Below are 123,309 nucleotides of genomic sequence, written 5' to 3'. Positions count from 1 at the left end.
GCGCTGTGCTTCCAGCCCGGCTCCCCGGCCCCCTCCAGCCTCGCTGAGCCTGCCCTGGCCTCGCCTGGCACCCGGGGCTCGTGTCCCACATCCCAGCACCTGGGGGCCATGTCCTTCACCCCAGCCCCCAGGAGCCACATCCCGCAACCCAGGGATCCGCGTCCTGCACCCCAGCCCCTGGGATGACAGAAAGACAGACCCACAGAATCCCAGGTTGGAAGGGACTGCAGGGATCATCTGGTCCAACTTGCCTTGGCACAAGCCCAGTCTGGACAAGGTGGCCCAGCACCCTGCACAGCTGGATCCCGTGCTGGGGAACCCGCCACTTCCCTGGGGAGATTATTCCAATGGCTGCTTACTCTTGTTGTCACACATTTTCCTTTTGTGTCCCATCAGAATCTCCCCAGGAGTAACTTGTACCCATCACCCCTCATCTCTTCCGTGTGACTCCTTGTAAAAAGGGAGTCTCCGTCACCTTTGTAGCCACCCTTTAAATACTGGAACGTGATGAGAAGGTCTCCCCTGAGCCTTCTTTTCTCAAGGCTGAGCAAACCCCGTTCTCTCAGCCTTTCCTCAGAGAGATGACTTTCCCGGCCTTGGACCATCTTGGTGGCCCTTCCCTGGACCCTCTCCAGCCCGACCACAGCTCTTTTGCATAGTGGGGACCAAAGCCGCACACAGTGTTCCAGGTGTGGCCTGACCAGCGCTGAGCAGAGTGGGACAATGACTACTTTGTCTCTGCTGGTGGTGCCCGTGGTGATGCAGCCCAGTGCCCTGTTGGCTTTCTCTGCCGTGGCAGCACGGAATCATGGAATCACGGAGTTTTCAGAGTTGGAAGGGACCTCTAGAGATCATCTAGTCCAACTCCCCTGCTAAAGCAGGATTGCCTGGAGCACATTACTCAGGACTGCATCCAGGCAGGTCTTGAAAACCTCCGGAGAAGGGGACTCCCCCCCTCCCTGGGCAGCCTGTGCCCGTGCTCTGTCACCTGAACCGTAAAGAAGTGTTTCCGTGTATTTGAACGGAACTTCCTATGTTCTAACTTGTGCCCATTGCCCCTCGTCCTATCACTGGGAACCACTGAAAAGAGCCTGGCTCCATCCTCCTTCAACCCACCCTTTAGATACTTGTACGCCATAATAAGGTCTCCCCTCAGCCTTCTCTCCTCCAGGCTAAAGAGTCCCAGCGCTCTCAGCCTTTCCTCATAAGGGAGATGCTCCGATCCCTTACTCATCTTAGTTGCCCTTCGCTGTACCCACTCCAGCAGTTCCCTGTCCCTCTTGAACTGGGGAGCCCAAAACTGGACACAGTATTCCAGTTGTGGCCTCACCAGTGCCAAGTAGAGGGGGAGAATGACCTCCCTCGACCTACTGGCCACACTCTTCCCTATGCAGCCCAGGATTCCATTGGCCTTTTTGGCAACAAGGGCACATTGCTGGGCCATGGATAATTTACTGTCTACTCTGCTCACTCGTATTGAGCTTCTTGTCCCCCAGGACCCGCAGGGCCCTTTCCACGGAGCTGCTCCCCGGCCGGGTGGATCACAGACTGTGCCACACTCCTGGGTTATGTTTTCCAGGCGGAAGACCTTACACTTGTCCTTGTTGAACTGCATGAGGTTCTCAAATGTTCTGCATCCCACATCCCAGCCCAGACCCCACCACAGCCTGGGGTCCCGGGAGGGAATGGGACCCACAGGCCATGACAGGGTCATGCACTGGCCAGGCTGGGTGGAAGTGGCATAGAGTTTGCTGAGAGGTCACAAAAATACTCATTGCTTTATTTCAACCTCAAAACCAAGGCGCAGATGCTGCCGGGGGCAGCACGCCACACGCATGCAGGCAGGGGAGGTGGATGGAGCCTGGCACGGCACAGTGGGGACACTCACGGATGGACACGCGCACGGCAGGACCCGCCTGAAGGCCAGCCCGGCCCCGGCTCAGCCCGGGCCACCGGCCAGCGCACCGCAGCTCCTGCTGGAGGATGCTCTGCCCAAGCCCCGGGAGCACAGGGACGAGCGCTGGGACATCCCAGGGGAGTGGTGGTGTTGGTTGCATTCACACGAAGGGCAGTCACAGGGACCTATGTTGGTCCTTCACGGCTGAGTGTGGCACAGAGTGAGCCCTGGCAAGCACAGAGCTCCCCAAATTCAAGACAGGTCCTGGTGCTGACAGGCTCAGCCTTCCACCCCTGCCCATTCCTCTTCCAGAGGACCTCCAGGACCAAGCCCCGTGCTCTCCAAAGCACAGCACCGGCTCCCCAGTGCCTCCCTGCGTAGGATGCGGCCGAGCCCTCCCGGGCCACGGCCTCTGTGAGCCAGAGCAGCGTCCGTCCTCTTCCACTAGCACTGCCCAGCCTGGCCGTGCACAGGGAGGAGCAGAGGAGCCCGGGGACGCTGCCAGCACCCAGCTTCCACCCAGAGGGCACCGCCATGCCCGCCCCCTGTGCCCTGGTAGCCAGAGCCCGCAGATGAGGGGGAGACCACCATCAGCATCCTCCTCCCGGGGCAGCGGCAGCACCGCTGAACCCCAGCAGTTCCCAGCTCAAGGCCTACAGCACAGGGGAAGCCGTGCGGAGGTCACAGCAAAGACCTTCCTTGCCCTTCCTCCCCAAACAGGGGGTGGAACTGGAGCACTGCACCCCTGCCAGCACCCTTTGCTTGCAGGAGGGGGCTTCTGGGAAAGGCAGAGCAGGAGAGCGTGGATGCTTCCAGCATGGGCTGTGCCCCATGCACCCCTGCGCTCCTGCTCTCCCGCCTCGTCCCTGTGCACAGGCCAGCTCCTTCGACGATGCTCTCCTCCCAGCAACACAGGCATGGGTGGGCTGGGACCCTGCCCCAGCCCCAGACAGGAGAGCAGTGCCCAGGGCCAGCCCCCAGCCGCAGCTCCTGTGCTCGCCGCAGGCTCAGGAGGAGCCTGGATGCAGCCCCAAGCACCGCCGCACGGGCCCGGCTCTGCCCCAGCACAGCAGCAAAGGCGTTCCACAGAAGCCAAGGCTGTGGGCTGCTCTCCTTTGGGGCTGCAACCAGAGAGATGCAGCAGCAGCAAGTGTGCCTTCTCCTGAGGCTGCCCGAAAGGCCACCAGCCCTTTTTGAGGACCGTGGCCAAGGACCCGCAGCCCGGAGGAGGAACTGTGAGACCACCCAGGCAAAGCAGGGGCAAGACAAGGCTGGCCCCCCATGCCCCGACGCCGGGAGCGGGATCCTGCTCTGCCTGGAGCATCCTGCAAAGAAACAGGCAGCAGGTACCTGCCCCCCTCCTCTGTCCTCCTGCCCACCCTGGTAGCCAGCAGGTAGCCAGGGCAGGAGGCACCAGCCTTGAGGGTCCCCAGCAAGAGCCCCCAGCTCCCCTGTAAGAGAGCTCCAGGCACAGCCAGGCTCCACGCACAGATCCTTGTGCAGCCCAGGACGATCCTTGCGACAGCTCCACGGCAAACATCCCGGCCTGGCCCTGGGGCAGCAGGAGAGGGAATGGGGTCTCTGCCTCCCCCAGGGGAAGGGCAGCCCCCGCCTGGCACCGGCACATGGCCGGCTAGAAGTGCTTGTCCTCCAGCAGCGAGCTCACCACCAGCTCCTTGTTGGCGAAGTCCCAGAAGGCAGTCATGTGGAAGGCCATGTTGGAGAGGACAACCAGGTACTCCAGGAAGGCGAAGACGGTGTACACTGGTGGAGGAAACAGAGCAGGTGAGGGGAATCTGCAGCCAGACCTGCCCAAGGAGCCGGGAGGTTTCCCGGGATACCTCCAGGGGAGCAGGGCACCGGGTGGGGGGGCTTGAAACCAGGCAGGAGAAGGGTGTCTGGCCATCATGCCTCCTTGGGGAGCTCTCCTGGCCTCTGGCCAGGATTTGGCAGGGAAGGCGTCACCCCAGCCCCTCTCCCGCACACATCCCCCCAGGCACAGCCGAGCAGTGGGGGGACCGCAGCCCTGCCCCAGCCCCCTTACCTCCAGGACCACAGTACCAGTTGTGGTGGAAGTAGACGCACACGGCAAACGCAAACGTGATGAAGGTGAAGAAGAAGAGCAGCTGCTTCCACTTGTATGACTTGCGCTCCTGGAAGAGGACAAGAGTTGGGTCACAGCCCTGGCTGGTCCCTGGTGTCTGCCCCATCCCTTTCACCCGGCACAGCAGGGACCCACCGAGGCCACAAGTGGCTCAGCCTTTGCCCCTGCAGACACTGGAGACGCCAGACCAGCCACCATCATCCCCAGGGAAGCTCTGCCCTGGCCCCACCACAGCCCCGGGTCATAGGCAGGCACCACGAGCCCCTCTGCACCCCAGCTCCTTGGGCACAGCCGCCCAGGGAAGGACCACGGGCTGCACTGGCCACTGTGGCAGGGCTGTGACCTGGGGACACACCGGGGGATCACTCCTACGCAGAGATAAACCAGGCTGATGCCAGGGCTCCCCACAGCAGGGCACAAGGCAGCCCCGAGGGCACCCTGCCACCTCCCACCCAGGACTCGCTGCCGCAGCTGGGTGAGGGGAGCCGCGGGGACCTCCAGCACCGTCCGACACCAAGATGCCACACAGCTCCCAGCAAACATGGGCGACTCCAGAGGCAGGAGCACCCGGCTGCTCGTGGCGGTGCTGGGACACACATGGGGCCCTCACAGCTCCCCAAAGATGGGCTAACGGCTCTACCAGACGGTAGATCCTCCGGCTGTGGACGGGGCGGCTGCAGGTGTCCCCGGCTCCCCCGGGCGCTGCCCAACCGCCCCGGCACGGGGAATTCACCGGTGTGCACAGGCAGTGGCAGCCGGCGCTGCACCCCCTCACTCGCAACTGCGCCGAGGAGGAGGAAACCACATGAAGCGGTGGCAGCTGGGGCAGGCGCCGTGCCGGAGACATCGCACAAGCCGCCCTGGCACCGGGGGCGGGGGGGGCCCATCCTACCCTCCAGCACCACCTCTGACCGCACAACGGGCCAGAGTGGAGCACAGGGCTGCTGCCAGCTGCCCCCCACCTCCCCAGCAATGCACAGCTTGCTGCTTCTGTGACGGCAGAGTCCGTCCCCCTCCAGCAAAGGGGGCAGCCCAGGGGTCTGCCCTCTCCCCCACAGTGGGCTCTTCCAACCCACCGCCCCGTCCGCACCCTGCCCCACATCACTCAAAGCAGTGCCCCCCAGCCCCGGAGCCACAGCGGGTACCAGCTCCAGCCCCCTTCCTGCCTTTCTCCCATCACGCTGAGCATCGTGGATAAAGAAACCTAAAGCCCTGGGGTGAGCAGGGAGCCCCCATGCCAGAGGAACCCCAAATGTTGGCCAGACACCAAGGAGGACGCAGGGGAGACCCCAGCATCTCCATCCCAGCACAGGGGGCTGTAAAGGAGGGGGTCAGCCCCATACAAAGGGGCTGAGGATGCCACGGACAGCCCAGACATGGGCTGTTATTCCCATTTCTGGGTGGGAGGGGAATTTCCCCCTCGTCTGACATTTCACGTGAGACAAAAACTCCATTTTCAGGGACTGCTGAGAATAAGGAAAATTTAAATTGCCCCATCAAACTTTCCATTACCCCCCGGAAAGCGGCTCAGCCAGCCACCCTGTGAGCGCAAACAGGTCACAGCAGCGAGGAAAACCCAGAGAGGAAGGACAGCCTCGCGGTCGCCTTTGCCATCTGGGGATGTGGGGCCGACGCCGCCTCTGCCCCGCAGGGCCTGGGCAGGTTCTTTCCCGCTCGGGCCGATGAGGGTCCCCCTCCCCAGCAGCTCCCAGGACCCTCCGTAGCAGGGCTTTGTGCAGGCAGGAGCAGGCAGCCCTGCCTGCAGCCCCTGCCCACCAGGAAGCAGGAGGCGGCTGGTGCTGAGCCGTGAGGGTGCGGGGCCAGCGGCGTGGGGTGGGGCGAGCAGCGGTGCCAACCCGGGAGTTCAATAACAATGAGCAGCCGGGGCCCGGGCGTTATGTAAAGTTTCACACCGGAAAAACGGGTCACAAAATTGCCTTGTTTTCATCCAGGTCCCACGGCAGCGGAAACAGTTGCGCTATGAAGCAGCAGCAGTGTCCCGCTCGTCGCAGCCAAGGTGAGCGGCAGTTCCCCACTGCGCTCCCCTGCACTGCATCGCACCATACTGCGCTGCTCAGCACTGCACTGTCTCATACAGCACTGCATCACACCGTACTGCGCTGCACAGCACTGCACTGTCTCATACAGCACTGCATCGCACCATGCTGCAATGCACAACACTGCACCACACTGTGTCACATAGCACTGCATCGCACCGTGCTGTGCTCTACAGCACTGCATCGCACCATGTCATACAGCACTGCATTGCAGCGTGCTGCACTGCACAGCATTGCACTGTAATGCACTGCACAGCACCGTGTCATACAACACTGCACAGCACTGCACAGCGCTGCACAGCATCGTGCTGCACCACACTGCACCCTGGGACACTGCACTGCATCATGTTGCACTGCAGTGTGCTGCACCGCACAGCCCCAGATGGCTCCAAATCACACCGCGCAGCATCACGCCACTGTATTGCACCATGCAGCACCTCACTGCACTGCACGGCACTGCATCACACTGCACGGCCCCTTGCAGCAGGCTGCTGCTTGCAGTGCATTGAAGGCACCCCCCACATTCCCCATAAGGGGCTCCTGGTGACCTGGCAGCGGAAGGCTGGAGGGTACCACACAGCCGAACCTCCAGGCATGTCCCCGGGAGGCGCCGCAAGGGGCCATCATGGGGGACCTCCATCAAAGCTGGGGCTGTGGGACCCGTCAACAGTGACTGGCGCTGCCAGAGCCGCGAGCGGGACGGCGGGTACAGTCCAGGCTGGCGAGCAGACGAGCAGCTCATCTCCATCGGGCACCAGCGGCTACCGGAGCTCCCGCCACACTGCCTGAAGCGCAGGCAGGCTGGTTCCTGCCGCCTCCTCCTCATCCTGCAACAGGGCAGGGGTGACGCTCCAGCTCCCACATCTCCCCCGCAGTCCCCATGCCCTCTGCTCCTCCCCGCTGCGGCTGGGCGTCCCGCTCAGGCTGCCCACGCTGCTGCAGCAGCCTTCCCCAAGGAGCAGCAATCGGTGCCAGATTTCGAGCCAGCAGCAGCTGAGAAACCTCTGTTCAGCAACGTGGGCATCTGTTGCAACGTGTGCTGCCTCCCGGCCCCTGCGCACCCCTGGGGACACGCTGCTGGCAGCAAGCGCCCTGCAGGTGTAATCCCCTGGGGCTCTGGGCTGAGCTGGACTGCCCTGGCATTAGGGATTAACACCTAATTATCCACTCACCTCTATAATCCCTGGTCAGGCTGTGCCCAGCCCGGGAATGGGCCTCCTGGGAGAAGCAGAGGGCACCTCTCCACCCATGAGGCCGCAGAGGCGCAGGGTCAGGGCACTGCGGTGCGAGCCCGGGGTGGCCGCTCCTACGGGGTCCTGCAGCAGGATGAGGGGCAGCGCAGGGGCAGGAGACCCCCCAGGTTAGTGCCCTGGAGGGGAGCTGGCAGCTCTAAGCAGCCTGGCAGGAGGCTGAAGCCTCCACACTCCAGCTCCCTGCGAGGAAAAAGAGCGATAAGAAAATCCCAAGGACGTGGGAGGAGTGACTGTGGAATGCTCAGGACACACAGTGAGAAGGGGAGGATGGTTTTACAGCCTGGCAAACCCAGAGGGAGAGCAGTGCGCCCGTCCTTCCCTGGGAAGGAAGGACCCTGACCTTAACCCTGACCCTGACCCAGAGCCGTGCAGCGCAGAACCTGCTCCCCTGCAGGGCCAGGGCAGAGGGATGCCTGGCACGGGCAGGAGGCATCAGCCACCCAGGGACGGGGTGCTCCAAGCTCAGCCAGCTTCAAACTCCCCCCCCAAAGCCCTTGCTGGGGCTGCTGGGCTGGCACAGCCGGCAACGCTCAGCTGCCAACCCGGGCTTCGCAATTTCCTCCTGGCAAGAGGGACCGGGGCACCCGGTGGCCCCTGCAAGCCACTCCAGTTTCACCCTTCCCCCTCCCTGAGCCAGCCCTCTGTAGCTGGATGCGTGTCTGGCCTAGAAAACCACAGGCAAATTATATTTAGTGCAGCAGCCTGCAGGCTGTGAGCTGAGGCACGCTCCCCACACACACACAGGTGAGTCGGGAGCAGGAGCCCAGACGATGGGGCAGGGCAGGAGAGACCGGCTGCACCAACGCAGCTCGGTGGGGACAGTCCTGCAGCCCCAGCCTGGGACGCTGCCCCATGCAGTTCCCAGCCCACGGAAGGCACCCGGCACCTCCTTCCCCCGTTCCCAGGGGAGCCCCCAGCCCTGCAAACCCAGCTCCGAGGGCTGGAGGGTGATGGCTTTGAGAGGGCAGGTAGGAAATGCCAGCAAGGAGGCACAGAGCCTCCTGCTTCTTCTACTGCCTCTGGAGAGGAAGAAGAGGGACCTTGCAGAGTTCACACCCCAGTTCCTGACGGGGACAGGGAATGGAATGGCAAAGTGACATGAATTCAAAACGCAACAGCTTCTCCTGAGACCTCCCAAGTCGTGGCTCTGCTCCTGGAGCCGACCCTTCCTGCGGGACAAGCGGCACCCTTGGGACTACGTGCTGCACACTAGTCCCAGCTCCCCCTCGAACATTTCTGGTTCCCCTGCGGTGAACCCAAAGACAAACTGCCCCAGCACCAAGAGCTTAGCACCGGGATATTTATAGAGGGCTTGTGTGAGCTGCTGCTGCTGCCTCCATGGGCTGCTGTCGCTAGACTGCCGGCGAGGCGACGGTGCTACTGGGGAGCTGGGCTGAAACCACGCGTGTTCACCGACCGCGTTTGTGGTACCCTCCACACGGCTCCAGCAGCAGCCGGAGACTCAGCTCAGCTGTCCTGCTCCGGCAGCGCGAGCAGAGGTGGCGCAACCAGCACCGAGGGGGACAGGATTGGCAGCGGAGCGAGCGGGGCGCCTGCCACCCCTCCCCGTGCTCACACAGCTGGGCTTTGCACCCGAGCAGCGCCTCTGCCTTCACACTTGCTGCATGAGGTGCTTTCCAGAAGCCACCAGCCTGGGTCCACGCTCAGCCTGCACGACCTGCACAGCGGGCGGACGGCAGCCTGTATGCCATGAGGCAGAGGCCCAGCACCGGCGGCACAGCGGGACCCAGGACCCAGCTCCACTGATGGACCTGAAGCAGCCGGCCCGGTGGCCGCCGCGCGCGTGCATGCGTGTTTCCCGGCTGAAACTCAGCCTCTAGTGACTCCAGGCGCTGGGGCAGGGGGGAAATATGTTTGCAAACGAGAAGTGAAACTGCTCTGCTTGGCTGCATCGCTCATCATCTTCGCCGGGGCAGCACCACATGTGGAAGGAGGGTTTTAAAGAGTGCACAGCTGGACAGGAGCAGAGAGCCACTGCAGACATGCCAGCCAGGGCAGGCAATGCCATGCCAGCCATGGCCAAGCACCAAGGGCTGGGTGTGCTGCCTCTTGTCCACTATGATCAGTCTGTAGCTGGAGGCTCTCTGGCTCCGTTTCCCCTTTCCCCCTGAGCTCTCTTCTCTTTGCCATCTCCCCTCCTCCTCTCAGCCTGCTTTCTCTTTTCTTCCCTCCTGCAGAGCTTTATTTTCCTTTCTCTCACCATTTGCCACCTTGCAACTGGAAACAGCCTGTACTTCCCCATTACACATAAGTTCCTCAGCACCTTCCTGCCCTTGCAGAAAGGCAGTTGCAACACGCACCCCGACGAACGCAAGGCTTTTGCAAGATCGATTCCTGTCACTCACGTGCTGAAACTCCGGCAAACCTGGGGAGCTTCACCCTCCCCGGCAGTGCTAAAAAAGCAGTGTCAGACACGGGGCTCTGCTGGCGCCATCCTCCATCCCACCCCCAGTCCCCCTGCTCCCTCTGCCAGACCCAGCAGGAGGAAGGCTGTGTCCAGCCCACCAGCTCCTCACATGGAGTTTGCCCTGGAGACCGTCCCAGGTTTGGTCCTGGAGAACCTGAACCCCCTGGGGACCCTTGGTGGCTTCCTCTGATAAAGAGGAGGGACACTGAGGGACCAGAGTTGTCCCCCTTGCCCATCCCTTCCTGCCACCGCTGGCTCCAGGGCTGGGGGCAGCAAAGGCGAATGAAAAGCCCCCACAACCAACACAACCGGAGCCAGAATCAGGCCCCAAGATGCTGTGACCTGCACAAAGAGATCACTTGTGCCTCGTGAGCCGCCGGCCTGGCCAGCTCAGCAGGCACTGCCCGACTTCTCCCTGCTCCTGCTGAGGCCGGCAGTTCCCGCTGGCCGTTTGGCTTGCGCCGAGGAGGATGTGGCGGCAGCACCACGCTTGCCGCGGCCTCATGCAGCCCCGCTGCCCCTCCTCTGCTGAGCCAAGCAAGCCGCGGGTGTTGCAGGAGCCGAGCCAAGCCTGCTGGCGGCCCTGCAGAGCCCCGCTGCCACCGGCCTTGGGACATGGGCATGCAGCCCGAGGAACCCAAACAGCAGGATAAGCCCCAGGAGACCCTGCCCGGCCCGGGGGATCCGTGGCCCCGTGGGAGCGATTCGCAGCAGGAACCCAACTCACGCATCATGGGACAGCGATGGAGCGACAAGGCAGATCTGCAGAGGGGCGATAAGGGGGACTGCCCACTTATCAAAGGATGCCGCTGCGTGTCAAGGCCTCGGCCTGCTTCGTCCAGGCACATCCAACCCAACGGCTGTGCCACCACTGCGCAGCGCTTTCCTTTTCAGAGGAACTTGCCTGTTGCCCTCGCTCCCCGGGCGACAGCTCCATCTGCTGACACGTGGCCCCGCAGGGAGCTGGTGCAGGGGACACTGCGCTCCCGGGCAGGGGTGGAGGAGCTCCAGCTCCAGGCCAGGGCTGGTCCCAAAGGGGTCCTCTCTCTCCATGGGGAGACACTTTGCGGGGACTATGCACACCTGAGGGCAGCTCCCTTCCATCAGCAGGGCCTTTCCAGGATGGGAGGAGAAAGCCATGCCAGATGGTGGCACCATGCCAGATGGTGGCATGTTCAGCCAGGGCATCGCTGTGCCCCCCCTTGCCCTTCCACCCAGGGATGTACCGTGGTCAGCATGTCCTTGGAGGGGACAAACGCTCCTTTGCTGGGCTTGGGCACGTACACCAGGACACAGGAGCACCCCAGCGCAACCCAAGCCCTGCAGCATCAGGGAGAGGGGTAACGAGGACAAGCTGCCACCTTGGCCACTGCAGCACACAGCCAGAGACGCTGCAGCTTGGCAGCAGCCCCCAGCCCAAGCGAGTCCTGCAGGACAGAGGGCAGGTTTGCTGCGTCCCTCTGACCATACGCAAAACAAGCCACCCAACAGCACTGCAGCAGGAGATGCATAGGCTGCTCCAGCACCAGCAGGCACATGGGAGCTCGGGGGACAGCACCCAGCGACACCAAGCCCGTAGGCTTTGTGGGCACAGGCTGCTCCCCCAGCAGAGCCCCAGCAAGGTCACCATCCCACAGCAGCTTCACAGACCAGCTGCAGACATGCAGACAGATGGGATGGGCTCTGGACAGCCACACCAGCACCTCCCCGCCTGCTTTCCTCAGCCTCAGAGAGCCCCTTAGAGAGTGGGTAATGAGCCAGCCCCAGCAGGTGACATGGCAGAGGAGAGCAACCTGCAGGCAGAAGCACTGTCAGATGGCAGCAAGGCACCCCGGGTCAAAACACCACTGGTGGGACTTTGCTCATGGTGTTTGTAAAATCATAGAATGGTTAGAGTTGGAAGGAGCCTTAAAGATCATATGGTTGCAACCCCCTTGCCCTGGGCAGGGACACCTCCCCCCAGCCCAGGTTGCTCCAAGCCCCGTCCAACCCAGCCTTGAACACCTCCAGGGATGGGGCAGCCACAGCTTCTCGGGGCAACCTGCGCCAGGGGCTCACTGCCCGCACAGGAAAGAATTTCTGGATCAAGAGTCCCTCCCGAGCTCTCCTGGAGCCCCTTTAGGCACTGGAAGGGGCTCGGAGGTCTCCCTGGAGCCTTCTCTTCTCCAGGCTGACCCCCTCAACTCTCCCAGCCTGTCCTCCCAGCAGAGGGGCTCCAGCCCTCCCAGCAGCTCCAGGGCCTCCTCTGGTCCCGCTCCACCAGGTCCATGTCTCTCCTGTGCTGAGGCCCCCGAGCTGGAGGCAGCACTGGGGGGGGGTCTCCCCACAGCAGAGCACAGCAGAGGGGCACAGTCCCCCCCTCGCCCCGCTGGCCACGCTGCGGGGGATGCAGCCCGGGGTGCCGGGGTCTCGCTGGGCTGCCAGCGCACATTGCCCTCGCATGAACTTGGGAGAAACCCACCCAAATTACCAGCAGAGCAAAGCCAGATGTTCAGAGACAGGCTGCTCACCTCCCTGACCCGATCCTCCAACTCCAATGCTGTGAAGGCTCAGGAACGCGTTACATGCAAGCTCACTGCCTGCAGTCCCTGCAACATGCAGCGATGCGCACCCATCGCCATCGGGGCATGCAGGCTCAGAGCTCAGCCCAGGGAACAGTTACCGTGCCCAGCTCACCACCAGCATCTGTTTTTTTGGTCCCACAAGCTGACAGCAGGACCAACACTGCTGCTAACACACTGCAACCAAAACTCACAGGCTTGCTGCGATGCCACACTCTGCAAAGGTGCAGCGCTTGCAGACAGGCGCTCCCCAGGGGTGACTGCCGCTCATGGAGCCGTTGTCTGAGGTGCAGTGCTGGGGGAAGAGATGCAGGGGCTTGGAGTTCTTGCATGCGCACAAAAAAACCAACCAACCAACCAAAAAAAAGACAAGCCAAAAAAGATTGAAATAAATGAAGGAAGCTGTGGGAGAGCTGCCAAGGAGTGACGGCTGAGCTCCCGTTATCCCCGTATCACCAGAGATAACAGATCACTTCCCGGAGAGAGGGGAACCCCAGGATCTCCAAAAGTCCCTTTCATAGGGAATCTTGCAGCCAAACAACTGCTGGAAGCTTCTCTTCCAGGTCTCTGAAATAAGCCAGCAAGCGGACGGGCTCGGTGAATTGCCGGAAGGGGACAATAAACAGCCGCGATGGAGCAGGAGCCTGAGCAAGGCGCTCTCCGCAACTGTCCAAGCAGACCCACGCTCAGCACCCGCCCTGCCCTGCACGCCCCCTTTGGAGAGACTCGCTCCCGGCCCTCGCCAGCTTCCCAGCCCTGCCATAAGGGCACACACCTCCAAGAGTTTCCCCTGAAGGTCTCCGCTTTGCAAAACAATCGCCTTCCTGTGGCAACACAGCCCAGGGAGCCCTGGGGACCCTTCCCCATGTAGTACTGGAGACTGTGAGGGGTTGGACTGGGGATCAGCTGGGCGAGACGCACCCCCGAGGAGCAAAGGACAGAGGTCTAGGGTGCCCTGAGACCCGGGCAGAGCCGAGCGTACAAGAGGCACACACGTGCAGAAGCAGTTTTCACATATGGAGTTTCAAAGCCGAATGTCCTCCCTGCCCGCCTGTGGCAGTGCCAGTGCCCACGGTCTGGCTCTCACGCCACAAACCAGCACGGTAGCAAAACTGCAGCCGGGCAATGGAGCCAGAAGCCCCTGGCTGGACCCTCTGCGCAACTGGCGAGTCCCTGAGCCCACCGGCCCCCTCACAGAGAACCAGACCCGCAGCAGACTGCTCAGTGCAGCGATTCCTGGGGGAAAGGGATAACGCAATACCCGCTGCTGGCAGCTGTTCCCAGTTTGCTGGACCAGCAGGTTCCCGGTTCCCCAGCACAGAGAAGGCAATTCCAGCTCAGGAACAGGTATCCTCAAGCAAGGAGAAGGGGCCAGCAAACCTGACCCATGGGGACACTAATGGGGTGGTTTTCAAATGTCAGCTCTAAGTGAAAACCAGAAAATCTGAAATGAAAAGATTCCTCCACACTTTGTTTTGGTAAACCATAAATTTTGGTGACCGTGTTTCTCAGTTTCACCTGGTGGTAACTCCTTTAGCATCCGGTCACGATTCTTTCTCAAGCGAGCGACAGCCGAAGCCCTCCACCGCCAGCCGAGAGCCCCCTCCCCAGCACCCAGCACGGCACAGAGAGAAGAAAGGAAAGTTTCTGTACCTCGGGACTTACTGTGTGTTTCTTAGTCATTCTCCAGAGGATGCACGTCAGGAGCATGTGGCCCAGAGCCGACGTGATAAAGACGATGAAGGCATTTTCATGGATTGCTGAATCAACAAAACAACAGGTTTCCTGTTAAATCTGAGCCAAGAGCACACGGGGAGCGTGGGGCAGGCTTTGGGAGGGTGAAGGACTGCTTTCTGCAGGATGCAGTCCTGCTGGGAATCCCAGCAGCCGGGAGATGCCGTGCCCCCAGCACCAGCAGCGGTCCAGGGGGCAGGGTTGTCGCAGGAGACAGGCACAGCACCGCTCCGCATCCCCTGCGCCCACGCAGAGAAGGGGCAGGGGGATTTAAGGACAAAGCTTCTCATGCATGTTTCATGGCTCTCAGTAAAGCCCAGGGCTGGAGGGGGACGCGAGCTGCTGGAAGACTTATCCCAAAGGTACGAGGAGGATGTTCATGTGCGCTGGCACCTGGTCCGTTGCCTCACACGGCTGTAAACCCTCAGACACCCTCAAGAGCAGCTCAGTGTCAACACTATTGTTCTAGGGATGGGAACACTGGGGCACGGAGGGTGGTTTTCACAGTGAGCCACTCCAAGATCCAGAAAGGGCCATCTCCTGGCCTCCTGCATCATGTGCCTGCCAATTAATGGTTGTGATCACCCTCATCACCAGCACCAAGGCCATCTCGTGCGTCACTGAACTAGTGCAGATTTAAGGTCAGGCTGGAAATGCAGCTGGAGGAACACTAAGCCAGAGCAGCTCACGAAACCCCAAAGCCGCACACAAAGCCCACGCAACTTTAGGTGAGTTATTTTCAAATGAACGCTTCTATTTAAAAGAGTTTCCCAGCCTCTTCTCCAGGAACTGACCCACAGGCTGAATTCCCAACCACCCGAACGTAAGAAATGATCCACCCCACTTCTCCTCTTGATTCCAGGGGAAGGGAAACCATGCGAGGAACGATGGTAAAGGCAGCTGTTAGAGGTCAAGACGTGAGCCATGTCCTGCAGAGATGATTAACCTGAGCCCGTTCTCATCTCAGCACGGCAGCTAAGGTCCGAAGCTTTCTCCACAAACCTGAGATTAGTCTGTAATAAGGATCTGAGAAAACTGGGTTAGCCTCAGCTCTCCGTGCGGCTTTTGCCCAGCTGCTCTGCCAAACTTCAGTCTCCTCCTCACAAAGCTCTGCACAAGCTGGGCAGAGCCATCAGCCGCGAAACGAGGCACAGGCAGAGCCATTTGGGTGACAATGTGCTTTGAGGTATTCAAACCCCAAAAGAGCATCTGAATTTCTAAGCCCTGATGTATCAGAGAAGCCCCATGGGCAGGTCGGTCTGCATTCCCCGCTGTGGTGGGGGCATCTGGGGACACTGGCAGAGGCAGGTAGGGTGGCAGCGGGGTGCCTCGCCATGGGGGACAGGGAGTGCTGGCAGGAGATGGGGAAGGTGAGCTGGACAGGAACATCCCCTAGACCACAGACTCATCAGCTGGAGGTTCCCGTCCAGCCATCCCAGGTCACCAGGCTCCACTACAGATCTCCATCCTCACCCAAAAGCCTGGGGAGGTTGTTGGACAGTGTTCATGACACCGCAGCTCTGAAGCCACCAGGCCTATTGGTGAAGGCCCAGTGGAAGCCAGTGAGTACCCAAAGGGTGGGATGCTTCTTCAGACTGGCAGCCGGTGTGCCAGTGACAGACCCCGGCATGGACTGCTCTGGGCATGGCGCCCGAGCGATGAGCAGGTGAGCAGAAAGGCAATAACCACTGCACTGTGAGAGATGGAACCATCTGTGAGCGGGAAAATAAGCAGCGTGCGCAGAGAGCTGTCAGCTGCTGGGGCTCACGCACTTGTTGGCTGCTTTTCGCGGACAGCCTGCCGCTCTGGTGTGCTAGGTGCAACGTCTCCAAACACCCACTTTGGGAGGGAATCCGGACAGCGCCTGCACTGCTCTGTGCTCCCAGTGCAACACCCTGCTCTGATGGCAGCAGTGGGCCAGAGGGAGCCTCAGAAATCATCCACCTGGTCCTCTGCACTGGGGCTGGACCTCTCAACCCCACAGGCACGTTCCCAGCTTGCTTGGAGGGCTCTGGTGGCCATAGCCCATTTCCAGTTTGTTGCTCTATGCACTCGCAAGGCTTCCAGATCCACACTGCATCTGCCTTTCGAGTACTTGTTTTCCTCACCCATCGCAAGTAGGAAGATACTGTCAGCACAAAGTCAGCTGCATCCCCACCTCCCTAGCTGCAAGGGGGCAAACCCTCTTCTTCATCCACCCCTCACCAGCACCGCTCCAAACCTTCTCAGAGCTCTGGCCTGGCCTCTCCCTTTGCAAGACTTCGTGACTACATCCTCCAGTGCGGTCCTACAGCTGGACGCAATATCCATACCATCATCACCCTCAAACTGTGCGCACGGACAGCCGACACACAAGTCTCCTGCTGACCCATCCCAGAAGTGGGTTTGTTTCCACTGCAACAGCACCACCTTGCTGGCTCGAGGATTTGAGTCCTCTGAAGTCAACACCCGGTGCCTCCTCCAGATCTCAGCATTAAACAGCAGCTGGATATCATCACTGGCACTTAACTTCAGTTCAGATGAGACCATGGGAGAGAAGGGCATTCCCCAGCCTAGCATGACTATTTTCCACACACTGATTTAGCCTGAAAAATTCTGATTTTGTTTTCAGGTCAACACAGGAAATTGTACCCAAGCAGTTTTGTGGGAGGGTACTTAAAACGCAGCTGGAACAGAGCGTGAGCTGGAAGCCAGCTCAGAGCCAAAGCCAAAGCTCAGCGGCAGAGACAGAGCGGACAGCAGGGACGAGCACTAACCTGCCCTTGCGCAGCTGAGGTGGGGCGCGTTAAGCGTGGCCTCGGCACACACGTGGGAAACAAGCCCTAAAGTCTGACCCTAGGCTTGATACAAAAATTCAGCCTATGGTTTCAGCCAATTATCAGCCACCAAGAATTTTGGGAAGAACACCGATTTGCACATTATGGGCATAACTTTGCTCTATAAATACTAATTTTAATAGAACTACTTTTTTTTTTCTTCTTAAAAAAAAATTTACTGTTTTTGCCCTCCAAACTGACTACTTCCAAAACACTGTCGCGAAGCGGAGCTCTGCAAAGCCTTGGCAGCTGCGAGTAAGACCACTGGCACGACGGTCAGCGTGGAGTGTGGGAGGAGACACCTACCATAGTTTTCAGATGAGGACACATACGTCAGAATAAGGAGGGCAAAGTTTTCGAGCAGGTTGAGCAGCAGGTTGAAGTGGCACAAGCGCAGGTAGCGAGGGTGCGAGCAGTGGCAGCTCTGGTAGTGGTTCCAGTAGGCAACGGCCACCAGGAAGCGGGGAGCTGAGTGGAGGCCGATGCAGAGGCGCCAGACGTAACGCTGGGGGGTCTCGCCTCCGATAGCAGCGCTGATGGAGGGGAGGTAGTTAGGGACCTGCAAGAGAGACAGTGGCTCGTGGGGAGAGGCATAGGGAGTGTGCCATATTGTCAGATTTATAGCTCTCCAAGACTCTAAAACTGTTGTTTTTTGTTTTTGGTTTTGTTTTTTTTTTCTCCTAAATAACTTCATTCCTATTTCAAAAGCCAGGGAATGTAACACAGCAGCAAACCCGGTTCATCCCCCAGGACCACGCAGCCCCCAGCCCTGCTGGGACAGTCCCCAGGCACTGGGGTGCTCTGCTCAGGGTCCCACTCGGGTTTCTTTGCTTTATACTTTTGACCCTTTACCCAGTTGCGGTCCCCAACATGTTCTCTGCCCCCAGGTTTGGGGAGAAAGGAGAGGAGGGTGCACAGTTTTGTCAGCCCAACTCTCATGGAGAGACCTGATAGCAACAGCAGGCAAAGGCAGGCAAAGGCAAGGTTCAGGGAGGAACATAAAAGCAGGAAAACCATCGATACAGCCCCGGAATAAACTCCCAACATCCAGAGTTTCACAGCTTGGGGACTTCCGGAGCCAGCTGTGATCCCTATACAGCAGGTAATCCACTCTTCCATGACCCTACTCAGTCTCCCCTGGAGCCCATGCAGAACTGTGCATCCCCAGTGACCTGCAGAGAGGGGTTCTCCAGATCATCTCCTCTCTGCCTGAGGAACCAGCTCTTTTGCAGTTGCCTTGAACCTGCCACCTCCATATGACGTCCCCTACTCCTCACACTGGCAGAGGGGTCCAGTGGATCCCTACCTGCCCTCTCCAGGCCAGCCACAATCTCAGAGGTGTCTGTTCCACCTCTGCTCTCAGCCCATCATCTCTTCCCATGCGCAGCTGTAGTGCCCTCGCTTCACCACCCCAGGAAGAGGAGCTGCGTGACACCTCTGAGTGTCACAGAGTCCCAGACTGGTCAGGGTGGGAAGGGACCTCTGGAGTTCCCCCAGTGCCACCCCCTGCCAGAGCAGAGGCACCTCCAGCAGTGGCACAGGACACCTCCAGGCGGGTTTGGGATGGCTCCAGAGGGGGAGACCCCCCCTCTCTGGGCAGCTGTGCCAGTGCTCTGCCGCCCGCACAGGAGAGAAGTCCCTCCTCAGGTTCAGATGGAACTGCCCATGGTCACGTTTGTGCCCGTTCCCTCTTGTCCTGTCACTGGGGACCACTAAACAAAGACTGTTCCCATCCCCCTGACACTCTCCCTTTAAGTAGCTGCCCTGTCCCATAGACCCGAGTCATGAGGAGGGGACACAACCACACACTGGGTGTGCAAATCAAACTGCCCTGGCATTTCGTTGTTCCGTCACCCCCTTAACAGCCTGTGTCACCCTCCCTGCTCCAGGATCTCGGCATTGCCATCGCCCCACTGTGCATGGGCACAAGGAACAACACAGACCACGTCATCATCTCCTGCTGCTGAGAGAATGACCACCTACTCCTGCCCTCTGCTCCCAGCTTGTAATCAGCTGCTTATCCATGCTTGTGCCATGGCTGCTTGAAAGCTCTGGGGAGGAAGCCGATGTCATGCCTTTTGGAAATCTAGACAGTCCCTCTCAACCTGCGCTCCCCAGGCATGTGCTTGTAATTCTTCTGAAGAACTCCAGTAGAACTGAGGGGCAGCAATTCCTGTTATAGAAGCTAGGCTAACTCTTCCATGAGACAGTATGATTACCTGTAGCTTCACCAGATTTATTCCTTATCATAATCATACCAACATGCTCAGCACAGACATCAGCCTGACCAGTCTGTATTTCCCTCGGTCCCTTTTAAAAAGCCAAAACCCTCAGCTGCCAGTCCCAAGGCATCACAAGTACAATAACATAAAGCAGCTTGTTTGAGAGACCATAACACATCTGGTGGGAAAGCCCAGAAGAGAGGAGCCCCGCCAACCCGCCAGCTGCCCCAGCCGAGCAGCCGTGACCTTGGAGGACTTTGCATTTTGCTGTGAGAGTCACTTACCCCGCAGTGGGTCGCTGTCGTCTCCTGGAAATGGAACAGCAGAGACCAGATCACACAGAAAAGGAAACCAAAGAGCGGGCAAAATACAGTCCCAACGGCCAGCGTGGTAAAACGGAGCCGGAAGAGAATCCCATCTCGATCCAGGGGCAGCGGTACCTGTAACATCTTGATGGACCTGAAAACGACAGGCAAACATTTGACATGGATTGTCCATCCTCCCGCGAGGTCCAGCCCCAAACAGCCCTGGGCAGGGCTGCACACCCAGGGCCGGCAGAGGGACCTGGGCAGAGGCAGCCTCTCACACCCACATTTAACAGCCGCACAGCCCTATGGCAGGTAGCCAAAAGCACCGTTCTAGAGACGCAGGAAGCCCGAGACTCACGTACAACAGCAAGCAGGGTCAGAGCAGCAGCCCGCACACAGTGGGGAGGAGTGGGCAGTGGGACATGCGGGCAGCGGGATGTCCGCACTGTGATGCAGACCACGAGAGCGATCTGGCTGGAAAGGCACGTGAGCTCTTTTCAACGGGGTACATCTATCCAGACCATTCCTGGGCTGCGCTCAGAGCCACTACACAGGACAGCGCTGACGTAGCGAGGGCACTGCATGCTGCGGCTCCCCCAGCGCATCCCCAACCACCCGCAGCACCGTCCTCACTCCGCTGCCACCACACCATGGCCCTGCTCCCAGCACCGCCCCAGCCGAGCCCTCAGCACCTTTACAGGCAAGATTCTGGCTGCAGGATCAGGACCTCACAAGCCCCACACCTTGCACAACAATAAAACCCTTGCTTATCAGGTTGGGCAAGCTGGGACGAGTGGTTTATCAAGCCCAGCAGCTCGCCTCCGGCTCAAGGCTCTCCACCAGCTCAGTCCCAACACTCCCTGGCTGCTCTCTCATCCTCAGCCACGGCTGTTCATCCTCTAACCTTCCCACGCACCCTTGGCTGCAGCCCAGCTGCCCTCAGACCGCCGGGGTCAAAGCCACATTAAATCAGTCCCAATTACTGCATCTTCCTTCAAGCTCTCCCCCTGTCACGCCTGGCCCCAACCTCTCCTGTCCCCCAACTCCCCACCTGGGGACAAGGGCCACCGAGCAGCCGAAATGAGGGGCTGCGATGTTCTGCTCCAAGTGAGCAGTTCGGGAATCCCTGCCTCACCTCACACACCGCTTGGGCTCCAGGACAAATCCGATTGACAGGCAATCCCGCAGAAGCCAGTTACCAGAGAGGGCAGGAGTCTGGGCAGCTGTCCCAGGGCACTGCGCCCCCCCCCTCCTGCAGCAGCATAAGCTCCCCCAGCACAGGGACAGTACCCGCCAGCGCTGTGGCACAGCTATGGAAAACACAGCTCAGCCCCCTCGCCTGGGCTGTGCCACCACTTTACAGGCTGCTGTGGGGGGTGATTTATTTGTGGGATGAAAGCAAAGTGAAAGGGCAGCTCTACCGGGGTTCTGCCGGGGCCCTTTGTGGCCGGGACTGCAGCACGCCGGATGGAGGAGTGGGGTCCCCCGGCCAGCCCAGGCTGGTGTCCCTGGGATACACCCCCGGCAGCGACGCCAAGCCCGAGGGGCACCCCTGAAGGCCAGGACAGGGCTGTCAGAGCTTCCCGCAGAGCAAGGCCCGGGCTGGGAGGGGACGCAAGGCTCCCTTCAGGTGAGGCTGAGCTGTGGAGACACACGGCACACCGTGTCATGGGGACACCCATGGGGAACAGCCTCCCGATGGAAGGGACATGGTTTCCCCGCCATGCCCAAAGGGGAGCCCCTGTTTAGCCCCCGTCCCTTTCTCACAAGGGTCTTGCCCAAAGGGAGCAAGTAAAAAAAGCAAATCTTTTGTGTCACATGCTGAACGGCCCCAAGCCTGCCCTGCACCCCACATTCCCCAAAGACACCCCCCTGAGACACCCCACGCTCCCCCAGAGACACCCCTCGGGGATCTCACAGTGCTGTGACTGCCTCCGGATACCCCACACCCCCCAGGGACATCACCTCCCCCCCGGGTACCCCACACACCCCAGAGACCCCCTCGGGCACCCCACATCCCCCAAAACAGCACCCCCACCCCCCCCGCCCCGGGTACTGCAGACTCTCCCAAGACCCTCCCCGAGTACACACCCCCCCTTCCCCGAGACCTCACAGTACTGTGACCCCCCCGGGCACCCCACATCCCCCAGAGAACCCCCCCGGTCTCCCACACCCCCCTCCACAACATCAGCCCCCCACATCCCCCGATCCCCTCCCCCAACGCCCCCGAGACCTCACAGTGCTGTGACCCCCCCCCCGGGTACCCCTCATCCCCAGAGACAATCGCACCCCCCCCGGGTACCCCACCGCCCTCGCCCCCCAGTCCCGCACCGCTCAGCCCCCTCCGCGCTGCTCCATGCCCCGGCACCGCCACCACGCCTCCGCCTCTCCTTCCCCCTCCTGCCGCCGCCCGCCCCTTCCTGCCGCCGCGGCCAGGCGGCGGCGCCGCCGCTCCCCCGCCCGGGCCCTCAGCTCCACAGCCGCTCCGAGGCCCGGGCCCCCCTCAGGGGCTCCCCCTGCCGCCCAGCCCACCTCAGCGCCCGCTGCCGCCTCACGGTCCCTTTAAGAATCTCGGCCCCTCCCTCCTGTGTCGCAGCGCGCAAAGCGCCCGAGCGCTCTCGGATTGGACCGGTGAGGAGAAATCCCTCCCTCAACGTCCCGGATGGCGGGTGGGGCTGAGGTGCGGCGTTCTGGACGCTTCCGCAGCATTGGCTCCACCCTCTCTGCGCGTCAAGCCAATTGGCGCTCAAGGCGCGGTGGACGTAATCCTCTACTTCACCCAATCAGAAAGAAGCGCTTCCCGAAGAGGGGGGGGAAGATGCCTCACTTTCAAAGGGCGGCAGCCAATGGGCGGGCGGTGCTCGGGGGCGGAGCTAGCCAATGGGGCGGGCGGCGGTGGCGCGCGGTGGCGGCTGGGAGGCGCGCGGAGCGGGCTGTGACGCAGCTTCCCTCCCCCTGTGAGGCGGCGGCACCACCACCACCGGCGCGGCGAGGCCCGGCCAGGCCCGGCCCGGGGCCTGGTGAGTCCCGGGGGTGGGGGGCACCGGGGCTTCCCTCCCTGCCCGAGGGGCCGCCTTGGGGCCTTTGTTCCGTAGCGCCGTACCGGCAGGCCGGGCCGGCCTGGGGCTGCGGGGGGCGGCGGCCTGCTGTGGGAGGCCCGGAGCGTGAGGGGGGGCCGCGGGGGCCGGGCCGGGGCGGGGGGGGCCCGCGCCCCACTCCGCTTTGTCTCTCCTGGGGGGGTCCCCGCGGGGCGTGGGGAGCTGGTTCCTGCTCTCCCACCCCCGCCAGTTTTTGGGGCCTTTGAGGTCTTTCGCTTTCGCATCCCGGGTTCTGGTGGGTGTGTTTGGCCTGAGGGGGGGACAGCTGGTCTGGACTGATGGCGGCGGGAGAGCCGGTAACGCCGGAGGGCCCTGCGGGGGTACGGCGGGAGGGGGCACACGGGAACGGTATGGCGTGTCCTGGGGAGAGCGGCGTGTTGTGTGCGGTGGAATCCGGGGTAACGGTGGTTCTGTCTCCAGGGTCTTAATGGCGGTGGGTGTCTGGGGATGTAAGCGCTAGCCTGCTGTCGGGAGAGTTATTTAGAGTTATGTTAACGAATTAATTGTGTTTCTTTGGATGTGGCTGGAGGTTTATGTGGTGTAACTGTAATTAGAGCTCTTCAGGAGTGAGGGGGTGGCTGCTCCTCCGCGGGGGGTGGTGTCTGGCAAGTGGGAAAGGACCGCTGTATAAAACCCCCAAACTTTTATAAATGCTGCTCTAGCTCTTCAGTTCTTGGGTGCTGCCAGTGTTCCTGCAGTCAGGGGCTCTGAGTGTGTTTTCATGGGGCAGCTCAGAGCATGTTTGATTAACAACATTTCACCTGTGCAGTCGTGAGCCTGTTGTCTGTGCGGAGTCCCCCCACTACTGGCTCTGATGCGTCCACAGAATCGGTGACCACATGAAGCCCAAGCTCTGCTTTGGCTGAGCCTGAGCTCCCGCGGGTCAGTAGGTAAGGAGGGTGGGTGTCCAAGGAAAATGAAGCTTCAGACTCTGTGGGAGAGTGAAATCTCTTAATAACCTGTTTGCATTTTAGAAAACTGTGCTTCAGTTTTTTTCTGAAATAGAAGAATAGATAGAATTTGGTATTTAACAATCCTCAGTATACTGATATTGAAAAAGCTGTGGTATAAATCAGGGGAGCAGTGAAAGTAGAAGGGCTTTATGAATTGCAGATAAGGTTAGAGAGTAACAAGATTGAACAAGAAAAAACTCTGTGGACCCTCTGTATCTGGCTGTCAGTGAGACATGCTTAGGGGCAAAGTGAGATGACCAAAAACAGCCTATAGAAATAAAGAATGTCGCTGAGGTGGCTGCATAGAATTCAAGGAGTGTGCTCGCATCAAGTGTCAGGATAAAATTTCTTAGAAGTGTTAAAAAAAAAAAAAGGGGGGGGATTTTTTTTTTTTTTAAGGCATCCTGGTAGGTGATGTAGCATAAGGGAGAGCAAATCGTGCAGTATGAGGAGATGGGTGGGGGTGATGGATGTTCTTGGAGGCCACATACAGTTGTGCAGGAGCAAAAAGGTTGGATTTTGAGGAAGGAAACAGGAGGCAGCTCTACAGTTTGTCCTGCTCTCCAAAGGCAGGTTCTGCTGGAAGACAAAAAGAAGCCTTGGCGCGTCAAAGGCGAGTTGCTTGTGGAAGAGTTGGAGGTGGTACGGGTGTTTGGGAGCAGGTCCTTGGGGAGAGGGGGCTTGAGGGGTGTGATGTGTTGTGGGATGCACTCTGCACCCCACAGAAGCATCCTGTTAGGTGGCAGGCAGTGTGCTCTTCCAGGAGGCAGCTTTAGGCTTAGGGTGCTCCAATAGTTTGTCAGATCAGCTTTTTCTTTCTTATGGCAGAATCATTTTATTTAAAGTACCCTTAATGTGTGTAAGGAAGTCCGTAAGGACTTGCCATGTGTGTTAAGAGTCTTCCCACTTACCACCGAATTGCGATGTGCTGCTGGTTTGAATAGTTGAAGATTACCCGAAACATCTGTTTAGTTACTCTTTAATGCGTCAGATACTGATTTGCTCTTGACTGTTTTAGTCTCTGTTAGTGCTGGGATGGCTTCAGAGGTGCAGTGGGTAGCTACGGCTTCTCAAAATCTAGATTTGGCTATTCCCAGAAGGTGGTATGGGCTTGGGGGAAAAACAAACCCTTCTGATTTCATGGATGGGCACATGGATTTAGTGATTTCACTGTGGAGTGGCTGTGCTGGGCCATATGCTGAGTACTGTAGGGTGTGTGCTTCTTTTTGGTTAGAAGGATATGAAAAGAGTGGGAATTCAGGAGCTATAGATAAGCTGTCAAACCTGGGCAGAGGTAAAGGTGTGGGGTTTGAGTTTAACTTAAATTGTTGGTGACCAAATGGGGAATACTTTATAGGAGTTCATTGCTATCCTGGATGTTGAGCCCCCTGGAAAACATAAACAGGGTTTAGCAAATGCCAGAATGCTAAAGGTTAGTGTGTTGTTACATAAAACTGTGTTATCCCAAAGTGATAGTAAGTAGTGCTTTGTAAATAGTCTTGGTAATGGGCCATGTTTTAAGTTTTCTAAACTTACTAGTTCTGCACTGCTGTGGATTAGCTAATGCTGCCAGCAATGAATTTTTTTCTGGATAATATTGGCATTTTCAATGGTAGAGCTAACACCTGTCAGCCCCCATATGGACAAAGACTACAAATTTCTCTGGCTGGAGTATGGCTATGGATCTGTCATGATTTTATTTTAGCTTGGTTTGTTTTGTTGAAAAAACCTGTAACGTTGTGTTTGCACATGGAGAATACATTGGAGTGAGGCAGCATTACTAAATGTATCTGTAAATAAAATGGCAAATGTTGCAAAGGTAAAGTGAGACCCTCCCTAAATGGGGTAAAACTTCACTGAACAACCATTTAAAAACAACAACTTTTAGAAAGTTAAGAAAATCCTGGTGAAGCCCTGTGAGAAATAAATGGGAAGCAGGTGGAAGGTGTCTTCCTGTAATTCTTGTGCAGTGCGCTTCCACTTTGTGTCTTAAGTAGTTGGCAAATGGAGTTTAACAGAAAATCAGTCATGGAAAATCCCGGGAGTGTGGCAGAAACAGCCGTAGCACAGTACGGACCCCTCCGTGCACTCTTAGATAAGCGTTCCGGTGAGGTGCTCTTTCAGGTGTTGGTAAGGCTGAGTTTGTGTTGCCTGATGTGGATCTAATGTAGTAGAAACAGATGTGGGAAGTGCTGTTAGTCTTAGATGCTCTAGAGGGTTTCATTGAGAACACGTGGATCAGAGGAGTCGTTTTGCGTATCATTTTTTCAGTTTGTAAGATGTACAGAAAATCTAGCCACGATGAGGGGTGGAAGACGGCTTACTTGTGACATCACCGAAGCGTTAGTGTTCTTGTCCCTGTCAGGTTTCTGTCTTTTAAATTGCATAGTGTGACTTAAACATGCTGTCATGCATTTTATGGCTTAAGTACTCAAATTAGATTGCTTACATCAACAGTGCGGAAGATGAAAAATGAGTTTCCAAGATAAGCTTTGAATAAAAGCTGAATTCTTCTTTCCAGGTTTAGGGGGGGAAAGCTGATACATCCTGAAAATGTTTAACAAATCCTTTGGAACTCCATTTGGAGGCAGCACTGGCTTTGGGACGACTTCAACTTTTGGACAAAGTAAGTAATGTGTGTAAACTGACTTTTCAGTACTTAAGGTATTTTTTCCTGGAGGTGCAGCTAGAGGATGAGGCAGAGGTGGTGATTCTTTGCGTGTGATGGAATTGGAGTGCTGCTGGGCTGCCCGGGTCACTCTGCAGTGGTAGGAAACAGACTTGTGAATCGGGTTCAGGAGCCCGAGGCTTCTCCACTAACCAAGCTTTTAATTTGGGTAGATACCAGAATTCCGTGTTCAGTTGTTGAAACTTCCTTTTTTAAAAGGAGTGGAAGCTTAAATGCATAGATGAAGGCTGTTGTGCCGGCAGCATGGGGTGGGAGTTCTTTCAATCAGGACTAGAATATGTTGGGAAGACTTGGAAGGAGAAAGCATGTAATTTGAGGAGAGTCTTCTGGACATACACATTGTAAATACTGCAGTGAGTGAGTTTTTAGCCATTAAAGCAGCCTATAAACTAGTGTATGTGCTCTGTTTGTTAGGAAGAAATCATGGTAATTGTGTTTATATTGCTCCTAAAGCAAGGTAGGAGAAGAGCAACTTCCAGGTGCCATAGAAAGTGCTGCTAGAAGCCTTGCAGAAGAGTGTCTTTACATTCGGTAGAAGTGGCTGACTCAAATACTGTAGCCTTTTGCTTCGAGAGTTCTGTGCGAGTATTAACAGTGCCGCATCACATATCCCAGACACTGATGTGTAGGTAGTCATATACAAACTTCTTTTGGAAAGTTCAAAAGGCAGCAACAGCATTTAGTTTCTACTGTGTGTGTTTAGAATGTGGTTTCATCTAAACTATAATGCTGGTTTCCAGATGCTGGCTTTGGTACCACAAGTGGAGGAGCATTTGGAACATCAGCCTTTGGGTCGAATAATAATACTGGAGGCCTCTTTGGGAGTACACAGACAAAACCAGGTATTGCTGTGTTCCGGTTCTAGTGGAATGCAACCCTGAGAGGAGGATGTTATTTAAAAAAAAAAAAAAAAAAGGGTGGCAGGGGGAGAAGGGGGAAGGGGAGAAAAGGGAAAAAAAACCCCAACCAACAAAAAACCCAAAACCTCCACTACTAAAAATCCCCCCCAAAGCCCCAAGCAGTTGATGATTGCAGATGATTAATAGTCTGTTTCTGTCTTCAGGAGGATTATTTGGTTCAACTACATTTAATCAGCCAGCCACCTCCTCCACAAGCACTGGCTTTGGGTTTGGAACATCGACTGGGACATCAAATAGCCTTTTTGGAACTACCAGCACTGGTGGAGGCCTCTTCTCATCCCAGAATAATGCCTTTGCACAGAATAAGCCAGCTGGGTTTGGAAGTGAGTAAAACTGCATCCCTATTGAGCATTGCTTATTTTCTTTGATTGAAGAGCACAGAATGCTGGATGTACATGTGGATCTGGTACAAGTGTTTATGTGGGATTTTGGTGATTTTTAGTGACATTATTGTGGTCAACAGCAGCCAAGAGTGAGCCTGATATGCTACAAAACCTGTAGCTGCAACTCTAGCTGTGAGTTTTGAAATCAGTTGAAAAAGGTGATTGGCTGGCATTTTCTATTCTTAAATATCTTTTGGTGTTGCTTGATTTTAGCTTTTTTTCCTGCTGTTGTAGAGCAGTCATAGTTGGTTTTGCTTGTGGCAGTAGAATGCTTGAAATGCATCTTAAACTCTACTGTAATTCCCTGAAGCAGAAGTAACTGCTTGTAGACTCTTCTGAGAAGAGAAACGAAACCTCGCTGATTCCCTTTATAGGCGTAATTTTCTTAGCGCTGTCAGGAGTAGAATGAAACTGCCTGCTGTGGTGGTTCCAGTATTTTCCCGGGGTGGTTAGTTAAGGGCAGTCTTCTATAGCAGAACATTGCACTAGCAGACCATCGCTTTCCAGCTTTGCTGTAATTTTTTTTTTCTTCCATTTCCAAACTATTTTGTAATTTGAATGAAATACTTGGGTATAAGTTTTAAAATTAAGGTTTGTTTTAGTACTGATCATTTTATTTTTTCTTTTAAGACTTTGGAACTAGTACCAGCAGTGGAGGTCTCTTTGGAACCACTAACACCACTTCCAATCCTTTTGGAAGTACATCTGGCTCTCTTTTTGGCCCAACTAGTTTTACCGCTGCTCCAACTGGCACGACTATTAAGTTTAATGTAAGTACTGGTTGTTTTTTTTTCTTAATCAAGCTTGTTTACTGTAGGAAGCATTAAATTTTGCAGTTACTGTCTTAGTCACTGAGGTGAAATTTAAAAATGAGTAGTTGATGAGTATGCAAAGTATGCAGTGTTCCGAATGGTATGAAAACATCCCCTTTAGTGGAATTGTTGCAGTGGAAATAAGATGTATAATTAACTCCAAAGAGCTAGACTGCTTTTTTTTTTTATTTTGAGTTTGAAAAACTTCTTAAACACCGTGGAGTGATGCCTGGTCTAGACTTGCTAGGTTAACAGCTCTGCTAAAGCTGAAGAGGTAAAGCAGCTCTTAAAATGGAGCCTTCTCAGGAAGGTAGGAAGTGCCGCAGAATTCAAGGTGATCAGCACTAAATGCTGATGAGCAGTGAGGGTTAGATGGTTTGGAATGGGTCAAAATAAACTCAGTTTTCTTACAAGTCAGCATGGCTTTGGAAATGTAGACTGAAATGTGAAGAGTGATCCCTGTGTTTTCTGGACAAGTTCCCTTTAAGAAATGGTTCAGTAACGTCTTGAAAGTTCTGTGGCAGTTGAAAATGGAGGGTAGCTGGGAGAGGAAGCCATCACGGACACAGGGTAACTGGTATCTGCTGGAAGGAGGCACTCATTTTCCCAAATACTTGGTCATGTAAATCTTGCCCCTTCTCATTTCAAGACTGAGCTGATTTAACAGACTGAGACTTTGTTATTGTGGGACCTAGACAGAACTGTGCTGATAACTGAGCAGGCTGAGTGCTGTTGATGTATACTTTCAGAGGACAGTTTAAAAAAATGGGGGAATAATTAAATCCATGCATAGCTAGAGGATTTGGGTCCCAAGCTTAGGTAAACTACTCTTAAAGTGAATCTGAAAAATTATTTGCACGGTGTTGTTTTGAGTACCAAGATAAATTCCACTATTGATTGCTGTTGAACATGCCTCATCCGTGGGTGAGGCCACAGCTATGCAGATAACAGTAATACACTGCTTCAGGTCCTGTGCTAGGTTTAGGTTTTAACAGCGTCTGCTGAGAGACTATTAACTGTAATAACGGAAGTTGGCCTAGGTTTAAAACTTGGTAACTTAACCTCTTCTCTTGCAGCCACCAACCGGTACAGATACTATGGTGAAATCTGGAGTTAGCACAAACATCAATACCAAGCACCAGTGTATCACTGCTATGAAAGAATATGAAAGCAAATCTCTTGAGGTCAGTCAATGAGTGTTCAAACATGCTCATCTTGTTTGGCTGTTTGTTAGCGTTGCTTTAGCAGAGGGTTTTTTTGACTGTAATAAATATCTTCTGTGCTCATTAATACAAGTCCAACCTTTAATATCTGCACCTCTCACAGAAGAGAGGTATAATCAAGTAAAACACTTAATGCATCACCATATTAATCATGTTTGTTTTTAAATGCTTAACACTGCAATTTCTGAAAAGCTGAAATTCCATCTCACTGTATATCAGAAGGGCAAGAGATCCTGTTGGGAGCAGTCCTACTGCTGAGATAACGGCAGAGTCTCAGACAAAACTCACAGTTGTTTAATATAAACTAGAGTTCCCGAGGATTTAACCTTTCTATTCAAGTTGACTTGTTTGATACTTTGCAACCAGTCTTCCATTCAGAAGATCTGGAAAAGCTCTGGGAAGTAAAATTGAAGCCCAAATGTGAACTGCAGAAGTACACCTAAGTTTAGGTCCTGTTTATGGTGTCCTTTTTAAAAATGTAGGCGTTAACAGCTTTTCTTAGTATCTTCACGCTGGAGTGGTCTTGAACGCTGTGTAAGCACACTAATGACAATGTTCTAACCTTATCCTGCGTAAAGAGATGCAAAGAGTTCTGGGTTTTCCTTTACTAGGAGCTCCGTTTAGAAGACTACCAGGCAAATAGGAAAGGGCCCTCCAATCCTGTAGGAGCGGGAGCAGCTGCAGGCTTGTTTGGGTCTTCTACAGCGACATCAAGTACAGCCACAGGACTTTTTGGCTCTTCTACTACTAACACCAGCTTTTCATACGGACAGAATAAAACTGCTTTTGGAACCAGTAAGTACAGCCTGTCCCCTGTCATTACCCTGACAAGATATGCAAATATTCTGTTCAGCTATTTAAATTCTGTAGTTAAAAAAGATGAGGAAACACTGGTGTGAGCTCAGAATTTTACTAGTTGTATTGCAATGTTCAACAATCGGGATCTTTGCCATAGAAATCTCTGTTTACTTATTCTTCTGGGATTGCAAACTTCCTCTGCATCCCCAGAGTTTTGTTGGAAGGCAGTTCATTAGAGCAGCTGGCTAGTCAGCTGGTTCACATGGGTGAGTAAGACAATTTGAAGTAAATCCACCAGCATATTGCTAACAATCAATAGGGTGATGACATCAGTTGGTTAATGGTGAAGTCAAGATTCTGCTTCTGCTAACGAGCGAATATAAAGTCCCTGAACTGGACAAGTTAATTTATAGTAGCCTGACTTGACTTTGCCAGGAGCCTTTCTCCCCAGTAGGTCAGGGTTAGGCTCTGGACCTGTTATATGTTGTGCTGTCCATTTTGGCATCCTTGGTCCAAAAAGTAAAAGCCAGGTATGAAGTAACCAGCTTAAGCGTTTGTATGTCTGGTAGTTGCAGTTCAGTTGTGCTAACCAGATAATGGACCTTTTTGAACTCAATGTAAAACAAATAGTGCTGAAAGGTTCAAACACAAACTCTATTTTTATTAGCTTCTGCTGCAAACCTAAAGTAGATATTTGTATTTGTGAAATTAGACTGTAAACAAAAGATCAAAATCTTGCGGTCTGTAGAAACAGAAATGATGATCTGCTGTAAGAAAGGCTGTGCTGTGTTGGGTTAGAATTGTGTCTGTCGGTAATGACAGGCACTGCTGGGTGTAATCTCTGGGTCTGCTTGAGGCCTGTGTGGGTTGGGCTGAGCTGCTGTCCTTGAGAAAGATCAACATACAGGGGATGATATTCCTCTGCACCCTGCAAAGGTATGGGTTGTTAAAGTACAGGGACTGCCCAACCTGGCAGCCGTGCTGGGCTTTGTGTGTTTCTCATGCAGTTGGCTCTGAAGCTGTCTCTGCAGAACTTGCTGCTTTCAAGGGTTCTGCAAGTTCTGCAGAGACAGCAAGGGCAGCTGTGAGAGGGAGCAAAAGCACTTGTCTATGTGTATACCATTTTGTACCACAAGTAAATGGCCCTTTTCCTTTGGGGAGAAAAAGGGAGGAGGTGTTTGAAGTTCAGGTAGAAGTTTCTGTAGTAGTCATCGTGTGGGTTACAGAACCAAAGCGATGCGCAGGGCGCTGGCTGCCTGCCCGCAACTTGCCCAGTGGGCTCTTCGCAGGCACTCACAGTGTGGCTGTCTTTGTACAGTGGAGAACAAACTGCCCATACCAAAGCTGGTGTCTTTTTGGTCAGACCTATCTGTGAGGTAAACGTGCTGGTAATTCTTGGGTGTTATGCTCCCACTGACTGTAGGACAAGGAGAACCTGATGAAAAACCTAAAACAAACTACTTCTGTCTGCACGCAGATGCCGTGCTGTGTTGATGGCGCTGGGTGTTTGGCTGTTCCACTGAACAGAAGCATCTTTTTTTCCTGTGTGAATGTGCTGAGTGTGGAAATGTAGTGGGTTTGGATAAATACTTGAGGGTTTTTTATCCAATGTGTTTGTATGTTGTAGGCACGACTGGCTTTGGAACAGGAACAACAGGGGGTCTTTTTGGTCAGCAATCTCAAACTACAAGTCTGTTTAACAAACCATTTGGTCAAGCCACAACAACGCAGAACACCGGCTTTTTTGGGAATACCAGCACTCTAGGGCAGCCAAACACGAACACGATGGTAAGATAAATTGTTTGGACCCTTAAAGCTGTAAGTTGTGGTATAGCTACAATACAGTGATTTAGCTGCGGTATAGTAATTTATATCTTCCTCAAATTGTAGTACAGCTTCTTGAAATTAGAATGCAAAGCTTTGAACGCTGCTGTCTGAGCTAGCGACTTCTTGCCAATCAAAATTTTTCATGATAATTGGACAGCAATACGGCTTTTAACAAATTTTAGCTTTTCCCATTCCCTTCTTTAAGCAGTCTGCTCTCTATCAATTCAAGTATTTCCAGTCATGTTCACACAGATAATATAATTCCGTTATTAACGTTCTGTGGGAATTCATTAACAATTCTGTACTCTCTGGTGACTAATGAGCAGCATTCATGGGCTCTTGATAGAAGGATGCTACGTAGCTGTAACTTTTTGCATAACTAGGGGCTTCTGCTCCAAATATACTATGTTCTTGCTGAATATGTCGTGACTTCTCCCAGAAAACACTGTAAAAAGTTTCTTTTCCATCTCCCTCACTCAAAGTGATGAGGAAATTCCAATATCCTTCTAAGCCTGAAGCATAAATTCTTTGATATGTCTTTTTTTAATTTCCTTTTTGTACCAAATTTCTTGGAGAATGGCTAAAGCTCCTGAAATACTTTTCACCCATCTTCTTCCCCCAGCAAAAGGGGTAATGTTGTAGCATCCATTTTATTAACTGACTTTGTGCGTTAGTTCGGTTATTATCAGTGCTACACTTGGAAAAGCATTGCAGCGTTACCTTAACCGAGTTCCTGTTCATAGGGTCTCTTTGGGGTAACCCAGCCCTCACAGCCTGGAGGCCTTTTTGGAACAGCTGCCAATACAAATGCTGGTACTGGATTTGGAACCGGAACTGGTCTTTTTGGACAAGCTAACACAGGATTTGGTGTTGGCGGTTCGGTATGTCTGTACCTTAATAATAATAACAAAAAAAACCCAACCCAAAACAAAAGCAAATGGCTTAGGGTGCTGTTCCTGGGTGTTGACCTCCATGGAAGTAGCATTATCTTAAGAGTTACGATGCCTAAGACACAAAAATACTGTGGGTTTATGTAAAGGATTTAATATAAGCATGTATAATAGAACTAGTGTTGCAGAAATAATTTTTTTTTAACAAGTAATGTCTTGAATGATAACAGACAGCAAGAGAGACTGAGCATCCTGCTGCCTGTATGTTGCTAGGGATGCCTCAGCATGGTGTCAGAAATACAGATGTTTCAATTGTGATGATGACTTAACTGCAAACGAACTTAATTCTTGATATTAAGTGATCTTGGCTTTAATGGGATGAGAATACATGTGTCCAGAAGGTGCTTGCCATGTACTAGTGCATGTGACTTGCAAATAACACACCACTGTTGGGAGTCTGGGTTGTGTGGTCTAAGTTGTGCTTGCCTGTAGTTATGCGTTCTTGCCTACGGTGAAACACTAATGCAGTTCTTTTAACGTCAGTCTGTCAGGTTTGCAAATTGATGTTTTTTTCCTTTCAGACCTTGTTTGGTAACAAGCCTGCTGGATTTGGAACCACCACGACCAGTGCTCCCTCGTTTGGTACAACCACTGGCGGCGGTCTCTTTGGTAACAAATCAACCATGACTTTAGGAACCAATACAAACATTTCCAATTTTGGTACATATAAAAAAAGCGGGATTTCAGTCGCTTAAAATTATACTGCATATACCACACACCTGGCTGCTGCATATCGCATGCTAGATGATTATGAATGTTAAGATTCTCAGGTAAGCTATGCTTCTGATGCATGTTGCTGCAGGGGAAACACCTTGGCGGCTGTTTTTACCTTTCTTCTTGGTGGTATTCCCTGACTCAAGAAGGTAGGTTAAGCACTCGTTGAAGAGCGGTACTTTAAAAGAAGGTGGAACCTTTAACTGAAAACTACTGAAACCAAAGAATTCATACACCATAGAGGTTTGTTAAGAGGCTGTAAATACACTGTGGTTGTGAAGGAGTGCTGAAGGAAATAGGGTAAAACCAGCGATATCTGTAGCTTGATGGCAGGGATAAGGAGATCTTGTGCTGGAGTGAGGGTGAAATGAAACGGTCTGTTCCAGTGTAGCTGGTAGCTGTTGCTGTCTTCCATGGTGTGCACAAAGTCCCGAAGAACTCTGGGTCTTGTGTTAATGTTGGCCTCTGACACTGATGTTAGACGGTTGGTGTTGAATGAGCGTGTGATCAAGCAGGAGGCGCGTGGTGATAGTTCAAGGGAATGACAGTCTTCACAGAATCACAGAATCATCAGAGTTGGAAGGGACCTCTAGAGATCACCTAGTCCAACTCCCCTGATAAAGTGGGATTGCCCAGAGCACATTACTCAGGACTGCATCCAGGCGGGTCTTGAAAATCTCCAGGGAAGGGGACTCCACAACCTCCCTGGGCAGCCTGTTCCAGTGCTCTGTCACCCTCACCGTAAAGAACTGTTTCCGTGTATTTGAACGGAACTTCCTGTGTTCTAACTTGTGCCCATTGCCCCTCGTCCTGTCACTGGGAACCTTGACAGGAACTTGTCTTGAAAGCTGTTTTGGTTTGTTTGGTTTTGTGGTGTTTTTTTTTTTTCTTGGCTCTGAGAGCAACAAAATTATATTCCTAAAAGTGAGTAGGAGTGGGTTGAGATCCTGACATCTTTTATCTGTTTCTTGGTGTTTTTTTTTAATCATATCGACAAGAAACTCTAAAATGCAGTTAGCCTGCTGGGATAACAGAGGGAGGAACTTGTCACGTGCTCAGACTGCCAGGGCAGCTCCTCAGCAAGTGCAGTTTGTGTGGTGACCAACCTCGGGCAAACTGTTGTCACCATATTGGTGAAAGTTGCTTCCAGGTCCCTTGTTCTGCTGTTCTCAAAGATCTTTATAGCCACGTTAGTGTGTTGACACAGTTTGGTGGTGATGAAGTCTGACTGTAGTATGTGTTTTTAATTTGCCTGCATTGCTTGCAGTGGTAAAGTTTATTGGAGAAATGGAGTTTGGTTCTAAGGTGTTTCTGGTGTTGGTCCATGACTGCGCTTTCCTAGTTTAATTCTGTCTTAGCATACTAACCAACCATAGGTTGGTTTCACAGCCTTCAGTTTAACAACTAATCTGTCTAACATTAGATTTGGATTCTGCTTAGTTACAATTAGAGATGTGCCTTTGGCTTGTGTGCTTGGACAAATCTGAGTTGTTATACGCTTTGTTGGTAAGAATCAGAGAAGTGTGTGTGTGGTATAAACAGTATAAAATGGGAATTTTTCCTTCTGGCATTTGAAGAAACTTAATACATTCTATTCTATTGCCAGATCATCATCGTGTCCACTCTGGCTTTCAGTAAAACTTTGAAGTTTGCAACAAATTGAACAGTTTAAGAAGGCAAAACAGTATTATTCTGTACTGATGTTTTTCACTACTATGTTCATAACTCAAATGTGATTTTTACCATTGAAGTCCCTTCTTGCTGCTTGTCAGTTTACCTTGCATTGCTGGAAACTGTGTGTGAAATTTGACCTTAATTGTGGCAGTGCTGCCTTTGAGCCAGTGATGCTTATTTATTTAGGTATGTGGTTTTATTTTCATCTCTAATTGTCTTAGATTAATTAACTACTGCTTCTGTTCTTGAAGGTTTTGGTGCCAATACTGCTGGAAATAGTTTGTTTGGAAATAAGCCTGCAACTGGGACTCTGGGAACTGGACTTGGGACAGGGTTTGGAACAGGTAAACAGCTCACCAGCTTATTTGATGTCAGCCTAAGCGTGGTCCTCAAACTTCAGTGGTAATATAGCCTTGGTATATCTTGCTAACTAATGTTGTAAAAGGTGGTAGATGTTTTAGCTTGAAGCCATGAATCTCGGTCTCAAATCAGAACCAAGCAGAGCTTGCTAACATGGTGCTAAGTAACCTATTAGAAATTGCAGGCAGCATTGCTTATGATGGTGGCTAATGGCTGAGAAAACTGAGAGCATCCTCTGTGTTCAAAGCCTCTGGTCTGATCCCGTGAGTCTTGAGTCTCTGTAGCACTCGTGGATGTGTTGAATGTTTCTTGCAGTTTAATAAAGAATTGTTTCTTTGTTGTGGGATAAATTGGCTTGTAAGCTTGTCACAGTCTTGTAGTAAATGACAGTCATCTCTCATGCCACAGCTCTCGGGGCAGGACAGACATCTTTATTTGGAAACACCCAGCCTAAACTTGGTGGAACACTGGGAACAGGAGCATTTGGAGCACCAGGATTCAATACATCAACAGCTACTCTGGGCTTTGGAGCCCCTCAGCCTGCCGTAGGTGAGTGTAACTTAAATCCAAGTTTAAATGTTGCTTCCTCCCTTGTTCCACATGTGCCTAAACATAGGAGTGCAGACACCCAAATGCTTTGGAGGGGAAAGGAAGAAGGATTAGGAAGAAGTTTTTCACTTTGAGGGTGGTAAGGCACTAGGACAGGTTGCCCAGAGAGGTTGTTGAGACCTCATCCCTGGAGGTGTTCAAGGCCAGGCTGGACGTGGCCTTGGGCAACCTGGTCTAGTGGGAGGTGTCCCTGCCTGTGGCAGGGGGGCAGGAGGGTTGGAACTGGATGATCTTCAAGGTCCCTTCCAACCTAAACCATTCTATGAAACAAATGTTTGAGCTGTTATTTGAGGCCACTTCTGTTCTCAGTAACAGTGGAAACCACATAAAAAAAATATATATAATTAGCACCAAAAAAATGTTAAAGTAATTCAGACTTGCTTAAAATTACTAATAATTGCAGCTATTTTAAAGCTTTGTCTTCAAGATTGCTAACATATTTCACATCATGGAATTTGGGGCAGCAACTGTAGATGCTTATAAAAAAAAAAAAAGGGAAATACAGCATTAGCTTCTTCAGTAATTCCAGGTAGGATAGCTAGAGGGACTTCATTAGTGAGTATGCTGTGCCACTGGTGAAATGAACGGTCTTTGGATTCAGGCACTTGTGCTGTCACTTTGTAAGTTAAATCCAGCAGTGTTCACCCTGTTGGGCAGGTCTGAGCACGTTAAATGAGTGGCGTACAGACCTGGTGCTCTGGCCCCCTGAGGCAGTGGTTTCCAGAAAATTATTTGAAACCTGGGGCAAAGGGACAACAACACATGCATGGCACACAACACTGTTTGGGAAGACAGGCTTATAGTATTTTAATGGGAATTAAAATTAGGTGCTAGAAGCCAGAGAGGCAAAATTAGGAGACCTCTGTTGTAGAGAGGACTCTAGACCTGTAAGTTTGATTGCTGTAGCAAGAATATCAAAACTTTGCATCATGGATTTTTTTTTTTTTTAATTTTGTTTTCCTTGAAGATGTTTCAGAAGTCAAATGTATTAGTGAAAGGTTTTGGCAGGCCAGGCTCATTCTGCTGATGTGTAGCTCTCTATACCCTCAGCTTTTCACTGATTATAAACTTACTGAATGTGGTTGCAAATTCTAATGAAGAAATAGAATCTGATTTCTTCCTGCAGACTGCTGCAAAAATGGTGGCTGAAGAGCAAGGGAAAGGAATGCTGAAGTCTGTACAGAGATTAGAATTCCTGTGAGGAGATCCTCTGGTTGGAAGAATGTCTTTTATACCTAACCTTGGTTCTATGAGTAAAACTATTAAAACTAAAAAATTTTCTTTTTATAGCACTGACAGACCCAAATGCATCAGCTGCCCAGCAAGCCGTCCTCCAGCAGCATCTCAATAGCCTGACTTACTCACCCTTTGGAGATTCTCCACTCTTCAGAAACCCCATGTCAGACCCAAAGAAGAAGGAAGAGGTAAGCGCATGTAAACTTTAAAATCACTTTCTGGGTAAGATCTGAAATTAATTCATATTTTGTGCTCACTATCTTCGCTTAAGTACGCAGTGAGCAGCAAAATAGGTTGCCATCTGTATAGTCATACTGATGCAGTGGCTTTTTATGCTCTCCAGGACAGACACTGCCTATACTGTGGCTTTGTTTACTGCTTTTGACTACATCAGAGCCTTGGCTTTGAAGTTCTTGTTATGCTCACTGCTGCTAGTCGAGAATAAAGATGGGTAATTTCCTGTGCTTGGAATACTTTTAGTGCTTAGCTTGAGCTTTGCTTATGACATCTCTTATGACAGTCTCTGACAAACCATACCCTGTTGGTTTGTTTTAAAAGACAACAAAACAAATACTTTTCAGACTTCGTAAGTACTAAGGGAGGTTCTAAATGGCTGCTGTCCCTGGGGAAATTCCAGGGGCTAGAGATTATTCCTGCCCCAGCTCCTGGAGCCCAGCACAGTGTGCCCGGAGACCCAGAGGGTCTCCTCCCCAGGCTGATGGATGTGGCTGTTGCTCTCCCATTTGCAGGTGTAATCAGTTGTGAAGCTGAGTGTGTATCCCAGATGCACTGACACAGCTGGCTGCACAGCCACAGACGAGGCACTGCCTTCAGCAGCACCCACATGTGACTACCAGGACTCCCATAACATATAAGCATACACAGCCATGTCCCCTTCCTCCTCTTTGGCTGATAAGGGTTGAAGTTCCCTAGTGAAAGCACACATGCTCACACTCTCTAGACGCACCCACAAGTTCGTGGATTCCTTGAGCAGCAGCATGGTCCCTCTGTTCATCTGATAGCCCTGCCCAGATCTCAAGCTCTCTTACCTGCTCCACAGAGCAGGCTAGTCCAGCTTGATGCTTGCTGCAAAAAGATACACACAGTCACACATTTAATGGGTGTTTTCACACATTTCATGGGTTTTGTACCATGAAAGATACGCATACTCACACGTTTCATGGTTTCTGTACTCACAGATCCCTCAATATCAGCCCGAGTCCTCTGCATCTCTGATATCCCTACCAGGAGCCCTGCTTGCGGGCTAGTCCAGCTTGAAGCTCAGCAGTGAATTACACACCCATACACACCGCCCCCCCCCCCCCCCCCCCCCCAAGGTTTGGGGACAATGCAGGAGCTCTGCCTGCCCCTCCTGCTGCCAGCAGCCATCACTGAGTCACTGTGAGATATGGTCTTGCTCCAGTGGATGATGCTGAGACCTTTACTCATCTTAGTGCCCCCCCCCCCCCCCCCCAATCCCAGCTACAGCTGGGACACACACTGGTCCCATCCCAGGGGCTGGAGCAGAGACCCACATCTGTACCATGCACTGAGGCTTGCCCTCGCTTCATCTGCTGGCACCACTGGCATGAGATGCCCACATCCCTGGTCTGACTCCAGCAGCTGTCCCCAGATTCACTCAGCCTGGACAGGAGGTCCAGGTTGGCCCTCTCCAAGCTATGCCTGCAGTTTCTTAATGGCCCATCAGTGGGTGACTGGAGACTTTTGGTCTTTGGCATTGTTTCCATTACCTGTTGCCAGCCAGCTTTGTGTCTCTGGTTTTGTTTATTGCTTACCCCTTTACTTAACTATCCCCATTGCATTTAAAAGGTTCTTGACTGGGTGGCCTTAACAAAGCAAGCTCTCTCACTGCCCACAAACCTTTGCAGTAAGCGGTATGAAAATTCCAATTCTACATCTTTTTGTTTCAGAGGCTGAAACCAACTAACCCAGCAGCTCAGAAGGCCTTAACGACACCCACCCACTACAAGCTGACTCCACGTCCAGCGACCAGAGTGCGACCGAAAGCTTTGCAGTCAGCTGGCTCTGCTAAATCTCATCTCTTTGATGGTCTTGATGATGACGAGCCTTCCCTGTCCAATGGTGCATTCATGCCAAAGTTAGTTTTTCTTTTGTGCATGTTGGAGGGAGGAGGTGGTGCAAGAATCTTCTGATCAGATTAAATAAACTCCCATCTAGCATCCTAAATTCCATAACTGTTTTGTAACCTGGTTCAAATATGAATAGCAGTAACAAGTTTTCTGTAGGGGAGATAAAAATGTTCAACTTAAACTGGTAAGGCCAAATAAGCTGTAAAAGGAGGTCATCCCATGATCAGAGCAAAGCTCCTATGAAGTCAATTAGGAATTATTACAAGGAAAGCTTGTACAGTGTAATACTTCCGCTTCTGAAATACAAGCGTCATTAGGGTTGCTAATGCAGTCAGTATGAAGGCAGATTTCTGACAGTTTCATAGCCTAGCACTGCTTCTGTTTGACATACACAGATGTTTCTGTCAGAAATTAATAATGATGCTGTGGATCTGCCCTACTGACACTTTTGGTTTCAATCTTCAAAAGCATTAGTGCAATCAAATTGAAAAGGGGTTTGGAAAGCTTTGGAGCTTAGTTAGAAACAAACAACAAAAAACTTTGGAGAAAGACGCATCAGTCATTGAAAGCACAGGCTTTTAAAAAGCGTTTTGTAACTGTTGTGAACTTGGTTTGTCTTTTATTCAGCCTGAACCATCTGCTCACTTTCCAGGGAGAGAGCAGAGCATGGAATTACTCAGTGTTTTATTGAAAAACACCAAGTGAACAAAAGATCAGACAAAGGGTTACTTAGATTTTTTTGTGAGTGTAATTGGCATAGATAGCTGGTTATCTTCAGACTGCAAGGAGTGAACCCAACCTGGCCATTGATTTGCTCCTCAGGTGACCCTGTAGTGAAGAAGAACCCACATCTGTGGGCCACACATTCTGTGCAGGGTTCTGTGCTTCCACTGGAAAAGCTCTGTTTTGCAAAACAGATAATACTGTGGTTTACTGAACTTGGATTTTGAAGCTTTCAATGACTTGTGCTTTTTATGCTTACTCATAAACCAGTCTTGAATGGAATACCAAAAAGAGTTTTACTATCTCAGCTACAGCAATGCTCTTACAGAGCGTTGTGTAGACATACTTGTAGATGTACAGGGTGTATGTACAGACATACACTTTGTATGTCCCGAGTGTGGGAATAGGTCTTATAAAGCCAGTTCCTGGTCCCTGGAACGCACAAACTAAGTGTGAAATGTATATTTATGCAGTGGATAGATCCAAATTTCTCTTTGGTATTGTTGGTATTGTGTTTTGGTTGGGTTTGGTTGTTTTTTTATTGTTTGTTTGGTTTTTTAATAGGAAGAGCATCAAAAAGTTGGTTTTGAAGAATCTCAACAGTAGCAATCTGTTCTCACCTGTTAATCGTGAAAATGAAGACCTGGCTTCTCCATCGGAGTATCCAGAGAATGGAGAACGGTATGTTGATTCACCATGATGGTGTTTATACTTACGAGAAATGCAAACTGGTTGTGCCTGTCTCTAAATTATTAATAGAGTAGGTAGTTATTTTCAGGGATGTCGTCTTAATTGTTGTGAGGTCTCTTTATGTTGTCTTGACCTGTTGTGAGATTCGTTTCCTCTTAAACTAGCCGTAAACTTCTGTGTGATCACATACCAAATCCTAGAATGGTTTAGGTTGGAAAGGACCTTGAAGATCATCGAGTTCTAACCCCCCTGCCATAGGCAGGGACACCTCCCACTAGACCAGGTTGCCCAAGACCACATCCAGCCTGGCCTTGAACACCTCCAGGGATGAAACCTCAACAACCTCTCTGGGCAACCTGTCCTAGTGCCTCACCACCCTCAGTGAAAAACTTCTTCCTAATGTTCAATCTGAACCTGCCCTCTTCCAGTTTAAAGCCATTCCCCTTCGTCCTATTGCTACATGCCCCAGTAAAAAGCCCTTCCCCACCTCTCCTGTAGACCCCCTTTAGGGACTGGAAGGCCGCAATAAGATCTCCTTGGAGCCTTCTCTTCTCCAGGCTGAACAGCCCCAACTCTTTCAGCCTCTCCTCATAGGAGAGGTGCTCCAGCCCTCGGGTCATCCTTGTGGCTCTCCTCTGGACACGCTCCAGCAGGTCCATGTCCTTCTTCTGTTGAGAACTCCCAAGCTGGATGCAGCACTCCAGGTGGGGTCTCACGAGAGTGGAGTAGAGGGGCAGAATCCCCTCCTTTGACCTGCTGGCCACACTTCTTCCGATGCAGCCCAGGATACAGTTGGCCTTCTGGGCCTTCATTCCATCCAAAATCAGGAGTTCAAACGGGAGTGACTTGCTTTCTGGAAGTGTCTCTCTTCATTCCCTGTAGTGAGAAACTATGCCATTTCTTGAGGGAAGAAGGGGAGAAGAACCTCTCCTTTTGCTTAGTCTTCCTCAGTAATGTGGGAATTACAAGGAAGGTCCACTGATCCAAATGTCTCATAATAATAACAATGCTCTTTGTACATATTAAAATGAGGAATCTCTAAGGCTCTCTTCCCCCAAACACCTGAATACTTACTTCCTCTAAAATCTATGGTCGTATTTCAGATGAAGTTGTTTTGTTTTTTTTTTATAAAAGCAGAGGCTGGAAAAATTCCGAACCAGCTCAACATATCAACATTTTGATTTTATTTAAACTGACTAGAAGTAAGAGCTTATTATGGGATTGGGGAATCTTGTTTCTGATCACCGAAGTGCTGACCTGGGTGGTTCATAATGGGGCGGAGACATTTGTTAGCTATGTTGCCAGTAGCCCAGTACAACAGGCAGCTCTGCAGCTGGTTGTTTTGGAGTGACGCACAGCAGTGTTCTCAAGTTTGATTTGATCATGGTGCCTGCAAGACTTAATCACCCCATTCTTCTGTGCCCAAAACACACACTGTTTTAGAAGTCTATAACAGCCTGGCTCACAAACCGTTGAATCATTCAGTTGGAAGTGACCTTGGGAGGTCTCTGTTCCTCGACAGTGCATTCAGACCTGGTTACTGTGGGCTTTGTCCGGTGGAGTCTCTCAAAGCTCCTGTGGATAGAGTTTCTGCAGCTTCTCTGGGTCCCTGTTCCAATGCTTGAATGTCCTCATTGATTTCCTGGTCTTAATTTGACTATTGTTTCTCATGTTTCTGCCACACGTACCTGTGGAGAGCCTGGCTTTTGTCTTGGGTGTTGGAAGGCTGCTGTTGCACCCCCCTCACCCCCCAAGCCTTTTCTCCAGGCTGAGCAACCCATCTTCTTGAGCTCTCCTCCCAGGGTGTGTGCTTTAGTCCCACAACCATCATGGTACCTCTCTCCTGGTCTTATCAGTGTCTTTCTTGGAGTGGGAGCCCCAGATTGGATGCACAATGGCAGAGGTGGTCTAACAAGGGCAGAGTGAAGGGGAATAATGGCTTCCCTCAGCCTGCTGACTCAACAGTTCATGTGGTGGTCCTGTTTGCTGCTTATATGAAAAGACACCAGAATTTTCGTGTAGACGTAAGTCCCTTTGAACTAAATAATTCAACTTTATTCTCCATTTCTTCAGGTTCTTCTTGTCAGTACCTCCCGATGAAAACCACAGACAAGATGGTGAGCGAGAGGAGGAGGATGATCAACATGAAGTGACGAAGTTTTACACTAACCCAATTGCCAAGCCCATCCCACAGACACCAGAGAATGCTGTGCACAAACACCAGAACAGCGTGGACGATACCATTGTGGCTCTGAATATGCGGGTGGCCTTGCGAAATGGTCTGGAAGGCAGCAGTGAGGATGCCTCGTTTCATGATGATTCCCTTCAGGATGAGCGCGAAGAGGAGTCTGAAACTGTGCATCATCTGCATCCTGCAGGTTAGACTGTGTGTGGGCAGTAGATGTGTAGTTCCTCCATGCATGCTGCATTGACGTTCTTTTGCTGGTTTAGTCCTTCAACTTTTTCTCTTTTCTTTTCCCTCTTTTTTTCAGAATACAAATCTTGCATTTCAGTCTCTTATCTAATGCAGATTTTTTTTCTACTGAATCAATGAGCAATTAAATTTCATCACCCACTTTTATAGCAGACTGAGGTAGTGAGATGTGTGAGAGGGAAGAGTACCCAATCCGTAACTGTTTGCAGTAGTAGTCAGAGTTGATTATCATTCAGAAGCAAGATCCTAGAGATAGAACTCTAATGCTCGGTAGTTACCAACATGCAAACTGCATTGTAGGGTTTGCTGGGGAAGGAATGGACCTTAGAACATGGTTGTATCTCTATAGACCCATCGTGCGTCTGTTTTCAGTACTGTCAATTCTGGTCTCAGGGTTTAGTAAAATGGAAAAATATAGAGAAGTATGAAAATACTATGAGAGGTCGTGAGTACCTTTCCCTTAACTAAGACTTTGTAGCTGGTGAAGAGGTAGGGGCATGTGTTAGGGTGCTTTTTTTGAGCTCATGAGTGATCTGGAGAAGGTGAAGAGGAAAAGATCCTTTCGGGTAATATGTACCATGAAATGAAACTAGCAGGTGACGTGTTCAAAAGAAATGTCTTTAGAAGCCCCAATGGCACGAAGTCGTAGATACAAAAAGCTTTTGTGGATTTTAAAGATTAGACAGATTAATAGATGAAAGAGCATTGGAGACTGTTGAATGTACAAGGTGCTGCATCTTGGTCAGCAGGTGCCCAAGCCCTCAGATTATTAAAGCTGGGAGAGTGTTTGTCACATGTTGCTGTATGTGTTTGCATTTTCCCTTTTACCTACACATCTGCTGCTGATCCCTGATGATGACAGGTTGGTAGGCTGGAAGAACCTGGCGTAGCAATTGTCTTATATTTGCTGTGAAGGCTGCAGAAATCAGGCGTTTTGATTTCTCTGTTTGCTTTCGTTGCACTGATTCTCAGTTCGTTTGGGACCTTCAGTTGTCCAGGCTTGCAAACGAAATTGAATGAAACTCTTGAAATGTGAAAGTGGGGAACTTGCTGTCAGCACAGATCTCAATGGTGTTTCTGTTGTAGGAATTGTTCTGACGAGAGCTGGCTATTACACCATCCCGTCCATGGAGGAGCTAGCTAGATTTACCAATGACAGAAATGAATGTATTGTGACAGACTTCACCATAGGCCGCAAAGGTAAGCACCGACAGCTTTTCTAGTTGCTTGAAGTTGAAGCAGTCACTTTAAACTATGGAACCTGATTCTGAGTTCCATGCCCTCAGGATGATTGCAGACGGTTCCCCTGCATTGTGAGCAACTCGTGTCAAAGGCTTGTGGTCTTTCACGTTTTTAGCACTAACAATCTGTGTTGTGGGATGACCTGAGAAGGTTGAATACGAAAAGAACAAAAGCGCCTGTAGCTTTTAAGACACTTGCTATCCTTAAACATAAAGATTTTAAAATCCAAACATGCTGGAGCATCAATGCAAACCCGATCATCGTTGTTTCTGTCTTAGTTGCTGCCTACACTGGAGGTGGCTGAGCTCTAGTGAAGAGCCTTCAGCCCAAACTGTATTCTTTACTGCTTTTATTTGGAAAAAAAGTAATCATATGGTGTATGCTATTTTCAAAACACTTTTTCTAAATGTGCTGTAAAGCTGAGGGTACACTTAGTGTTTGTGATGGCAATACAAATAGCCAAGTGACAACAAAGAGCTTTAACAAAAAGCTTTCTGTGCAAAAGGATCAGTTATCAACTTTTTTATAACACATCTTCAGTATTTTCACACTGGGAAGGAGTTGTCACTTGTATGTTGTTCTGGAGACGTGACAAAGGTGGGTGGTAAGGTGGGGAACGGAGGAGTAGAGCAGGAACGTAGGTTCTCTGGCATGAGATTTTTCATGGACAAATTGGTATGTTTGGCTTTGTTTTTCAGGTTATGGATCAATATACTTTGAAGGAGAAGTAAATTTAACTAACTTAAATCTGGATGACATTGTACATATCCGTAGAAAAGAAGTTATTGTTTACCCTGACGATGAAAGAAAACCACCTATTGGTGAAGGTTTAAATAGGTAAGTTTTAAATATGTACTGTGTGGGGACAGTGGCTTGTAAGGACGTTTTTTATAATGCTGACAATCTACTGTGTTTGCAGGCAGCTACCAAGAAATCTAAATCTGAGGGGTGCATTTAGGTTGTGGCAGTGTACAGTTACCAGACACTTGCATGTTTCTGAGCCAGAAATTGGGTTTGAAAGCTGGCTTGAGCCCACGTGTTCTGTTCTCGGCCCCTATATGCGTACCTTGATAGCTTTGCCTCAAAACCTTGTCGTCTCTCACTACAGATGCTTTTGTCTGTCTTTAACAGACGCGCTGAAGTTACTTTAGATGGAGTCTGGCCTACAGATAAAACATCTCGCTGCCTGATAAAAAGTCCTGAACGACTGGCAGAGATGAATTACGAAGGTAGGCTGGAGGCTGTGTCTCGGAAGCAGGGCGCTCGATTCAAGGAATACCGCCCGGAGACTGGATCTTGGGTGTTCAAGGTAATGTTTTTGTTCTCATTGCTAAGTGACTTACAAGAATATCAGAAGTAATCTGAAGTTACAATACTTGGAGAACTTAGTAAAACTTTGCTAAACTTCTATAAACTGTCTCAAGTCCTTCAGCTGTAGTGCAAAATGTCCTCACCAAACTGATCGAGACTTTTTTGGCCAGCCAAAGACCTGCAAACAGCAGGTTCTTGGTCTGGGCAAAAGCTGGATTTGTTGAGGTGTCACAACTGCTGTGTAAGGTGGACAGTTGTGCCACCTCGTTGGTCAGAAATAGGTGCCTAAACTCTCGCTTCCAAGGTATGATGTATTTGCCCTTCTTGTTACACAGGTGGCACACTTTTCCAAGTATGGCTTGCAAGATTCAGATGAGGAAGAGGAAGAGCATCCTGCAAAAGTGGACACAAAGAAGTTAAAAACTACACCTGTGCCACCCCCAGGGCATCTGCCGCCCCAGCAAATGACCCTAAACGGCAAGCCAACACCTCCGTCTCAGGTAGAAGGAGGACAGTGACTAAAAGGGAATTCATAAAATGAAATTTGAAGAATAGCTGGTGCCTAGGGAGGGGTTGTTGGAGTAATCAGTAGCCTGGAAACTGAAGAGCAAAACCTTATGCAAACTCGCACAAACTCAGTAGCTCTTCTGAACTCTTGATGAGTGTTTGCATGTTCTTTTTCGTTAAGATACTTGCCATTTCATAATGGGAGATGGGAAGGCTTTAAACCCTCGTTTCTTGTTTAAATTCTGGGCTAGATTGAGTTTGGCATATTTGCACCACTTATGGAAGAAAACTTGTTTTTGTGAATATGGAGTATACGCTATATAATTATAATGCCTTGTGCTGCCTGCCTTGAGAATGATATTGTGCATTAATTTGATTTTACCATCATTTAGTATGCAAGATTGTATGCTTTATATTTTAAGAATGTGCTCTATTTTTATTAAAAATTACTTTTTTAAGGCTGGTTATATGCTGGATTTTTAAATGTATTTGGGTTGGATGTGACTGCTTCTAAAGCTTTGTAAAACATCCTTAGTGGTCTGCCTCTGTCCAACACAGGGAGGGTAGCACTTTATCCAAGGTCTAATGTTAAAAAATCTTTTTATGTAGTTTTAAAGGTTAGTCTGATTGCAACTGATACACTTGCATTTTCCAAATGTAATTAAGGATGGATATTGTCAAGCTAAATTAAGAGCTGCTTCGCTGTGAGTGAAAAACAGCCTATTTGGCAGGCATCCCGCCAGTGGTGGGTAGAATATACTCTTTATGCCAGGTGTTAACGGTAAATGTTTGTGAACTACCTGCACTTTTTGAAGTAAGTTGTCATAAAACAGAAAGCAAGTGCAGAGCAGATCTCTTTCTCCAAAACTGGGCTCACAATTGCCTCTCGATTGTGAAAGTAAGCCTTCAGCAGTTGGGGTGTGCAGGCCGGCTGAGCAGAGGGTGTGTAGGAGCTGGATAGGACTTGCCGAGAGGTTTTTGTTGCTGCGTGTAAGCGGGCTCTCTGCTTTACCCTTCGGTAATCTGTGACTGCAGGGAACGGCCATCTCTGAGCTTGCAGCTCGCTGAGGCAGGGATCATGTGCCACGGGGCAGCTTGGCATGAGCCCAGTGCTTGTGGTGTGTCATCTCATGGGGAAGCAGAGGAGGACAGTTTTATTTCTGCAACTCTCAACTCAAAGCATGAAAAACAGCTTAAGAGACAGTACTCTCAAATAGGTTGAATGCTTCTTTCTTTTGTTGTTTTGGGGGTTGGTTTTTGGCGTGTTGTTTGTTTTTTTTGTTGTTGTTGTTTGTTTTTTGTTGTGTTTTTTGTTTTTTTGTTTTTTTTCACGAGGTCTAGTCCTTTCGAAACCAGGAGACTTTCCAGCAGCATTTCTCTTCATTGGCCAATGGCTTTGGGTAACTTGGAGCCCTTCTGGACAAGGGCCTGTTCGTTGTCTCAGGAGATATGACACTTATCATTCCTTAGGCAAAAGAACGATTCCATTGCTTTTGTTGTAGGAAAACATTAAATCAACTGGGAATTGCTTTTAATATTACATAGTGGTCTAGCTAGAATCTGTAGAAACACCTGAGCCATTCCAGCTCTGCTGCTTTAGGTCTCTGTGTGGGTTAGAGGAGCCCAGAACGAAAGGTCTGGTGGCAGCAGTTCACCTAAACACCTTTCCGTACAGCCAGCGCTGGTGTGTTTCGGGATCCCAGTGCAGGAGACCTGATTGCCATACAAACAGAAAGCCAGGCACAGCACAGTCTGCTCTTTGAGTGCTACTGTAGTGACAAACGAGGTGAGCTGCCACCTCTTCTGTGGGTTCTGGCTTGGGAGAATCCCAAAGTAGTGTACAGCTGCTGCTTTATCACTCCTCCTGCCTCACCGGCTAATTAACGCCTGCTAGTTCATCCTGCTCTCACAAAGTGCATTCCTTAAGTAGTTGCATTTTATTTGAGATGAAGACATGGCTGTCTAACAGACTGGCCTGCCTCTACCACCTTTCAGTTGTCCTTCTTGCTTCTCGTTCAGATTAATGGGGACCAGAGCTAATGTTTTAAGCAGTCAAAAATATTAGGAATGCGTGCGATTTATTCAGGCCTGCCTTATAGATTCAAATGTATTTAGTAAAAACTTGTCTGGGTTAATTAACCTCTGACTTGCATACCATTAACTAAGGTTTTCATTTCTGAAAATAGGAAAAAACATTCAGCTTCGTTTCCTAAACATCTGAGAAACTCATAGTGTGGCTCAAAAACTTGCCAAACTTTGGGTGTGTAAAGCATGTGAAAATAATATTCTTTGGTCTGTAGGAAGCATTTAGGATCCAAATTTGTGGGTTTTATCTTCCTTTACTAACTTGAATATTAATGAATTTATTAATGTTTCAAGGTCCACAGGAAATAGTTACACCAGGGACCTGGCTGCATTAAAGCGCAATGAAGGGAGTAGTGAAACTTTTGTTTGTAACCATATTTTGACTTGTAAATCTGTTCCGCATACTGTAGGCACACCCAGATACTGACAGCTAAGGCTCTTTCCATGTCTGCCACTAAGTTCTATCTTTACAGACCCCTCGTCTAATTTTATCTGCCTCATCTGATAACCTTCATCGCATTTCTTGGCTGATTCTAATGAGCTAAGAAGCAGACATTTGAATATGCTCTTAAATTCCTTAGCATGATTTCCAGTGCGCTGTCTGCCACGGTTTCCTTGCTTATATATATGCATTGCTCCAGAGCAGTGCTTCGGCAGTCTGCGCGTTGTTGCTTCTGGAAACCAAGTAAGCTGTACGCATGAATCTCACAGGACACGCACGTCTAGGCAACAGGAGTGGTTAGACTGGAGCAAAACCAGTGCGCTGCAGCCCAGGTTTGGGGTTAGAGCCCATCAAGAACCACCTGAAGGCCATTCAGCTGAGGTGGCACAGGCTAATTATTCCTGGGCCAGGGGCTTTTTTCGGGTTGGCCTCTTAGCTGCTCAAGATGAGCAGCGAGCGGCATTCTCCAGGGGGTTTGTCCTGTGTGGTAGCAGAGCTGACAAAGAGTGGAATGGCATGCAGCATTGTCAGGCTCTGTGCCTTGGTGCCGGCATGGGGTCTCGCTGCTGTCTCGGCAGGCTGGGCAGAACTAGAGGCCGTGGCAGTAGTCAGAGTTAATTTCTGATGCCTGCTCGTTGTTTGCACTGGATGAAGGTTTTCTGGCCCTGCCTGGAGTGTGAGTCCAGGTTGTCTACAGGTGTGTAGAGGTGACCTCAGGCTCATTACAAAGTTGATGCCATGTGATTGCCTTCAGAAAAATCATAAAACTAATTTTTCTTCCTGCCTTGAACTAGCAGTAGAGATGAGAAATTTAGCTGCAGATTGGGAGAGAACTACTGTATTTAACTTTGTAACTGCTAATGTGCTAGCAGTAAGAGTATTGTGGGAAACCCACACAACTTTCCGATCCGAAGATTGTACATGTGTGTGCACACACACTCTGTGACCCGGCCTTACGCCATCTTGAAGGAGCTCGTGTCCACTTAAAACTTCTTTTAAGTTCTTTGTGGAACATAAACTCAATTTAATTTGTGCTACATCACAGCTGGAGAACAAAGCAGGTATTACAGTGACTCACCTGCTCATCAGCCAGCAAAGGTACCACACATTAATGCTGGAGGATCACTACTTTTGAACTGGTTACTCGGTCATCTAAAATGTCTCAGGCTGAACTTAGGCACAGGAAACTTCTTCTTGTGTGTGATATCCTTTTGAGGGAGAAGGGGAGGAAGGCAGGATGCACCAAACTCTCTTCTTTTTTGTTGGCCACATGAAAAATGGGAAGCTGAAGAATAGTTTCTTAAACTGAATGGCAGAACTTCAGGAGGACATCACTAAACCGTGACTTCTCCTTCACTTTAACTTGCACTGGTGTGTTACAACTCTGAAGAAAACAGGAGTAGGTTACTTGTGTTCATCTCTAAACTTAATGTGGAGTCTTGACACAAGCAAGGGAGTACACCGCTTCAGTTGCAGGTGATTGTTGAAACTATTACGTACTCTTTCTGCAAACCGCTGCAATCTGTTGTTGTCTGACGTGGCCTCTGCATGTGTCCGCAGACCCCAGAAGTGGAGCAGCTGGGCAGGGTTGTGGAACTGGACAGCGATATGGCGGACATCACCCAGGAGCCTCCCCAGGAGTCCATTGGGGAAGATAACATGATAGAAGAGCCAGAGGCAGTGCCTGCTTCCACTCACATTGCATCAACCCTGGGTATTAACCCCCATGTCTTGCAGGTGAGTCTCTTCCAATTTCCCCTCTCTGAAAGAGAGGACTCAGTAATATCTCTCGCTAACTTCTCAGTTTGCTTTCCCAAGTATTTATATACCAAATTTGTGATAAACTATACATCACACCTGTAGTGTGATGAAAACTTACATGTTAGACTTCTATGTTTCTGTGGTAAATGTGAAAAGCTTAATACAGAAATGAAAATAATCTCAAGGCTAGAATTCAGATTTCCAAATTCTGAAGTGTAGGCAATATGATAAGCTAAGCTAACACCTAGCCAGCACTGCCTCGGGGCCAGCCTGTGGAAAACAAGGTAATAGGATAACTGGTCTTGATTTGGGGTCTGGTGTTTTCATTTGTTTGGTGAAAGACTAGTACCTGGAACACTTGTGGGCTTCTACCTGTGTTCCTTTGTAAGAAAATAATAGTGAAATTATTACTTCAGCTGAAAAACAAGTAGATAGAGCTAAGATCTCAGAAAACATGATTATTTCAGGACTTTGCAGCCATCCTAACAAGTACTGCGACACTGGTTTAACTAGTGGTTTGTAGAGGTTTATCATCAACTGACAAGCTTGACTTTAGTTCTCCTGAACCGTGTGCCTTCACTGTTACTTGAAATATTTGTGGCATGAGTGTATTGTCATGTGCAATGTGTAGAAGTTATCTCCGTTGGGAAAGCAGCTGATTAGATCAGCTAGCTGCTGCTGTGAGAGTGATTGCTCATGTGCAGGCTTGACTTACCGCCTTTTTAGATTATGAAAGCTTCCTTGCTTGCTGATGAAGATGACCTAGACTTGATCCTGGATCATTATCCTGAGAAGCAACCTGCAAAAATGGATACTTCACAAGAGATCTGTTCACCGAGGCTCCCTATTTCAAAATCACAAGGACAGAAAAGATACTCAGGTATTGTGAGAAACCACAAATTGTGTGTGGGGAAAAAAAAAAGCTTAATTCTAATATTAACAGGCAAAATCCCGTGGCTGGTTGAACATATGACAGAACAGTTGTGTGTTGTGGTGGGGTTAGCTTTGGCCAGATGCCCACCCAGCCGCGCTCTCACTCCCCCTCCTCAACAAGGACGGATGAAAAAAAGCTGATGGGTTGAGATAAAGAGAGGGTGATTCTCTTGTGACAGTACCTGGTAAGCAGACATGACTTGAGTAAAATTTACTTGTTGTCAGTTAAAATAGGTTTGTGTAGTGAGAGACAAATGGACACAACACTTTAATACCCTGCCCCCTTTTCCCAGGCTTAGCTTCCCTCCTTCATTCCCAACTCCTCTACCTCCTCCCCAGCGGGGCAGTGGGGATGGGGAATGAGGGGTTGTGGCCAGTCCCTCCTTCTCACACTTTTTTCCCCTGCTCCAGTGTGAATCCTCTCCCGCAGGCTGCAGGGGAGAATACCTGCTCCAGTGCTGGAGCACTGCCTCCCCTCCTCCTCTGAGCTTGCTGCTTGCTCTGCTGCTTTCACTTGTTTTTTTTCCCTCCTTCCTGCCTGTGTGGCATTTTCTGCCCTTTCTTAAGATCTCACAGAGGCACCACCAACTTTGCAGATTGGTTCAGAAGTGCCACAAACTCCCTTGATAAGCTCAGCCACGACCTGCGGTGGGTCCGTGGTGGACACCGGTGGGTCCAGCACAGGGCAGCCCCTGGCTGCTTCTCATAGACCACCCCTGTTGCCCCTCTACTACCAAAACCTTGCTGTTTGCACCCAATACATCCACTAACTGGTGATTTCAATAGGAATAATACCTCTGATAGAACCATGAAGTTGCTTCCTGAATTAAATGGGCAGATCTGAGATGTTTCTGCGGGGACAGTTTCAGCCCTGTTCCTGCCGATAGCAATTGGTGTCTGCTTTCTCTGTGAGATGCTTCTGTTCTGATGGTCTAACTATGACAATATCTGTTAAATTAGTGACTTCTTTGGAAACTGCAAATTTTGGGGTGAGACTGCATATGTACTATTCTTGTAATATGTGCTTTATTTTGGATACTGCAAACAGGCGGTGCATGACGCGGTGTGTTCTGCAGTTCTCAGTACTGCAGGTAATCATGCCTGGCTCTGCATTACCATCACAAACCACAAACATGGCAAATGTTTTCACTGACTGCTTAAGTACTGAAATACCTTTAAAACACCAGAAAAGTACTGCCTGAAAAGTGCGTACCCCATTCCCTTCCAATGTTTTTCCTGCTTCTTCCCTCTAGTTGGCGGGCTGCTGCAGTCAAAATTTGCTAACATAATTTTCCAACCACCAAGTGCTGCTCTGCAAGATTCCAAGGGCCCCAGGACTTTGAGCAGTCCCCCATCTGTTGCCCTTTGGTCAGCGACTTCTCCATTAGCGTCTGCGTTCTCTGTACCACCGTCAGTCCCTGAGGTACCAATGAAAACAGTTGGTGTCCGCAGGCAGCAGGGGCTTGTACCACTGGAGAAGTCCATCACCTACAGAAAAGGGAAGCTACTGATGGATATGGCACTCTTCATGGGGCGCTCGTTCCGTGTTGGTTGGGGACCCAACTGGACACTTGTCAATTGTGGAGATCAGTTGAGTGCATCAAGTGAAATAGAAGAGCTTCAGTGTGAGTCTGTGGAATATGGATTCCTGCCAACTCCTGTTGCTCCAAAATCGTGAGTAGTAGTTTCCTTCAGGATGGTTCTGACATAGTCTTTCTTCGTGTTTGAAAGAATCTTGATTGTAGGCTGATACCTTTTTGAAAATCAGCTTAATATTCCTTCTGATATGTGGAAGTGGTGCAAGATCATGTTAGCTGTGGAGATTTCCTTCAGGTTGCTACTTTACAAAAATCTCTATCTCGAAGACCTGGAATGTCGTAGTAAGAATAGTTATTTTTTTAACAAGTAAACAGCACCATCGTGCAGCAAAAGGTTAAAGAAAAAGTGCAAAATTGTTGTCCAGGAAGCTTCTAATCTGCTGTTGATCCTCCCAGAGGATATCTGCACTACCAAAGAAATTTCTTGTTTAGCTTTTGAGTTCAGGTGCCTTTAATTCTGCTTGGATATAAAGCAGTGTACAGACCTTTCCTGGGCTGTGTAACTCCATACCTAAACTTGACTGGAATAGAGCTACATGTTCTACCACTTAAGTCTTCCAAAAAGCTTGTTCAGTTGATGTTCTCCAGCCTGTCTGATTAGCTGGCAGAATGACATGCTCTCAGAAAACGTGCTGGGTTATGACAAGGTGTGCTAGTTGCCTTCTGAGAGCTGGAAGCACCCAGCTCAGTGAGGTTTATTTGCCAGAGTCTAGTTCTGAATCCCAAACTGTAACCAGGTTCTTCATACCTAGCTGTTGACCTTGGATCATACGTCTTACTGTCTTAATGTTAAAATTAGGACAATCTGCACAGTGCAGCTGCTCCGTGATGGGTGCAGTTTGCCTGAATGGAAGACAATTCAGAACTTTGCTACCTCTTTTTATCTTCATTTTTCTTCCAGACTCTCAGAATCCTCTTTCAAGGTTCATGTGGAGAAGCTGAGCTTAGAACAACGGAAGATGGACAGAGACAAACAGCTGTATCTCATCCCTCTGGAGATAAAGTTGAAACACAGCACTGTCCATATGGATGAGCATTGTCCTCTTCTAGCGCCCAACCTTGGAGTTTCTGCTATTCACGACTATGCTGACTGGGTTAGGAAAGCATCTGAGGATCCTGCTGTGACAGAAAGTGAGTATGGAATAATTCTTTTCACAGAGCGGTGATAGAGAATCTGGAAAAATGTCCAGTTCGGATTGATTTTTCAGGTTGCATCCGAGCAGGGAAATGTGAATAAAACAAAAAAAAAAAAAATTTGACTGTACCTCAGTCTTCTTTCTGAAAGCATAAACTTGGTTGATTGCATTTGGGGAGCTAACTGACTTCCTGCATCAACTTGTAACAGCAGGATATCCTTTTAAGATACCCTACAAGGTTATGCTTAATCTCTCTAGAGTCCTCTCTAAATATTCTTCTGTATTTTTTATTCCTTATGACTGAATAACTCTGTCCTGACAGCTGTTGTGCAGCACTGGGGCTTGACGTGGACTTTATGTGAAGCAATTTGGGGGAACTTGAAGGAGTTAGAGGCCAGCTTGGAGGAACCCAGTGAATACATCCTAGCCCTGGAGCGCAGGAAAGCCTTCTCTCGCTGGCTGTCGGAGACTGCTGCAGGACGAATTGAGGAGGAAGTCTCTCTGTCCCGACACGGAAATCATGTAGAGGCTGTGTTCAGCTGCCTTACTGGGAAGAGAATTGGTGAAGCTTGCAGGCTGGCACAGCAGTCAGGTAAGACACTTAAATCTCTCGGCTTTTTGCGGGGAGGAGGAAGGGAGACACATAAGAGAACTATTGACTGGCCTCTCTGAGTACAGAGATTTCCCATGTCAGACAGTTATTAAGGTGGGGGCTGGCTTGTCTGCTTGCTGCTTGAGTACCTGGTTGTATTTATGCTGGCTTACTTGTCAGCTGTCCTGCAGTTAGGAAGTGATGCTGTATTGCACTTGGAACTGTTTGTTTGCAAAGTAGCTCCTTTGGAAGGTTTTTTTAATTACTGTTATTTTTAATTGAGCTTCTGTTAAGCGCTTTACATTTGTTTTAAAAACATTTTCAGAGCCTAATGGCTGGTTTCATCTTGGTCTTTTATATCAGCTCAAAAAAAACTATTCAATTCGTTTGCCTCCCTTTGTGGGGGGGTGTCTGTCTTCCCATTCCTTTGTCTTCTCCCCTGGCCCCTTCTGGTGGGTGTTTATGAAGTGGTTTATTTCGTAAGAAATTGTGCACAAAACCCAGTTGCGCAGCTGTAGGCTGATCAAAGTGCCCCACAACTCGGAAGCAGATCGCTGTGGCCTGCATAGGCGGGAGGATTTGCCTGACGTGCTGTTGGCTCCTGTTCCAGGCGACCACAGGCTTGCTCTGCTCCTCTCCCAGCTGGCCGGCAGCCAGCCCGTTCGGGACCTCCTCACCATGCAGCTGGTGGACTGGCACAGGCTGCAGGCGGACTGCTTCATCCAGGAAGAGAGGTTGCGGATCTTTGCCCTGCTTGCAGGAAAGCCAGTAAGTTGTGTTACTCAGCTGTTTTGTCATTGATTTGACTTCCCCTTCTCAACAGCTGTACGTTTAAGCCATAGCACTCAACCACAGCATGTGGTACATAGCAGGAAAGGAGCACAAGGTGGTGACGTGGTTTTTTTTACTAATGTAACCTCTTACTGTTGCATGCCTGGTATGTACCGACCATTGTGTGATCAGTTTGACTGAATTTAGTAATTTGTTTCTTTAGGTGTGGCAGTTATCAGAGAGAATAAGTATCAATGTGTGCTCACTGCTGGACTGGAAGCGTTGCATGGCTGTCCACCTCTGGTACCTGCTGCCTCCAACAGCTTCAGTGTCCAAGGCACTGGCCATGTATGAGTCAGCGTTTCAGGTAGGTCAGTCATGCCTGGGTAACAGGAGATCTTACCCGGTACCATTGACTGTCTGATGCTGCACTGAGACTTCTGTGAGTGGTCAGGTGTCACTGCGGAGGTGGAGTATGGAATGGCATATGGGTTCGTTATTTCAGTTGTCAGCATCGGATTCCTTCACTAGCTTGAATGATGAGGCTTTGCAGCAGTTCGCTTTGATGGGAATGTTCCTTCCCCCGCTGAAATGGGAATAAAGCACTGGGGTTGAACCTGTTGGTAATTCTAGTCACTCGAGAAGCTTAGGACCTGCTCTGCTCTTTGGGGTGTTCTGATAGTGACTTATTTTAAGCAAAGCTCCCGCTGATTGAGTGTTTCAAGGTGTCTGACAGCTTGACAGAACAAGGAAGGTGGGTAGTGGTCAGCAGCAGGAAGGCCATTTGAGCTAGGTAGCCAGTCGGTTTTCCCAGTGTGATGATTAATACTCAGCTGCCTGACTTCTGAAATAGTTGTTGCCGAACCACACACCCTGTTTGGTCCACTCCCTGTTTCTGCAGCAAACGTGGAAGCTGTCCTACAGGCAGTGCATGGCTGCATGCATTATGCAAAGCCTTGTTTGTGGCTGTAGAACTGTCAGCCTCTGTATACAGAAAGACAAAGGGTTCTGTTCAAAGAAGTGTTTAATCATTTAAGTAAAGATAGTTCAGCCCTTGATCTGTATGCCTAAAGACAGCCCAAGCACAGCATCACGTCTAGGAACTTCTAACTGATGCATGCTTAATGCTGTAGGAATATTTAGTGTTATCTTTGTACAGAGTATGTCAGTATAACACGTTCATCACTTCAAAATGCCAATTTTTAGTTTTATCATGACTTGAACTTAAGATAATGTTACTGGGTTAGAACGTGCGGATGGTCTCACTGCAGCCCACTGATGTGGAGGAAAAGTTGGTATGGCTCGTTGTTTCCAGAACTGCGTGTAAGAGGGCTGATTACTGGAAACCAGCAAGACGTGGAAAGTGCTTCCAAACCCAGATGTAGTGTTCTTACCAGCAGTGGAAATGTCAAGAGGATTTTGGTGACCCAGACTGGTTAGATGGTATGAAAGACAACAGTTGTCCCGCAGCTCAGTGCCCCGTAAAACAGTTCTTGTCGTTTCAGTGCTGCTCATGTAGACTCTGCAGAGGGAGGGAAAGCTTGTAGGGATGCACCGTCCTTCGTTTGATAAATCATACGTGGTTTTTCCAGCTATATAATCATTCAGGAGTACAGGTTGTGTGTATGTGACAGTTGACTGTACCTATACACAGTGGCTTTTAAGAGCTCGGTGCGAGATGAAATGAAGCCTGCCAAAGCCTTCTGGGTTTAGTTTTTTTAGTGTCATGTTAGTATATAGTTGCTGTGTCAGTCCTAACTGCAGGTGCAGTAGGTTGCACGTTCTACCTTGAAGCAGAAAGCGTGCCCGCGAGTCTGCTGAGCTGAGCTGTGTGGAATTTCAGAGTGCAGTTTTGTTCAGAGAACTATCTTGAAACTTACTGTTAAAACTATTTCTTCAGAACACACCAGAGTGTGAAAAATATGCCTGCTGTCCTCTGCCTCCTTACCTAGAAGATTCTGGTTGTGTAATTGAAGACGACGATAATGCAGGAAGACCTCTGAGAGATGTCTGTTTCCATTTGCTAAAGCTCTACAGTGACAGGTAAATGGGTAAATAGTTCAAAACCTGTTTAGAAGAATCTTGATCAGTCAGTGACTTCTTGACTTCCCAAACCAGGAGTGTGAAATCAGCTTCAGTGTTTACAGAACCACTTCAAGTAGTCAAAAACCTGCCTTGTGTGTACCCCCTTACAGAATGCGGTGATGCTGTCACTGCTGGTGGTGGTATAGCTTTGGAGTACCTTTGTGGGGTGTTTTTCTTATGTGTTTTCTGTGTCTGAAGAGTGTAGTCATCTTGCTTTACCACAGCTGCCTTTTCTTAAAGGCTTTGAGAAGTCTGCAGAAGGAGCACATATAGAAGAAAAGGTTGTGGCAGTCTGGGTGCAGACTCAAAAGAGCAAAAGAAATTCAATACTTACTCCTATCTTTAAAAAAAAAAAAACAAAAAAACAAAACCAAACATACCCCCCCAAAAAACCCACAGAAAACAAACCACCAACAAAACCAAAACCCCACACCCACATAAATCACATATGTGGAATAATTGGAGGTGGGTGAAGGGAAGGAGCTCAGTAGCACCAATTTCTGACTTTATGTGGACACAACTAGCTATTTATTTTGCAAATGTTTTTCCCTGCAGGCACTATGATCTTGACCAGCTGCTTGATCCCAGGAGTGTAACATCTGACCCTCTGGACTATCGTCTCAGTTGGCACCTGTGGGAAGTGCTCAGAGCCCTGAACTATACCCATCTGTTCAAGCAGAGTCAAGGAGTGCTGAACGCTAGCTACGCTGCCCAGCTCGAAAGCGAAGGTCTTTGGGAATGGGCTGTTTTTGTACTGCTGCACGAGCCCGATACACAGTGAGTAAAAGACTGACTTTTTTTGGGAGGCCTTGAAAATGCGCTGTCTGTTTTAAAGACCTGCTATGTATACCATAATTATCGTGGCTTCTCTCACATTAAACTGGAACTGCACAGCTGGAGGACTTTGCCACTTGTAAAAACTGCGTGCTGGGATTACAAAGGGGCGTGGATAATTCTGCTTAGTGCAGTGTGGTGTTAGATGTTAAATAGTACTGTGTTGTAATGACCGCAACTCCTGAGCTGTGCTACAGAAGCAGATCTTGCAGTCGTTTTGCTCTCCCAGGGCTGTGTATCTTGTCTGTGGCTCAGCGAGCTTACTGTGTTCAAGACCTTGTCCTGAAAACATCATCAATGCAAAATAGTGTTACTGTTCCCATTGGAGCTGAACAGAAGCAAGTGTGTTTGGAAGGAAAGCTTGGGGATCACCAAAATGCGTGTTTTGCTTCTATCGTGAAATACATACTTAACAAAAAATTGTCTTGAACTTGTAAATAAGACGACATTTCTGGAAAGGTGTCTCTTGCTGTTAGTGTTTACAGCTCCCATTACTACGTTGCAGTAGAATTTTTTTCCAACTGCTGACTTCAAGTAGAGCCTGTGTATTACTTTTAGGGGCCTGGATTATACTTAAGTATTTTGAAGCTTACAATGTTTAAGATGTTACAAAACACTAGCGATGACTTCTTTCTTAGTGGTTAATTTGTACTGAAGGAATTCAACTGATCTTAGAACTTTTCTTAGTACCCTTCAGTAAGACAGCCCGAGGCCTGGCAAGGCTGGCTTTCGCCGTCTGTTATGTCTGTGCCTCTGCCGTTGCCAAAAAGTATAAAGCAGTTCATTGCTGCCTCATTCAGTCCTCACTACTTGTATTGAAGTGTATCTTCTGGTGGCGTGGGATGAAGGACTGCTGGTTGGAATAACGCCTTGTCCTCTCTTCCCCCAGCATACGAGAGAAGGCAGTGCGCGAACTCTTAAATCGGCATTGCGTTCTCTCTGAGACGCCAGAGTCTTGGGCCAAGGAGACTTTTCTGACGCAGAGGCTCTGTGTCCCCCCGGAGTGGATTCATGAAGCAAAGGCAGTTCGAGCAAGGATGGAGGGCGACAAGCATAAAGAAGCCCTCTTCTTGTTCAAGGCTGGGCACTGGAACCAGTGTCACAAGCTGGTTGTCAGGCACTTAGCCTCAGGTGAGTCTGCTCTCCTGATTTTTATTTTTTTTTTCCCTTCTGTCTTTTGAACAGCACACACAAACGATGTAGGAACAGAAGTCATTGGGTGTTCAGTAATGTGAAGGGGTAGGGCTGTGTTTCTAGCAACCGGGTTAGAGAGTGGTTGGCTCTTTCAAAATAGGTCTCACGAAACCTGGTGTGATGATGATTCACTGAAAACACCTCGTGAGGAGGGCAGTGCTTCACCTTCTGCACATCCTCCTTCCTGTGCCAAGAGGTGCCTCAGGGAACAAGGGCAGCGGTAGCGTTCCTGGAGCCCCGATCCTATGGGTGTCTCCACTCTGGGAAGTGGGATCGCCTTAGACTTGCCTTTTGTAGCTCATAAGTCAAGTAAGCGTTTCTGGCCATGGCTGATAGTGTGAAGGAATGGCCAAACTCGCTCAGAGTACAGTCCATTAGTTGCTTTTTCTTTAACAATCAATGTTCCTGACTTGTAAGAAACCTTTTTGTTCTGTCACTAATGTGCGTGTTCTCTTTAGATGCTGTCATTAATGAAAACTACAAGTACCTGAAAGGATTCCTGGAAGATCTTGCCCCTCCAGAGCGCAGTGCGCTCATCCAGGACTGGGAGATGGCGGGGCTGGTCTACCTCGATTACATCCGTGTTATTGAGATGCTCGATAGGATTCAACAGGTAACAGACTAAAAAAATTGTATTTTTTTTTTTCCTGCAGTTTGGAAGCTGATACAGAGTCTTGCTTTTAGAATATCCTTTTACTGTTCAGGGCTAATGTTAGGGTTTCCCTTTGGCAGACACTAGCAAACAGGATATGGTGCGTCTCTGGAAATACAGAGAAATTTGGTAGATACTGTTGAAGATAGATGTGGGCTCTGCCCTGCAAACGCGCTCTAGGGAGCGTGGCAGTGAGACAAGGGAAAGAGGAGCAGAACTAGCAGTTAGGTAGTTAGTGGGGACTCTGCATGTCAGTCCCCTCAAATTCAGTTCCAGACCCACTTCAGGTGTTAATGTCAAACAGGTTTTAGCATAACTGTCTGCTGTTGGGTGGATTTGGCTTTGCGTACACTCGGGCAGTCTGCAAGCGATTCTGTGGAAAGGTGTTGGATGACTCAGAGGCCGACTCTTGTTTGCTTTCAGCTGGATTGTTCCACCTACGAGCTGGAGCGGTTACATACCAAAGTGACGTCGCTGTGCAACAGGATAGAGCAGATCCAGTGCCACAATGCGAAGGACCGCCTGGCTCAGTCAGGTACGGGGACAGCAATGTCTGGCAGCCCACTGGGAAAGGCGGTTTTACAACCTGCCCAGCCAGTACTGTAGAACTGGTGTGGTGCTCCAGCAGTCACTGTCCGTACAGCTGTTGGTCATGGCTTCAGGCAGTTCTTGTTGCCTGGTTGATGTGGCATCCAGTGTCTGGTCTCTTACAATAATCAGTGAAGTGTCTGGTGCCAAATAAAGCATGAGCATACCTACAGAAACCAGTCCAGTTTAAGGAATTGGGATAAATTTTGTTTAGACTCATGGAGGAAGTCTGTATGGAGAGAGGAGATTCCCTGCTGGAGCTGAGGAGAGGGCAGGTCACACGGGGGCATGGTTCCACCAGCCCCGCCAAAAGCCTTTGCTCCAACATTCCCTGTTGAGTCGCTCTTGAAGTTCACCCCTCCACAGGGAGAGCTCCACGGTGCTCATGTGCAAGCTCCCGCTCCAGAGCGTGGTGTGGAGCATGCAGAAACACTCCTCTTCCTGCTCTTTACAGATATGGCCAAGCGCATCGCTAACCTGCTGCGGGTGGTCCTCAGCCTGCAGCACGCCCCAGAGCCTGTCTCCGACTCCACGCCTGACCTGCAGCGTGTCCCTCTTCGCCTGCTCGCTCCCCACATCGGCCGGCTGCCTATGCCGGAGGACTATGCCTTGGAGGAGCTCCGCAGCCTCACCCAGTCTTACCTCCGGGAGCTGACAGTAGTGACTCACTGAGGAAGAATCCCTTCCACCTGTCAGACAGTTTGTTACCAGTTTGTTACCCCTTACCCTTGTTCTGAGGGTGAACAACCTCTCTAGCCATGCAGGTTTCTCCATAGAGGTGTAAAACAGCTTGAGTATGTGGGCTAACGCAGGAGTTGGTGTAACCCGGGGAGGCATTGAGAGTGGTTGGACCCTGCTGGCTGGCACCCTCAACCACACAACATTCTCCTCCAGTCAATAAAGCACCTCTTGCCGAACCTGTCTGCAGGTGAGACTGTGCCTGTTGGCGGGGGTACGGGGGGGCTTCGTCTCCTGGCGCATCCTTCTCACTCCTTTCGTTGCAGAGCAGAGGACAGTGAAACAAGTTCTGGGACAGTTTTCAGTGGGCAGACTCCCGCTTGGGTGAGGTTGCATTCGGTGAACCGATGAACCGTTGGCACCTGAACTGACCGTGGATGAGCTTTAACTGGGGCTTGGTGTTAAAAGTTTGCTCTGGGGGTGGGGTGGGGGGTGGGGAGAAGAAACTTAAGTTCAGAAGTGTCTTTTCCTGCATTCTCTTGCTGATTTGGAGACCTGTGAACATGTTGTTTCTCTCATTTCTCCATCCTCCTTCTCCATCCTCCATCTCCAAAAGCAAAGCAAGCTACTTCCCTGCCTCGGGAGAAGGGGAGGTGACACCTGTGTGGGGCAGCTCTGTGCCCTGAGGACAGACATCTCCTGGGCCCCGCGTGCAGGAAAACCCAGGAGCTTGTCCTAATAGTTGCCGCGTTCCTGGACTCCAGGCTTTGGATGGGTGGGAGCAAATTCTGCGCCCAAAGCCAGCCTGCCAAAAGAGGTCACCTGCCCGAGGAGCGGAGCAGCCTGGCTGCCTCTCGGCCGCTGCGCATGTGGCAGCGAGTGCCGGGGCCACCCCTCTGCCTCTGCGTGCCGCCAGGCACGTGCCCTCCTCGCTGTGTTTGCTGCGTAGCTGGGTTACACTGAGTGGAGCCGCCATCCAGCCTACGAACATCCCGCAAGCGAACCGCTGACCATGTCCATGTGCTCTGGTGTGTGCAGTCTTTACTCTTACTGTGTTTAGAAACCGACTATTTTTTGGAAGAAGGAAAGGAGCCGTCGGGGGGTCTGCTCTGATTTCAGGGTTACCGCGGCAGCGCCTCCTGCCACAGCCAGCCAGGCACCAGTGGCCAATGGCTTCCAGCCTGCCTGGCGCTGCTCTGCGTTGGCTCACTGAAGGTCTTTATGCATGAGGATTATACAAAGGTTTTTATTAAAAAAAAAAAAAATATAATGAAATGATCTAGATTATTTTCCTGTCTTTTTGAAAACAATAAATAAAATGTTTATAGTATTCCCACGGTTTCCTTTGCTTTTTAAGTAAGATTTCAGTTTCATAGGCCCGTGTCCCTTGGCTTGTCCCAGGTGGTGGCACCGGAGCAGTGTGGGGAAGCTGAGCTGTCCCCGGAGCTGGGTCTGTTGAGGGAGGTGAGGAGAACAGGAAAGGTGTTTACAGGTACATCAGCAGTGATGTATGAGGTAAAAAGTGGCTCAGTGTGGAATGGGAATCGGGACCTGGTCACAAAGGACATGGAAAAGGTACTGGGTGTGGTCTTAATCTTGATCTTTACTGGTAGGACTGGCTTTCAGTAGCATCGAGTCCCCGAGAGCAATGGAGAAGGTCAGGGCAAGGAAGACTTGCCCTGGTGGAGAGGGGTGAGGGAGCACTTGGATGGGGCATCCCAGGTCTGTGGGACTTGGCAGGGTGTGCCCCGCTGCGCAGAGGGAGCTGCAAGGCTGCTCTGGTACCTTTGAGAGGTCGTAGGGATCAGGGGGAGGTTCCTTCAGAAGACAGACCCCTGTCTTGAGGAGGATGGGGGGAGCTGGGGGCTGGTGGGGCACGTCCTCCTGGGACCTGGGAGGAGGCTGTGCAGCCAGCGATAGCGCTGAGGGGGAAAAAGGGAGAAAAATGTCCTTTCTTGGAAGGGCTATTTTGGGAAAGAGCTGAGGGATGGGCCAGGTTACTGCTTCACACCAAACGGTGGGAAGAGCTTTTCCACTCAATACAGGACAGGCTTGTTCGAGGCTGAAATGTGAGTGAGAGAGAGTGTGTGTGTGTGTTGGAAAAGGGGCTAATGAAAGCAGAGGTGCATGTCCTCAGCTGGGTGCAAATCCAGACCCAGGGTGGGGCCATGCCCCGTGGCTGGTGCTCTCTTCTGGAAGCTCTTGCCCACGAAACACCATAAAAGCAGCAGCAATTTGTGTCTCCTCACCCGTGTGGGGCAGCTGTCCTGCCACGCTGGCATTGCTACGTGTTAAACGTGACACCATCTCCACCGCGCAGGGAGCCAGGGTGCTCCGGCTTCGCCTCCTTCCATTATCGTAATTGCCTCTCTGCAAGCCCAGCTGCTGCCCCGGGCGGAGGAGCAAGCGTGGCCGGGATGTCAGGCTGGGGATGAATAATTCACTGCCTGGAAACAAAACCTCTGGCCTTAAAACCGATCGGCGCGCTGCTTCGCATCTGCCGCCAGGCACCGGCGTGGGAAGGGCGCCAGGGAGGTGCGGGGGGAGCGGGAGTTGGGGACCTCCCGCAGGGCTGGAGCCGGGGAGATGCTCTGCCACTTGCTGCTTTGTCTCCTGGGTCATATCCCTTAACCTCCTGGGGTTTTGCTCTCGCCAAATGGGAATAGTATTCCTCTTACTTTTCTTTGCTCTTTTACCGGTACCGCAGAACAGGATGTCCCTCACTGTGCACAGCGGTCCACAGCATCTGCCCTTGGCTCTTCCCGCTGTCTTGGTGGGCTTCAGTGCCCTAATGTCTCCCTTTCAGCCCTGAGGTTTCCTTTTCCAGCTTGCTCTGGGCCAGGATTGTGGTGAGCGACCCCCCCTCCCCGCAGCCCCCCAGGGCCAGAGGCACCTCCAGACGGTGCTTTCCGGTGCATGAAGCTGCTGGTTGGGCACGAAGCTGCCGGCAGAAGCTCCAGACAACGCGGTGAGCAGTGACCTTGTCTCTGCCTGCTCCAGCCCACCGCGCGGTCCTTGTCACCACGGTCCTGGACCCCAAACTGCCTCCCACCCCCCTGCCAGCTCCCAGCCGGGGCTCCTTGGGCGTCGCTTTCCGTTACTCCCCGCCACAGGGCTCACCGCGCTGAGACTGTCAGTCCCTGGGGGGGCCGTGCCCCCCCGCCCTGTCCCAGCCCTGACGTCACCCTGGTGCTTGCAGGTGGCACGGTCCACCCCCATCCCCTGTCCCCCAGGACCTGCCCGGGACCGTGGCGGGATGGAGCGCGGAGCTCGCCCACTGCTCGCCATCTGCCTGGCCGGCTGCCTGCTGGCCCCGGGTAAGCGGCCGAGGGGGCGGCGAGGGGCGCTGACCCCCACCCAACCCCGGAACAGGGAGAGGGTCCCACAGGCCCTGTGAGCAGCAGCGTCCCTGCACATCGGGCATCCCGGGGTGGGGGACGGGGTCAGCGGGATGGGGGGCTCGAGCTGGTGGTGGGGAGGGATGGGAGTCGCAGCGTGGTCCCCCACCACGCTCAGCTGCCGGTGGGTCCCCGTGGCCGGGTCCTGGGGCTCCCTTGGGAGGGCTATGGCTGCACCCCCAGTGCTCGTGGCCGCAGCCCCCCAGCCCCGCTCTGGATCCCCGCAGGCTGCCGGGGGGCACAGGGCAGGTTCGCCTACAAGCTGCTCCACGACCTCTTCGCCAACTACTCCAGCGCCCTGCGCCCCGTGGAAGACACGGACCGGGCGCTCAACGTCACCCTCCAGGTCACCCTCTCCCAGATCATCGACATGGTGAGTGGCCGGGCACGGCACTGGCATCCCAGCCCAAACGGGACCTTCCCCGTCGCACTCCTGGCCACCTCTCAGACGGGCTCTGCTCTCCCCCACACGGGTCCTGCTCCACCCACAGCTGAGGCTCATCCCTCAAAACCAGCCCAGACCCCTCAAAACCAGCCCAGCTGCCCCCAAGTCAGCTCACACCACTTGAAGACAGCTCAGACCCCCCCCCAAATCAGCACAGCCCTCCCCAAAATGAGCTCAGACCACTGGAAACCAGCTCAGCCCTCCCCAGCCCCCCAAACCAGCACAGTGCCCCAAAGGCAGCCCAGCATCTCTGGACCCTCGCAGAGGCCACTGGGCTGGGACCCGGGGGGGTGGTGAGCAGCACCAGGGTCCACCCCCTGTGCTCACCCTCTGCCCTCGGCAGGATGAGAGGAACCAGGTCCTCACCTCCTACCTGTGGGTCCGCCAGGCCTGGCTGGACGCCCACCTCACCTGGGACAAGGACGCCTACGACGGCATCGACAGCATCCGCATCCCCAGCAGCTACGTCTGGCGGCCGGACATCATCCTCTACAACAAGTGGGTTGTGCTCAGCCACCCCCCACCTCCCCGGCTGCTCCCAGGGCTGGGGGGGCTCAGCCTGGGGCTCAGGGGCTGCAGGGGGTATTGCCAACAGGAGAGCAAGGGGGTTGTGGTGTGGGTGATGTGGGGAGACGGTCACCCCAACTGGGTGACAAGGTGACTGCAGGGGGGGGTGGCACCAGCCCGGCATGCCTGACACCGAGCTGCCAGCTGGGACGTGTCGTCGCGGGGGCAGCGACGGGCACTGAGCTCCCTCTTCCTGGGACAGGGAGACGTGGGGAGGGGGCACAGTGCTGGGGGCAAGCGCTCGGCCCCAGCCCTGCAGACCCATGCCCCACATGTGGCTTGGGGCCATCCCGGCCCCACGGCCATCTCTCCCCCAGCGCTGATGACCGCTTTGGCGGCTCGATGGAGACCAATGTGGTGCTGCGCTCCGATGGGCACATCATGTGGGACTCGCCCGCCATCACCAAGAGCTCCTGCAAGGTGGATGTCTCCTACTTCCCCTTCGACGGGCAGCGCTGCCGCCTCACCTTTGGCTCCTGGACCTACAACGGGAACCAGATCGACCTCCGCAACCAGCTGGAAACTGGGGACCTGACGGACTTTGTGGAGAATGTGGAATGGGAGGTGCTGGGCATGCCAGCCACGAGGAATGTGATCACCTATGGCTGCTGCTCTGAGCCCTACCCTGACGTCACCTACACCCTGCTCCTCCGCCGCCGCGCCTCCTTCTACATCTTCAACCTGCTCCTGCCCTGCATCATGGTCTCCTTCCTGGCACCCCTCGGCTTCTACCTGCCGGCCGACTCAGGGGAGAAGGTCTCACTGGGGGTGACGGTGCTGCTGGCACTCACTGTCTTCCAGCTGCTGGTGGCAGAGAGCATGCCACCCTCGGAGAGCGTCCCGCTCATCGGTGAGCCTCGATGGCACCCATGACCCTCCCATGGAACCAGGGCATGCGCACCGGGTGGCTGCTGTGCGGGGAGGGAGGGTGCAGGTGTCTCCCCCCTTCCGCTGTGGTGTCACCGCCTGTTACCCACACAGGGAAGTACTACATCGCCACCATGACCATGATCACAGCCTCCACCGCGCTGACCATCTTCATCATGAACGTCCACCACTGTGGCCCGGGGGCCCGACCCGTGCCCCCCTGGGCCAGGCGGCTCATCCTCCACCACATGGCCCGGCTCTGCTGCGTCTATGAGGTGGGCGAGAGCTGCAAGACCCCCCGGCGGGCACAGGGCGGGTGGGCGGGCAGTGGGGAGGCTGGGGGATCAGGGGAGAGCCCCGGGGAGGGGGCGGTGGGTGCCGAGGCAGGGGGCTGCCCCCGAGATCGCTGCCTGTGCCACCACGACGGCCTGCTGAGGAATGTCGACTACATCGCCAGTTGCTTCCGGCGCCACCGAGCCAACCAGCGCCGGACTGGCGAGTGGAAGAAGGTGGCCAAGGTGATGGACCGCTTCTTCATGTGGGTCTTCTTCTTCATGGTCTTCCTCATGAGTGTGCTGGTCCTGGGCAAAGCTGCCTGAGGGACCTGTGGGCCCACTGCCCCAATGCATTCCCTGCACACGAAATCCCCCAGGGATGGTGGTGGCCATGGGTGTCCCATGAGGGTGGCTCCTCCTGAACACCCCCTGACCCCCCACAGACCTGCAGGGTGGGACCTCCACCAGCCCCGGGGAAGAGGAGCCCCACAGCGGGACCCCCGCCCCGGCCAGGCTGCCCGAGCCCTCCCAGTCCCTCAGTTATCATTGCAGCTCAGGGGTACCACATCACCCCAAAAGCCGCCCATGACACCCCGCAGCGCCCCGAGCTGTGGCCACTGCTCCCGGGGGTGCCGTCCACCTCCCGCACCCTCCTGCATCCCCACCGGCCTCTGCCGCCCTGCCCAGCCGGGGGCCGCGTCCACTGCAGCCCCCCAGGATGCCGCTGCAGGGTCCGGTGCCCCCGGTGAGGGTCGCCAGGGAGCAGGGAAGGCCCCCCATCCCCTCGGGGCGCTGGCTGGGGCCAGGATGGCGCGCCCAGTGAAGGGGGGCAGCAGTCCCCTGGAGCAGGAACCCCTCTCAAGGTTACCCCTCGGGGCCAAGAGACACCGTACCTTGCACCGATGGGTCCGTACGGGACAGTTTTTGCATGCATGTAACGTTTAGGATATGTACAGAAACCTCACGCGGATGATGTTTGTATCCCACCCGAACTTTACCTGTAGTAAACAGTGGTGCGCTGCCCGCCGGTCCGTCTGAGATTGTGAGATATTTTACATCCCTCCATTTACTGATCAGACCTCAAAACACTGATGACGAGGTCGGCTCTGGCCAAGCAACCTCTGGCTCTTCTCCTGTGACAGCGATGGTGTCTCAGCCGTGCTCACCCTGGATGCTGGGGGGGCAGGCGCTGCCCCTGCCCTGCCTGAGAGCCTGTGCCGGGGGGACGGACCCCTCACCCCCATCGAAGCCGTCAACCCCACAGACCGGCCATCGGAGGCATCGGGGCTCATGCCATCGGGAGTGGGGTCCCCCCAGGCGAGGGGCCCTGTCAGCCAGTGGGGAGGGGGACAGCGGATGAACATGGGGGGACACCCTTCTCCTCCTCCTCCTCCTCCTCCTCCTCCTCCTCCTCCTCCTCCTCCTCCATGGGACCTGATGAGATACCTCTGCGGGTCCTGAGGGAACTGGCAGACAAAGTTGCTAAGCCACTATCCATCATATTTGAGAGTCTGGTGAGGTTCCTGAGGACTGGAAAAGGGGAAACATAGTCCCTGTTTTCAAAAAGGGAAAAAAGAAAGACCCAGAGAACTACAGACCAGTCGGTCTCACCTCTGTGCCCACCAAGACCATGGAGCAGATCCTCCTGAAAACTGCTAAGGCACATGGAAAAAGAGGAGGTGATTGGTAGCAGCCAACATGGCTTAACCAAGGGCAAGTCATGCCTGACAAATTTGGTGGACTTCTATGAGGCGGTTACAGTGGCAGTGGGCAAGGTGGTGCTAGGGGTGCTGATTGATGAGAAGCTCAACATGAGCTGGCAATGCGCGATCGCAGCCCAGAAGGCCAACCGTATACTGGGCTGCATCAGAAGTGTGGCCAGCAGGTCACAGGAGGGGATTCTGCCCCTCTACTCTGCTCTGGTGAGACCCCACCAGGAGTACTGCAGCCAGCTCTGGAGTCCCCAACATAGGAAAGACATGGACCTGTAGGATCAGGTCCAGAGGAGGACCACGAAGATGCTGTGAGGGATGGAGCCCCTCTGCTGGGAGGACAGGCTGGGAGAGTTGGGGTTGTTCAGCCTGGACAAGAGAAGGCTCTGAGGAGATCTCAGAGCCCCTTCCAGTCCCTAAACGGGATACAGCTGAGCTGGGGAAGGACTTTTTAATAGGGCAAGTAGTGATAGGATGAAGGGGAATGGGTTCAAACTGGAAGAGGGTTAGATGAGATATGAGGAAGAACTTCTTGACTGTGCGGGTGGTGAGCCCCTGGCGCAGGTTGCCCAGAGAAGCTGTGGCTGCCCCATCCCTGGAGGTGTTCAAGGCCAGGTTGGACGGGGCTTGGAGCAACCTGGGCTGGTGGGAGGTCTCCCTGCCCAGGGCAGGGGGTGGAACTGGATGGTCTTTAAGGTCCCTTCCAACCCAAACCATTCTACGATTCTCCTCCTTCTTCTCCTTTTCCTTCTCGGCTGGAAAAGGGGAAACAACCCCAATTTTCAAAAAGGGAAACAAGGAAGACCCAGGGAACTACAGGCCAGTCAGTCTCACCTCTGTGCCTGGCAAGATCATGGAGCAGATCCTCCTGGAAACTCTGCTGAGGCACATAGAAAACAAAGAGGTGATTGGTGACAGCCAGCATGGCTTCACCAAGGGCAAGTCATGCCTGACAAATTGGGTGGCCTTCTACGAAGGGGTTACAGTGACAGTGGATAAGAGAAGACCAACTGATGTCATCTACCTGGATTTGTGCAAAGCGTTTGACACTGTCACACACGATATCCCGGTCTCTAAATTGAGGAGACATGGATTCGACAAATGGACCACTCGGTGGATAAAGAACTGGCTGGACGGTCGCACTCAAAGAGCTGTGGTCAATGGCTCAATGTCCAAGTGGAGAGCAGTGACGAGTGGTGTTCCTCAGGGGTCAGTACTGGGGCCTGTACTGTTCAACATCTTTGTCGGCGACATGGACAGTGGGGTCGAGTACACTCTCAGCAAGTTTGCCGATGACACCAAGCTGTTTGGTGAGGTAGACACGCTGGAGGGGAGGGATGGCAGCCGGTTGAGCCAGCATACCCTCGACAGACTTGGGAGACCGGGACCAGGGGTGTCCCGGGCGTTGCAGTGATGCCAGCTCCACCCTGTGCGCTGGAGTCGGGCAGGAGGAGCCTGATGGATACAAACAGCAGCAACATGGGGCAAGGCAGGAGGAGCCCCATGGCGCCGACTGGGAGGAACAGAACTCAGAGCCCCATGGATGTGCCGTCGCCCCCTGGCAGCCCCCCAGCCATGGCCACAGAAAAGCGGGCTCTCCTGGCCATCCAGGAGAAGATGGAGCAGCACCACGCGCCCACAGGCAGGGAGCATGGCCAGGCATCCACGGGGTGCCTGCGGAACGGCTGTGCCCGGCTGTGGCACCATCTGAAGAACTGGTGGAGACGCAGCTGGTGGCCCTGCTGTCTCCGCTTCGGCAAGCACTGGTGGTGGCAGCGCTTGTCCCAAAAGACTAATTAGCTCCTCTATGACTGAGCCAGAGAAAGAAGGACCCCTTGTAAGGACTGAAGTTTCCCAGGGGGCTGAGATGAGGAACAGCTGCAGCATCATCTTGTAGACATTGTGGAACGCTCCGAGGCCCAAGCCCAGAGGCCACCTTGGGCAGCAGAGCTGGGAAGAGGGATGGACCTGGGGTCAGGATGAGGTGCCCCATCCTCCAGTGTCCCCTCCCATCACTGGATGAACATCCTTTCCTCTCCCTTTGGGCTGCACAGGCCTCAGCTCTTTGCTCCCTCAGATTTACATGCGCCCAGAAGCAGACAGCACCTGGAGAGATTCGGCGTGGGGCTGGAGGAGGTGACTCGGGCTGAAGAGGCCACTCGGAATCATTACCAGAACATGACAAGCGACATCTTTCCTCCCCATCTAATAAAGGACCGAGATTGACTGTAGCCCTCCTTTTGTTGTTAAGGTATTTAGAGGAACACTTTTTAATGTCTTTTACTGCAGTAGCCAAATTGAGTTCTAGTTGGCACTTTGGCCCTTCCAGTTCTCTCCTGCCATAACCTCACAACATCCTTGTAGTCCTCCTGAGTTGCCTGTCCCTTCTTCCAAAGGTCAGAAACTACCCTTTTTTCCCCTTTTTTTCCCTGAGTTCCAGCCGAGTTCTCTGTTCAGCCAGGCTGGCTCATCTTCATGATGGACCTTCTGAAGGTCCATAGTCATCCATGATAGCCCTCCAGTCGTCTCAGTCAACCTTCTAGTGGGAAGTGCCCCTGTCTATGGTAGCAAGGTTGGAACTCGATGATCTTCAAGGTTCTTTCCAACTCTAAACCATTCTATGATTCTATCCAACCGTGTTTCCCCAATGACATCAGAGTTTTCCAACTGCACAACGGCTTCCAGCTCCTTCGGTTTGGTGCCTGTGCCGCATCCATTGGTGTAGATGCACTTCATAGAATCGTTGAGGTTGGAAGGGACCTTTAAGATCATCTAGTCCAACCATCAACCCAACACTGCCAAGCCCACCACTAAACCACTAAACCATGTCCCTCGGCACCACCTCTACCCATCTTTTAAATACCTCCAGGGATGGCGACTCCAGCACTTCCGTGGGCAGCCTGTTCCAGTGCTTGACAACCCTTTCTGTGAAGAACTTTTTCCTAATATACAATCTAAACCTTCTCTGGTGTAACTTGAGGCCTTTTCCTCTCATCCTGTCACTTGTTACTAGAGAGAAGAGGTTGACCCCCACCACTCTACAACCATCTTTCAGGTAGTTGTAGGGAGCGAGAAGGTCTCCCCTCAGCCTCCTTTTCTCCAGGCTGAACACCCCCAGTTCCCTCAGCCGCTCCTCAGAAGATTTGTGCTCCAGACCCCTCACCAGCTCCGTTGTCCTTCTCTGGACACGCTCACAGAATCACAGAATCACAGAATTATCAGAGTTGGAAGGGACCTCTAGAGATCATCTAGTCCAACTCTCCTGCTAAAGCAGGATTGCCCAGAGCACATTACTCAGGAATGCATCCAGGCGGGTCTTGAAAATCTCCAGGGAAGGGGACTCCACAACCTCCCTGGGCAGCCTGGGCCAGTGCTCTGTCACCCTCACCGTAAAGAACTGTTTCCGTGTATTTGAACAGAACTTCCCGTGTTCTAACTTGTGCCCATTGCCCCTCGTCCTGGTACTTGGAACCATTGAAAAGAGCCTGGCTCCATCCTCCTTCAACCCACCCTTTAGATACTTGTAAGCATTAATAAGGTCTCCCCTCAGCCTTCTCTTCTCCAGGCTAAAGAGTCCCAGCTCTTTCAGCCTTTCCTCATAAGGGAGATGCTTCAATCCCTTAATCATCTTAGTTGCCCTTCGCTGGACTCGCTCCAGCAGTTCCCTGTCCCTCTTGAACTGGGGAGCCCAAAACTGGACACAGTATTCCAGTTGTGGCCTCACCAGTGCCGAGTAGAGGGGGAGAATGACCTCCCTCGACCTACTGCCCACACTCTTCCCTATGCAGCCCAGGATTCCATTGGCCTTTTTGGCGACAAGGGCACATTGCTGGGCCATGGATAATTTACTGTCTACCACAACCCCCAGATCCTTCTCCTCCAAGCTACTTCCCAGCAGGTCCGCCCCTAACCTGTACTGGTGCTTTGCATTCTTCCTCCCCAGGTGCAGGACCTTGCACTTGCTTTTGTTGAACCTCATTAGGTTCTTCTCTGCCCAGCTCTCCAGCCTGTCCAAGTCACGCTGGATGGCAGCATGGCCCTCTGGGGTGTCAGCCACCCCACCCAGTTTGGTATCATCAGCAAACTTGCTGAGGATACACTCTGTCCCCTCATCCAGGTCATTAATGAATATATTAAACAAAATTGGCGCTCCAGCGCCTCAATGTCTTTCTTGTCATAAGGGGCCCAAAACCGAACACAGCACTTGAAGTGGGGCCTCAGCAGTGCTGAGTACAGGGGGATGATCAAAGTCCTAGTACTGCTGGCCATGCTGTTCCTGATACAGGCCAGGATGCCGTTGGCCTTCTTGGCCACCTGGTCACATTGCTGGCTCATCTTCAGCCGGTTGTCGACCAACACCCCCTGGGCTTTCTCTGCTGGGCAGCTTTCCAGCCACTCCGCCCCAAGCCTGTAGTGTCACAGTATCACAGTATCACAGTATCACAGGATCACAGTATGCTAGGGATTGGAAGGGACCTCAAAAGATCATCTAGTCCAATCCCCCTGTCGGAGCAGGAACACCTAGATGAGGTTGCACAGGAAGGCGTCCAGGCGAGTTTTGAATGTCTCCAGAGAAGGAGACTCCACAACCTCCCTGGGCAGCCTGTTCCAGTGCTCTGTCACCCTCACTGAGAAGAAGTTTCTTCTCAAATTTAAGTGGAACCTCTTGTGTTCCAGCTTGAATCCATTACCCCTTGTCCTATCACTGGTCGCCACTGAGAAGAGCCTGGCTCCATCCTCATGACATTCCCCCTTTATATATTTATAAACGCTAATAAGATCACCCCTCAGTCTCCTCTTCTCCAAACTAAAGAGACCCAGCTCCCTCAGTCTTTCCTCATAAGGGAGATGCTCCACTCCCTTAATCATCTTAGTTGCCCTACGCTGGACTCTCTCCAGCAGCTCTCTGTCCTTCTTGAACTGAGGGGCCCAGAACTGGACACAATATTCCAGATGCGGTCTCACCAGGGCAGAGTAGAGGGGAAGGAGGACCTCTCTCGATCTACTAACCACCCCCCTTCTAATACAGCCCAGGATGCCATTGGCCTTCTTGGCCACAAGGGCACAGTGCTGGCTCATGGTCATTCTGCTGTCCACCAGGACCCCCAGGTCCCTTTCCTCTACACTGCTCTCTAACAGGTAGCTCCCCAGCCTATACTGGAACCTGGGGTTGTTTCTGACCAGATGTAGGACCCTACACTTTCCCTTGTTGTATTTCATTAAGTTATTCCCTGCCCAAATCTCCAGCCTGTCCAAGTCTCTCTGGATGGCAGCACAGCCCTCTGGCGTGTCAGCCACTCCTCCTAAACCTGTCCATGGGGTTGTATGCGCTTTGGGCTCCTTGGCAGGCATGTGTTTCTGCCGCAGTCACCTTCTGCTAGATCTCACGGGAACTGTCACTTTGAGTTACAGTCTCTGACGATTCACTTGGCCAAGCAGCAGGTGACTCCCTTCTCCAGGTTGCTCTAGAAAGAAACCAGAAATGACACGGCTCTGGGATTCCTTCAGGCTTTGTGAGCTCAAACGGTCCCGGTTGCAATCTCCAAGAAAGGACTGATGGAGTCCCACAGGATCGATGGTTGTCCAGCTAACTGACATTCTTTGGGCAGTCCTTTAACATTGGAGTGGCAACTCCAGTTATCCTCTACTCCAACATTTACAGCAAAGAAAGAAGTTACTAACATCATATATGGACCCTCCCATTTAAGGTCCAACTTTGTTTTGCAAGAGTGGACTTTTATCATTACTGCATCTCCAAACTGGATATCGCGTATTTGGACAAGTTTGAGCAATTTTACTTTTAAGAGTCGTATTTGTTCTTTCCACCTGTCCTGAGGACTGTGGATGATATGGAACATATAGCTGTCACTGTATTCCTAAACTTTTATAGATATTGTTTAGGATTCCTGCTGAAAAATGAGAACCCCTATCAGATTCTATGGTTTCAGCTATTCCATATCCAGGAATGATTTCCCACCACAGTGCTTTGACCACTGCGGCGGTATCAGCTTTCCTGGAGGGAAAAGCTTCTACCCATCCAGAGAGTTGATCCATGATTACCAGCAGGTGCTTAACTCTGCTCCTGCTGCTCTTGTTAATGCAGTTAATTCAGCCCCTTGGGCACCCACCCAGGGTTCTAGAGCTTCTGCTACAAGTACCTCTAAGTTTCTCAGCAGTGCATAGCCCCCGTGTCATTGCCATTCACACGGTATGACAATCCATGGGTGAAAAGGGTTAGATCCCAGTTCTCTAGAGACTGATCCTGCCACCTTCCTGTAGGTGGCTGGAGTGAAACGCTGCCTCAGCACAATCACGAGGCGGCTCACCATCGGAGGGAACAGGCGGTAAAGTTGCTGGAGTCAAAACATGACATCTTTTTAAAGTAATATTATCCGCATTTAAAATTGTTAATTCATAGCAAAGTGCTCCTCATGGGGACAATGCTTGTGTAGCATGATGCATCAGTTCTACTTCATGCAGGACATGTACGGTTGTCGGGTGGCCCAGGACTAATGGACTGCTTTTTTCGAGGATAGTCGCTGTTGCTGCTATCGCCTGAACACAGGAATTATTCCCTGCCATGACCGGATCCAGATAAGTTGAGTAATAAAATTTTAAGATGTTAAAAATGTGCTCTACGCTGCAGCTGGGGAGAATGGCCCTACCCAGAGCCTGTGGCAGAAAGCACCAGGGGAGACTTGAGGCCGACCCCTGGGGTTTTGGAGTCGGGGATACAGAGGACCTGAGCCCCGCTACACTGCGACTGAAAAAGAGATGTTGGCAGCATACCAGGGGGTCCGCGGTGCTTCGGAGGTGGTTGGCACTGAAGCACAGCTCCCCTTGGCACCTCGACTGCCGGTGCTGGGCTGGATGTTCAAAGAAAGGGTCCCTGCCACACATCATGCAACTGATGCTACGTGGAGTAAGTGGATTGCACTGATCACACAGCGAACTCAAACGGGAAACCCCAGTCGTCCAGGAATACTGGAAGTGATCATGGACTGGCCAGAAGGCAAAGATTTCGGAATATCACCAGAGGAAGAGGTGACGCGTGCGGAAGAGGCCCCACCGTATAATAAACTACCAGGAAATGAGAAAGAAACGTGCCCTGTTCACTGATGGGTCCTGCCAGATTGTGGGAAAGCATCGAAAGTGGAAGGCTGCTGTGTGGAGTCCCACACGGCGAGTTGCAGAAGCCACTGAAGGACAAGGTGAGTCGAGCCAGTTTGCAGAGGTAAAAGCCATCCAGCTGGCTTTGGACATTGCTGAGCGAGAGAAATGGCCGGTACTTTACCTCTATACTGATTCATGGATGGTGGCAAATGCTCTGTGGGGGTGGTTACAGCAGTGGAAGCTGAGCAACTGGCAGCGCAGAGGTAAGCCCATCTGGGCTGCTGAGCTGTGGCAAGACATTGCTGCCTGGATAGAGAATCTGGTTGTGAAAGAACATCATGCAGATGCCCACGTACCCAAGAGTTGCACCACTGAGGACCATCAAAACAACCAGCAGGTGGATGGATCTTCTGAGACTGAAGTGGCACAGGTGGATTTGGACTGGCAACATAAGGGTGAACTATTCATAGCTCAGTGGGCCCATGACGCCTCAGGCCATCAAGGAAGAGATGCAACATAGAGAAGGGCTCATGACTGAGGGGTGGACTTGATCACGGACACTACTGCACAGGTCATCCATGAATGTGAAATGTGTGCTGCAATCAAGCAAGACAAGCAGTTAAAGCCTCTCTGGTGTGGAGGATGATGGCTGAAATACAAATATGGGGAGGCCTGGCTGATTGATGACATCACACTTCCACAAACCCGCCAAGGCAAGCGCCATGTGCTCACAGTGGTGGAAGTAACCACCGGACGGCTGGAAATATTGCCTGTGCCCCATGCCACGGCCTGGAACACTATCCTGGGCCTTGAAAAGCAAGTCTTATGGTGACATGGCACCCCAGAGAGAACTGAGTGGGACAATGGGACTCATTTCCAAATCAGCCTCATAGACCCCTGGGCCAATGGTACTGCAGTAAGAATCACCCAAACTAATGATGGATGGACTTTGACGAACCCGAGTAAAGCACAGCGGTGATGGGATCAAAACGGACCTCGGCAACCGGCGCTCAGCAACTTTCTCGGCATTGTCATCTTCACCCCGCGGACCATGGGCAGGGGCCGCAGCGGGTACACCAGCCGCCAGCCCCACATACAGTGGGCAGCCACCCAGCACCACACACCATCTCTCCTGCCCTGAGAGACTGCTCTACCAGAGGGAGCCCAAAGCCATGGATTAAAGGAACTCAATGGGCGTTTTAGAGGCATGGCCCAGACACTGAGGGAACGATATCTGTGCGTATAGATGTGAAATGCCCGCTTGGGAGCGGGCTGAAGGCTTCCCGGGTCTGGTTGGTGCACAGTGGTACATTAATTGTGTCTTGTACAATCCTCTCTCAGTATTACTGCTGTTGTTTGCATCTTTCCTTCGCTGTTCTATTAAACTGTCTTTATCTCGACTCATGAGTTTTGCCTTTTTCTGCCGGCTGAAGTTAAACCACAACATCACCCCATGTCTCAGTTTCCCTATTTGTAAACTGGAAACAACGAGATGGGCTTCATGGGTAAGGTGTTGGGAGCTCTACAATGAGAAGTGCTGAAGCAAGAGAAGGGCCTTCTTGTTCCTAGAGATGCCTGTAAGGGTGGAAAAGGGCTCGCTGCTTCCTCTGAATCTGGCAAGGAAAAACAAAGCACGGGCGAGAAGAAATGATGCTGCAGACGTAGGACAGCCGTTCTCAAGTCCAACATTTTAATGCGTGGAGTGTCAACTTGTCCGTTGCCGCTCTCTGCTGCAATGGTATCTCCCTTTCAGAGGCACTGCTGTCAAGATTCAAATCCCTTCCCAATGCCCTCCAAAGGATCCGTTCTTTGCTTGCAGGTGGCACCGGGTGCTTTGTTCTCTTCCTCTGGTTTACACCATTGGGTAGGCAACGACAAAATAATTAAGCTCTGAGTCAATCAGGTGTTTGAACCTCCTGTGAATATCGCGCAACAGCCGATCCTCCTCCCTGGTCTCTTGTCGGGCGGTGTAAATCCTGACCTGTAGACATACATGGCAGTCATGTCTCTCAGATGCCTGGAGCAGGCTCAGCCCATTCAAGCTCCTGACAACAAGAAGCCTCTGTGACTAACGAGGAATCTAGAGAAGCTCCTTTGCTCCTTGGTTTGGAGTAAGATCCTGAGGTTTTCCTGTTTCCACTCCAAACTGACTGAAAAGAGCATCTCCTGCCGAAGAATCTTTGGGAAGAGCAATGTGCCTTCTACCCCCAGAACTGATGCACCCCTGGGATCTGCACAGATCCGGAGGATCTACTGAATTCAGCGTCGAGCCCGCAAAGCAGCATGACAGCGTGGTTGACGCCAGCTACAGTTGTGGTCTGGCCCCAGTTCAGCACAGCTTCCCCAAAGAGTGAGAGGGCTTTCTACGGCTTTGCAGTTTGGTGGGATTCAACCCACCGCCCTCAACTGAAGCGCAGGCGTGAGCGCTGGGCCTGGGAGGTGATGGGAATCCCTAGCTTGAACTCGAGGGGACAGAGGGACCCCCAGCCTCGGAAGGACCTGTGGGATTGTTGGGGCTTTTTCTTCACCTTCTATCGTATTCTGCACCCGGATAAGTAGGGCGGAAAGCCCCGTTTCTGTGAGCGGTTCTCAGGCTCGTTAGAATGCTAAGACATAATGTGGGGAAGGTAGTTACGTTAACATTTCCCTAAGGGACCTTTCTCTGGGCATGGGGACCTCACCCTTCTCTGGGTATGGGAGAGAGGGAGGGAACGGGAGCGTGGCAGCACAGGGTCTTACCTTTACGGTAGTCAAAACGCATTTCCTTTCTGCACGGTTTTGGAGCAGCCTCTCCACGAAGGTGACACTTAGAAATGCCCAGACTTCCAGAAAGAACAGCTTCTGGCACGCTAAGATGAGCTGTAGCAGCTCATCGTCCAGCGGCTCATGCTCATTGCTCAATTCAAGTGTTAATTTCTGGAAAAAGGAGGAACGCTGTTAGTGCCGCTGAACAGAGCCGGTGAGCGCAGTAACTGGAATTCAATAATCAAGAGTTTCCCAATGTCACCAACAGAAGTGACTGTCAGCAGAGCAATTTTGTACCTTGACATGAGCAGAGAATCAGTTTTGTGTTACGACAACAGTATGTCTGCGCTCCCGTGAAGATGGGGGGTCCCTTGTGCATTACACACCATCCAAAGAGACAGACAACTTCTGTTCCCATGGGAAGGCGCTACACCCACAGCTCATGCCGTGGTCTTATTTGACATATTGGAAAGTATCCCAGCTACGAGAGTGGATCCAAAGCCAATTTCCAGAAGGCTTTCCAGATCTGTGGTGTTCATTGGAACCTCTGCAATGCAACAGGACTTAGAGAGAGCTGTCAGCAACCGTCAGGCATAAGGCCGTGGGCTTCCCTCAGGCAGGCAAAGACCCGATGCTCATTGACATGGGTCAACTGACGCACACCTTTGGTGACACATCCTGGGTGACACCACAGGGCTTTGACATGGGCACCAGTTAATTTACATCTGCTGTAAGTTGAAAAGTCCTGAAAGGTTCTTTTTGCTCACAGCTGACGTTACAACCACCAGTATTTTGGGTGGTTGTGCTTTTTAGGAGGGCAACCTTACAGCAGCCTGACAGCGAAGACTGCATAATGGGGACCGTAACTGGACAAGGATAATGACCCGAACTAGACTAGAGCTGGAACGCTGGCACTTAGGGCTCGCTGATGAGAATTACCCTCGGAACATCAAACTGAAGCGGTCAGGGATTCCTATTGCCGACGGCTGCTCTGCACAAGGCCTCTAGGATCGCTTTGCTCAACTCGGTGACACTGCGGTGAGATGCCACTATTGGTTCCCGTACCTGCAGAACACGCCAGTAGGCTGGGAGGAGGTTGGTGAGGGTAGGCCTCATCGTCCAGTCCGGATCACGGAAATAGCAGCTGCGTAGACTGATGCTCCCGACCGGGATCTCCACAAGCAGGATCCTGGCAAGGTGGTCATGCTTCATGACTCTTTCAAAGAAGAAGTTCACGCTCAGTTTTGGGGCTCTCTTGGCCAAGTTGGCCCATGACATTCCCCAGACCACTTGCCCGTGAGGGTCATGGATATGACATTTGATATTCAAGGTGCACAGGGAAGGAGCGCTGTGCTCCCGCAGGGTGTTCAGCACTTCATCGGAGATGCAGTTATAATTGAACGTCAGGACGACCAGGCTGTGGAACTTGGACATAGTTTGGTGGAACAAGGGGCTGCTGTAGACAGGAAGGTGGACACTGAAGAAATCCTCCATGTTGATTTCAGATAGCAAGCTTTCATTGGTCACACAGCTCAGAGAATTGAGAAGCTCACAGCCTTCTTCCAAGGTTACTCTTGCTCCTTTTAGGTTGAGATAACGGAGCCCTTTGCTCATTCTTTTCAGGAAGGCAGCAAAGTTCTTGAGGAACCGAGCCCTGACCACATTTTGCCAGACCAGGCGGTCTAATCCCAGGTACTCGATGCTCAGGGATACCAGGCGCCTGTTATGCTTAGCCAGGTGTGAAAGAAGACCTCTCATGGTCACTTGAAATTTTTGGGTAAAGGCAGCACTGTAAGGATTCCACAACTTGACCTCAAGGCGCTCCAGATACTTGCTGAATTTCCTGACGTACCACAGTGCAATTTGCAACTCCAATGTGTCCTCCCTCGAGGGTCGGCCGTAGAACGTGATGGTTCTGCTTCTCCAGAGGGATCCCGAGTGCATGGCCCAATTCCATCTTTTGCAGACCAAGGCAGCCTGAGATCTGTCCCTGTCATCTGACCAATGGAAGACACGCCTCAGACAGACCTCAGGTAGATGAGCCCAGGGGCTCTGCTCAGCTTCGCTGTCATCTTCCATTCAGAAGACAGTTTCTCACTTCTCTTCTGGGTGTCGAGCCAAACCTACATGAAGCAAGCTGGGGGTAGATTTCTTGCCTTTCCCAACAGAACGGCCTTCCAAGCACGGGGATGTGCAAGAAGTTACCTGTTCTCCTCTCAAGGCTGGGCTGTGTAAGTATTCAGCTCCCCGCACACTTCTCCAGCTCTCACAGTCTCCCTCCAGAGCTCAAGATTTGTCTTCTCTGCCTCTGACCCTCCCTCCACAGACTTCAGCCATCACCATGGCGCAAAGAGGTGCCGTTTGTGATGTCACAACAGCCGAACGTTTGCAAGGGCAAAGAGTCAGCACAGCCAACTTGGGCCAAGGCATTTGGGCGACGGTGAGGACACTGCTAAGGAGAAGCAGGCTTGTTTGGTAGTGCCTTCGGAAGGGAGAATAGCCAATTGGTCAAATTGTCGGATGATAATTGCTAAATAACCCTGCCACTCTAGGTCATCATTCCGGGAATTGCTAGATGCTGTACCAATGGTACTGCAGTAAGAATCACCCAAAGTAATGACAGATGGACTTTGATGAACCCGAGTAAAGAGCAGCGTCGATGGTATTGAATGAGGTGTGCATAATGTCCTAGGTCTGGCAGGGTTAGAGTTCATTTCCACAAGGAGCTGGCTCGGGACACAGGGATTCCATACTATGCCCTTGTGAGCCATGCCCAGGCTATAGCCACGGAGCTGGCTGTGGGCAGGGAGTACGAAATTCCTGCTCCGGAGTGGGCTGGGGCCTTCTGGGTCTGGTTGGTGCACAGTGGTACAGTAGTTGTGTCTCATACATTCCTCTCTCAGTATTACTGCCGTTGTTTTCCTCTTTCCTTCGCTGCTCTGTTAAACTGCCTTTACCTCAACCCGTGAGGTTTGCCTTTTCCCTCCGATTCTCCCCTCATCCCAGTGGAGGGTGCGGGGAGCGAGCGTGTGCTTGGTCTCCCCCAGGGTGCTCCTGCAGGTCTGCTGCTGCCCGGCTCCATGAGGCTTCTCCTCTCCCGTTCATGGGGATGCTCCTGCCTGGCCCCGTGGGGATGCTCCTGCCTGGTCCCACATCTGTGTCTGTCTCCTTGTCCTTGTCCAGACCCGCACTGCATCCCTGTTCACATCCACCGCCACCCCCAGTTGCTCCACGCCAAGGCACCGCGTGTCATGGCTTCGGCTGGGGTGGGGTTGACTTTCTGGCTGGCAGCTGGTGGAGTGCTGCGTTTTGGCTTTGGGAGGAAGACAGTGTTGGCAGCGCGCTGGTGGTTTTGGCCATTGCAGAGCAGTCAAGGCCTTTCCTGCTCCTCACCCCACCGCCAGCGAGGGCTGGGGGGCCCAAGGAGTTGGGAGGGGATACAGCGGGGACAGCCGACCCCGGCTGCTCCTCAGGGATATTCCACGCCACACAACATCACGCTCCGTCCATAAAGCTGGGGAAGCAGAAGGCGGGGGGGACGATGCGGGCGATGGCATTTGTCTTCCCATGTCGCCATCCCACGGACAGAGCCTGGCTCTCCTGGGGACGGCCGAACACCCGCCCGCACCGGGTAGCGCTGACCGCGTTCCCAATTGGGCCTCGCGCCTCTTCAGCTCCATGGGGCTGGTTCTGCCCAACACTGGAGAGCTGCTCTGGCCCAGTCTGATGGACCTCCTCATCTTCAGCTCCACGGGGCTGGTCCTGCCTGGTGGGAGGACAGTGCACAGAGCCCCATGGACATGCAGCCGCCCCCGGCAGCCTTCCAGGCATGGCCATGAAGAAGGGGAGCTCATCCTGGAGCTCCTCCGCACTCTCCAGGACACCCAGGCCATGACCAAGCAGTGCTGGGAGCTGCTGCAGGCGCTGCAGGCCCAGCGGCAAGGGGCGGCGGGGGCCATCAGGGGGACCTCCCTGGGGAGCCCTCCCATCCCCTGGCCAGGACGGAGACACAGCAGCAGCTGGGGCTGCTGGGGGCCAGCGTGGAGCTCCAATACCTTTGAGCGGAGCTGGGAGGATAGGATGTGGTCATGGACAAGGCTGGAGATGGGGCCATAGAGAAGGACAAGGTGACAGGAGCAGACAGACGTCACTCTCTGGGCCTTGTGCATGAAGAAGGAGCAGCACTGTGAGCCCACGAGCAGGGAGCGTGGCCGGGCGTCCCCGGGGCTGTGCAGGGCAGGACAGTGCCTGCGGCAGGGCTGTGCCCGGCTGTGGCGATACCTGAAGGACTGGTGGAGACACCGCTGCTGGCCCTGCCTCATCCGCTTCTGCAAGCCCTGGTGGTGCCCATGCTGGTCCCCCCTAGGGTGCCCCTCTTCCGAAATGCAAATAACATCAGTGTTTCCTCTGTCCCTCGAGCTGTGGTTCGTCCACCCATCCCACAGCTGGGGGTGCCACCCCCTCAGTCCTGACCCCAGCGGGACGGGCTGGCACCGGTGTCACCCACCAAACTGGGGTTAGGGGTGGCCAGTAGCCCAGTGGGTGTGCTGTGGCCTGGGGAGCCGGGTGGGCTGGAGAAATGGGCCAGCAGAAACCTCATGAAGTTCAAAGAGTGCCAAGTCCTGTCCCTAGGGAGGAAGAAGCCCAGGCATCAGCACAGGCTGGGGCCACCAAGCTGGAAAGCAGCTTGGCAGAGAAAGTCCTGCTGGGCACGAAGTTGACCGTGAGCCAAGGTGGCCAAGGGTGTCCTGGGCTGTGTCAGGAGGAGCGAGGCCAGCAGGTCGAGGCAGGGGATCCTCAACTGCCCGTGGAGCCAAAGGGTGCGGCAGTGCAGAGCCGCTCTCCCTCCCGCAGCCCGGGCCATGCAGTGCTCATGTCCCATCGCATCCTGAGGACAGAGCTGTGGTAGGTGTCTACTACAGCCCAGGCCGCCCACTTGACGGGAGCCTATCGACAAAGCCTTCTTACTCCAGCTCCAGGAGGCGTCACGCTCGCTGACTCTTGTCCTGCTGGGGGACTTCAATCACCCCAGCATCTGCTAGAAAAGCAGCACAGCGAGCCGTAGGCAGTTCAGGAGACTCCTGGACTACTTCAGCCGGGTAATAGCAAGTGAGCTAATCAGAGTGGCAAATGGGTAACAATGGACGAGGAGAAGGCCGAGGGACTCAACACCTTTTTTGCCTCGGTCTTCAGTGGCAGCCTCTCTCCCCACACCTCTCGAGTGGCTGGACCGCAAGGCAGGGCCTGGGGGGAAGACGCCCTCCCACTCTAAGAGAAGATCAGGTTTGTGTCCACCACTGCTTGAGCACCATTATGGGAAAAGGTCAGGTCACGGTGGCGGGGGGAGCCCGGTGTCACAGGCTGGCCCTTTCCAGCTCCATAGCACTGCTTCTCTCTGGTCCCATGCCCTTCTCCATGTTCATGTCCCCACCCACATCCTTGTCCGTCCCATTCCTGGCAGCTCTGCTCCAAGGCGCTGGGGCCACACTCTGGCCCATAGCAGCCCCAGCTGGGCCAGTCACCTGCTGGGTGGCCTGGAGAGCACAGAGGAGCTCCAGGACAAGCTCCCCCTTGTCCATGGCCATGGGTCTGGGCAGGAGCATCCCCATGGGGCCAGAATGAAGCACCTCCATGGGGCTGGGCAGGACCAGATCAATGGAGCTGAAGGGGAGCAGCTCCTTTGGGCCAGGCAAGACCCACTCCCCAGGGCCAGGCAGGAGCAGCCCCATGGAGCTGGACAGGAGGACAGGGCACAGAGGCCCGTGGAAATGCAGTCACCCCCCGGCAGACCCCCAGCCATGGCCACGGACAAGAGGGAGCTCATCCTGGAGCTTCTGCGCGTTCTCCAGGACACCCAGGCCATGACCAAGCAGTGCTGGGAGCTGCTGCAGGCGCTGCAGGCCCAGGGGCAAGGGGCGGTGGCGGCCATGGGTGGGACCCCCCTGGGGAGCCCTCCCATCCCCTGGCCAGGACGGAGACACAGCAGCAGCTGCCCAGTCAGGACTTCCACGCGCTGTAGAGGGGATGAGGTCCCCGCAGGGCACCGGGGGAGTATGTGGGGGGAGACAGTCTGCGTTAGTCCTGCCTCGGGCAAAGGCAAACCCATCCGGGGAATACTTTCGCACAAGGGTCTGGGGGCACGTGGTGGGTGATGTGGAAGGAGGGGGAGATCTGATGCACAACTCATGGGGATCCGATTGCGGGTGAGAATAGCCAATGGGTCAAATTGTCGGATGATAATTGCTAAATAACCCTGCCACTCTAGGTCATCATTCCGGGAATTGCTAGGTGCCGTACCAATGGTACTGCAGTAAGAATCACCCGAACTAATCATAGAATCATAGAATCAGTGAGGTTGGAAGGGACCTTTAAGATCATCAAGTCCAACCATTAACCTACCCTGATAAAAACACCACCACTCCTAAACCATGTCCCTAAGCACCTCATCTACCCTTTTCTTAAACACCTCCATGGATGGTGAATCCACCACCTCTCTGGGCAGCTTATTCCAATGTTTAATAACCCTTTCAGTGAAAAAATGCTTCCTAATATCCAATCTAAACCTGCCCTGACATAACTTGAACCCATTTCCTCTTGTCCTATCACTTGTCGCCAGGGAGAAGAGGTCAGCTCCCAAATGACGGATGGACTTTGACGAACCCCAGTAAAGAGCAGCGTTGATGGTATAGAATAAGGGGTGGGTAATGTCCCGGTGCCGGCGGGGATAGGGTTGATTTCCCCAGGAGCCGGCTCCGGACACGGACAGAGGGTTCCATACCACGGCCCTGTGAGCCAGGCCCAGTCTATAGCCTCGGAGCTGACCCGGGGGGAAATCCCCGCTCGGGCACGGGCTGAGGGCTTCCCAGGTCTGTTTGGTGCACAGTGGTACATTATTGTGTCTTGTACACTCCTCTGTCACTATTATTGCTGTTGCTCTCCTCTGTCCTTCGCTGCTCTGTTAAACCGCCGTTACCTCAACCCGTGAGGTTTGCCTTTTCCCTCCGATTCTCCCCTCACCCCCGTGGAGGGTGCGGGCAGCGAGCGGGTGCCCGGTCTCGCCCGGGGTGCTCCTGCCCGGCTCTGTGGGCCCCGTCCGGCCCCGCGGGGCCCCTCCTCTGCCGTTCACGGCGCTGCTCCTGCCCGGCCCCACGTCCCCGTCCGTCTCCCTGCCCCTGTCCCTGGGTAGACCCGCACCCACGTCCGCCTCCGCCCCCGCCTGCTCCAGGCCCCGGCACCGGGTGTCGCGGCCTCGGCTGGGGCGGGGGGACTTTCTCGCTAGCACCCAACCGTCCCTCTCCAGCGCCCCCGGCGCTCTCCAGGGCCCTCCCGGCAGCTCCGGCCCGACGGGGAGGCGGCGGGAGCCGCGCGCTGCGGCGGGGGCGGCTGTGGCGAGAGCTGCTGCGCGAGCGGGGCGGGCCCGGGGGCGGGGCCGGAGGGCGCGGCGCCTCGTGCGGCCGGGGCGGGCGGCGCCATCTTGGGCGGGCGGCAGGGCCGGTCCCGGGGAGCGGCGGGAGGGGGGCTGGGCTCGGGCCCGCGCCCCCCCCCCCAACCCCCCCACCCCCCGCAGCAGCGCTCGGGGCGGGGGCGGCGGCGGAGCGGCGGCGGCGGGCGAGCTGCGCGGGGAGGAGCGGCGGCGGCGCCGGCCCCGCGGGCACGGGCAGTCAGGGGGAGTCGGGTCTTGTCCCCCCGGAGGTGGCCGCAGCAGGAGCCCCGCTGAAGAAGAGAAGGGACTGGAAGCCGTTGTGCAGCGGGAGAACCGCCAGGCAGTGGCCACGGGAGGGGGCAACGAAGCAGAGGGGTCCCCGGAGCTGCTGCGAGGGCTGGAGCCCCTCTGCTGGGAGAGTTGGGGGGGTCAGCCTGGAGAAGAGAAGGCTCCGGGGGGACCTCCGAGCCCCTTCCAGTGCCTGAAGGGCGCCTACAAGGAGGCTGGAGAGGGACTGTTCACAGGGGTGTGTAGTGATAGCAGGAGGGGAATGGCTCCAAACTGGAAGGGGGGGATTTAGATGAGATATTAGAAGCAATTCTTGGCTGTGGGGGCGGTGAGCCCCTGGCACGGGGTGCCCCGAGGAGCTGTGGTGCCCCATCCCTGGAGGTGTTCAAGGCCGGGTTGGACGGGGCTGGGAGCAACCTGGGCTGGGGGGAGGGGGCCCTGCCCGGGGCAGGGGGTGGCACTGGGTGGTCTTCAAAGTCCCTTCCAACCCAAACCATTCTGTGATTCTAAATTGTGATGGGAGTCTGTTATAAAATACCCAACCAGGATGAAGAGGCAGGTGAAATACTCCATAAACAGCTGGGAGAGGTCTCAAGATCGCGAGCCCTCGTCTTCATGGGGGACTCTTCGCTGGGTAAAAACTGTCTGCATGGCCGTGGCCAGAGAGTGGTGGTGAATGGAGCAAAATCCAGTTGGTGTCCGGTCACAAGTGGTTCTCTCCAGGGCTCGGTACTGGGGCCGGTTCTCTTTAATACCTTTGCCCAGGTGGCCAAGAAGGCCCATGGCATCCTGGCCTGTATCAGGAACAGTGATGAGCAGGACTGGGGCTGCGATCGTCCCCCTGTACTTGGCACTGGTGAGGCCCCACCTCGAGTACGGTGTTGAGTTTTGGGCCCCTCACTACAAGAAGGACATTGAGGTGTTGGAGGGTGTCCAGAGAAGGGCAACGGAGCTGGTGAGGGGTCCAGAGCAGAAGTCCGATGAGGATCGACTGAGGGAACTGAGGTTGTTCAGCCTGGAGCAGAGGAGGCTGAGGGAGATCTTACCACCCTCTACAACTACCAGAAAGGAGGTTGCAGAGAGGTGGGGGCTGACCATGTCCAGCCCCATGGGACTGCTCCTTTCCACATCCATTGAGCTCGTTCTGACGAGCTGCTCCTGCCCAGCTCCCTGGGGCTGCTCCCTTCCAGCTCCATGGAGACACTTCTGTCTCATCTCTCTCGTTCTGGCTCTGCGCCCTGTCACTTCTTTCCCAGGGGACCCACTCTTCCTCAGTCCCCGCTGGCAGCTCCAGCAGGGGCTCCTGGCCAAGGACCGGCCGTGGTTGTCCCTCTGTCCCCTGGGCAGCCTTGGTGGACGGGGGGTGTCCCGGGCATTTGAGTGACACCAGCTCCGCCATCGCCCCAGGCCAGGGCTCCGGGAAAGAGTAGAGGGATCCCCGGGGAGAGGAGCTGCTCCCCAACAGGGAGCCCAGAGAGTCCATGGAGGGCAGCGGGGCCCGTGAGGACAGGGGCTCCCTGCTCAACACCTCAGCGGTGGCCCTGCAGAGGACAGAGAAGAGACTCCGCTGCACCCTGGACCCCGTCAGGACCCACGGGCAGCACCCCCTCCTCGGTCGGCGGGCAGGGCTGCCCAGCGCAGGCAGGGGCAGCGCACAGGGTGAGGGTCTGGGGCAGGATCTGGGGTCTCCCCGACACTCACCGCTTCTCCTGCATCAGCCTTGGCTTCCTCACTCCATGCGCCGGTGGAGAAGCCGCTGAGGGAGGAGAGGGAGTGAGCGGCCGGCATCCCCCGGCACAGCCCTGGACTGGGCTCTGGCCATGCTTGTCCAACACTTCGACTTCTTCCACCACCTCTGCAGGTCTCCAAGGAGCTGGATGAGATGGGAGAAGCTCATGGCTCCATGCCACAGCCCCTGCAGGACACCAGGCCACACAGTGATGCATTGTGCTGTAGTGCAGTGCTGTGCAACCGGGAAGGGGAAAGGGAAGGAGAAGGAGAAGGAGAAGGAGAAGGAGAAGGAGAAGGAGAAGGAGAAGGAGAAGGAGAAGGAGAAGGAGAAGGAGAAGGAGAAGGAGAAGGAGAAGGAGAAGGAGAAGGAGAAGGCCCCCACACCTGTCCCCTAGCCAAAAGCAGCTCTGGCCAGAGGATCTAAAGAGGATCCCCTCGATGCTGAGCCCAAGTCTTCCCAAAGCCACTGCAAGTCCTGCCCTGCTGAGCCCAGGCCGAGGCTGCTTGACCCCAGCCTGATCAGTGGGCTGCAGCATCCCCTCGGCCAGCTGGGACCGGCTGTGTCCCCCGAGCTCCTGCCCACCCCAGTCCGCTGGTGGGGGGCACAGGGGAGGCGGCAGGACCCCCCATGGAGGGCAACCTGCGGGTGCCATGGCCGCCCCGGGTTTAGGTGCTGTGTCCCTCTGCCCCAGGCTTCTCTGCTCCCTGCTGGGGCCAGGAACAGCCCTGGGCTCCTGCCACATTTCGGGGTGCGCATCCCCTGACATTTTACCCCCTGGGGGATTCCCTCCGGGGTGCCCGAGGGAGGGGTGCGGGCTCCGAGCGGTGGCTTTGTCCCTGTGCTGGCTGGCTGTGCAGGCAGCGTGGGAGCGCGCTGCAAACCCCACCGGGGTGATGCTGGCTCTGATGGAGCTGGGAGAGACCTGGGTGCTGGCCAGGCACCAGTGGGGTCAGGGGCTGGGGGCACCTGTCCCCCCCCACTGCCTGGGGTCACCCGCAGCCCCCGTCCTCTCTGCCAGGGGCCGGGGATGCTCCTGCTGCTGCCTGGCCCTGGATGTGCCTGGGGCCCCTGCGGGGACCCCCTGGAGTGGGGTCGGCGCAGGGCTGTGGCAGGAGAAGAGCCAGAGGTCACTCGGCCAAAGCCGACCTCGTCGTCAGTGTTTTGAGGTCTGATCAGTAAATGGAGGGATGTAAAATATCTCACAAGCACAGACGGACCGGCGGGCAGCACACCACTGTTTGCTACAGGTAAAGTTCGGGTGGGATACAAACATCATCCGCGTGAGGTTTCTGTACATATCCTAAACGTTACATGCATGCAAAAACTGTCCCGTACGAACCCATCGGTGCAAGGTACGGTGTCTCTTGGCCCCGAGGGGTAACCTTGAGAGGGGTTCCTGCTCCAGGGGACTGCTGCCCCCCTTCACTGGGCGCGCCATCCTGGCCCCAGCCAGCGCCCCGAGGGGATGGGGGGCCTTCCCTGCTCCCTGGCGACCCTCACCGGGGGCACCGGACCCTGCAGCGGCATCCTGGGGGGCTGCAGTGGACGCGGCCCCCAGCTGGGCAGGGCGGCAGAGGCCGGTGGGGATGCAGGAGGGTGCGGGAGGTGGACGGCACCCCCAGGAGCAGTGGCCACAGCTCGGGGCGCTGCGGGGTGTCATGGGCGGCTTTTGGGGTGATGTGGTACCCCTGAGCTGCAATGATAACTGAGGGACTGGGAGGGCTCGGGCAGCCTGGCCGGGGCGGGGGTCCCGCTGTGGGGCTCCTCTTCCCCGGGGCTGGTGGAGGTCCCACCCTGCAGGTCTGTGGGGGGTCAGGGGGTGTTCAGGAGGAGCCACCCTCATGGGACACCCATGGCCACCGCCAGTGCTGGTGCCTCGCCGGGGTCCGAGGTACAGCGGGGTCTCTTCCCTCTCCTCCTCCAAGGGCCAGCGTGGAAGTGTTGAGCAGGGAGCGCAGGTCCCCACAGGCCCTGCTGGCCTTCATGGACTCCCTGGGCTCTGTGATGGAGGCCGTGATGCACTTTACTCGTAAGAGAGAAGCAGCGACATGTTTATTAATACAAAGCAGTAACAAAATTTGGTAGCAAAAGTGACAGTGGTTTAGCCTGGTTGGAAGGCAAGGCACATGTGGCTGCTTAGTGCCTAGAGGACAGGGTCACACAGAGCTGTTGGGGAGCTCCTTCTGTGGAGTGGCGGTTCCGAGAGGACCCCAAAGTCCTTCTCAGAGGAGTCTGGGGGCGGCTGGATCCAATCCTGGTTCCAGACTTGGTCAGCCAGCACAAGCAACCGAGCAAGAGCGGGTCCAGAGCACAGCAGGGACAGGGTATAGAGGCCTGTGGTCCCACCTGGTGCTGGGGAGCTGCTCTTGCCCAGTCTGATGGAGCTGCTTCTCTTTGGCTCCGTGGGGCTGGTCCTGCCCGGCACTGGGAACCTGGTCTTCTCATGCCCCATGGAGCTGCTCCACTTAAGCTCCATCTGGCTGTCCTGCCTGGTGCTGCACAGCTGCTCGTGCCCAGTCTGATGGACCTCCTCATCTTCAGCTCCATGGGGCTGGTCCTGCCCGGCAGGAGGACAGTGCACAGAGCCCCATGGACATGCAGCGGCTCCCCCGGCAGACCCCCAGCCATGGCCATGGAGAAGGGGGAGCTCATCTTGGAGCTCCTGCGCGCTCTACCAGGACACCCAGGCAGTGACCAAGCAGTGCTGTGACCTGGAGCAGAGCAGTCCCATAGGGCCAGACAGTAGCAAATCCATGGGTCTGGGCAGGAGCAGTCCTATGGGGCCAGAAGGAAGCATCCAATGCATTGTAGCATTGTAGCAACCAATGATAGGACAAGGGGTAATGGATTCAAGCTGGAACACAAGAGGTTCCACTTAAATTTGAGAAGAAACTTCTTCTCAGTGAGGGTGACAGAGCACTGGAACAGGCTGCCCAGGGAGGTTGTGGAGTCTCCTTCTCTGGAGACATTCAAAACACGCCTGGACGCCTTCCTGTGCAACCTCATCTAGGTGTTCCTGCTCCGACAGGGGGATTGGACTAGATGATCTTTTGAGGTCCCTTCCAATCCCTAGCATACTGTGATACTGTGATACTGTGATCTCCCTGCAGCTGGGCAGGACGTGCCCAATGGAGCCAAAGAGGAGCAACTGCAAGGGGTGGGCAAATCCAATCCCATGGAACTGCAGAGGAGGAGCTCCTTTCGGTGGGCGAGACCAATCCCATCAAACTGAATGGGCAGCCCTATGGAGCTGGACATTATTAGCACCTCCATGGGTCCGCACCTCCATGGTGCGCATCTCATGGGGATCCGATAGCGGGTGAGAATAGCCAATGGGTCAAATTGTCGGATGATAATTGCTAAATAATGCTGCCACTCTATGTCATCATTCCTGGAATTGCTAGGTGCCGTACCACTGGTAACTGCAGTAAGAATCACCCAAACTAATGATGGATGGACTTTGACGAACCCGAGTAAAGCACAGCGGTGATGGGATCAAAACGGACCTCGGCAACCGGCGCTCAGCAACTTTCTCGGCATTGACATCTTCACCCCGCGGACCATGGGCAGGGGCCGCAGCGGGTACACCAGCCGCCAGCCCCACATACAGTGGGCAGCCATCCAGCACCACACACCATCTCTCCTGCCCTGAGAGACTGCTCTACCAGAGGGAGCCCAAAGCCATGGATTAAAGGAACTCAATGGGCGTTTTAGAGGCATGGCCCAGACACTGAGGGAACGATATCTGTGCGTATAGATGTGAAATGCCCGCTTGGGAGCGGGCTGAAGGCTTCCCGGGTCTGGTTGCTGCACAGTGGTACATTAATTGTGTCTTGTACAATCCTCTCTCAGTATTACTGCTGTTGTTTGCATCTTTCCTTCGCTGTTCTATTAAACTGTCTTTATCTCGACTCATGAGGTTTGCCTTTTTCTGCCGGCTGAAGTTAAACCACAACATCACCCCATGTCTCAGTTTCCCTATTTGTAAACTGGAAACAACGAGATGGGCTTCATGGGTAAGGTGTTGGGAGCTCTACAATGAGAAGTGCTGAAGCAAGAGGAGGGCCTTCTTGTTCCTAGAGATGCCTGTAAGGGTGGAAAAGGGCTCGCTGCTTCCTTTGAATCTGGCAAGGAAAAACAAAGCACGGGCGAGAAGAAATGATGCTGCAGACGTAGGACAGCCGTTCTCAAGTCCAACATTTTAATGCGTGGAGTGTCAACTTGTCCGTTGCCGCTCTCTGCTGCAATGGTATCTCCCTTTCAGAGGCACTGCTGTCAAGATTCAAATCCCTTCCCAATGCCCTCCAAAGGATCCGTTCTTTGCTTGCAGGTGGCACCGGGTGCTTTGTTCTCTTCCTCTGGTTTACACCATTGGGTAGGCGACGACAAAATAATTAAGCTCTGAGTCAATCAGGTGTTTGAACCTCCTGTGAATATCGCGCAACAGCCGATCCTCCTCCCTGGTCTCTTGTCGGGCGGTGTAAATCCTGACCTGTAGACATACATGGCAGTCATGTCTCTCAGATGCCTGGAGCAGGCTCGGCCCATTCAAGCTCCTGACAACAAGAAGCCTCTGTGACTAACGACGAATCTAGAGAAGCTCCTTTGCTCCTTGGTTTGGAGTAAGATCCTGAGGTTTTCCTGTTTCCACTCCAAACTGACTGAAAAGAGCATCTCCTGCCGAAGAATCTTTGGGAAGAGCAATGTGCCTTCTACCCCCAGAACTGATGCACCCCTGGGATCTACACAGATCCGGAGGATCTACTGAATTCAGCGTCGAGCCCGCAAAGCAGCATGACAGCGTGGTTGACGCCAGCTACAGTTGTGGTCTGGCCCCAGTTCAGCACAGCATCCCCAAAGAGTGAGAGGGCTTTCTATGGCTTTGCAGTTTGGTGGGATTCAACCCACCGCCCTCAACTGAAGCGCAGGCGTGAGCGCTGGGCCTGGGAGGTGATGGGAATCCCTGGCTTGAACTCGAGGGCACGGAGGGACCCCCAGCCTCGGAAGGACCTGTGGGATTGTTGGGGCTTTTTCTTCACCTTCTATCGTATTCTGCACCCGGATAAGTAGGGCGGAAAGCCCCGTTTCTGTGAGCGGTTCTCAGGCTCGTTAGAATGCTAAGACATGATGTGGGGAAGGTAGTTACGTTAACATTTCCCTAAGGGACCTTTCTCTGGGCATGGGGACCTCACCCTTCTCTGGGTATGGGAGAGAGGGAGGGAACGGGAGCGTGGCAGCACAGGGTCTTACCTTTACGGTAGTCAAAACGCATTTCCTTTCTGCACGGTTTTGGAGCAGCCTCTCCACGAAGGTGACACTTAGAAATGCCCAGACTTCCAGAAAGAACAGCTTCTGGCACGCCAAGATGAGCTGTAGCAGCTCATCGTCCAGCGGCTCATGCTCATTGCTCAATTCAAGTGTTAATTTCTGGAAAAAGGAGGAACGCTGTTAGTGCCGCTGAACAGAGCCGGTGAGCGCAGTAACTGGAATTCAATAATCAAGAGTTTCCCAATGTCACCAACAGAAGTGACTGTCAGCAGAGCAATTTTGTACCTTGACATGAGCAGAGAATCAGTTTTGTGTTACGACAACAGTACGTCTGCGCTCCCGTGAAGATGGGGGGTCCCTTGTGCATTACACACCATCCAAAGAGACAGACAACTTCTGTTCCCATGGGAAGGCGCTACACCCACAGCTCATGCCGTGGTCTTATTTGACATATTGGAAAGTATCCCAGCTACGAGAGTGGATCCAAAGCCAATTTCCAGAAGGCTTTCCAGATCTGTGGTGTTCATTGGAACCTCTGCAATGCAACAGGACTTAGAGAGAGCTGTCAGCAACCGTCAGGCATAAGGCCGTGGGCTTCCCTCAGGCAGGCAAAGACCCGATGCTCATTGACATGGGTCAGCTGACGCACACCTTTGGTGACACGTCCTGGGTGACACCACAGGGCTTTGACACGGGCACCAGTTAATTTACATCTGCTGTAAGTTGAAAAGTCCTGAAAGGTTCTTTTTGCTCACAGCTGACGTTACAACCACCAGTATTTTGGGTGGTTGTGCTTTTTAGGAGGGCAACCTTACAGCAGCCTGACAGCGAAGACTGCATAATGGGGACCGTAACTGGACAAGGATAATGACCCGAACTAGACTAGAGCTGGAACGCTGGCACTTAGGGCTCGCTGATGAGAATTACCCTCGGAACATCAAATTGAGGGGGTCAGGGATTCCTATTGCCGACGGCTGCTCTGCACAAGGCCTCTAGGATCGCTTTGCTCAACTCGGTGACACTGCGGTGAGATGCCACTATTGGTTCCCGTACCTGCAGAACACGCCAGTAGGCTGGGAGGAGGTTGGTGAGGGTAGGCCTCATCGTCCAGTCCGGATCACGGAAATAGCAGCTGCGTAGACTGATGCTCCCGACCGGGATCTCCACAAGCAGGATCCTGGCAAGGTGGTCATGCTTCATGACTCTTTCAAAGAAGAAGTTCACGCTCAGTTTTGGGGCTCTCTTGGCCAAGTTGGCCCACGACATTCCCCAGACCACTTGCCCGTGAGGGTCATGGATATGACATTTGATATTCAAGGTGCACAGGGAAGGAGCGCTGTGCTCCCGCAGGGTGTTCAGCACTTCATCGGAGATGCAGTTATAATTGAATGTCAGGACGACCAGGCTGTGGAACTTGGACATAGTTTGGTGGAACAAGGGGCTGCTGTAGACAGGAAGGTGGACACTGAAGAAATCCTCCATGTTGATTTCAGATAGCAAGCTTTCATTGGTCACGCAGCTCAGAGAATTGAGAAGCTCACAGCCTTCTTCCAAGGTTACTCTTGCTCCTTTTAGGTTGAGATAACGGAGCCCTTTGCTCATTCTTTTCAGGAAGGCAGCAAAGTTCTTGAGGAACCGAGCCCTGACCACATTTTGCCAGACCAGGCGGTCTAATCCCAGGTACTCGATGCTCAGGGATGCCAGGCGCCTGTTATGCTTAGCCAGGTGTGAAAGAAGACCTCTCATGGTCACTTGAAATTTTTGGGTAAAGGCAGCACTGTAAGGATTCCACAACTTGACCTCAAGGCGCTCCAGATACTTGCTGAATTTCCTGACGTACCACAGTGCACTTTGCAACTCCAATGTGTCCTCCCTCGAGGGTCGGCCGTAGAACGTGATGGTTCTGCTTCTCCAGAGGGATCCCGAGTGCATGGCCCAATTCCATCTTTTGCAGACCAAGGCAGCCTGAGATCTGTCCCTGTCGTCTGACCAATGGAAGACACGCCTCAGACAGACCTCAGGTAGATGAGCCCAGGGGCTCTGCTCAGCTTCGCTGTCATCTTCCATTCAGAAGACAGTTTCTCACTTCTCTTCTGGGTGTCGAGCCAAACCTACATGAAGCAAGCTGGGGGTAGATTTCTTGCCTTTCCCAACAGAACGGCCTTCCAAGCACGGGGATGTGCAAGAAGTTACCTGTTCTCCTCTCAAGGCTGGGCTGTGTAAGTATTCAGCTCCCCGCACACTTCTCCAGCTCTCACAGTCTCCCTCCAGAGCTCAAGATTTGTCTTCTCTGCCTCTGACCCTCCCTCCACAGACTTCAGCCATCACCATGGCGCAAAGAGGTGCCGTTTGTGATGTCACAACAGCCGAACGTTTGCAAGGGCAAAGAGTCAGCACAGCCAACTTGGGCCAAGGCATTTGGGCGACGGTGAGGACACTGCTAAGGAGAAGCAGGCTTGTTTGGTAGTGCCTTGGGAAGGGAGAATAGCCAATTGGTCAAATTGTCGGATGATAATTGCTAAATAACCCTGCCACTCTAGGTCATCATTCCGGGAATTGCTAGGTGCCGTACCAATGGTACTGCAGTAAGAATCACCCAAAGTAATGACTTTGATGAACCCGAGTAAAGAGCAGCGTCGATGGTATTGAATGAGGTGTGCATAATGTCCTAGGTCTGGCAGGGTTAGAGTTCGTTTCCACAAGGAGCTGGCTCGGGACACAGGGATTCCATACTATGCCCTTGTGAGCCATGCCCAGGCTATAGCCACGGAGCTGGCTGTGGGCAGGGAGTACGAAATTCCTGCTCCGGAGTGGGCTGGGGCCTTCTGGGTCTGGTTGGTGCACAGTGGTACAGTAGTTGTGTCTCATACATTCCTCTCTCAGTATTACTGCCGTTGTTTTCCTCTTTCCTTCACTGCTCTGTTAAACTGCCTTTACCTCAACCCGTGAGGTTTGCCTTTTCCCTCCGATTCTCCCCTCATCCCAGTGGAGGGTGCGGGGAGCGAGCGTGTGCTTGGTCTCCCCCAGGGTGCTCCTGCAGGTCTGCTGCTGCCCGGCTCCATGAGGCTTCTCCTCTCCCGTTCATGGGGATGCTCCTGCCTGGCCCCGTGGGGATGCTCCTGCCTGGTCCCACATCTGTGTCTGTCCCCTTGTCCTTGTCCAGACCCGCACTGCATCCCTGTTCACATCCACCGCCACCCCCAGTTGCTCCACGCCAAGGCACCGCGTGTCATGGCTTCGGCTGGGGTGGGATTGACTTTCTGGCTGGCAGCTGGTGGAGTGCTGCGTTTTGGCTTTGGGAGGAAGACAGTGTTGGCAGCGCGCTGGTGGTTTTGGCCGTTGCAGAGCAGTCAAGGCCTTTCCTGCTCCTCACCCCACCGCCAGCGAGGGCTGGGGGGCCCAAGGAGTTGGGAGGGGATACAGCGGCTGGCCCTCAGGGATATTCCACGCCACACAACATCACGCTCCATCCATAAAGCTGGGGAAGCAGAAGGCGGGGGGGACGATGCGGGCGATGGCATTTGTCTTCCCAAGTCGCCATCCCACGGACAGAGCCTGGCTCTCCTGGGGACGGCCGAACACCCGCCCGCACCGGGTAGCGCTGACCGCGTTCCCAATTGGGCCTCGCGCCTCTTCAGCTCCATGGGGCTGGTTCTGCCCAACACTGGAGAGCTGCTCTGGCCCAGTCTGATGGACCTCCTCATCTTCAGCTCCACGGGGCTGGTCCTGCCTGGTGGGAGGACAGTGCACAGAGCCCCATGGACATGCAGCCGCCCCCGGCAGCCTTCCAGGCATGGCCATGGAGAAGGGGAGCTCATCCTGGAGCTCCTCCGCACTCTCCAGGACACCCAGGCCATGACCAAGCAGTGCTGGGAGCTGCTGCAGGCGCTGCAGGCCCAGCGGCAAGGGGCGGCGGGGGCCATCGGGGGGACCTCCCTGGGGAGCCCTCCCATCCCCTGGCCAGGACGGAGACACAGCAGCAGCTGGGGCTGCTGGGGGCCAGCGTGGAGCTCCAATACCTTTGAGCGGAGCTGGGAGGATAGGATGTGGTCATGGACAAGGCTGGAGATGGGGCCATGGAGAAGGACAAGGTGACAGGAGCAGACAGACGTGTCTCCATGGAGCTGGAAAGGAGCAGGCCCACGGAGTCAGGCAGGAAGAGCCCTGTGGAGTATATCAGAACGAGGCCAATGGACGTGAAGCGGAGAATTCCCATGGGGCTGGAAAGCAACATCTCCATGAGGTGGGCAGGACCAGCTCCCCAGAGCCCAGCAGGAGCAGCCCCATGGAGTCGCACAGGAGAGACAGGGCACAGAGTCCCATGGAGCTGCACAGGAGGGACAGGGCACAGACCCAATGGACTTGCAGCCACCCACCAGCACCACCCCAGCCATGGCCACCAAGAAGACAAAGCGCTTGCTGGAGCTCCTCCACACTCTCTGGGCCTTGTGCATGAAGAAGGAGCAGCACTGTGAGCCCACGAGCAGGGAGCGTGGCCGGGCGTCCCCGGGGCTGTGCAGGGCAGGACAGTGCCTGCGGCAGGGCTGTGCCCGGCTGTGGCGATACCTGAAGGACTGGTGGAGACACCGCTGCTGGCCCTGCCTCATCCGCTTCTGCAAGCCCTGGTGGTGCCCATGCTGGTCCCCCCTAGGGTGCCCCTCTTCCAAAATGCAAATAACGTCAGTGTTTCCTCTGTCCCTCGAGCTGTGGTTCGTCCACCCATCCCACAGCTGGGGGTGCCACCCCCTCAGTCCTGACCCCAGCGGGACGGGCTGGCACCGGTGGCACCCACCAAACTGGGGTTAGGGGTGGCCAGTAGCCCAGTGGGTGTGCTGTGGCCTGGGGAGCCGGGTGGGCTGGAGAAATGGCCCGCAGGAACCTCATGAAGTTCAAAGAGTGCCAAGTCCTGTCCCTTGGGAGGAAGAAGCCCAGGCATCAGCACAGGCTGGGGCCACCAAGCTGGAAAGCAGCTTGGCAGAGAAAGTCCTGCTGGGCACGAAGTTGACCGTGAGCCAAGGTGGCCAAGGGTGTCCTGGGCTGTGTCAGGAGGAGCGAGGCCAGCAGGTCGAGGCAGGGGATCCTCAACTGCCCATGGAGCCAAAGGGTGCGGCAGTGCAGAGCCGCTCTCCCTCCCGCAGCCCGGGCCATGCAGAGCTCATGTCCCATCGCATCCTGAGGACAGAGCTGTGGTAGGTGTCTACTACAGCCCAGGCCGCCCACTTGACGGGAGCCTATCGACAAAGCCTTCTTACTCCAGCTCCAGGAGGCGTCACGCTCGCTGACTCTTGTCCTGCTGGGGGACTTCAACCACCCCAGCATCTGCTAGAAAAGCAGCACAGCGAGCCGTAGGCAGTTCAGGAGACTCCTGGACTACTTCAGCCGGGTAATAGACAGCCCCACCACAGGTGCTGCGATACTGGACCTGGTGGTCACCAGTGCAAGTGAGCTAATCAGAGTGGCAAATGGGTAACAATGGACGAGGAGAAGGCCGAGGGACTCAACAACTTTCTTGCCTCGGTCTTCACTGGCAGCCTCTCTCCCCACACCTCTCGAGTGGCTGGACCGCAAGGCAGGGCCTGGGGGGAAGACGCGCTCCCACTCTAAGAGAAGATCAGGTTTGTGTCCACCACTGCTTGAGCACCATTATGGGAAAAGGTCAGGTCGTGGTGGCGGGGGGAGCCCGGTGTCACAGGCTGGCCCTTTCCAGCTCCATAGCACTGCTTCTCTCTGGTCCCATGCCCTTCTCCATGTTCATGTCCCCACCCACATCCTTGTCCGTCCCGTTCCTGGCAGCTCCACCACAGCTCGTCTTCCTTGTTTCCCTTTTTGAAAATTGGGGTTATGTTTCCCCTTTTCCAGTTGGCAGGAACCTCTACAGACCACCACGACTTCTCAAATATGATGGCTAGTGGCTTAGCGACCTCATCTGCTAGTTCCCTCAGGACCCGCGGATGTATCTCATCAGGTCCCCTGGACTTGGGCACCTTCATCATCATTTTCTCTGTCTCTCGTGCTGTGGTTCACACACCCATCCCGTGGCTGTGGGTGCCACCCCCTCAGTCCTGACACCAGCAGTATGAGCTGGTACTGGTGGCACCCACCAAACTGGGGGATAAGGGTGGCCAGTAGCCCAGTTGGTGTGCTGGCGCCTGGGGAGCCAGGTGGGATGGAGAAATGGGCCAGCAGGAATCATAGAATCATGGAATTTTCAGAGCTGGAAAGGACCTCTAGAGATCATCTAGTCCAACTCCCCTGCCAAAGCAGGATTGCCCAGAGCACATTACTCAGGACTGCATCCAGGCGGGTCTTGAAAATCTCCAGGGAAGGGGACTCCACAACCTCCCTGGGCAGCCTGTGCCCGTGCTCTGTCACCTGAACCGTAAAGAAGTTTTTCCGTGTATTTGCAACCGATGTCATCTACCTGGACTTGTGCAAAGCATTTGACACTGTCCCACACAATATCCTGGTCTCTAAATTGAAGAGACGTGGATTCGACAAATGGACCACTGGCTGGACGGTCACACTCAAAGAGTTGCAGTCAACGGCTCAATGTCCAAGTGGAGAGCAGCGACGAGTGGCGTTCCTCAGGGGTCGGTACTGGGGCCTGTACTGTTCAACATCTTTGTCGGCGACACGGACAGTGGGGTCGAGTGCACCCTCAGCAAGTTTGCCGATGATACCAAGCTGTTTGGTGAGGTAGACACACTGGAGGGGAGGGATGGCATCCAGAGGGACGTGGACAGGCTGGAGAGGTGGGCCCAAGCCAACCTCATGCAGTTCAACAAGGCCAAGTGCAAGTTCTTACATCTGGGTTGGGGCAATCCCAAGCACAAATACAGGCTGGGCGGGGAATGGCGGGAGAGCAGCCCTGAGGAGAAGGACCTGGGGGTGCTGATTGATGAGAAACTCAACATGAGCCAGCAGTGTGCGATCACAGCCCAGAAGGCCAACCGTATCCTGGGCTGCATCAGAAGAAGTGTGGCCAGCAGGTCAAAGGAGGGGATTCTGCCTCTCTACTCCATTCTCGTGAGACCCCACCTGGAGTACCAGATCCAGCTCTGGAGTCCCCAACATAGTAAAGCCATGGACCTGCTGGAGCGGGGCCAGAAGAGGTCCCAGAGTTGCTGCGAGGGCTGGAGCCCCTCTGCTGGGAGGACAGACTGGGAGAGTTGGGGCTGTTCAGCCTGGAGAAGAGAAGGCTCCAAGGAGATCTTATTGTGGCCTTCCAGTCCCTAAAAGGGGCCTACAGGAGAGCTGGGGAGGACTTTTTCCAAGGGCATGGAGTGATAGGATGAGGGGAATGGCTTCAAACTGAAAGAGGGGAGATGTAGGTGAGATATGAGGAAGAAATTCTTGCCTGTGGGGGCGGTGAGCCCCTGGCGCAGGGTGCCCCGAGAAGCTGTGGCTGCCCCATCCCTGGAGGTGTTCAAGGCCAGGTTGGACGGGGCTGGGAGTAACCTGGGCTGGGGGGAGGTGTCCCTGCCCAGGGAACGAGATGATTTTCAAGGTCCCTTCCAACCTAAACCATTCTATGATTCTAAGATTCTATGATCTGGTTGTCCTGTAAATAGTGTGTAACGATTAACTTCGGTTAGGCTGAGCATCTGCTGGCACCCACAGCTGGTTAGCTCACACAGGACCACCGCACCCCTCACCAACCCGTACACGGATGGCAACCTGCATCTGGTGAGCGACATGGCAGCTTCCCCGATGGCGGATTCCCCTTCAAAGTCCCCCACTTCTACCCGCCAAGAGCCCTGCGGCTGCTGCGGGGCCCTGCCAGCCTCCCGTGGCCCCCGGGGCACCGGGGCATCACCTGCCTCCAGCCACCAGCTCCATCCCCTCCAGGGTGAGTCAGTTCTCTGCATCCTTCAGCTGGGAGCAGGACCCGGTCCTCAGCATCCACAGCTGCACCAGGGTTCCCGTCCTGGCCGTCTCCCTGTGCCCGGGGGGACCTGCACCGCTTCGACTGCGCCTACCCGGTACGGGGGTGCTGGTGGCCAGACATCTCCAGTGAGGGGTGCCAGTCCAGGGGTGGTCCATGATGACGCCAACCCCTCCACCTGCCTTCCAGACAAGAACTGGGAATGCCGGAGCATCCTGGTAGGAACCTGGTGCTGTGGGAACATGGTGCTGCCCACCCCCCATACCCTCTGTGGGTTCTCCAAGCAGTGTCCGGGGAGCAGCCGGGGAGCGGGGAGGGATGGATGTCCCCCCTGCCAGCACCACCAACACCTTTGTGCTACCCGTGTCACAACCTGCCCCGTCCTCAGCAGCATGTCTGGGGGTTGGAGTCAGCGCAGACACCACGTCGCGGCTCAGCAGGGCCGGATCCGGCGTCAGCTCCTGCAGGAAAAGGCAGAGCCCCCGTCGGGACGGCACTTCCACCCGGGTTAAAGCAAAGGCGATTTATCCCACGGGGGTTTCCTGACCGTCCCCCCACCGCCGTGCTGCAGGGCAGGAGGGGCAGCGGCTGCTCTGGGCACTTGGCGGGGACAGGGGGGACACACAGTAAAAATAACCACGAGGAGGGAGGTGGGGCTGGATCTGGGCCCGAGCGATGCCGTCCGGGGCTGCTATAAAAAGAAAGAGCGGCTGCTTCTCACCCACCTCTGCTGCCGGCAGCGGGCGGGCGCCGAGGGGGTGGGTGCCGCAGGGAGCAGCACCCCGACCCCGCGCCCGCCGGTGGGGTGCAGGTAACACTTCTCGCTGGGGCTCCCGGGAGTTTGCTCCTGGATGGGGAGCTGTGGGCTGCCGGGGAAGTGCCGCCAGGCGCCGGGGACACCCCGCTTGTTGGCAGGGTTTAACGTAAGGAATGGGGTCAGGGCCTCGGCCTGTGCCGGCGTCGGGGTCTTGGTGGTGCCGGGAGGTGTGCCGAGCAGGGTGCCCCTGGCCAAGGATGCAACCGGGGGTGCTTTCCCCCCAGCCTGTCCTGCTTCTCTCCGCAGACCCACCACCCTCCCTGAGCTGACCCTGCTCTTGGTCCTCCACCTCCCCAGCCGCTTGCGGAGGAACCGGCTGCTTCCCTGCCCATGGCATCACAGCGGCTGGGGGCTCCCCCCGGCACGGCTCTGCCCACCATGAAGCATCTGGTGCTGGGCTTGGTGCTGCTGACCGTGACCCTCACCGCTGGCAACCCCCTGCACCGGCGAGACCTCGACCCCATCAAGGAGGTGGCACTGGACAAGGCCCCCGCCTCCTTTGACGACCAGTACCGGGGCTGCAGCCGCATGATGGAGGAGGAGCTGAAAGAGCTCAACCGCACCGAGTTTGCCAACAACAACGTCTACGCCAACGCCTGGACCCAGGCCGCCGCTGAATGGCGGAGCCGGCAGGGTCGCGTCCCCCAGCCGCCAGCGCTGCGGCCGCAGCAGGCGATCGCCCTCCTGGCGTACACCCTGCAGGGACCCCTGTACCAGGTGTTCAACGCGGCTGTGCGCGAGGCCGGGCGCTCCCGCAGGGAATACCTGGACGCCTTCCACTTCAAGGCGTTGCATTTCCTCCTGACCGAGGCCCTGCGCACCCTGCGGGACGCCCAGCCCCGCCGCTGCTACCGTGTCTACCGGGGCGTCCGGGACATCCGCTTCACTGCCCAGCACCGCCAGTCTGTCCGCTTCGGCTACTTCACCTCCGCCTCCCTGCGGAAAGAGAGCACCCTGCCCTTCGGCCAGGACACCGTCTTCTCAGTGGAGACCTGCTATGGCGTCCCCATCACGGACTTCTCCTTCTTCCCCAAGGAGGAGGAAGTCCTTATCCCGCCCTTCGAGAGCTTCGAGGTCACCAATGTCACCCACAACGGGGACAGTACCCTCATCCAGCTCCGTTCCCAGGCCGTGCTCAGCACCTACAACTGCGAGTTTGTGAAAGGTGACGTCTCCGCGCAACGGTCTCTCCGCGCTGCCAGGGCACAGGGGGTGGGGGTGGCCCTGTCCCACCAGCTCTGCCGGGAACGGGGGGCCTGGTTGTGAGGAGGGGGACGGGAGGGGCATCGCTTCAGGCGCACATCCTTGCACATCTGCCAACCACCCTCCCCTGGGGTTTGCAATGGCACGGCATGGCGCGGCATGGCATGGTGTGGCGCAGGACAGCATGGCGCGGCATGGCATGGTATGGCACAGCATGGCACAACATGGCATGACACAGGACAGCATGGCGCAGCATGGCATGGCATGGCATGGTGCAGGACTGTATGGCACAGCACAGCATGGTCCAGTATGGTGCAGCATGGCATGACATGGCATGACACAGGACAGCACAGCATGACATGGCATGGCCAGCACGGCACAGCATGGCACGGCAGGGCTGGGCTGGGGCAAGGAGCGTGCGGCAACTGCGCAGACAGAGTTGGTTTCTTTGGCAGAGAAGCGATGCAAGAATCAGCCGTGCGACTTCAGCGCAGGTGAGCCCAAAGCCCCCACTGCAGAGGGGGAGGGCGGCCCCTGGCCGGACCCCCCCGGCTGCCCCTGACTCCCCCTCTCCAACCCCCCCCACCCGCAGGCAGGAGCATCCTCGGAGACCCCCCGTGCCTCTGGGGGCTCCTCCTGGCAGCCGCAGCCCTGGCAGCCACCGGAGGCCCCTGAGCCACGACGCCACCATTGCCACCGCACCACGGTGAGGGAAAGGGGTCGGGAACGGGAGCCACCAGCTTCACGGAGACGACGGGACGGGGCAGCAGCTGGGGCTGTGGGGGCACGGGGACGGCCCCGCTGTGGGGTCCCACACGGTGTCCACCTGTGCCCAGCTCAGCCCTGCCATGGTGCCACCCGTGCCGGGACGCCCCGGCAGCCCCGGGACACCAGCGCAGCCCGGATGAGGTCTTTCGCAGAGCCATGTCCGGGGGGGTCTGGATACAACCGAGCGTGGGGTCTGCCAGGGGCTGCCAGGGGCTGCCCCAGGGATGAGGGGTGGTGCTGATGAGGACCCGGGGGGGACACAGCAGGGCTGCTTTTGGGGGTGTCCCTGCCCAGCCAGCGGCTCCGCCGCTCGCCTTGCCCCGGCTCCCAGAAGAATAAAGATTTACTGTGGGACTGGGGTGGCTCCGGGGTTTGCTGTGGCTCCCCGGGGCTGGGGGCAGCTCGTGGAGGGCCGCAGCTCTCCTCTCCCCCCGTCCCCCCCCCGTCCCCACTCCTCCCGCATCCAGAGCATCCCACAGAGTGATGCCCATTCCCCGGGGCCTGCTCGAGGGGTCCCGGGGGGGTGTCTCCCACCGGGGTCTGTTCTCCTGCCTGTCTCGTGGCTGCATGCAGCCCCTGGGGGTCGCAGCTCCCCCCCCCCCCCAGGCGCTCAAGGGAGCAGGGAGGGGTCTGGCACCCATGCCCAGGGCAAGACGGGTTGGGGGGCTGCCCCATGGAGCAGCAGGTGGGGGTCAGCAGCACCGTGCAGGGGGACAGCCCTGACCACCCCCGGTGCAGAGGGGGAAACCATGAGCCCAGCTCCCCCAGGGGACCCTCCGCCCCACAGCTCCCCACCCTCCTCCTCCTCCTCCAGGGCAGGGGGCAGCCATGGGGCTGAGCATCCCCGGGACAGGACCAGGGCTGTCGGCGGCTCTCCAGCCCCTCGCTGGGCACTGGGGGGACTAAGACGGATCCTGCCCTCAGCGGGCACCAGAGCCACCTCCTCTCCCTCCCTCCTCACCCCATGGGTGCCCCCTGCACCCACAGGGGCAGCCCCGTCCCCAGGACACGGGTGACACTGGGCAGCCTTGATGTGCTTTAATGGATGCTGGGATCCCACAGCCGGCTGCGGGCAGGTCCCGGGACCGGCCCGAGTAGCGCTCCCAGCTCGGCAAGGGGCACCGGGAGCCCCACACACAGCGGGGCCAGCAGATGCGGGGCTGTGTGGAGCCCATGGAGGGGCACGGAGACAGACCTCCACAGAGCTGTCAGGTCCCCACGCAGCAGTGCGGGGCCCCACACCACAGGGCGCTCACCCGTCACGAGTTGCTGCCCGGTCTCAGCCCAGTCCCCCACTCTCGGCCGGAGCCGGGGATGGTGCCGGGAGCAGCCACCGCACCTCCCTGGTGTCGACACCGATGGGGCTGAGCACCACACAGGTGAAGTTGGTGTGCAGGTGCTGGGTGCCAAAAGAGTCGAAGTGCAGGTCGCGGCGCAGGGTCACCTCCGAGCCCCGCGGCTCCTCTCTGCAGACCCAGCGGGGATGTGTCACCGTCTGCCCCCCGGCTTCGCGACACCCCTGTGGGCTGGGGGACCCACCGCCAGCCCCAGAGCCCCGGGCAGCCCCGCTGCCCCCCTGGGACCCCATGACCCCATACTCACAGCACCGTCCCCTCGCGCACGGCCCCGTCTGGGTGCAGTTTCTCCACGAAGGAGCCGTTCCCCAGCCAGTAGAGCAGTGTGAGCTCCGGGAGGCTGCTCACCGCCTCGCACGAGACTGTCACACTCTCACCTGGAGCCGGAGGGGACGCGGGGGTCAGAGGGGCTTCGAGGGTCCCCCCGGTGCCCTCAGGCCAGGCTGCCACAGCACAGGGCCCTCCCCTCCCCAAAAGGGGGAAGTCCCCCACCTCACCGGCACCCAAAAAATCTCAGCTGCGGGTGGAGGATGCACCTCGCGTGTCTGCCGGGGGTGGTGCAGCAGCTGACCCCCCCCATTCCCCATGCCTTCCCCTGGCTGGGGGTCTCACTGCAGCCCCCCCCCCCCCATCCCCAGGCCACCCCTGCCACGGCCCCGGGGGTCACTCACCTGGGCGGGGGGACTCTGCTGACACCCGCAGGTCGGTGATGGTGGGGGGCTGCAGTGCCATGGCACCTGGGGGAGCACAGCAGGGTGAGCCGGAGGGACAAGAGCTGCCCCCCCCGAGCCCCCACAGCTCTGGGATGGGCAGGAGGGCAGGGTCCCGCAGAGGGGACGGGGGCACAGCTCAGTCCCAGCCCCCCGCACAGGCCCCTTGTCGGGGGGCACCGAGCCTGGAGTTGGCCCTGCCACCCCCCCCCGTGGCCCCCCCAGCAGCCCCCACTTACCTGTGCGGTGGGAGGCCAGAGCCCAGCAGAGCAGGGGCAGGAGGAGCCGGGCGGGGGGGGCGGGGGTCCCTAAGGGCAGAGATGGGGTTCAGCGCTGGGTACACTGGGATGCTCCCCCCGAGCCTGGGACGGGTCCCCCCAGCATCCCCCCCCAGCTTCCCCTGCCCAGCATCCTCCCCCCCAGCCCCGGAACGGCCCCCCCCGCGGCATCACCCCAGGGTCCCCCCAAGCCCCGGCAGGTCCCCCCCCAACCGTGTGTCCCCCCCCCGGGCCCCCCGTGGCCGTACGGACGGGACGCAGCACAGCCATGGTGCGGCGGCTCTCGGGGCGGCGGAGCTTTATGGGGTGGCGGAGAGGCGGGGGGAGAGCCGTGACTCACCGGGAGCCGCCCTCGGTCCCGGCCCCGGCCCCGACACCGCACCGGGACCGGCACCAACACCGACACCCACACTGGGACCCGCACTGGGACGAGCACCGGGACCGGCACCACCCCAACACACATGGGGGGGGGGGTGTCCCCCACCCCTGTGCCTGTCCCTGAGTCCCCGTGCCGTGCCCAGTGTCCCCCCCGTGCCCCCCCATATCCCGGCACAACACCCCATGTCTCCCTCTGCCCCCCCCGTGCTATGTCCCGTGTCCCCCCCGACCCCACAGCTCTCTGCACATCACGTCCCTCTGTCCTTTGCCCCCACACCCCCGTGCCCCACGTCCCCCTAACATGTCCCACAGCCGCTTCAGGACCAACCTCGCTGCACCCCATGTCCCCCCCCCCCGCCCCACACCCCCCTGTGCCCATGGGCGAGCAGCCGTGGGCACCCCAGGGATGCCGGAGTAGGGCTCAGCCGGACACCCCGTGTTCATCATGTGGTGTCACAGGGCTCAGGGACAGTCCCCAGGGCTGGTGGCAGCACTGGCGAGCCGGGGGGTTATGGGGCCGGTGGTGGGGACCCAGGGTCTGGGCAGAGCTGCGCAGGGGGAGAGGGAGGTGGGCGAAGCCCCCCCGGGACTGAGCACCCATGCTGGGTGGGGGGAGCCCCGGGTGCTCAGGGGCAGGTGGGACAGGAGCACAGCCCCCCCAGCTCCAGGGGATGATGGAGAGAAACCCTCAGCGACCCACCGAGGGCTTCGTTCTGGCGCTCAACCATGGGGGAAAACAGCGCCGGGACTCATCGAGGAGCCCGAGGGGGGACAGCGGGACCCCAGGCTGGGAACCGGGCCCTCTCCCATGGCACAGCCCCCTCCGGAGCCAGCCCACGGCAGCGCCGCAGACAAAAGGGTTTCTGTGACCCACTGAGACCAGACTGCAAACCCGGGGGAAGCCCCTGGGCCTCCTCCGCACCCAGCGGGGCCGAGGCAGGCAGCCAGCGTGGGCACAGCCACCACTGGGCAGGAGCGGCCACCCGAGCCCGCAGGCCCTGGAAGCAGCTCCCACACCGCCAGGAAAAAAGCCCCTAAAACCCCGGTGAGTTTCCCAGCAGTTGTTATCGACAGTTCCCAGAAGGGCAAGGTTATCTCTGGGACCTCTCCAAGCCTGCCAAGTGCGATATGTCCCCTCCTTCCCACCAGGATGAGGACAGTGGCCGCATTCTTCAGGTAGCGCCTGCGGGCACTGCAGCCGGGGTGTGACAGCGCTGGCCTGGGGGTCCCGCAGGCAGCAAGGGGCTGGAGGCAGCTACGGGGGTGGAAGGGAAGACCCAGCACCATCCACTCCTCCACCAGGTCCCTGTTCCCCACCGAAGCCTGACCCCACCGAGCTCAGGGTCCCACCAGGCGAAACGCGTGGAGAGGGCACTTCACCCCCAGCCACATAGCGTCCATCGCCCCGGAGGGCAGGAAGGTAGGAGGAGGAACCGCCACCTCACCCAGGGGCAGGGAAGACGATCAAGAAAAAAGCTTGGGCCACGTCCCCATTTCCAGGTCTCTATTTCTGTTTGGCACAACATTGCGACGTGGTTTCGCCAGAAAGAAAACCAAAAGGACTCGGCAGGGCACGTGGCGCAGCCGCACCGGGTCTCCCCCGGCTGACACAACCCCACGCTGCACCCGCAGCCAAGCCGCTGCTGCTGCCGCCGCTTCCCAAATCCCCCGTGCGATGCGGCGCAGCCCCTCACACCAGGAGTGGGGTGACCTTGCCTCATGTGTCCCCCACCCACCCACCCACCGCGTCCCCCTGCCAGACCCCGGCACCCTCAGGTGACACGGCTTGAGCCCCCATGCCGCTGGGAGACCCGACTCCCTGCCACCCCCAAAACGCCCCAGACACTCCCCGGGTCGAGACTTTGCCCCCCGCATGCCACTGTCACAGGCTGTACCCACTCGCTGCCAAAAAATGAGCTCAAGGCCCCTTGCGCAAGAGGGATGGAGGTAAGGCTCCGGCACGGAGTGACACACGGCAGGGAAACGCCGGCACCAGCCCAGCCCTTCGCTCCATCCCTTTCATAACAGTGCCAAAAAGAGCAATCCCCAGCGAGGCGTCCCTCGGGACACGGGCGACCCGCTCCCCAGCTGCTCTTGATGTACTGTCACCGTCACAGAAAGGGGCGCAGGGAGAGAAACACCACTGTCTCCGCACCCCGGCCGGACCCCCAGTGCCGCCGGCCCCCGGGGAAGGAACATAGAAAAGACAGGAGCGTACAAAAGGGTCACCCAGGGCAGAGCCCACCGTCGCAGCGCAGGAGAGTGGCTCCGTTCCTCCCCGCACACCCATGGCACCAGGCAGCCAAGAGTCCGGCCAGCGGCGCTCGGTGCCGCCGAGCATCCCCCACGTCCCCTCTTGCAGGGCATCGGGCTCCAGCTGCCCCCCGGGCAGCCTCTCCTCCACAGCCCCACGCAGTAAAGGGGCCCAAAATTGTCCCTGCTGCCCCATGTCCCTTCCTCGCTGCCAGCAGGGCTGCTCTGGGGAGCTGACGTTGGGACCCTCGTCACCTCCCCCAGCCCAGTGGCAGGAGAGCCCTGGCCAAGAGCTCGGCATGGCGGGGCCGTGCGAAGGGCCAGAGAAGGGCTGCAGGGGGGAAAACGGGACAAGCGTCTCTTCTTCTGCAATAGAAAGTTTTAAATACGCTCATTAAAATAATCACTTTTTTTAAAAAAAAAAAAAAAAAAAAAAAAAGACTCTCCCAGCCCTATCGGGAGGGGCCCCAGGGCAGAGTCCTCCCTCGGCCCTCGATGCCGCGGTCCTTCTCGGGGGTGGCCGAGGTCCTGAGAGGTGATGGAGAAAAGCCAGTGTCCCCGGCCGGCTGCTGTCCCCTGCCCTGGGCACACGCGTCCTCTCGTGGCTCCGCGGCTCCCCACCGCCTGCCCTTACTCCAGCCCCAGGATGTAGTTGATGCCCTGGACCAGTCCGATGATCACCGGCTGCCAGGCCACCAGGTAGCGCAGCCAGTCCAGCAGCTGCCCGTACATGACGTGAGGCCTCTCCCAGCTGGGCGGGAAGGAGTTAAAGAAGTTAAAGGAGGAGTGAAGTGGCTGAGAGTTGGGGGGGGTCAGCCTGGAGAAGAGAAGGCTCTGGGAAGACCTCCGAGCCCCTTCCAGTGCCTAAAGGGGCTCCAGGAGAGCTGGGGGGGGACTCTGGGTCAGGGAGGGGAGCCGTGGGATGAGGGGGAATGGTTTGACACTGACAGAGGGGAGACTGAGATGAGATATTGGGAAGAACATGTGGGCTGTGCGGGCGGTGAGCCCCTGGCGCAGGGTGCCCCGAGAAGCTGTGGCTGCCCCATCCCTGGAGGTGTTCAAGGCCGGGTTGGACGGGGCTGGGAGCAACCTGGGCTGGGGGGAGGTGGCCCTGTACGGGGCAGGGGGTGGCTCTGGGTGGTCTTCAAGGTCCCTTCCAACCCAAACCCTTCCGTGATTCTATGAAAGAGCCATGGGGAGAAGGGCAAGAGGAGCACAGCCCACTCACCCACCCAAATATTCCACAGAGGCACTGAGGAGACGCAGCCCCGACCCTCTGCAGCAGCGGGTGCCCGGGGAGGAATGGTTGCAGCCAGGCTCTCCGCGGCTGCGCCTCGACAAGGAGTCTGGGGTGCAGACACATGTCCCACAGGATGCAAGGGGAACCTAGCTTCACCACCCCGTGGGATGGACATGACCTGCCTCTGGGCTGGAGCCCCCACGTGCTGCGCGGGCATCAAACCCAGCGCCCGGCTCTGCGGGACTCGCACGCCCCACGGGAACGGCCAGAGGTGGAAAAGCAAAACCTGGGGCTCGAGTCATTCCCGTGGCGGTGCGGGCAGGGGGGCAGCATGGGGGGCTGAGCCCTCCCGCCAGCGGGCAGGGGCCACGCGGGTCAGACACGAAGGGCTTCATGGTATTTTTGTCTCCCAGCCGAGGGAGCAGCAGCCCTGGAAGAGCCCACAGCCACCCAGCTGCCCCCAACGTGCCCACTGCTCCGTGACGGACGACATGCCCAGCTCAAGGACTGATTTTGCATGGTCTCTGTCACCGCTGTGGGCTGGCAGCGACCTGCCCGGGGTGCCAGGCACAGCAAAGTCAGCAGCTCCTGGGCACAGCCTCGAGCCCCTCGTGCGCTCTACCCGCTGCTCCCTTTCCCAAAGCACTGTGTCCCACGAGGAGAAAGGATACGGGTTACTGAACATCCTCTTGAGATCCACCTTCTCTTTGCAGTACGGACACGTCTGCTTCTTTCCGACGATGCACCAGCCACGGATGCAAAACTCATGAAACCTGGGGAGCAGCACGTTAAGGGGAACCACCTTGGGCTAGAGGAGGGGGGACACGACCGCGCGTGGAGGAAACCATCGAGCTTAAAAAAAAAAAAAAAAAAATAAAAAAATAAAAAAAAAAAGGGTCACCCCTCACACCACTGCGTGAGGGACAGGAACCATCCACACCGTCCAAGGACGGCCGCATTGCGCAACCGCAGCCCTTTCCTAGAAGGCGCAGCGCCTTCCAGGCACAGAGGAAGGGGCTCAGGGGGCGGTGGGCCACGGAGGGATCACGAGGGCTATGACCAATGCGCTGGCCACCAGTGAGACACAAACCCTGCACCCACGGCGCAGACGTAGCATGGCACATGCTCACACCAGGGCCGGGTTAGACCGACACGAGCAGCCAGGGCAGAGGCTGCAGGGAAGCTCCTCCATCCGAGGGCGAGAGCCGGCAGCAGAGCACCGGCAGGGATGTGCCCGGCTGTGAAATTCCAGGGCTTCGAGCACGGGGAAGGTTTGTGCAGCCCAGGAGAGCTCCGCAAACGCATTACGCAGGGCTCCTGCAGCGGCTCCTCAGGGATTAACAACATATTCAAGGAATTTCTCCCACGGTTTGACATGCAGGTGAGAGCCACCCTGCGTCACGGCAGGTGGGTAAGGAGGATTTGCCCAACCTGAGCACAGCCCGGAGAAGTCACGCGGAAACGTGAGGTGGCCGCAGCCAGGGCCCCGCGGCACAGCTCCGGGGGGAGGCGAGGCTGCGTGTGCTGACGGGAAACAGCCACGCACGAGGGTGTCACCCAACACACAGAAACTCCCCCGGGTAATGCCTCTGCTGCTCAAAGCGAGGTGTAATGCCAGAGAGCGGCAGCGGGAGCCACTCCCCGGAGCAGAGGGCCAGGAGCCGACGATCCAGGGCTGCAAGCCAGCAGCAGCCCCCTGGGACCACCGTGAGCACCGACCCCTCCGACAGCCACAAAGACCCGTGCCGAGCTGCCCGCAGGGTGGGTGGCACCCAGGCCCTGCCGCCACGCGGGGTCGGCCAGCGTAAACCTCGCCAAAGAGTTTATAGCACTTAAATTCAGGCAGCGAGTTTGGCCAGCGTGACCTTTGCTCAGGCCCAGTTTGGAAAGCACCTCGCAGCCAGTAACGCAAGCGGTGCCAGAGGACATCCCATCTCCAGCACTGAGTCATCCTCAGAAAATCCCCCGATCCGTCCCAGCTGAGGCTGAGACATGACCAGGACTTCCAGTTTCAAAACCGACAGCGTGTCAATCAGCTGACAAGGAGGGCTGAGCAATTCCAGGCTGCTGGAAACCCCACGCAAAAACCGGAGTCGCCGGAGGAGTTTTGGGGAAGGAGGAAGCTGCCGGACTGCGGGGGCTGTTTTCTGAGGGGTGCCGCATGGGACACGCAGCGGTTTCCCCCAGCTCTTCCCTTCTCTCAGCCACAGCGCCGGCTCTCTGACGAGGGGCCAGCGTGACAGAGGCAGCCCAGCTCGTCTGGACCGGGGACACTCTGCATCCCTACCTCACCGCCGGAGTCGGCACAGCGGCAAGCACCAGGCAGACAGGTCCCAGCAGATTTGGCAAAGGGAGCTGGAAAGTGAGGTACGACTCCACAGCAGCCCTGCTGGAGTGGGGGAGGAAGCTGGGGAGGGGAAGGAAGAGGAAACAACCGCTCGTAACGCACACAGAGGCGGCGAGGAAGTGATTTCGGGGACTTCGCCTCTGTCCGTGCCAAGTCAGCGATGACACAGGCAAGGATCACGTGACATCAGCAGAACAGCCCCGTGTCGCAGGACAGGCATTTCTTCCCCCCTCCGGGTGGGGGAAGCCGTGGGGCAGGAGGTCTCTGCCACCAGCCCCAGCATGGAGCCGGCGAGGCGAGGGGCTGGCTCCCGAGGAGAAGGATACACGTGGTTGCAGGAGAGGCGGTAGGTGTTCTCGATGATCCCCTCCTCGTTGACGTCCACGAAGATCTGCTGGCCGCAGACGGCGCAGACGCTGTCGGAGAGGTGCTTGGTGGGCATCCCCGAGGCGCTGTAGAACTGAGCGAGGGCAGAGCAGAGGGAGAGCGGTGACAGCGGGAGGGCACACGTCCCACGCCCGCGTCGGCACGGCTAAGCTTTAAGGAGGGCTGGGGTCAGCGCCCGAGGAGTCCAGCCTCGGCCTTTTGCGCTTAAAAACCTTGTTACAGGTCCGGCTGCAGGAAACAACTACAACAGGACAGGGAGCTGCTCAGTGAGGTGGTGGCCCATCACACCCCCAGCCCCACACGTCCCCTCCCCATGCTGGGGACCACCCTCCCTTTGCTCCCCAACGGCCAGGCGAGTCGTCAACTGCTTGCTGGGGCTGGTGCACCCACGCCGGGCAGTGAGGGCAGAGGCTGGGGGCGAGAGCAGGACAAGCTGGAGGTCACAGCTCTGACCTGAGATGACAACCTTGGGCTGGCAGTCGAACACGGCCCGAGCCACCGCATACGGCCCGAGCCTCCAGCCCCACAGGTCCCTGAAGCTCGGACGGCCGAAGAGTGAAGCACAGAGCAGCCACCCCCCACCATTTCCAAGCCTGTTGGCTCAGCACCGGCCTGATGCAGCACGCAGGAGGGTGCAGGCATGCAACCGGGTCTCCCCAGGCGCAGCAGTGGTCCCACACACTCCAGGGATGGCCTGGAGCACTCATGCCGTGTCCCAGCTCCCACGGCCAGGCTGAAGGCATAGAATCATAGAATATCTCAAGTTGGACGGGACCCATAAGTATCAGAGTCCAGCTCCCTACTCCTCACAGGACTGCCTAACACTAAACCATACGACTAAGAACATCATCCAGATGCTCTTTGAACTGTGACAGGCTCAGTGCTGCGACCACTTCCCTGGGGAGCCTGTTCCAGAGACCGACCACCCTCTCAGTGAAGAGCCTTTTCCTCATGTCCAACCTGGACTTCCCCTGACACAGCTTCACTCCATTCCCTCGTGTCCTGTCACTGGTCACCAGAGAGAGGAGATCAGCACCTCTCCCTCCGCTGCCCGCCTTGAGGAAGCTGTAGACTGCCATGAGGTCCCCCCTCAGCCTTCTCTCCTCCAAGCTGAACATGCTAAGTGACCTCAGCCGCTCCTTGTAAGTCTTGCCCTCCAGACCTTTCACCGTCTTGGTCGCCCTCCTCTGGACACACTCTAATAGACTGATGTCCTTCATATAGTGAGGTGCCCAAAACCGCACACAGAACTCAAGGTGGGGCCACACCAGTGCGGTGTGAGTGGGACAATCACCTCCCTCAACCAGCTCGCGATGCTGTGCTTGATGCACCCCAGGACACGGTTGCTCCTTTGGGCTGCCAGGGCACACTGTTGACTCATATTCAACTTGCCATCAACCCAAACCCCCAGATCTCTTTCTTCAGGGCTGCTCTCCAGCCCCTCATCCCCCAGTTTGCACGTATAACCAGGATTACCCCCTCCCAGGTGGAGAATATGGGACTTCCTCTTGTATTTAACAAGGTTGGTGATTGCCCAGTGCTCTGTAAGGCACTTATGCCCTCGAGGGAGTCCACAGCTCCTCCTGGGGGGCTCCAGGAAAGGTAGGGAGGGACTCTGGATCAGGGAGGGGAGCCGTGGGATGAGGGGGAATGGTTTGACACTGAAAGAGGGAAGATTGAGATGAGATTTGAGGAAGAAATTGTTGCCTGTGCGGGCGGTGAGCCCCTGGCACAGGGTGCCCCGAGAAGCTGTGGCTGCCCCATCTCTGGAGGTGTTCAAGGCCGGGTTGGATGGGGCTGGGAGTGACCTGGGCTGGGGGGAGGTGTCCTGCCCAGGGCAGGGGGTGGCACTGGATGGTCTTTAACACTCCTTTCCCACTCAAAACTATCCTATTCTACCCTATTCTATCCTAGTTCAGGATCATCAGCAAAACACGCCTCCGGCAGAGACCTGGCACAGCTTCGCTCCAAGCATCCGATGGAGCCCTCAGGCTGCGGTGCCAGCTGGTGGCAGTGTCCTCCCGGCAGCCCTGCAGCCAAGCCAGACCCTCGGGGAGCACCGGGGCTGCTGCAGGCCTGTCCTGGGTGCCCATCGCCTACGTCAGGGGAGACCCGAGCTCTGCTGAGGTGTCCCAGTGCCAGTGGGAGGAGGCTGGCCAGGGGCTGGGGCAGCACCTCCAAGGAGCAGCAGCAGCAAGCTCAGAGAGGAAGAGGAGGAGGAAACACAAGGTCCCTAAAGAACTGCTGCAAAGAAGCAACAGGACCTACTCCACCAGTGCCCTAGGTCACGTATTTTTTGGTGGAGTGGGTTTTTTTGATACCAGGTGAGTGGGCTACAGATTTTAGGCCCCCCCTCCAGGCACACAGGAACACGTCCTCTGTCTGCAGGAACTGCACAAGCTGCCGTGGGTACGAGCAGCAGAAGGAAGCCCATGGTGTGAAGGCTTCCCTGGTGGCTGCAGGTCACGAGTTAATGCAGCCACAGCGTGGTCCCAGAAACAGGAGTGTTCTCCGGCACTGGAGATTTTAAAGGCCCAGACAGAGAAATATTTGTCAGGAGTTTAGAGGGGCTAAACAGATCCTTCCCCTCCTCATTTCTTGTGCTTCTGGGGAGATGGAGACACCCGCAGAGGATTTGCTGTTAAGGAAGAATCTCAGAGCAACTCCATTAGGTCAGGAATCTCCCAGCCCAGACACCACGGTAGTGGACTCAGTGAGAAAGGCAGCAGCCTCAGGGGGCCCTTCCTGAAGGGGGAGTTTGATGCACTTTCCCCTTTGGGGGAGGCAAAAGCTACTGCTGCAACCGAGATGTTTCAGGCCTCCCCATAGCGGGGCCGGACTCTCGCCTGGGGGACAGCACGGCGTTAACTCACCCCGATCGTCGAGGCCATGTAATCCGCACACATCTCGGCAAAGTCCCGCTCCAGCACCCCGTAGTAAAGACCGTAGAAGAGGAGGGAGATGCCAAAGTCCATTGCGTCTTCTGGCTTGATTCTGCAACAGAGGAGCCCAAATGACATCAAGACATTTTTTGGGGAGGCTGCGGGGGTGCAAAGCCAGTGTGCTGACAAAGCCCACAGCACTAACTCTGTCATGACAGCAGTTCACCAAGGCAGCGGACACATGTCACTGGGAAGCATCACCCTTAGAGGTCTTCTAGGTGCCTGCCCAGCACAACCCCGGTCCCTGCTTCTGGGACGCTTCACCTTAGAATCATCAAATCACAGAGTAGTTTGGGTGGGAAGGGACCGTAAGTCCATCTAGTCCAACCCCCTGCCCTGGGCAGGGACACCTCCCACCAGACCAGGTTGCTTAGAGCCCCGTCCCACCCGGCCTGGAATATTTCCAGGGATGGGGCATGTCCCATCTCTCTGGGCAACCTGCACAAGCAGCAGCATCTGAGTGGAGATGTGGGTGTCACAGCCCAGCTGTCTAACACCCAGTGCCCATCGCCCTCACCAGCCTCTGGAATGAGCAACTGCACTCATCTCCCCAACTCCCTCAGACCCCAGATCAGCTCCCAGTAAGTCTCCAGTTAACACTTCCACATCTCTGCAGGCAGTTTCAAGGTCTGCTCATCATTCTAGAGAAGGATTCAACCTCTCTAAACACAAAGATGGCTCAGGGTAGGGTCCTCTGCGACCACACCTGGGCTGGCTACTTGTCACGGGTACCCATTTCTCAGTGTAGCGGAGAAAATCCCCAGGCTGGACACGCGCAGAGCTGGAAGAGCTGCTGACACAGCTGAGCTGGAAGCAGAGATCCCCAGAGACACGGACCAGCTCAGGTACCAGCATCTCACCCGTGATCCTACCCACAGGGAGAAGACACCCCAAAGGGTCTCTTTGACCCCGTTAAACAGATTGCCAAGACAACTGTTATTCCAGAGTCGTAGCCAACGCCTTACTCCACATGGCGTGTTACAACCCCCACCCCGCGAGTCAGACCGAAAGATTCACTCACCTGAATAATAAGTTAAGACCAAAGAGTGTAAACATCACAGCCATGTACCCCACGATTCCAGTGGCATAGCTGATCTTGTATATTAGTAGAAACCATTTATAAACCAGCCTGGAAAGAATCAAAACAAGAATTTAACGGCTTCATTTTTCCTGGATGAAACCGCACCAAGCACCTAAAGGATTTTACTTTTAAAACCTGGATGGTGTTTGCAGACACTTCACCTACCCCTACGCATGGGCAATGGCGTTTTAAGTGTCTAATTCAAGCTACAGGCCACCCGCTGCCATGAGCCACTCAAGGTCTCGACTTCCAAACTAGAAACCTCGGGATGTACAAAGGCTGTAAGCAAGCGTGCCTCACACCAGGAATGCCCTTGGTGAGGCCACCAGCCCACGCGGTATCTGCCTCTCCAAAACCCACGCGGGTGCCACGTGCACCGGGCTGGCTGCCCGCAGTCAGTGCTTCACAGTCACCGAGGCAGGCAGCACGCGCGGGGGTTGCACACCCCCGGGGTGCAAAGTTTAAGATGATGATCTGCGGCAGCGAAACTGGAAAGAGCTCCCTGTCACGGTTACCCTGGGGCTGAGGAGTTTTCCCAGAAACACGTGTACTAACCTGGGCGTTGTCTGTACCAGAGGTTTTCGAGTTGCCCTGAAGGTGACAAAAGCTGTGACTGCTGAGAAGAGCACCCAGATTACCAGGAACCGCCACCAGTACAGCTTGATCGTGAAATACAGAGGCACTACCCACATCTGGAAGAGGGTCACCATCTGCAGGAACAGAGGGAAAGGCGTTTTGAGCTGCTTCTCTGCTCATCAAACATCAGAAACATCCTGCCAGGCATGGCAGACGCGCTCCTGCCTGCATCAAAGGGCCCTGAATAGCACCAGGAAACCCAAGAGGTTTGCTCCGCAGCACCCAGAGAACAGACTCGGAGCCTGACTGAGGGAGTCAGAGGCAGCAGCCAGGCGCTCTTTGGTAGCAAAAGACTAGAGTTGGAGGAAGAACCAGAGGGAACATCTCCAGAGATGATCCACCTAGCTAGTTGTCCTAAGGTGGCTACAAAAACTATCATGGTCCTGACCGCTGCAACCACAGACACCTCAGGCAAGTATTAAACAAGGAGATGGGCGCAGCAAAAGGTTTCAGACTCGCCTCTACCCTGCAGCCTATTGCCAAAAGGGATCTACAGCCGTGCAGCTGAGCTCCTGTGGTGCTGCCGGCGGGGAACAGGTACACATGGTCGGTTTAAAGTTCATGGAGGATTACAGGTATTGCCTGGAAACATTAATTATGATAAGGAAGTCAGAGTGAGGTTGGTTCAGGTGAAATAACAGTCCCTGACAAGCCAGCGGCATCAGCAGGTCTGCTCAGCAGACCCAAGACCTGCTTGTCCCGTCGCCTGGTATCAAAGCACTATGTAAAACCGAGTTACCGGCATCACTTATAACACAAACTTAATGCCTCCAGCCACGTTGTGTCCATCCTCATCCCTACCTAGAATCCCCATACGTTGTTGGGAAGACGAGGGTACCTCAGCACCAGACAAGAGGAGAAAAACAGGAACATCTCATCAGCTAAAGGACAGCAGCACTCGCAGCCATCCGCAGAGACAAAAGGGCTGCGTGGGAGACACTTACGTTGTAGGAGCGAGGGTGCCTCTGTTTCCACTGAACCAACAGGAGCTGTGCCACCACCAGTGTGGCGATAAGGATGAGGACCATTTCGGCATGCATTGCCTCGTGACCACGGTGCTTGGCATGCATCCGTGCATGCTCCACCCTGCAACGACAGGGAAAAGGCGGCTGAAGAGCACGCAGGCGCAGACTGCATGCTAACAGCAGACAGACACCTCGGCACGGGGGAGACAGGAAGAGCAGACCCAGAGACCCCATGAAGGAGCGTCGTGGAGCCGGGTGCTGGGTCACAATCCAGAGGAGAAAGGACAAAAGGCCTCTAGGAGACTCGCTCGGTTTTAAACTGTGAAAGCCAACACCGCCATCCAGCCCATCCTGGTGTGAACGAGGCAGAGATAACTCACGCTGACATACCTGAACCAATAAACGTGGAGTGCACGTTTCACGCAACTCACCCGGCAGCTCACCGGTGCAACAGCATCAGCTGAGCGGCTTTTTGACACCACGAGCGTGCACCAACTCTCAATATCAAACCCTCAGCTCGGTTTCAAGCCACCAGCAAACTCCTCCCTCTCTCCCTGCACAGGAAAGGCCGGATGGGCAGTGGGGGCACAGTCTACAGCCAGCAAAACCCACAAACCCCAGCAAAATGCTTCTCTCTCTGCCCTAGGCAACCCCCTTTGCATCCTTGAACAAGTGATTTCCAGACTGATGCTCTACAGACACCTGGGGTTTCTCTGCAGCTTGTGCTGTTTGACCAAAAACCAAGGCAGAATTAAGACCTCTAACATCCTTACATCTCGGTCTTGAGCTGACAAGACAGTTCAAGTTAGGGGCAAAAAATATCCAAACCCAAGAAATTTCAAATTCTCTGATCTTAAGAAGCCCTCTATAAATTGGTACTGGGAGCAGACCAGTCTTAGTGTGCTTTTCAACAAGTGTCTGGCTGAAATTGGTTTGGCTAAGGGAAAAGGAGAAATATCTAGGAAGCACTTTAAAAGAAAAAAACATTAGTATTGCCTTTTAAGACAGTTCATAGCTCCCCCTAACAAATAACGCTGTGCAGGGAAGGCTGACCCTGTCCCCTCCTGCCATGAATACGGGCTGTGCTGCTGGTAGCTCCAGTCAGGAGCAGGAGCTCACTCAAGCTGCAAGCACCGGCGCACCTCACAACACAGACTCACCTCCATCTCTCCTCTGGGGACAAGTGTGAAAGATCGACCTGAGGAGAAAAAAAAAAAAACACCGAAGAAATCAGCAGCTGAAGTTTGGGAGCAGCAGTACCAGCCCAGGATGGATAATTTCTCTACTTCACTGCTTCAAACAGTGCGGACACTGGTTTATGCCCCACACGAGCACGGCTGTGCTGTGTCTACGCTGCCTGTTCACCACCAGTAACACGGACACGGCACCCGGCTCCTTTATCTCCTGGCGAGACCCGATCAGTGCCAACAGCAGCGGCGGAGTCAGCTGCAAAGCCATCCTGTGAGGCCCCCAGGATTGCTCTTTGAGAGCTTGAAGAAGGAAAATGCTGGATTCAGAAGCTTTAAACAACAAACCCTGGACACGTTTATTGCGACACCACAGCCCAGAGCTGTCCTGCAACCCTCCAGGCAGCACGGGCAGAGCTGCAGTGTCCCCCTGCTCCTCCACCACCTGCAAGCACCCTTCCCCTTATACTCCCATGATTTACCGTAGCCAAGGCTCTGCCCACCATCCCACGCTACGCTCGCCAGCCAAATTGGTTTCAGTCCCACGTTCCCAACCCAGCCAGGTGTCTCTGGGCACAGAGGAGTGATCCCAGTGCACGTCAGAAACAGCACAGAGAAGGGAGTCCAAAATCCCACCAGTCTGCAGGGTGGGGGATGGCATCTCCACAGCAGCAACAAACCATCACCAAAATTATTTTCAGAAAGAATCACAGAAAAAAAAAGATTTGGGACTTGCCTTGCTGCCATGGCTGGAAGTTTCTTCCAAGTGTTATGGGCAGCAAAGTTTTTTGCCTGACAGGAGCAACCGAGAGCAACAGGAGTTGCTGTTATTAGCGATGAGAGATGATGGGCTGGCATAATCCGAGCTTCACGTGAGCTGAACGGGATGCAGGGTGTTAAGGACACCCTCCGTGTGACAGGTTTAGGGGACAGAAGGAACTGGGCTAAGTGATGTGAAAGGCCCCCTCTGCAGAACTGCAACTCTGCGTTAAGCTTCTCAGCTGGCAAGCAAGCAGCACCCAAACCTCACCCGGGGGCTGAGTCTCACAGAATCCCCAATTCCCCCAGCGAGATTCGGTGTGAACACTGTCACCAGGAGGCATTTGGACTGGGGAGGGGTGAGGGGACCCTCAACATTGCGTTTCAGCTCTTTCTTGGAGCTTTGTATCTTCACGTAAGAGCTGAAGAGGTCTCCAGCACTGGTCAGGTCCCCGCACAGGCTCACTGTCCCCGCACTCGTCCCAGCGCCAGCACAAACCCTGATGCATGCCACCGAGGATGCAGCAAACGAAATCTCGCAGCTCTGACTTCACGTCACCTTTCCTCAGTGAGACACAAACCCAGACAAAAGCTACAGCAGCTCGCCTGGGGCTGGGCACATAAACACACGGTTTACAAAACCCCATCTGGCCAGAGATTCTCCAGCACAGCCACGGGACCAGGACTCACCCCGGGGCCCGGCTCTCCCCCCGACACAGCCGCAGTCGAGCGCAGGGCTGGCCAGCCCCGAATGACCTGTACCCAACGTTTACCAGCAAGCAGGCATGGAGTTGTAAGAAAAGAAACTGAAAACAAGTCACAGCAAGGACTCTGTTATCGTGTTTTCCTACAAAGTGTACAAAGGAACGACCTCCACCTCGCCCCAGCTTCCGATCACCGGGTATGGAGCCGACAGCTTGGCTTCAACCTTTACCCCAGGGCTCTCCCAGGGACAGCAGGGCAGCCAGCCTCGCCTGCCCCGTGGCATGCCACCACTGCCAGCAACGCACAGCAGATCACTCGGGGCCATTCCCCAAAGAGGTGTCTTGCAGCCAGCACCTCCGATCGACGCACTGGAGCTCGACCTCGCTTCCTCTGCGGCGCCTAATTATACCCTGGGGTGAAGAGCCAGGGAAGCACACGCCTGGCAGCAACCCGTCTGCCTGCTGTTACGCTGCTGCTGTGCCCCACTCTAGAGCAACACCTGCGAGAGATTCGGTCCCCGAGGCCTTCAAGAAGCACTTCAGTACTTAGATGCAAAATACAGACCTATGAAAATCCCCGTTCGAGCTCACTAGCTCGCGTAGGAAACCGCGTGTAGGTGGTGATGATCTGACACTGGCTCTGAGAAGCGTGCTCAGATCACCCGAATTCCCTGAGCTCCTCTGCTCCTAAAGCATCCACGTCCAGGTTAGTCAGTGCAGTCACTGCTTTCCCTTCAAAAAGCTACACAATTCGCAGTTAGAACAACAGCTCTGATAAACAGTAAAAAAAACCACTTAAAAATTGTTCTCAACTCACAGCGAGCAGGAGAAGCTGTGAAACCCCAAGACTTGTCGGTCAGTTCCCCCAAGCTCTGGGAAGTCACCCAGGGGCTCCTGCTCCCCGGAGACCCCTGTTCCCCCCCAGACTCCAACCCAGTCCTCGCTGGACAAGGACATTTTACAAGCACAGAGTCCAGCACCTTCAAAATCACAGAATCACAGAATGGTTTGGGCTGGAAGGGACCTTTAAAGACCATCTAGTCCAACCCCCATGCCATGGACAGGGACATCTTCAACTAGATCAGGTTATTCAGAGCCCCGTCCAACCTGGCCTTGGACATCAGTTATTTTTTTCCCCATATAGTGATTTCTGGTCACTCCTCTGTGCCATGCCAGCAGCCACTCCATCCATGTCTGTCCCACGCTCAGGGAACACCTCTCAGCCTCTTGCCTTCAGCATCTCCCCCAGATCTACAACTTCTTCCAGCAAACAAGGTAAAGCCTTCTCAGCCCCAAACCCTAAGGAAATCCTGCTGCCATTTCACAGAGAAGAGGGCTTCCCACCTCGCTGTCCTCGCTGGTGCAAGAATCCACAGCACTGGACGCAATTTTCCCTCAATTACAGGGACTGAGTTTCACCAGATTCCCCAGAGCTTAAAGCTCCTGAAATAACTTTATTAAGGGGGGGGGGAGGACATTCATGCAGAGACAGAGCGATCCGATGACTGTCAGACACGACTTGGCAGAGCAGCCACCCCACGCTGGACCTTCCAGTTAACCCCTTCTTGATCTGCACTCTCTCTTACCA

General features: G+C 54.6%; 7 protein-coding genes across 9 annotated transcripts in view; 3 read left to right on the top strand and 4 right to left on the bottom strand.

The window, feature by feature from the left end:
• Positions 1–1,759: 1,759 nt before the first annotated feature.
• Positions 1,760–21,727, bottom strand: PGAP2 (post-GPI attachment to proteins 2; the record flags this gene model as incomplete). 2 transcript variants are annotated; one of them, XM_082485881.1, is made up of 6 exons in its annotated part: positions 21,712–21,727; positions 19,357–19,531; positions 17,157–17,409; positions 13,954–14,060; positions 3,942–4,050; positions 3,531–3,661 (listed from the first exon to the last, which is right to left on the bottom strand). In XM_082485881.1, exons 2-6 carry the CDS (start codon positions 19,519–19,521, stop codon positions 3,531–3,533), a joined length of 765 nt encoding a protein of 254 aa, XP_082342007.1. In that variant the 5' UTR covers positions 19,522–19,531; positions 21,712–21,727. The 2 variants fall into 2 exon arrangements, with proteins under 2 accessions (XP_082342006.1, XP_082342007.1); XM_082485880.1 differs by lacking the exons at positions 17,157–17,409; positions 19,357–19,531; positions 21,712–21,727 and adding an exon at positions 1,760–3,449 and having other exon boundaries at positions 3,564–3,661; positions 13,966–14,012.
• A 542-nt stretch (positions 21,728–22,269) lies between these two features.
• Positions 22,270–63,317, top strand: NUP98 (nucleoporin 98 and 96 precursor). 2 transcript variants are annotated; one of them, XM_082479015.1, is made up of 33 exons: positions 22,270–22,400; positions 25,953–26,057; positions 26,861–26,962; positions 27,184–27,363; positions 28,054–28,193; positions 29,312–29,419; positions 30,070–30,253; positions 31,884–32,044; positions 32,827–32,964; positions 33,555–33,642; positions 35,673–35,765; positions 36,190–36,330; positions 37,681–37,814; positions 39,558–39,745; positions 41,025–41,141; positions 43,224–43,528; positions 44,671–44,784; positions 45,525–45,663; positions 45,958–46,135; positions 46,473–46,637; positions 50,732–50,908; positions 51,659–51,812; positions 53,119–53,539; positions 54,365–54,594; positions 54,922–55,191; positions 55,802–55,959; positions 56,186–56,329; positions 57,863–58,005; positions 58,603–58,824; positions 59,771–60,012; positions 60,534–60,688; positions 61,151–61,262; positions 61,770–63,317. In XM_082479015.1, the coding sequence occupies exons 2-33, from the start codon at positions 25,985–25,987 to the stop codon at positions 61,985–61,987; spliced, it is 5,394 nt and encodes a 1,797-aa protein (XP_082335141.1). In that variant the 5' UTR covers positions 22,270–22,400; positions 25,953–25,984; the 3' UTR covers positions 61,988–63,317. The 2 variants fall into 2 exon arrangements, with proteins under 2 accessions (XP_082335141.1, XP_082335142.1); XM_082479016.1 differs by lacking the exon at positions 22,270–22,400 and adding an exon at positions 23,345–23,368.
• A 1,932-nt stretch (positions 63,318–65,249) lies between these two features.
• CHRNA10 (cholinergic receptor nicotinic alpha 10 subunit) lies at positions 65,250–67,869 on the top strand (the record flags this gene model as incomplete). Its single annotated transcript, XM_082480326.1, has 5 exons — positions 65,250–65,310; positions 65,619–65,764; positions 66,180–66,334; positions 66,721–67,253; positions 67,385–67,869. 5 exons carry the CDS (start codon positions 65,250–65,252, stop codon positions 67,867–67,869), a joined length of 1,380 nt encoding a protein of 459 aa, XP_082336452.1.
• A 10,353-nt stretch (positions 67,870–78,222) lies between these two features.
• LOC309685951 (F-box only protein 39-like) lies at positions 78,223–81,194 on the bottom strand (the record flags this gene model as incomplete). Its single annotated transcript, XM_082498440.1, has 3 exons — positions 78,223–78,351; positions 79,110–79,286; positions 80,181–81,194. 3 exons carry the CDS (start codon positions 81,192–81,194, stop codon positions 78,223–78,225), a joined length of 1,320 nt encoding a protein of 439 aa, XP_082354566.1.
• An 11,681-nt stretch (positions 81,195–92,875) lies between these two features.
• Positions 92,876–95,893, bottom strand: LOC309681424 (F-box only protein 39-like; the record flags this gene model as incomplete). Its single annotated transcript, XM_082495310.1, has 3 exons — positions 92,876–93,050; positions 93,809–93,985; positions 94,880–95,893. The coding sequence occupies 3 exons, from the start codon at positions 95,891–95,893 to the stop codon at positions 92,922–92,924; spliced, it is 1,320 nt and encodes a 439-aa protein (XP_082351436.1). The 3' UTR covers positions 92,876–92,921.
• Positions 95,894–102,451: 6,558 nt separating this feature from the next.
• On the top strand, positions 102,452–104,482 carry ART1 (ADP-ribosyltransferase 1). Its single transcript, XM_082484412.1, has 4 exons — positions 102,452–102,522; positions 102,775–103,693; positions 104,187–104,225; positions 104,324–104,482. Exons 2-4 carry the CDS (start codon positions 102,859–102,861, stop codon positions 104,404–104,406), a joined length of 957 nt encoding a protein of 318 aa, XP_082340538.1. The 5' UTR covers positions 102,452–102,522; positions 102,775–102,858; the 3' UTR covers positions 104,407–104,482.
• Positions 104,483–108,990: 4,508 nt separating this feature from the next.
• The window catches only part of RNF121 (ring finger protein 121), a gene marked incomplete at its 5' end in the record, with an annotated part of 18,160 nt that continues 3,841 nt past the window's right edge, over positions 108,991–123,309 (bottom strand). Inside the window, 8 exons of the mRNA XM_082490763.1 lie at positions 108,991–110,224; positions 111,385–111,486; positions 113,387–113,520; positions 116,321–116,441; positions 117,411–117,518; positions 118,026–118,180; positions 119,051–119,192; positions 120,232–120,269. Coding sequence (XP_082346889.1) covers positions 110,104–110,224; positions 111,385–111,486; positions 113,387–113,520; positions 116,321–116,441; positions 117,411–117,518; positions 118,026–118,180; positions 119,051–119,192; positions 120,232–120,269 — 921 coding nt within the window. The 3' untranslated portion in view covers positions 108,991–110,103. The remainder of the gene's footprint in view (positions 110,225–111,384; positions 111,487–113,386; positions 113,521–116,320; positions 116,442–117,410; positions 117,519–118,025; positions 118,181–119,050; positions 119,193–120,231; positions 120,270–123,309) is intronic.

Source organism: Vanellus vanellus (assembly GCF_965231255.1).
Source record: "Vanellus vanellus genome assembly, chromosome: 1".
Lineage (NCBI taxonomy): Eukaryota > Metazoa > Chordata > Aves > Charadriiformes > Charadriidae > Vanellus > Vanellus vanellus.
This window is presented reverse-complemented; position numbering and strand designations above follow the sequence as displayed.

Excerpts from the sequence above, each read along its gene's own strand:
- NUP98 (XM_082479015.1), top strand. The coding sequence starts at position 25,985 with ATGTTTAACAAATCCTTTGGAACTCCATTTGGAGGCAGCACTGGCTTT. Across the intron at positions 50,909-51,658 it reads TTAACCCCCATGTCTTGCAG|ATTATGAAAGCTTCCTTGCT; the intron begins GTGAGTCTCTTC and ends CCGCCTTTTTAG. Across the intron at positions 53,540-54,364 it reads ACTCCTGTTGCTCCAAAATC|ACTCTCAGAATCCTCTTTCA; the intron begins GTGAGTAGTAGT and ends TTTTTCTTCCAG.
- ART1 (XM_082484412.1), top strand. The coding sequence starts at position 102,859 with ATGGCATCACAGCGGCTGGGGGCTCCCCCCGGCACGGCTCTGCCCACC. Across the intron at positions 103,694-104,186 it reads CAACTGCGAGTTTGTGAAAG|AGAAGCGATGCAAGAATCAG; the intron begins GTGACGTCTCCG and ends TTTCTTTGGCAG. Across the intron at positions 104,226-104,323 it reads GCCGTGCGACTTCAGCGCAG|GCAGGAGCATCCTCGGAGAC; the intron begins GTGAGCCCAAAG and ends CCCCACCCGCAG.